This window comes from Rhinichthys klamathensis, unplaced genomic scaffold (genome assembly GCF_029890125.1).
Source record: "Rhinichthys klamathensis goyatoka isolate OS25496 unplaced genomic scaffold, OSU_Roscu_1.1 h1tg000208l_1, whole genome shotgun sequence".
NCBI lineage: Eukaryota > Metazoa > Chordata > Actinopteri > Cypriniformes > Leuciscidae > Rhinichthys > Rhinichthys klamathensis.
This window is the reverse complement of record NW_026606733.1, coordinates 1-143,278: the sequence shown is the minus strand read 5'-3', so window position 1 is coordinate 143,278 and position 143,278 is coordinate 1. Positions and strand designations below refer to the sequence as shown.

Here is a 143,278-nt window from a genome sequence, read left to right as displayed (position 1 = left end):
TAAGTGCGTGACCTTTGAGACCTCAGATGGTATTACCTGAGAAACTCTGCTTATGAGAAACTCTGCTTATTACATGAGAAACTCTGTCATGCTACTCTGTTAAATATAGCCAAATGCTCATCTCAGATGGTCATCCGTGCTGTGGTCAGTTGAGTTCATGTTTCAGCTTGTTTTTGGGAAAAACGGACTTTGAGTTCTCAGTCCCAAAGACGAAAGTGACCATCCAAATTTTCATCAGTGACAGTTGCAAAAGCAAACATCTGTCATGGTATGGGGGCGCATCAGTGGAAACAGCATGGGTGACTTGCATATGTACCATTGATGTGGAGGTGTGTATTGTCATCTTAATGGCAGTACAAGTCTCTAATATCCCATCTTTCCTGGGAAGAAAGACAATGCCAGGTCTCATTCTGCACGTGCTACATCAGAGTGGTTTCTAGACACTACACTGTAGAAGGGATGCGCTTGACTGCCTGCCTGTAGTCCAGATCTGTCTCCTATGACCACAGATAGTTGGGCATCTCTCATATCAAAGCTCTCTTGTATTAAAAATTCCATTTTGCAAAACTCTAACAATTAGTATCCTCAATTCCCAAACTATTAAAAAGTGTAATTAAAAGAAAAGGTGATGTGACGCAGTGGTAAACATGCCTCTGTCTCAATTCATTTAGAGTGTGTTGCAGCCTCAAAGTGTTCACATTTACAGAATACAATTAAATTGGTCAGTGAAAACATTGGCAATCTTTCTCAGTTAAATAAAAGTTAGAGAATTAAGAAATCATAGATTATTGATTTGAATAAAAGGAAATCATCAGAGGAAAAAAGGTTCAGTATTTCATTTTATAACAGAGCAAAGACTCACTGTCACATACATTAGCGTATGACTCAATCTAAAATGATTTACTTAAGTAACAGAAAATTGCTGAACTGATAATGGCTGAAATGATTCTGGAGATAAAAAGTTAGTCATTACAGTAAATTAAATAACATTTAGATAACAGCCCATTATCAAAGCTCACATTACACAAACACATTCAACTGATAACACATGGCCTGGAATAAAAGATTATATAATAAAATAAATGAAAGATTTCTTGTGCCAACTATTAAAATTGTTTCTCAAACTTCAGTGTTTGCTCTTGATCACGTCATGTGAAATAGTCTGTCAAGTAACAATGTATGAAGTAAAAGCAGGAGTGTCTGCACTTATTTTATCCAAACAACCCCCTAAAGCCTTAGCTGAGAGTCATTGCATGTTGTCGCTTTGTAAATTCTACATTTTAAAGCATTTAGCAGATGCTCTTTTAAATGCTGTCATTTGAATGAATGTGACCTTTTAAACTTCCCAAATGTTATATTACATTATACATCAGTTCTATGTTTAGTTTCTAATTCGAATTTCTACTTAACTTCTCATTTTCATTAAAATTTTGTAAATGTCATTTTTTCCATCTAATATTTATATTTTATTTCAGCTTCATTTCAATGAATCATTTCAGTTAGAATAACAACAATGTATACAGTAGGCCTGCAAATAAAAATAAATCTGAAAATGCAGAGACATTACGTATTGGTAACCAGTTGTATTGGTCATTGGACCAGTTTTGAGCTGGTTGTATTTGTCACACACACCTGGCAAGCCTTCATGAGGCGTCAACATTCATCTCTCTGAAGGGCGGCTCTCAGATTGCTCCAGAACTCGCCTCTCTTTTCCTCATCCTCGGGCCACTCCAGATACGTCCTGGAGTTCATAATCTTCCGTAGCTTGCAGAAGCGATTGGGGATGGTCTCCTTCTTGATTGGCTCTAGAAGTACTAGGACAGCGGAGTCATTGTGCTCATCGACTATGCGGAAATGTGAGAAGTCCAGTTCGTAACGACACCATTCGCTGGTAACAAAGTGCTCAGACAGAACAAAGAGAGTCCGATGGCTCTTCTCAATCGAGTCGATGATGTTGTCCATGATCCAGCGGCCCGGCCGGAAGTCCCGCTTGTGCAAACACAGGGCGAACGAAGGCTGAGCACTCTCCAGCTCTGGAACGAGGATCTCCTCGACCCACTCGGCGTCATGTTGACTGTAGGATACAAAAGCGTCATAGCGGATCTCTCCGGCCAGTCGACCAACTGCAGGTTTTCGTTTGGCTTGTATCCATGCTTTAGTCATCTGCAGGTACCATACAACGTGAAGCTTATGGCAGGTGACAACAATAAGTCCAAGCACTATGATAATCACAGAACAAAGCACTGAGACAGCAGGGATCATATAACACTCGAAGACCGACAATCTGACACTTTCAATAGCATAACCTCTGAGAGTGAATGGAGTGTCGCACACATAATTGCAACGACCATCTCGAAGTGTAACGAAATGGTCAACATCTTGTTTGAAGAAAGATACAAACTCGCAGGAGCACACAAAATTGTTGTTACCCGCCTCCAAGTATTGCAGGTTTTGAAACCTCCTCAAAGAGCTCCCGTTGAACATGCGCAAGGCGTTCCTTTGGATAAGCAGCGTATGGAGCCTCGGAAGTAATTCCCCCTGTGGTAGTTTCATAAATCGGTTGCCTGTCAATATAAGTGTAGTAAGTTGAGGAAATCTTTGGTTGAAAACCATCAGATCATTTTCGCTGAGATCCAGAACCGTCAAGGTAGAAGGCAGGCAAGCAGTCATCGTACGTAGCTTTGTGCTGGAAAGGTTCAGAAACCTGAGAGTCGATGGCCAGCTACACTTTTCTGGCATAGAAACAAAACTATTATGACTTAAGTCTAAAAATATGAGCCTCTTAAGATTAGTTACCAACCGAGACATCAGCCCAAGAGATTTTAACACGTTCTGGCTCACATTTAGGGTGTTGAGGTTTTGATATGCGCCAAAACCTGTAAATAAGGTCGGTTCGATTGTCAGGTCTGACAGGAGATTTTGACTAAGGTCCAAGTATTCAAGATTTTTCAACAAAAAAGTAGTTTCCCGAGGAATGACAAACACTGTGCTGTTGATCACAGACACCTTATGGAGATGCACCAGGAGAAATCCCAACTGGGTCATGCTACTAAACACAAAGAACCCTCGGATGTCAAGATTACATATGTAGGCAGTATGTAAGTTTTCATAATGTGTGTACGAAGCATTCTGCCACCACCCTTCACCAACTAAATGTACATCTTTTAAACCTAAATAAGACAAAGGAGAACCATCCATGACCTGCAAAAAAAAGGTGATCGCTTCATCGCTTGTGCTGCTATTTTGGAAACTCAAGCTTTTAGTCCCACCTTCTCTCACCGCTTTGAAGGGTTCTGTCGAAGTGCTCGTACTGAGTGTGACATCTTTGATAGTCAGAAGAGTTTCAGGGTGAGAGACATCTTGAAGAACCTTAGAGACAAGTTCTGGATCGTTCTGAAAGAGATTCTGAAGGCTCAAAGAGACTAAACCGATGGGACGGGCTGCTTTCAAGCCCCCGCTTTCATACGATCTCAGGTTACTGCCAATAAATGTAATCTCTTCCAGATGAGTGAGCCCTTCTAAGCCATTCTTGTGTACCTTCCTCAGCGATGGACTGCCAATTTGCAGCGTCCTCAAGTTAATGAGAGAATGGAAGATGGAAGCAGGTCCCAAGGTGGAGTATGGGTTTCCTACAAGGTTCAATTGCTGAAGAGATTGTAGCTCATGGAACCAAGACGAAAACAGTTTTTTCAGGTTGTTTAAGGACAGATCGAGAACTTTCAGATTACGTTGAGATTTGAACGCCTCCTTGTGTATAAACTTGAGCTTGTTCTTATGCAAGTTTAGGGTTTTCAGCGCAATATAAGGGCTGAGATCATTGATGTCAATAGACACAATTTGATTGAAAGACAGGTCAAGGCCAAGAGCATTCGCTGGAACCTTTGGGACCTGTTGGAGTTGATTTGAGGAGCAATTGCAAAAATATTTCTGATCACATTTACATGTCCTGGAGTACTCAAAGCCTTGAGCCAAAATCAACATAAAAAGAATCATGGACTCCTTCGCACCCAAGAGTCTCATCCTGTAAAAAAAAAAAGAAGAAAAAAAAAGATATACTTTTATTCAGTAAGGATGCATTAAATTGATCAAAAGTGATAGTGAAGACTTTTACATCACTTTTCCAACATTCTATTTCAAAGAAATGCTGTACTTTTGAACTTTATTATCATCAAAGAATCCTGAAAAAGACGTATAATTCAGCGAACACAAGAACAGAAAACAGAAGTTCTTCATTTCCAAAATAGTCATTCAATCAATGCACTCTCTTTATATCTAACATCTATAATCGCAAGCTGATGTTTGCAGTCAAATATTAAAGTGCTTTCAGTTCTGCATATTCTAAGACAGAATTTTTTTTAATATGATTACCTGACTGCTATTATTGTGTCTGCTCCTCTTTTGTACGCAAACTGCAGTTTGGCAGTAGTCATAATAAAGTAAAACAAACAGAGTTCAAACATGCAAACATAGTGTGAGTCACAGGAGGTAGTGAAACTGAATAGCCTGATTGAAACGTACAAAATCATGTCTCTTTTTTCAGCAGCATTATTTTAGGGAACCATCCCTATACAGACCAGTCTCAGAGCATGTGTACATATATATATACACGCTGCACATGTACTGTAGGTGTAGTTGGGTGATAATTTTTTTAGACCGTCTCAGAATGTCTTACACAGCTTTTATTCAAATAGTTTTTTGTAAAACTATGTTTTTTTTTTATGTTCGCTTCACTAAACACTGCATTAGAATTAAGGATGCGAAAAGAGGAAGTTAGCCTTTTCGTGTAAGGTATGAATTTAACTTTACCACTATAAAGCATCACTTCACATCTCTTGTGGTTATTGCAGGACACATGTGCTCCACATAACATATTTAAATAATTCAAGACAGTTTGCTGTTGTACACTCATGTGCAATAAAAATGGACCAAGCCAAAAATGGCAAAATATTTAGTGATCTTTTAATGAGTCAGTTTTGTTCCACTCAAAATTAATGGCTTCAGACAGTTCATGAGTAGTTGAGAAATGTCTCCCATGTTTAATGTGAGACTAAATATTCACTATAGGGTTCAAATCTGGACTCTGACCAGGCCAAAACATGAGCCTGATGGACTTGTTCTCAAGCCATGTCTTGGTTGTCTTTGCAGTTTGGGCTGGAGAATTGTCTTGTAGAAAAATAACATCTGATTATTTCTCTTCAGATAACAACTTTTCATTTGTGGGAAGCAAGCCATTCTGCAATATTCTCCTATTCTCCAAAGCATTAAATGACTTTTCACAGTGAAGTAGTTCACCAATACCAGCAGCGTAAAAGGCTTCCCACACAATGACGCCCCTTCCTTCATGCTTCCCCCTTTTGAAAAAGAAGTTTATTCAAGTGTGCTATTAGTATACTTCTTTTAAACTAATAGTAGACTTTCATGAAAAGGAAACGACAGTGAAGCTTTGGGAGAGTTGATAGACTCGATCTATACTCTGTGTTTTGATCATTGTTCTGAATCCCATCCGGACGTAGCTAGTCTTTGACAAAAAATGCGATTTTCTCCTGCTTTTTGTTTAAAATGTTGCTTTTTTTTTTAACTTACCCACATTCAAGTGTTAATAAAAAAGGATGCACATACTAGAATAAAATGGAAAGAGTTAAAGTACAGTTAAAGGTATTTCAAGTATAAAAAATTAATACCTAAATAGGAACATATAGTGGTACTGTGTACAAACATGATATATAAATAGTAAACTAAGTATGATGTTATGTTCACTTAAAGAAAACTCACAAGTTTATACTTGCAGTATAAAACTACTAAACTAGTAATTTACTGAGAGATAAAGTGTACTTTCATAAACTAAAAAAACTTTTAAGTTCACTTATACAGATGCAGTAATATATAATTGAGAAATGTAGTTGTGAACTAGTTGTGCACTTAACTACTACTAAAGGTTTACTGTTAGTAAAAATGTAACACTTAAACATAACCATTTCTAAAAAGTGGGCCAATTTAGTCCCAAGCAGTATTGAAATAGTTCACTTACATGTTTACTACTAGTACATTGATATTAGTATACTTCAAGTTTAACATATAAAATATACTTGAACTACTTACTTAATAAAATAAACTTGAAGTAGCCTATACTGTATTCTTTTTTTATAAGGCTCACTGTGGTAGAGATGCTTTTATTATTTTATTTCTCAACAGATTTCTCCATTTTCAAAGACCCCGCTCTGGAGCATCACCATGCAACTCGTGTTTCAGTGTGATTCCTCACTTCACACACAACTTCCCATATTCTGTAGACATAGACAGTAATGGCTTTTTAGCGCATCTCCTCACATTTTGTTTTTTAATTTCCTGACCAATAATTTGTGGTTAAGATAAATAAAAACGTACTGTTTAGCGATTTTGGGCTTGACCCTTTCTTTTGTATACAGTATGTGTATATTATATTTTACAATATAAAATACATTTATTTTTATATTTTCTAGTAAAATAATAGTAATAGAAGAGTCCTGTGGTGAAATCCTGGGATCATCATGCTTATAATATTACACATTTAAATAAAAAAATTCAATATCACAATGTGACTTCTTTGTATCTGCTCTTGCAGGATATTAAATGTCAAAAAGCCTTCTCTTTTTGACCTTTTTGTTCCTCTGGTAAAAGACAATCTAAAATTTCAAGAGGACTCCTCCCTTGTGTCACTGTAAGTGACAGGTGAAAAGAGGCATAAGCCTATATCAGACATAAATAACTGCCTCAATTCACTTGGGAAACATGAAGGCTACTTTTCTATTTCTGCTTCAGTTGATTTGAACTGTTGGCAACACAACAACCTTTCTGTATTGTTTAAATGTATTTTATATATACAGTACACTGGCAAAATGAATGCGTCACGTTTAGTGTAAACATGCAGACTCCTATAACATGAGTCAAAAAGAGAATTGCATGCAGAGGGCATAACTAAGTTATTTTCCCATAAGTACTGAATCACAGCTCTCTTGGATAGATAAAACAGAAGAAAGCAGAACAATTATTTTGTTATACGTATAACTTTTGGACCTGTTTTACACTAATGGGTCAGAAAGGAAACCTGGCAAGCAGTTTATGATAAAAGGTGTGCATGAAATCATGATAATCTGGTCTCTAGAAATGTATTTTCTTCTAAGTAAATCTATGGGATTTTATCTGCTACCCTAAAACCGAAAAAGTCTGATTACTTAGAAAAGTACATCTCGCGTACATCATGGAAAAGTACATCATGACGGTAGCCTAGCCATTTACTTCCTTATGGAAAAAAGAGGCCTATTATGGAAGTCAGCATGCCATCAACTGTCTGGTTACCAGCATTCTTTAAAATATCTTTTGCGTTCAACAGAAGAAAGACATTAATACAGGTTTGGAACAACATGACGGTGAACAAGTGATGACAAAATTTTCATTTTTGGGGGAACTGTCCCTTTAACTATGGGATAATGATGTCAATTACCACCACAGTAGGCTATTGCAGGCTATTCTGGATCTGGCAAATGGGACAGTAATTGAGGTTAAAATAAATAATTAATTGTGTCCTTGAGGAAGACATTTGTACCAGAGAAAACTGCGTTAACATTATGTCAGGAGTCACATTTGAGGAAGTTAAATAAAAGCAGTTAAAAAGATTCCTTATGGATTACCACATTGGCTCGATAACTTCCTCTGACATCGGTTAGCACCATGGGTTAGCACAAGTTTACACGGTTGACCCATGGGTTGACCATAAATTCAAACGCGGGCGCTTTAACTAGTTTGCGTAACCACATCTAAGTCCCGCCTCCAGATCTGCAGCTATTGGCTCAAAGTCTACGTTAGGGGAGTTTTAATTGGATGCCTAAGATGCCATTTAAAAGGTCCGGAACTAAATGCAGCTGTAAACAACCGAAGCGTGCCCTTGTAGATACCATACAGTTGAGGTTTATATACATTTCAAGAGTACACGTTTTAGAATATATATATATTTTTGTGCTACAGTCATGCCGACTTCCCCCGTGAAGACACGGATTCCGCTGACAAGTTTTGGTCATCTTATAAGCGAAGTGAAGGTAACGTTAGACAAAAAAAAAGAATTCATTGTTCAACATATCGCAGCCATGCATGCTGTCATATAAAATAAATAAAATATAAAGTATAAATAAATATAAAGATATGAAACATAACCCTTTGTCCTTAATAAAAACATGAGAAAGTGTCTCTACCTTTATATCATCAAGAGTTGCTTACAAATAGGCCGCTACATGTAGGCTAATACACTATATACAGTATAATGAAAATGCCATATATTATGCTTATTCAGTACCATGGTATACATAAAAGTATGATATTACCACCTACCTATTAATGTTTTTTTTTGTTTTGTTTGATGTACAAAGTGAGAAGAGAACAGAAAAGCGTAGCCCGCGTGGGGATCTCTTTTTAAAAAAATGTTTTGGACATGGTGTCAAATCTTGATATTTTGTAGTGTGTATTTTTATTAACAGAGACAGCTCTTCGGGATTGAAGCACCATCCCCAACAGAACTGACTGGATGGAGGAAACATTTTAACAGCTACACAATACAAGGACGCAGAAATGTAAGATCATGTTTACTCATTACTGAAGAATTACAGACAGTATATGCCTTGTCAGTAAGAGCAAGTCAGATTGTTGATTGTTCAAAGACAACAGTAACATCAGTAACATCTCCTGCTCGCGTCACCACTTTCTAATTGTGTCATTTTTTTTCTCCCACTTATTCCCTTTTCCAGTTTGTTCTTGCCACATATGGTGTTCTTGCACTCACAGCTGCTGCCTACATGCTGAGACGCAGCAGCAGGAAGGAGGAACATGAAACAGCATCTGCCTCCTCATAAACTAAAATGGAAAGTTTGGGGGGTTAAAAATACAATAAAATATTTATGATCACTATATGCGTGGACTGTGGTTAATGAAGTTTGTTTCTCTACATGTCACCGGCCAGATGTTTTCTTTATCACACATACAGATTGTCGTTTTAAAGAATGATTAAAGTCGCAGTTGTTTTAACCCATTAGTCATTTGCCAGTAGAGTTCAGTGTAAGCTTATTGTCTTTAAGTTTAAGTACATTTCTTAGAAGCGCTTTGCTTTATCTGTTCTAAAGGCAAATTGGGTGGTTATTTTACAGCTGTTGATTTTAGGTTAGTGAAACTAGGAGTGCAGATGGGGGACGTTTTCCTGTAAAATGAAATGTTCAGAAATTATTTCAGAAATAACAGTGCTTTTGTAATATATCTTTTTTCTGCTTTTTGTTTCATTTCAGTTCATCATGGTCGGGCATCATTCTGAAAGTGAAGCTTCATTTAAATCCTATTTTAGCCTACAATATTATATTATTATGCCAATCAACTCATGACTGAAAAACTACCCCTTTCCTTTAACTATCCAAATTTCTGCCTTATGATTTTTTTTTAAAACTCTTTTAGACAGGGTATACTATACAATTTGCATCCAGTAATTTTCAAATAGTTACACATGATTGTGATAGAGTTAATGTGCTAAAGTGAAACTAAAATGAAAGCACACCTGAATAAGGGCTATTGGGGGGGGGGGGGTAACCAGCCGTACTAATTTCTCTGTAGGTGAATGTGCAGGTGCTGTGTACATCAGGCAGTTGATGTCAGTGGCATAAGAGTGATTTTTTTGGGGGGATTTTTTTTTACATTTGGGGCCTATTTCAAAGGAAAAACTGCTTCAAGTGGAAATTTATGTTTGGACTCATCTGCAGTACAGTGCAAGGTACCATTATAATTTTTAATTTGCAAACAAAACATGAAAAATATATAAATGAAAATATAATGATTAATGCTTAATTATGTTTTAAGCAAACATAATTGTTAAAGATTTAAATACTGGGAATGGATTTGGGAGTGTTTTCTGATGTTTCTGATGCCCTGAACCTAATGTATGATGAATTATTCCATGTATCTCTTAAATTCTGTCTTGCCTGTCAGGGATATATTTAACGGATGCTTTGAGAGATGATCTGATTAAAGAGTCAGAAGTAATCTTAAAGACATCTACAGAGTACAGCATCTATTTACAGTCAAAAAAAGTGTATGTATGTATCCATTTACCAGTGAATGCTGCTGTTTATTGTGCAATATTTGTCTGGCACATGAAAAAACAAATTGGACAGTTTAACATTGTTTACGTTTTACTTCACAATTAAATTAGTATTTATATTTTTCTGTTAGAGCAATGGTCTTAAAAAATCTAAATCTTAGTATAAGATGCTATTGACTTGCATATGCACTAAAGGATGATCGATGTTGTTTTAGTTTATTTAATTTCTGCAGAGTCTATGGAAAAATAACATTGCATTTTTCTTAAATGTGTGGCTCATATTTATCTGTCATATGTAATCCACGCTGTCTTTATGGTTACAGTCTTAAACAATAAAAGTAAGCCAGGGATAAAACATGATAGTTTTAACCCTTAACCTGCCAAAAGGCGATGTGAGTTGGAGAAGATCACGTGATTTAAAGTAAACCAGAGCGCCGAAGTGAAAGTGAAACAAAAGTGCACACTTAATTGCAGGCAAAATAAATAATTATCGAGTATAGACTCATTTCAGTCATTGATTATACTACAGTTGTTTGCTTATATCAGGCTTTTTATCTGCATTATCTGCTTAAATCGCCACGATCTTGGCCATTTTGAAGGCATTGAAAGAGAGTGCTGCCAAAATCCAACCGCATTCCTACATCTAGGCTTTCTCTTGGCACATTACCCACTGAGTGCAGAGAATGATGTAAATAAGATACGTTTGGATACATACATCCAAACAGTCCTAGGAAGAAACGTCTCATACCAGTCAATGATGTGCCACAGGCGAGACCGCCTTTTATATTTTATGTGCAAACTTTCGCTTTCGATATTCTTTTGTAATGGTCAGCCTAACAATCGCGTAACAACTAAAAATGTAGCATCGCAGGAAATCTTTACACAGTTCTGGAGAAGTCTGGGTTAGTCAACATCAAACTGCATTTGCGGTAAGTTGGCTAGTGGTTTTATATCCGAGACCGGACTGCATGGAGGTGTTTCTTTCACCTTTAATTTCACAGTGACGTTCTCCATGTATTAGACACCGTTTTGTGAAAACATTTTCAGTAGAAATGTAACTTAATGGTTATTCTGGAACACGTATGCCTACGTGACAGATAATCGAAAATGCGAAAAGTTTTGCCTGTTTTACTGGAGAAACGTTTACATTTCATTTCGAAGTTCTTTCCAGAAAACATATAGCCTACTTGTATTTCAGAGAAGACAGGGGGATTAACTTTTCCTCTGCTAACGGTTACTACAACCTACCGTTTGTCTATAAAGAGGCTATCAAGACATTCAAGGATTATGTAGCCGACCAAAGAAAACATAGAAAAGACTTATGATTTTTAAAATATGCTTAAAAAATTACATTTATTGATACAAATACATTTTTAAAAAATGTGTAAAAAGTTTGATGTGAATATTGTTTTGCTATTATATTAGGTAAGGGGAAATATAAATAAAGCAAAGTTTTCGAGAAATAGTTTAAAATCTAGCTATAGTTAGGCCTATTCTAAATGACATTGTTGTAGACTATTCATGTTGGTTTCATACATTTTTCTTAAAATGTTTGCAGCCTACCATTTTCTACTGGTTTTTCTACCATTTTCTACATTTTTACAAATGTGGTGTCACCAGTAACCATCAAGTAAAAAGTACCAAAATGCTTTCACTTTGGGTACAGTAACATAGTCATCGGTGTATAAAATAGGTTAATTACAAGGCTAATTAAAAAATTATATCAAAACGGTTTCTAAGGGTTACCCCATTTGACCTGAACAAAATGTGCCTTTAAAAAAAACTACTCAAAAAGTTATTTGACACACAGTCATGAGAGGTCTTTTCTGTTTTATGGTATTTTTTATCACAACAATCAATTGGCATCTAGTAGGCTATGTTGGTTACGCAGCGCTGACTTTGATTTGGCTCACAAAACAAAAGTATAGCCTATAAAGAAATATATTTTTAAAACAAAAATTCCTTTAGGCCTATATATATATTTTTTCGTCTCAAGCATCATAGTCAAATTATTTTTGGTTTCTGTTTCCAAGATTTTTACTTAACTACTGCTCGGCAGTCAAAAATGACAGTGAAAAAAAGTACTAGGCTATATTTCTAGGGTATTTTTATGGTACTAAATTATATTTATGTAATAATTATGATCCATTTATTACCTGTTAATAATTTTTTTTTAGCATAGACCTGAAAATTAAATTTTCCAACTTTTCCAACTGTAAATCTTGAATTCTTAAGTTTGGTTAGTTTTAAAAGAAGACTTGGCAGATTATTGTTTAAGTGATTTAAAAAAAAATAATATTCAAGTTTAAGTTTATTATTATGAAAAATGCATAAAATACTATTTTTAAATTTTATATGAAATATATATTTTTCAAAAAATGAATAAACAAGTTGTGTTCCAAATTTGAGGTTGATATCTCAAAATAGCTTTCAGTAAGATTTGGGCGCAAACGTTTCCACAAGATGAAATTCGCTTCCCATTAGTTTACAAGTGTGAATGTTTTTTTTCAGGACAATTTAAGCTATTCGAATCATGTCCATATTTTTTTTTTGTGTGTTCATATAGGACGTGCCAAATCTTTTCCCAAGTTTTGTACCATTTTGGTGAAGTAAAAAATTCTAAAAAAACGAAACGTAAAATTTCGAAAAGGGTTAAAGCCAATCTTTGGTTAAAGCTGAGCTTAAAATCCACTCTCACATGTATACTTACACACTTTCTTGCACACTCACAGACTTATCTTGAATGTGTCCGGACATGAGCTCTTCCCACTTCTTGATGTTTGAACTCTTTGTTCATTTGCGCAGGCTGCAGAATCATTCATCTATGCTTTGGGACCATGGAGGAATGGTATGAGTGGGCCCCGATTCAGAATGGTCCAGCATAATGACTCTGAACATACAGTTGCGCCACAGGGCCCACCCAAGCCGGCCGAGCCCCCTAAACCCTGTTCCGACCCCCCGACACACTTTCAGCCCTTTCGGGACCAGCAGGAATGTGACCTCATCACCCAGGCTGTGGATTACTTGAAACAAAGTGGATTTTACTGGGGTCCCATGGAAGCAGATGAAGCTCATGCACAACTGGCCAAACTCCCTCTGGGGATGTTCCTGATCCGGGACAGCATGCAGGCAAATGTTTTCTTCACTCTCAGCTATCGGGCTCCCGAGGGCCCGACCAGCGTGCGGGTGCTCCTAAAAGGAGGAGGATTCAGTTTAGCAGGGAGTAAACATACTTTCTCTTGCCTTTTCCAGCTGCTTGGATACTATATTGCGTCCCCAAAAAAGAGTCTGACTATGCCGTATCGTGGAGATGCGGCGCAGAGCCTACAAGAGCTGGCAAGAAGAGCTGTGGTCCAGAGTTATGGGAAAGATAGTATTCACCAGCTGCCTGTGAGCAAGAAACTTAAAGAATTTCTGTGGTTGTACCCTTTTAGTATATGAATGTGTGTTGTTTATTTGAAGTTGAAGTTACAGATGTTGCAGCTATTTTAACATAGCACCATTTATTTGATCATTTCATAGGATACTGTGCTCTTCATTGACCCAACTAGAACATGTATTTACTATTTATGTGTGTAGTGATCGTTTAGACTATTCTCTGGTAATAAAAGCACTACAAAATGTTTTATTTGACATATCAGCACAACTCCACCTTTGGCCTTCGATTGTTTTAAAACAATCACTCTGGTACTGGGTCAGTTTGTATTTGTGTTAAATTAACGATTTGACAACGTAGTTACTTTTAAATAGTATTGTTTGTCTTTAAATGTAAACCACTGACCATGGGCACTGGTGATGTCAATATCAGTATGAATATTTAAAGATTTTATATGGGTACATATATACAATATGTGGACTATATAATCTATAGTATGTCAATGTCATTCTGCTATGCAGAAAAATGCATTTCACCTAATGAAACTTAAAGGTTTTTTTTGTTTGTTTAGGATTGCGTTTTATTAATAAAGATAAATTATTTGAAGCGATTTACAGCTGTTTTTGCTCTCTCTCTCTCTCTCTCTCTCTCTCTCTCTCTCTCTCTCTCTCTCTCTCTCTCTCTCTCTCTCTCTCTCTCTCTCTCTCTCTCTCTCTCTCTCTCTCTCTCTCTCTCACTTTGGCTAGTTTCTTGTAACTTACTCAACCTAACCCCCATAAAAAGAATCAGGAACCTCTCGCATATTAACTTTACAGAAATGGCCCCATCTAGAGGGTTTTTCTTTTTATAACTACACATTTTTACTCTCTTTATCTCATAATTTTACAAGTTTACTAAATGATTTGTTTAAAAATAACATTATCCGATTTTATATATTAAATTCACCAATTACTGCATGTCATCATGTAAATGTGCTTGTAAGCTCGAGCAAAACTGTGTTCATGTTGTGTTTTTGTGTGTATGGCCACAGCAGAAGCGGTGGAGCAGATGTGGGATCATAGATTAAAACCACAAACCATACACAGCCATACACAGAAATCACATCCTCTTATACAAAAACAGGAAAACGGTATTCGTATGACAATTCCATGGCAGAATAAAACAGAAAGAGATATTTTGTTCCAGTGAAAGATCGTGTGCTTTATTATAGGACAGAAAACTGAAACAAAGACATCCATTGTGATTATACTGTACTGAATACCTCACATATAGGACGTTGATTTTTACAACACAGTCTCATGAAAGTAAACATGTCAGTCTTTGAATAATAATGACTGATTAATAATGTAATTTAAGCCACAAAATAAACGTCATTCCGTTAAATAAGTATAATGAACTACGCAAATGATTTCTAACGTATCCAGCATGTTTTATATTTACCGAAAAATCAAACATAGTTCACCCCTCAAGCACGTTATCACGTCTGTCAAAAACTTAGGCTGGCCGTTGGTTGGAGGAATAGCTATTAGAAATAAAAAACATCGATATAGCACACTCATGGGAATCAATTTTTTTTTAAAACAATTATTACCTTATGATCCATCGGTTTTCAAATCCACCTCGTTTGAATGACATCGTCGTCTGTCAAATAATAATGTGGACAATACACTACCGGATGTTTTGAATGTGAGGGTGCAGATGGCGGCCTGAGCGGCTTCAACATGCTGTCTGTCAGATAATAGGCTACATAACGCAAGTGAGTAAAATTTGTTCATCACTTGCTGAAATTGAATCGGAATGATCAGGGAACTGAGTGAAATACTTCACACTGCATGCTAAAGAGAATAAACAGTCCTATAGAAAAAAAACTTTGTCGGGTTAGTGAACATTAACGTGTTGGTTTTGACAGACATTATGCACGAACTATGCATTCTGATATTCCTGATTTGAATATTTTCAATAATTTTCTATTCTATTGACTAGTTATTTTTCATAATTTTGGTAATAGATTAACTGTTAAATGAGAGATCTTGAGATGAGTCCCTAGTCGTCCAATTTGACTCTCATATGCTGATGTAATATTATAAACTTGACAGGTGATTTTTGTAAAATAGTTTGATCACTATCTTCTCAGTTGTTTAAAAGATTAAGGCAATTATCAAAGTTTGATTAAATGTTGTTTAATTTTCCAATAAAACATTTTAACAGAATTGATTACATTTAATCACCCCCTTTCTGTCCCAAACCGATTCAACCCCTAGCCCTCCCCTATTGTTTTATTGCTGGTACAGGAAGCTAGGACAAAATATTCTCTCCTCCCTTAAAGACTATTAAGATTCATTTGGCATCCAACCATCAGCAGCCAGTCTTTCATCAGAAGCCAATTTACTGAGCAGCAACATTATACAAGGTTCAACCAGACATTTCAATGAGATTTACCATTGTGATGACTGGAAACGTCACAGGCCAAAGTATTCTTTTGCATGCCTTGGCATCAGCTCTAACTTTCAGGTTCATTCATCAGAAAGTCCTTCAACAAAACTTTCTTTGTGTTGTGTGTAATAGCTAAAAACAGAAAGACAGAAAGAGAGCAGGATAAATAGCTCTTGAATGCTTAAACTTCCTTATTGCATACACACACACTTCTTTTGTATCTCAAACATGACTGTCTACATAGTACATTCAAATTTCAACATATAAAAGTCAACATAAATATTCTACGCAACCAAATTTACTTCTTAACATTTTTCCAAGTGAAACAAAGATGTAGGGGTTGATTTCATCCATCGGAAATGGATTGTACCATGACAAGAGAGTGTGCACACATTAATGGAGTCAGGTGATTGAAGGGAAGAGAATAAAAAAGTGAAAGCAATTTGTGAAAAAGGAAGTAGTGTCAGAGGAGAAAAAAACAAAATCAACGAAGACAAACGAATACTGTGCAACAGTGAATCATGCATTTTTCTGTTGACATAATTTAGAGGGAAAAATAATAATTGTTGGCTTTATTCAGTAAAAAGTTGAATCCAGGTTTCAGTAATATATATATACAAATCTGTTGAGAAATATAATACCGGTAGATGCATCTCCACCGCAGTGAGTCATAGAGGAAGAGGTGTCTTTGTGTGGAGAGCCTTTTTAGCTGCTGGTATTGGTGAACTACTTCCCTGTGAAAAGTCATTTAATGCATTGGAGTACAGGAGAATATTGCTGAATGGCCTAGTTCCCATAAATGAACAATTTGTTATCTAATGAGGAATGATTATATGTTATTTTTCAACAAGACAATTCTCCATGCCCAAACTGCAAAGAAGACAACCAAAACATGGCTTGAGAACAAGCAAGCCCATCAGGTTCATGTTTTGGCCTGGTCAGAGTCCAGATTTGAACCCTATAGTGAATATTTGGTCTCACATTAAACTCAACTGGGAGACATTTTTCAAGGCTACTCATGAACTGTTCATCCTGTAAAAAGCTGTCTGCAAGTTGGGGAAGTGCTAAGTTACTTTATCTACAGTTTTTGTGCAATTCTCCCTAATTTCTTGACCAGTAATTTGTGATTAAAATGGTTGAGACCATTAAAAGACCACTACATATTTTGCCATGTTTGGCTTGGCTCGTTGTTATTGTTGTTGTTTTTTACCCGGGAGTGTGTGTGTGTGTTTGTGATATTTGTTTATATTGTGTAGAATGCCTCTGATATGTCCAATGAGAATCTTAGAATTGTGGATGTACATTGGCCACAAGGGGGCAGGCTTCCCTCTACACTGTTGATCTGTCAAGTTATCTGGTTCTAATTCCTAACTTATTAAGAAACATATTGTAAACAAAGTTTAAAGGCTAATGCATTGTTGCAGATGTTATACCCTCATGTTTAGCTATTATATTAATAGTACTGTTTTATTGCGCACATCATTCTTTATTACCTTGGGATCAGCTCAAGAAATCAAAGCACTAAAGTGCCAGCTTAGCCAAAAAAAACCCCAAAAAACCCTGATTCTGAGCACATAAAAACCTAGGAGCAGCGAACAAGAACAGCTCTCATATCGAATCAAAAACTGGGGAAAGGAAGAGATATGTTGCAGTATGACAGATTTTAGTGAAGATTTACCTGAACATGTGCAGTTCCAATTAGGAAGAGTTTGTACATCTTGACAAAAATCAAGTGTGAGTTTCTTTTAGTAACAGTTATAGTGTGTACCATATGTGAGATTGCATGCCTGATCACACCACATGTGCACATAGGCCCTTGACAGAAAAATCTTAGTTGTGATAAATAATAATCTGACAAATCGACTGTAAAAATGACAAAAATCCACCATAATAGGGTGTGTGTGTTTGTCTGTACACGTTTAATAAATGATCACTGTCTTACGTGGCTTCTTCAAACAAAAAAAGCAACTGTGGCACTTCATCAAACAACTCTACAGGACTGGTTCCACCAGAATACTGTGATTTCCCAGAAATCATAAAGCACCCTTTCCATGACGGAAATCAATCACCACCTATTCTTTTATTACGACTGAACGACAACTAGTTTGGATTCCTTTACCTAAATTATGGTCATTTAACCAGGCAGGTTAAAGCTACCAAGCCAACAGCAATTAAATGAAACGATAAACAGAATGTGCAAACACGCAAACACTTGGAATTAACTGGAATATTTTGTGGTACATTGCTAGCGTTTTCATATGACAAGCAGGATTGCTTTAGGCTGTGTGTTTCTGTTGGAGTGATTTTATCTTGTCAATGGTTGGAGAGACACCTCAGGGTTTTCCCAGAGTAGAGAATGTACGCCATGTCATTTGCATAAACATCACATAATATTTGTCTATATAAATAAACTTCCAGCTATATTTACAGACAAGGTGATTGACTCTAATATATTAAACATATCTGATCGGTCTTACCCAAACCTTGTCAAAGGGTTCGAACATATCTACGATTAACGTATCTTCAAAGAATGTGGGTAACCAAACAAACACAGGAACGAAAATACAACTAACCAAAACATGATCACATTTCTGATACCCATTGACTTCCATAGTATTTTTTTTTTTTTTTTTTTAAGTCAATGGGGACCAACAACTTTATGGTTACCAACATTCTACAAAATATTCTTAATACATCTTCTTTTGTTTTCAATAGAACAAAGTAACAGATTTGAACCAACTTGAGGGTGAGTAAATGATGACAGAATCTTAATTTTGGGTGAACATTTCCTGTAAATTGACATTGCGAAATATCAGTGGATCCGTGTGCTTGGTTTTCATGTACTTTGCTCTTGGACTTAAAAGTCTGTTTTTCCTATATTTTCTAGAAAGTCTCAATTAATCTTTCTAATTTTTGCTCGCTTCTGATAGATAATTTTCGAACAACTCGAAGAACATTCTAAGAGCATTTAGAACTGATAAAATGTATTATCTATGACAAAATCTTTTTTTTTCATGTAGGAGATTTCAACCCTGAGAATGTTTTGATTTGACCCAGATGAGTCATGTTGAGAACAAATCTGCATTCTTTAAAAACCAATAAGATGCCCCCTTTCAATAAGGTTACCTGATGCCCTCTGGTGGTTAGTACAGTATTATGGATGTACTTAATCTACTTGTGGGTTTGTTTCCCTCATGAGAGGTTCCTAAATCCATGATGGGAACCTAGATGCACTCAATAAACATTTTTCACTATTTAAATAAAAAAGTGGGCTGATTTTTTCGTTGTTGACTTCCTCGGTATTGATTACAAACAGATACAGAATTATTTTGTGTGTATTTTAACATGTTTATAAGTCTTCAGATCAATCAATCAGCAAGTTTCAATCTGTTAATTGTGAAAACAATTCAATTGAATTGGTTAAAAAGTATAATCATGGTTTAAATGTGACTGGAACAAGCAATATTTAGTTAGTTAAAATGTAAGAAATTGAAACAAATTGGATTTATTGATAAATATATAAACCTGGTTATTGTGTTGTGGAGCAAACTTTTGGTTTATTAGTATACTTTTCTATGACTGACAAATATGTATCACATTAAATTTAAATTCTATTAGTTTGTTACAACTGTGTAATGGGTTTATTTTATTCAAATGAATGTATTTTATACGCAATTAAAATGCATAAATCTTAAATATTAGGGGTACATTTTTGTTTCGAGTGTACAGTTGTCTTCCTACCTGAGTTACCTGTCCTACTTCCAACTGTTCTCCAGCCAAGTTATTCTTGCTGTTTTTCCCTGCCTTAGTATCTTTGCGTCATTCTGATTGGTGAATATATATAATATCATCTGCAAATATATATATATATTTTTTTCCTGTGTATTGTCTATCTCTACCCCATTCCTTCACTTTCTCTCTGTAGCATGTCAGTTTTGCTGCCATGGAGTCTATATGCAGATAATGATCTTAGTCATTGTCATGCAGAGAAAGAGAGAGAAGCACTGACCAGGTGAAAACAGTGTAAACTTCAATAGTGTAAAGAGACGGCACCATTATGTGGGTTTGACACTGTCACAGAAACGCTCTCCTCACTACCCACATCTTTTAAAAACAACTGACACTCTGCTAAGGTGTGCATGAATGTGGGATTGTTGACTGAAGGTGGCAGTTCTAGAGACATTTTTATTGACATTTAAGCAAAGGTGTATGAGCTAAATTGGGGAGTTTGAGAGCGTAAATACGGTTGTCAATCCCACCAACTGTGTGAATCTAACTTAGACTCAACTTGGTAACCCCATCTGCATTAAGTGATTATTGAGATGCGGGCTCAAGACATGTGACTCTAATAGCAGTTCTGAAGTTCTGCAAGTATTTGCAATACCTTGGCACATATCAGAATACCTGCGACTCAGACTTGAGGTGAGTCATACCTTTACAGACTAAACATTGAGTTTTTACAGCCCACAAAAACTGCAGCAAAAATAAGCAGGTACAGCTTGGCACATCTTTTAAAAACTAACGAAGACAGGTACACATTGATTTATGTTGTTGTCATTTTTATTGAAAAATACTGCAAATTGGTCAACATCGAATTATATGTTTTTGATCGTAAAACACTTATGGTTTTTGCAAGTAAAAGCTATGAATTACTATACAAATTATGGTGAAAAACAGCTAGGGACATTTCCTAATTGACATCACATTTGATTATATATAATTTATATAATTTAGTTTATTCTCTTTTTTGGTATGAGTGATGGACATGTTGTTACATTTTAAGCTATTTAGTTTATGTTGACTGCATTATTTTAGAGTCATGTGTTAGCCTGTTTTGTGTTTGTGTGTGTGATTCTCCGTCTGGATAAATGTATTAGCCAAGTATGGATAAGCCACTTATGATGAACTCTGATTCATCATGTGGGTTTCTGTTTTATCAAATGTATTATTAGGGTGTTTTATCTGTACTTTTTAAGATACAACGCCATTTTCTTAGTTTAATAGATTATATATATATATATATATGTTATATTAACGTTATATCACTTATTGAAATATATGGTTATAAGTTGTAAAATATTCAAGCACAAATTTGTCATTCTGTAATACCTGAAACAATGTCACCATTATTTTTTCAACCACAGCTGCTGTTTCTTTTTTCCCCCGTACATTTAACAGGATATTTTTTATAATGTGTGCGTGTAACAGAGGCCAGCTATCAAAGAGCTGTGCAAGTAAAACCTGACACTAGAAGCTTTGTTAGCACGCTGGTTCGAATCCCAGTCGGAGTGGTGCGAGTAGGACTAGCTACATTGGTGCCGTGACCCGGATGGGAGTGAGGTTTAGGGAGGTGAGTGTAATGGAGAACTGCTAAAGAGCTGTGGGAATAAAACCTCACTCCCCTGGCCTCAAGAGGCGCACTAGCGACTGACGCTAGATACTATGGTCTTTAGCACCCCTGCCTCCCATGCTGATGTTGTTGGTTCGAATCCCACTCTGAGCCATAGGAGTAGGACCAGTTACATGTGGAACAGAGTTGGGGTCAAGACCAGAAACATATTGCAGCAATTGCATTTTGTTGCAGCAATCCTTTTTTTAAAATCTGATAATAAAGTCATCACTTTATTTTCAATGTTTTCAATTTTTCCATACCCACAAATTCCAATGAGTTGTGGCTGATTTACAGAACATAAACATTGTGCACCTCATGCATTTATTAGAATGGATTTCCCCAATAAACTCAAAATGAAAACAAAGACTTCTTACATCTGAGGTCCACCAAAGAGGACATGAGCTGTGGAGGCATCTTTCCCCTGTGTAGGGTTTTGAAAAGATATGTGCCAAACACTGGAAATAGACTGTGTCTGTTGTCTGAGACTGTAAGCAGCGACCCAGATCCAGACCAAGACACCAAGTGATAACAGCCAGACTAAAGTCATGTTTATGCAGTCTAATGAGGCTGAAGACCAAGACTGCAAGGTCAAGGCCAAGAGTAGAGTCCCTGGGAAAACACAAATACGGCTTTTTTCACCTTCGATACTTGAGACATAACTTTACCAGTGTGGGGTGGTTATGTTATGAAGTCTGAATTTGGAGCAATGCCTCTGGTGTATTTTGGTATATTCCATACACTTTGTATTGCACGTCAGGAGTAGATGTAACACGACAAACATGGACTTTGTTGCAGATATCTGAGCTAGAGAAGGCTAAGGACTTTGGGGAAAACAACTGTTCCACTCAGAAATCCAAAGTACGTTATAAAGTACAACCAAGAATCCCAAAGCAGCGCTCTGCTGAGATCCACTATACACAAAAAATCTTATATATACAGTGAGGTCCAAAGATCTAAGACCACATTGAAAACTTTTTTTGTTATTTTAACTTGGAAGTAAATAGATTTTTCTCAAATCAGTGACCATGTCTTGCATCCACTAAAGCACAAGATGCTTTTTGGATCATTTTCAAATCATAAAATGAAAAAAGTAAAAGCTATAACATGCACACACACAAAGATAAAAGCCATGCAAGAAGAGTCACTGTCAAGTACACTTCAACAGACATACCAAGATACATTCATGGACACACATGAGGTTAAATGGTGGAATAATAGCCTGTGTGTCTGAATGTGTGTGGTTTCTGGCTGTTGTCGGATCTGTGGCGTATCCAGGACACCATGTGTGTGTTGCGTCAGAGTATGTGTTAGGCCCACGCGTGCTCCAGATATTGGCTCGGAGTAAAACTGTCAGTACAGAAACTGTGGAGCAAAGCACATGTTCACTACAGTGAGCCATTCAGCTTGATGAAGCTAACCATGCAACCCTAAATTAGCGGATTACACTTAGATGAATACACACACAGACACACACACACACAAGCCACCCCCCCCCCCCCCCCCCCCCCCTCATTAGATCTGAACGTGTCTTAATAAATCATTATCAGACAGGACAGTGCATCTCCTTCCTAAACTTAATGACCAGTTGACTTTTACAAATATCCCCCTGCACATTCTCTCTCCTAATGGCTAAAGTGCAGTGACACTGGGGTTGCGGGACTGTAAATCATTCAAGTTAGTGTCACACACTTCAGTGATTTACACCCGTAGAGAGAGTCAGTTTAAGCTTTAACGAACTGACTTTTGTGTTGGATGTCATGTGCTAAAATATGTTATATTGGCTTCCAATGACCTTGAATAATAGTTATTAAAGAACCAACTTTCAGTGTTGATGTAACAGTAAGCTGGGGAGCCAAACTCTGAGTCAACTGAGTTTTGTAAAATGCCTTAACACCATAATATTATTTAAAACTTTGTGTAATTTTAGTGTCACAAACAGAATTTAATGAATGAATGAATATTTTTTATTTCATATTATGAAATTATATTTAATAATATTAAATATATATTCTGTTTAAAAACAAGTTGCCCAAACTCTCCCCCTGTCTGCTAGGTAGGAAGTCTGGCTCAAACAAATAGAGCCACAGCCTTTACTCTTAGGGCAATCAACCATGAATGGCTCATTTATAGCTGTCTCTGCACATTAAGCTGGGACAGGAGAAAGTATTTTTAACATTGAAAAAGTTACACACATCACCTTTAAGCTGAAGTGGAGAGAGAAAGAAAGAAAGATACAAGTTTTAGATTAAATTTAAGAAGTTTTAAATAACATCTATCTGACACAGGCACAATTTATCATTATTATCTAATTATAATTATTATAATTCACCCAAAAGCATCAAAAGTAGAATGAAAATTATATAATTTAAATTTTGTGAATTAATTAATAATCATATATAGCCTATAGTTCAAAAGTTTGGGGTCTGTATCAGTTGATGTTTCTGAAATAAAACGTTTACACTCACCAAGAATGCATTTATTTGATCAAAAATACAATAAAAATTATTACAATTTAAAATAGCTGTTTTTTATTTGAATATATTTTAGAATTTAATTTATCCCTGATGGCAAAGCTGTATTTTCAGCATCATTCCTCCAGTCTTCAGTGTCATGATCCTTCAGAAATCATTCTAATGATGATTTGATACTTAAGAAACATTTCTGATTATTATGGAAGTTCAAAAGAACATTTATTTGGAATAAGAATTTAATGCAGTTTTGTAACGATTTAAAAGTCTTTACTGTCAACTTCAATTTAATTCATCCTTGTTGAATAAAAGTATTATTTCTTTAAAAACTAAAATGTATCCTATACAGATGATACATACTTTTGAACGGTAGTGTAGGCTTATGTTTATTATCTTAATGTAAACAACTTTTATTAGTCATTATAGCCTAGCCTACTCTCTATTTTAGCCTACATATTATCTCGACACAGCATTTGAATAGCTGATTATGGTTTCTAATATCAATGTAGGCCTATGTGTCCTTTGACTTAACAGTAACGCGCAATTAACTCAAACAATTCTAACCTGATATCAAATCAAATCAGCCAGAGGGGAATTATTACGATTAGAATATCTCGTATCATACGAGTCGTATGCGTTATTTTACCTCACTACGAAGATGCCCCGCGTTAAACGAAGAAGAGTAGGCTAATATGTAGGCCTAATCATCACAGACACAAGCGATTACATTTGGAAAGAATCAAGTTTTATTCTGAATGCCCTAATAAGTAACTGTTAGCCTAAAGATCGGACAATTTTGTAAACTTTTGTAAACCCAGCCAGAATAATCACAATGTAGGCTAAGCATCCAAAAACTGCAATATATAACATACAACAAACAAAGCATCCAATGTGTAAATATGATTTAATACGTACTAAATTCAAAACAGCATAAACTCCGGCACAACCTGCACATTTTAAACGCTAAAAACAGACATCACTAGCTGAACCTCACAGCGATTGGCTGGCTCCCGGGTTTTTCGCTTGATATTTGCGTAATGCCGTTTAGTCACACCCTGCAGTTCCTTCCCCCAGCCAGCAGAGGTCTCCCCCTTCTGAATGCTACAATTTAATTGAACGCACCTTTGTTTTGTTTACTGCTTGCATGTTTAAGTAGCCTGAATGAGCTCTACATTCACCTGTAAATAGACTAATGATATTGATTACAAAATTCTGAGTCACTTCAATGGCATATTAGTGTGTTGTAGGCTAGTCGTGTTTTTACCTTATTTTGCCTTCTGTAATTGCTTTTGACTCTGCCTGCATTATTACTATGATTACTGCATTAGCATTGTACTATTTTGCTAATTTAACTCACTGCAACGGGATTCGCACACTGTGACAGTCTGATAGGCTATGTAACAAGGTGGGGACATTGAAAATGACCATTAGCATAGCAAATATATCACTGAAATAGTAAGATACTGAATCACTGTTATTGTTGTAAGCTGTGGTATTGTCCTTTGCCTAACTCTCTTGTACGTTTGATTGATGATGGAGGATTTATGTGCTGGAAATATGAGCATAACATTTTCCAGCTGCAGTTTTCGCAATAGTGTACACCTTGCTCATTGGTATTCAGAAGAACCTTCAAATTCTCTCCTCATTCATCTCATTAATCAGATCATCTGACTGAAATTACCCCCGTCAAAAAGGAAATTATCCTGTAAGTATGTGTTGACCAGCTGTCATTTTTCTTTGCCAGAACAGTAGGCCTATCATAAAGATGATGTTTTATATGTGGGACAAAATTCAGAAACGTGATAAGGGTCTCAAATATGTTAACCCAGAAAAAACAACAACAAAAAAAAAAAAAAAAAAAAAACTGGAAGTCGTCTGCTATACATATGCTTTCAGTTTATTTTTTTTTCACTCATCTGCAATAGCCAAAACTTATTCATGTTATGACCATGTGCTGGATATAGAATACATAGACGTCCTCTATAATTTTGTCATCTATATGTAGTACAGTATGTGTTTGTTATTGAATTGGTATCAGTGTTGGCCTGAGATGGCCTCTGAGTAAAATTCTTGCTTATTTGTTTGTTTGACAGCTTCCACGTTGCATTGTAAAAGTACTGCAGTCATTATTCAACATAATTTGCACATTATATACGGTATCAGACTGCATTGTGGGAATGTAATGAATTGAATTGTTACAAAATTGCATCGCAAATGAATTTAGACATTTTTAAGCTTTCAGGAGTGATTGGATCATTGAGTTTGAGGCAAGCTTGAAAATGCCGTTTCTTCATTATTCATTTATTGCTATGAATTAGATGAAGATTGGTTCAAAAATTAGATCAATTTAAAGAAATTATAAACGCATTACCTTGAGCTTATGCAGTATGTGATTTTCATTGTACAGTATGTGCGAAAGCAAGCATGTGCGTCAGGGCTCGTGTTTATGCATTTTGTTTTTGTATGTTGTGTGTGTAAATGGATGCATAAGGACTAAGAGATTAGGGTTAATTTATTCTAATGACAAATTCAAATTTTATTTATTATAGAGTATATTCTGTCTTAGTGTTTTGCTTTTAATCACTAACACTAGATGTTTGTGGGATAGTGGTGTGTTAAGAATGAAAAGTTTTCTCTAGGAGTACTTTTAATAAAAGAAAAGTCTAATTAGACCAGATGACTATGTTTTAGAGATTATTGTGTATCAAAGTCAAAGCTAAAACTGTCATGCAATCACTGCTGTTCTATTGAGTGAATGCATGTGAGTGTGTGCGCACATTTGTCTGTGTGTGAAGGGGGGTGTGAGTGTGTGTTTTATGTAATGTAGCATGGTCTGTTTGGTAACAAAAGTGGTGACACTGAAAATTGGGTTACCATGGAGACAGAATTTTCCCACTTTTTTTGTGCTCATGACAGACTCGTGCTAACCTCTCTTCCAGTTCTTCTTTATTTCTTAATTCCCTTATTTATTCATGAAGTTGTGAATTTTTTTGTTGTTGTTGCTGTTGGCTGTATTATGCACTAACTTGGCTCATTTTGTCTGCGTTGGAATTCAAATGTATTGTTATAAGCAGATGTTTGTTTGTAGATGTGAGATGAAGGAAATGTAATGATGTGTTGTGTAAAAGGAAATGGGAGAATCTTCATTAGTCAACATGAGCTTGTGCCGGTTGCCAAAGCATGTCATTTGTGTATAGCTCTCTCCTTTAAAGAAAATTTCTCAAATGTGTTATCTGTTTTCAGTTGTTAAATTGTTTAATTATGAGCTTTTTGGATAATTACCTGCGACTCCTTTCAGTTCTGGGCTTTCATTTAATAAGCAAATAACTCCTAATTTGACCCAGTTTAACTCCGCAGTACACACAAATAAGTGCTTATTTCTTAATAATTGTTACAGATTCTCTGGAGCTTCCATACCTACACAAACAAACCTGTGTTTTCTAATTAGACAATAAATTAATGAATTGAATGGTTAGCTAGCAGAAATACCTTCCAGAAAACGTATTTCATTTTTGTTAGATGCAGCGCCGCTAGCGTCATTCTCTACTGTTTGAGCCACAGGAATGCTTATGTTCAGATTTTACTTTAGATTTTGCTGCTGTAAGTTCTTTAACAACTTTTAGCTGTTCTGATGTGTTTTCTATATGAGATCATGTATAAACTGAAAGAAAAGGAAAAGCTTTCTTGCCAAAGCAAATCAGAGTTCCCTTTGAGCCATGAATTTGCATTATTTGCTCAAGCAAGCAGATAATGGGCATAGGTTTCCAAACTTAGATACACAGACATGGATAATCACAATGGACCTGCTGTTACAAATGGTAAAGTTTATCATCTTGAAATTTGTTCAGTGGACTGTAAAACGTCCTTTTCCTGCCTATTCTGAAACATGATTGGCCGGCTGAGGAAGACAAAAAACGCTGGGGGTAACAAAAAGCAGCAATGCATTATGATATGTGAATGTTTAGATACATCAAAACTAGTTTATAGAGGTTTGCATGCTTATATTCAGCAGTACATTAAAATCAATGTAATCAATGCAGGTTGTCAAAATAGGTCATTTCTAAATAAGAATTAGTATATAAAGGTCGACTTACAGGGAATGAGTCATTATAATGCTTGTAAGGACGAACAGCAAGACTGAATGTTCCTGAGGCATATAACTTGTGTAAGCATGCCTGTGTGTTTGTTAAATGATATTTATGTTAAATGGTTTTGTAGTGTTTGTTACATCATACTCAAATATAGTTTTCTGGTAAACATAAAATAGTAGGCTGGCCGGACTGTGTTGTTGAATAGCAGTATAAAGAAGATCCAAAAATCAATTAAACTGACCTAAATATTTGAAATAAGATTTAGCTCTCTTGGAATATAGAAATGTGTCATTATTCTGAATGCGTTTATGCAGGGATGTTATGTAACTAGTTTTTTCAGGGGGTACCAGGGGCAGTCCTGAAATTAATGTCAATATGGTAAAATGTGTTAAAACATACCTGAGAGTATTATACCAATTGACAGCTAAAGGAATAATGCAATTAGGCTAAATAAATGTGTGTATAATAGGTGCGGAATAAACTTGATGAATTCTGTGGAACTCTGCTGAACTTTCTGTGCTGCTGGCATAGGTTTTGTGGGGTTAGACATGACCAGGGGCTGAATGACAGAAACATCCTTAAAATCCAGTTTAATTTGTTTAGTAACCATGGTAACGTCACCTAGGAAAAATAACTTTTGCGAATCTTAAGTCGAGAATTAATATAGGACGTTTTTGTAAGTGCCAGAAGACAAACACTTCTCTTTCAAAAACAAAAACAAAAAAAAAACACAGCAATGCAGCTTACAACTATTTGCAATTAAAATCTACTTGTCTCAAAAATCTGAGGGGAAACTCTCCTTCTGTATATCTATTGTCCACACACTGTCATAATCTGAAGTTTAAAAGACTTTAAATAGACTTGTCAAGCAGTTTTCATTTGACTGGGTAAATGATCTTAAAGCATAAAATCATTTGATTTGGGCTAATTGCACGAGTTGGGGATCATAACGGCTCCCGTGGATTTCCTACAGGGAAATTACACAGATGGGAGCGTCTGACTCATAACGAACCACCAATTTTGGCGCAAACGGAGCAAGCCCAAAATCAGCGTTTTCATTGAGACAGACAGGAGTCGGTTCGTTGAACTGTTTTGCTCTCTTTAACACGTGGAAGGGACATGGTTTTGCAGCATCGAGAGGGAAAATGAGTTGTTTACTGAGGCGTCGTGTGATTGAGAATTTTCCACAGTTTTGACGCGCCCATCATGCGCAGGGACTGTTAATGGCGCTCATTATCATTTGACTGTATTCATGTGTGTGATGGGGAGAGAGAGAGAGAGAGAGAGAGCGAGAGAGAGCGCCTCAATCTAACATCTACTTGATTCATGGAGTGTGCGTCTGAGAGCAATGGTCTGTAAAGTTGGGTGGAAATATGAACGAGCATAACCAAATGGTTTTCCTCAGATAAGAGATACGACTACTAACCGTCTGCGTTTACAGACAGAAAACCAGTTTATATACCCCTCTAAAACGTATATGTTTACGTTTAATTACAGGTGGCAAGGGAAGAGAATTGAGTTGAATTTGGCGCGGAGCGCGTGGGAGGCATTGGCCAGTACAGTCTCAATTCCGCGCTGAGATGTTAAGGAGCGTACACGCGCTCGACAGTTTGCCATGATGTCTCGAGTTCAGTCGATGGTGTCGCAGAGGAATCTATATCTGAAATAGATCTCATCCCTGCTATCGACGTTTTAACGTCTGAATACGGCGTGTTGCAGTTTTCTCCAAAAGGATGCGATATTGACGGAATCCCCTCAGAGGAGGCACGCACGCGGACCTGTTCCTCTGCGGAAAGCGCTCGAGACTCTGAAATAAATAACATAAATATTTGGGTGAAAAATCCATGTGGTCGTTTTATGTCGACTAAAACATTGAACGTATTTTTCCTTTCCCTTTTCCTGGTGAACCTCTGCCAGGAATGGACTCGGTAAACACAAGGGCACTGGTGGAATTACGCCGTTAAGAGCGCTGAACTTGACGGATTTGTTTATAAAGAAAAAGAGCAAGGTTATACGATGACGAGTAAGAACGCGGTGTAATTCCTGCCCGGTATTTTGGAAATGTATAACCAGGATATTAGGTAAGTTGTTCTCTTTTTTACTTTCAATAAAACATCAAAGACCCTATTATTCACATATTAATATCCTTACCAAATGTGGGTTCGCTCTCTCATTCATTTGGGAGTCGTTGGATCTTGCCGTTGACAAAACCGTCGGTTTATTCTCGTGACGGGAGAAATTATTTCAGCCGCCTTGATGCGCAACACCTGCTGCGCGAGCGAGCGCCCTAGAGACAAACCCCGCGCGCGCGTGAGGGGAATACCACACCGGCCCTTATTTAAACACACCAGGTCTCACCTCTGCATCGCTGACTATATACCTTAGAAGCTCACTGGTGGGTATTCTTTAAAACACGCTTATGTGGGTATTGTAGTCAGTCTCTGAGGTTACTTGGTTCTGTGCGGGGGACCGTTACGCTTCCACGCAGATCAGTTTGCCCACGAGCGAGAAGTTATTGAAATACACTAAATAATGAGTTCTGTCATTTTTGTTAGCATAGTGTAAGGATTTTGGTTGACTTTCTTTCAGAACATTGAATACTTAAGCTCCTGTCAAGGTGGTTCGCCGAAGGTCTGAAAAAAAATGCGCCGAGAAACGCGCCTTCTCTGTGAGGAAATCTTCGTGGATAACATTCACAAGACACCGGTCAGTTTCACAGATGGCACATTTCAACCACGCCGAGTCTTCTTCACTGACACCTCGTGACACGCAAGGTAAGATACGTTTTAAATATTGAACGTTTAGTAATAGGTGTGAAGCGGGGGACAGGGAGATTCGACAGGGGGCGCCGTTGTTTCGTGGGTTCAGTGACAGTCTAAATGGGGAATGAGGGACTTGCAGATTTGGGTGCAGTCACGTTGTCCAAGCACATTTTTGATGTTTTCCTCTTGCTTACAGGACCAGGCCTGAAATAGTCTTTCCTGCTATGGAGGATATTAATTTAGGAGCTGAAATATTTCAAATCCGCCCCCTCTCTACCCACACATGCATGTAAAGAGACACTTATGCACATCTTGAAAAAATGACCCTAACTGAACACCCAGACATACAGCAATACATTCTTACATTTGCTATATTGAGACAACTCTTGTTACGCTTTAGGCTAGAAAAAAAAATTACGCAAGTACTCAATCATAGACACGAGCACTTGACCAATGAAATGCCCTGTTGAATATTTTTAATGTGCTCTCTAGCTGGTAACAAACCTCAGGACTCAAGGGGGCAAGGGAGTTACCTTCCAAATTTAGTGCAATTAAAAATTAAAGTTGCTATAAACATACTGACTTTAAACTTGCATGGCAAGATTCTCTGCAAACTGTTGCTTCGACATGACAGTAGTTGAGAGAGAAAACTAAACATAAAGCATAATGGACAGTAATGTCAGCGATACTGCAGTTTTCCACAAATTTCGTAAGCTTGCATGGCTAGAAGTGTCTGTTCACATATTTAGGTAGAATATGTTTAGGCCTTAAACAGAAGAATATATCAGCATACGTGTTGGTCAGAGAAAGAGATAGATGGGGGAGGAGGACCTAGTGCAGGTGCTTATTTTGAGAGTACTCATAACTGTTGACCCCTCCGCCTTTCCACACAGTCAAACTCAGAAATCCACCCACAACCTCACTATTCGCCTGCGTAGAGAAGTGATCTCAGCGGTGATATTCTGCTAACAGAGGAGCCGATCTGCACTTCGCACTTTACGCTGTGGTTTTGAATTATGAAATATGGGCTGTGACAGACCATCAAAACTGTGGTTGGTACTTCCAGGCATATACTCAAACCTCACTCGTACAAACACTCCTATTGGCAAGATGTTTTTGGCAGCGTTGCTTAAATTTTGATGCTTATAAAGCCATGGGTCTGTTTTGTATGTCAGTGAAACGAACTGTCTTTATTTTGAACCTTGGCTGCTGCTCAGTTGTATCCTGCAAGCTTAGGGTGAAGGTGATGTCTAATGTGACTGAAAACATTACCGTTTGTCCAACAAATCTGACAGTTGCACATGCAGAAGGAGTGAACGAAATGCAGATTGATGCACTACATTTGCAAACACTAAGTGCCACTACGGGTTAGACTTAAGGGCATGGATGCTTTGCTGGGGATGAGGATGCCAATTACGGATGTTAGCGAGTATACAAAATGAGAAAGTTACAGAGACAACAGAGCACAATTGCCAGCCTCTGGAATCTTTAATGCATCCATTGAGGCATGCATGACTTTTTGACTTTCACAAACTACCACTGCAACCATCAAAAAAGCAATTAGGCAATTATGTGATTGGCACTAATTAGTATGCTTCACAATACAGCTAAATGTTTTAGCTGTCAGAAGCTAAAACCTCTTGCTATCTGCAATAAGTGTTTGTTAACAATTGAAAACGCATCAATAAATTGTTAGTTTGTCAAGTGTTAAACTAGTCTTGCTTCATTTATTTAAAAATGACATTGTAGGAGGTATTATATAATACATCAGCCGATAACAGTCATCCACTTTTTTTCTGTTCCTGCATTGATGTATTGATGTTGCGATAACATATAAGTAATAAATATCAGTATGCTTAATTAATTGTGTTTGTTCATATACACACACACACGTAGGTGTGTGTATGTGTGTGTGTTACAACAGTCCTCTGCAGTGTGACATGATATACACCATCTATTCTAAAGTGACTTTAAATAGCATTTTGCACAGGGATTTTCCTTTTATTATTATGCATGCTGGCTTGTTACATCATTTTAGTTGAGAGACTACATGGAATATTTGTATCAAGTTTGTCACATTAAAGGTGATTAAATTAAAAAAAAAAATACAATTTAGTTATTATTAGAATTATATTTGTTTTACATAAATATATTATGTCTTATAAAAATATACATTTTATTTTTTTGTGAAGTTGAAAACCCTATTAAATCTCAACTACCCATATAAGCATTTGCTATACATTCAGTGTAACTTTTCAGGGTAAGACTTTTTCTGTTAAGCTGTGAATTTATGAGCTTCTGCATTAAGCTTTGTCCTTTTTTGAGCACTGGTGATATAAAATGGTAGTATTTGCAGAAGCTGATGGCAGCACATTCTTATCACATCGTTCATTGCTGAGCACACCAAGCAAACTCCCCAAATTCAAGCTGTAGAGACTGTGGGGTTCATTTCATTTCATTGATTTTTGTCACGATGAGGATTGATTTTAAATTACATGCCCTGGCACATACAGTATATTAAGAGACAAACTGACACTACTTCATGATGCTATATATATGTCCTGTTTATGTCAGTGTGTTGCCAATGACATCCTCAAGCAGACTTAAATAAGAAACAGAATATTTGACGACTAGTGCAAATATTTTTATTATAAGATAATTCTCAACATCAGAGTACTTTTTCATCTGTGGTTGGTGGCTGTGGCCCAATAGTCAGTGAAAGAAATGGAGGCGTAAATGACTGATGACTGAACTCTAGGGATGAAGCAGGTGTATCCAGTGACATTTGTGAGAGTGAAAAGTTCAGAGTGAATTTGATCAATTTTGCTATCAAAGCATGTTTGATAGCAGACAGAGTATCTCTACCTTGATAAAAGAGGCCAAATGAAAAAATCTATATTTTTTAACTTAAAGGATTAAAATGAGTCACTCACTCTTTAGTTGTTCCAAACCTGCAGGGTGTATTCTGTGTAACACAAAAGGAGAACTGTTCATACTGCTGTTTTCCACACAGTGAAAATGAAAAGGAATGGGTGCAGATTGACTTACCATTATGTTGTATGGAATAGCAGAGGAATACATATCCTTTTGTGTTCCACAGAAAAATAAGTGGTATGGAATTCCTCCATTCTGATGACTTTTACTGTACAGTACAGTCAATCTCCTGAGATTGAACCATCTTTGAACCGCTGACATCAGTGCACTTAAATTTAACCATGTGTAAGCTGTTCTTTACTCATGAAGTTATAATGCACTGCAGTTAGTGCATGATTTCATCAATTATTACTGTAATTTAAGAGACAGCTACACTAGCCATCTGGAATCATTCAGGCATCAAATTTTGCCTTGAATCGTAATAAACTATTGAAGAGTCCTATCAATTAGACGGGCCATTTAAATGCAACCACGCTGACATATTGTAAGACAGTACATCAGAGTTAATTGCTAATAACTGAACCACTGTTCCATTTAACTGTTTAGACTAATTGAAAAGTATTGACTTGAAATGATTGAGTAGTTGAACAGAGTACCACGCCATCTTAACCTTTAAAAGCTTGTCTTCCGCTTTCCAGACCCCCTCACTGAAACATTGCGTGCAAAGTAATAGGCCGGATGTAATTTATGTCTGTGCGTTATCTGATTTTGGTCTAGTTTAGATTTAGTAATCCTGATTTGTTGCCTGATGTCATCTGATGTCTGAGCATGTTTTGCATCCTTCTAAAACTTCTCATCTTCACAGGGGCTGAAGCCAGGAATGATGGGAGCTATAGTCTGGTTAATGGTCTTATGGGCTTTGCTGGGTTGGTCGCAGGCTGCAGAGAAGCCTCCATCCCTGAGTGTAGCTGTGATACTGGGCCAGACCCCCACCGTATCCGAATCAGCCCTGCGTCCGGCTCGTGGGATAGGTGCGCCGCTGGATGTGACTGTACTCAGCGTCCAGGTGAACCAGACGGACCCAGGAAGCATGCTTACACACCTGTGTGAACTCATGTCCAGACAGAGACTGCACGGGCTGGTCTATGGAGACGGCACAGACCAGGAAGCAGTGGCACAAATGCTGGACTTTGTTTCCTCTCAGACTTCCATGCCCATACTGGGAATCCATGGCGGCTCTGCCATGACCATGGCCGAAAAGGTAAGCATGCATTCCTCCCTGGCTGGCTGTATGCGCTTTATTTGTCATTTTGTTTTGCTTGGGCATTTACAGCAACCCACTGCAGAATATTTCATCATATCTGGCATCAATCAGGTGCTTTCCACCAAGGCCTAAACAGAAAGCTTAATTTCAAATATTCAATGCCATGGTTTGGACTGTCTAGCTGTGTGGCATTAAATGAGACACAATTCAGATACCTGGCAGATTTTCTGTATCAGTCATGCCATCTGCATCAGATATAGCCTGACGGATTGCCAGTCTTTCTGTCACTGTCCCTCTGTCTGTCTATTTGTTTCTGCAAAGTTGGCGATGAGCTGCGTTTATAGCAACACAGCTCATTAAACCTGCGGCCGTGTTAGTGACGGATCTGCCGCAGAGTTTAGTGTTGAAGCTGAAAAAGTTTATGATTGCACGTTGATTCACTGATTCTTTCATTTTTTTTATGTTAAACGTCTAGCTGTGGATGGTTTAAGGTTCATATTATTAAATGGATACATTTGACTATTAGGCTATTACTACACATTGTTCATCCACATAAACTGTAGGAACTTCTTGTAGGCGGCCATGTCATCCCGTTGCATCATCTGGCTGAGTTCACTTCAAACTACCCCTCCAAAAAGTGATTTGATCATTTTAGATGAACGCACAATCTCTTTTAACAGTGATGAAATAACCAGAGTAAGTGGATTGTGGTAATATGTCGTGGTTAGGAACGTTTCTCGCTTAAACCAGACAATGTTTTGGATGTTTTAATTCTTATGCAATGTGCATTGTTTTGTACAGTTAATTGTTTTGCTTTATTTATTTTTTTAAACAGGGTTTTTCCTGCATTGCAAATATTTTGGTGGCCGTCAAGATTAATATTTGCCCGCCAAAGAATTATTTGATCATTTAATGTGACGATGTCTGCCGTTCTGCAGTACTGGCACCCGCTGATAGCCGCCTGCTTTTAAAAAGCTCCCATGAGTGTTTGCGTAAGCTCTTTGTAAAGTAGCCAATCACAGACATCTCTGTTGAGCTCGTAAACGCAATGGCCAATCAATCAGATGTGTTTAAGTTAGTCAGAATCCGCTCAAAATGATGGGGTTTTTGTTCAGCATGAATTCTGCACAATCTTGAATCCTTTCATTGTAATGAACAAAGTATAAACACAATGTCAACAAGAGATTCATTACACAGCTTCATTGATTATAACGGGAGTTGCGCAGAGTGCAGCTTTTTGTATCTTGCGTTGCAATTGACAGCTTCAATGATTATAATGGCAACTTAATGGTTATTTTATTGGTTATCTTTGCTCATTTTCTGCATATAATATATTTTTCATGCTGCTAACTACACATCGCAAAGTTTCTGGATTGACAACCGTATTTAAATGAGCAGTTGAATACGATAGACCGTGAAAACCATAGCACTGTACGGAACAAAACAATCTGATACTATGTATGTCAAATGATCTGTGCATTAAGACTTGGACTGTTAGTGCAAAATAATAGAACTGCCACTTTTTCTATGTTATTTGTTACTTTGTTGTTCACTATTTAAATCAGTCACTCTAAAAAAATGTTTTTACATTTAAATTGACATTCTTTTTAAATATAAAAAATAGTTCTAAACACGTTTGTTTTATGATCTGTCCTGGCAGTGATTATTTTTTGAATTCACAAATAGGATGAGATAATATTACAAACTGTTTCTTTGCATTTTATTTTGGATTTATTGTCAGTGCTGGGCTCGCAGTTCACATGGGTAGGGCACTTTTTACTGTGAGTGTGGATGATCATGTTTATCCGCCACCACCGAAGAGCATTTTTGACCCAGGAGGAAAAACCCTGGAACAGTATTCTGTTATTGTGTGTATGACGAGTTGTTTGTGATGGCAAGTATATATTGAAAGGTGTTTAGAATTCATAATGTTCAGATTTTTTATTATCTAATTTCCTCTGAGCGACATCCTCCAACTTCGTTTTGACACATTAGGCCCCGGTGCTGCTGTAGAGTTTGGAGGGTAATAATTGAAGAGACTCTTCAGGAGGGAAGCGCTGCTTAGGGAGTCAAATGCTGGGGCTGATGTGAATGAAACTCAAACATTAAGAGGCCCCCTGCTTGCTGTTCCCATAACGCTTCTTCATCCCTTCTTTAAATCATCTCCCAGAGTTCCTTTTGATACTCAGGCTGATACAGCCATTGCTGTATTGGCTGTGCAATAACATGTCAAGCACAGTGCATTTCCAAGTCTGAAATAAACAGAAATATAAAGACACAATTACCATCAGATATCACAATATCACAATTACTATCAGATCCTTTTTACAGTTATAATGTGTATAAGTGACCCCCCCCCCCCCCCCCCCCCCAAAAAATACTGTAAAACCAGTAATATTGTGAAATATAATTGCAATTTAAAATAACTTTTCTATTTTTATACATTTTTAAAATGTAATTTATTCCTTTGGTGGCAAAGCTGAAGTTTCAGTCTTCAGTGTCACATGATCCTTCAGAAATCAGTATGTTATGCTGCTCAAGAAACATTTATTATTATTATCAATGTTACAAAAAAGTTGTGCGGCTTAATATTTTGTAGAAACTGCTTAATATATTTGTAAAAATGTTTCCAGGATAATTTGAATAATTCTTTGATGAATAGAAAAAAATATATATTTTCTTTTAATCAGAAAGTTTAAATGAGTTTAATGCATCTTTGCTTAATAAAAGTATTAATTTCTTTGAAAAAACTATTTCTATACTTTTGAATGGTAGTGTACAGTGGCACAAAAAAGCATGTATGAATTTCCTCTTATTCAGTATCAAAATATCAAGCCAAGTGGTATTTATGAACAAATAAAGTAAGCCTTTTCTCAGCATTTATATCTGTTATTTATATAATATCCTCTGACCATTACATCAAGGTCAGCGTGTGAAGTTTCTGGTCTTTCTGATCCGACTGAACAGAATGAAACCGCTTCAGTGTCAATTTAGGGTAAATGTGTTAACTGTGTTAAATTGAATCCTGTTAGATATATATAATTGAAGTAGGCTACTGTATAGCACATTAATGTTTGGCATCCTAAATTGTAACTTTTGCATGCATGATGCTATTAGCTTAGTTTCTACATATAATATTTGTCTTGTCAAGAGTAATTTTTTTCACAAATTGTACTTAATGGCTTAATTAGGTAAAGATTATAATGTTGCTATACCTTCGGGAGTATTGTGAAACTGGATTTTGTGAACTCTGGCTGCATAAACATTTACGTGAATTATGTACATTATTAACTATGATTAACACTATTTATCAGTAGACCCATCAAACCGATTATTAGCTGATCTCTAACTGCAGCAGCTAGTATTACCCTGTTATGTGGTATACACAATTATCTTGGTACTCATGTGTATATATATAGATTATAAATTATGCCTATATATTTGAAGTATTGTTAAAAGAGATTTTTCACCCCTAAATGAAGATTGTTTACATAGTTTACTTGGACTCATGTTTTTACAAACCTGTATGAATTTCTTGCTTCTGCAGAACACAAAATATATTTTGAAGAATGTTGGTAACCAAACAGTTTTGGTGATCATTAACTTGCATTGTGTAGACATAAAATAACACTGAAACATTTATAAAAAATATATTTTTATATTCCACAGAAGAAAGTAAGTAATGCATTTTGGATACATGAGTTTGAGTAAATGATGACATTCACCCAGATTAGTTACCCAAACTTGGTTGTTATTTTCTCACTCTCATAACTTGTATGATGTTTTTTCCCCATGAAACACAAAAGGAGAGATTTGAACAAGTTGGAGTTGGACAGGACCACGTAAAGATTATTCAAAATGTCCTTGGACAAGAAAGGGCAGTTTTTAGGTTTGGAATGTCTTAAAAGTAATGTTAGAATTTTTGGGTGAACTATCCCTTTAAAATGTTTCAGAATGGCCTTTATTTCTCTATAGTATTATACATCCTTTCTCTCTTGTACCTCTGTGTCTCTTGGGCTGCTTTGATCAAGTTCAACGGCATGTCTTTTTGCGGTGCACTCACGGGGGTGCGTAAGTGTGTTTTGAGAGCGTGTATGTGAGGGTCCTGGAGGATGCTTCGCTCCGCTGTAAACCCAGGTTTTCCTTCTCACGTTATTAAAAATGAAGGCGCGGGGACGCATCTTTTTAACCATGTTTCCGCCTTCCATGTGGGAAAGAAAGGGCAGGGAGCACTAACGCACACTGTGGGGGCAGGACTGAATATTCTATGAGCTGCTTTATGTGGTTCGCATGTTCAGTTTCTGGAATGAGGTCTGGGCTTATGCGTTTAGGGTCTATATGGTGTGCTTGAGAGGGAGAAAGAAAACAGGAGCAAAAGAAGGAAAGAGAGCCAGGGCTGAAGAGTTAAACACTAAAGCTGTTTTCTGCCCCATTGAAGCTGTTTTTATCCCATCTATATTAGAGAGGTGCATTATGGGAGAAGAGAACAGAATAGAGGGGCTGGCATAAATTAAACATGTAACATACACTTACAGGCGGACGTGCACACATGCAGAGTCCTTTTCTTTTTCACTTATCCATCTCCCACACACCCTCAAATTTTCTTGTTATTCATTTAACAATAGACTGAGGTTGCACTGGCACATTAGATCATATGATGTCATCAGCTGTGCCAAACAAGTGCCTATAAAAAAACACACACAGAAAACCCACTTGAAGGGTGAAAGCCAACTCATCCCCCAACAAGCTTATAAGACACTTTGCTGATGTCACCGTGACATTAGTTTGATGATGTCAGCTACAATAAAACTCGCTGCACTGGCTCAGTTCATTACTCCAGTCATATGATCCTTCAGAAATCATTCTAATATGCTGATTTGTTGCTTAAGAAATATGTCTTAGTATTATCAATGTTGAAAACAGTTGTTGCTTAATATTTTTGTGAAAACTATGATGCTTTTCCCCCTCCATGATAATTTTATGAATTAAATGTTAAAGATACAGCATTTGAAATATGGTTTTTGGTAGTAATGTATTTTCTGTCACTGTTTTGATCAATATAATGCATCTTTGCTGAACTATCAGTAAAAAAATCTTACTGACCCCAAACTTTTAAACGGTAGTGTATCTGTTACTAAAACATTTATAGCACGAAAATAAAGTTTGGATGTTTATACGTCAAATAGTTGTCAGTCTTTATTTAGCTTGGAACAGCATTCTGTGTCATCTTAAAATACTCATCCAGCTCTTGTTTACACTTTACCTGTGCTCCTGTGTTCCCAAATGCCCCCAAGGAGGGATCACAACTGCTTAAGTGAAAGTCCTGTAAACACCAAAATAAACTTGTCCTTCGTTATTTTGTGTGATGTATTGCTGTGTTTCAAGCAGACACCACACAATAAAGTCACAATGGCGAACCTACGCTGGAATGTAATTTAAGATGCTTTAAAAGACTCCGGAATGGGACACAGTGGACAAACGATCTGCCATCGCTCAATACTCTGATAAATCCTGCTCTCTCCCAACAGTCCCGCCTTGATGGCCACCTTGTTATTATGGGTTGTACCAAAAGTGACTCCCAGCAGGTCTTAGATGCTGTTATAGATGCTCTTTTCTTACAAAGATTTGAAATTATATATTCATTTACAGTTGTTTGGTGTCAATAGGACACCGGATAACAAATCCCTAGCCACGTTGGCGTCACTTTAAGTCGGGTGACAGGAACGCTCCCATACTGTATGTGGCGCTTTGAACCATAGAATCAGACGGAGCTTTACAGGTCTTTTCTTAGAAGATAAAGCTTTCAGACCTTTGTCAAGTTTCAGTCTGTGCCTTCTTTTAATCTCTGCAATCCCACTATATGTGAACATTCCTTTCCCCCATCTCTCTTTCTTTCTTGTTCTCTTTTATTTTCTTTCTCTATCTTTCTTCCTTCAGGGTTTATCAGAAGAGAGGGTCTACACAAAGGATCCCTCTCCCTGGCAGACCACCAACATGTCTCTCTCGTCCTCAGTTATTTTCTTTCTTCCTATTCCTCTCGCAGCTTCTTTCCCCCGGGTTGTAAAGGACAATCGGCTAACATGGAGATTGGTGGCTGTGCTCAGGACCGAATGAGGTCATTTTCCCTCTTAGTGCTGCCTTCACTGGAAATGACAGTCTATTTGGGAGAAGAGCGGGTGAAACAACTTGAAAAACCTTTGAAAGCAGCTTTTAAGGTCTAAGTTTAGATTCCCTGTTCCGCAGACTTCTACGTTTTGTGAGACACTAACTTTATGAATATTGTATAGTGAAGTAGACACAGGCTAAATCATTTTGAGTGAAACAGTAACCTCATAATTCCTACTGTTTTTTTTTTTTTTTTTTTTTTTTTCAGATGATGTCTTAGGCCATAGGCTTTTTTTTGTGTGAGTGTGAGAGACTGACTTATAAAGACAGACAATGAATGTTTGGGAGATTATGCTAATATGTTGAATCTGATCTTTTATGTGCATCAGCTTAAGTTGCCTTTGAAAACATGAAGTCACTGCTATATACACGACCGCTCAAAATTTGGGGGTCAGTAAGATTTTTTTTTCTTGAGAGAAAAAAAGGATTAGAAAGATTTCTATTTCAAATAAATCTATCAACATTTCCACAAATATATTAAGCAACTGTTTTCAACATAAGAAATGTTTATTGAGCACCAAATCAGCATCTAGAATAAGTTTTCTATGAAAAGTTATTTTTGTAATAATATTTCACAATGTTACTGTTTTTACTGCATTTTTGAACAAATAAATGCAACCTTGGTGAGCGATAGATAGACAGGGTTTTTCTCAAGCAGAAAACTAGAGTTATAGATGTTTGTGCAAGCAGAACATTATTGTGATAAATCAGTCAAAGCCATTGTTGGAATTGGTATAGCGTATTTGCATCATTAAACACGTCTGAACATTTGTGTTTACAGTAGCACTGTTTTACTTGTGCATAGATGACTGCAACACTGCGACAGTATCGGTACAATTCACAAGTTGGTTTCAAACTCACACTCGATGTGTCAGCATGCACCAGGGCATGGCTTGATGTGCCTTAATGCTTGGTATTTGTTATTGAAATTGCATAAATACTTATCCAGAGACTGTGTCTTTATTTGTTTCAGGTGCTATTTCATAGAACAGCAGCAACTTTAGAGAATTTCCATGTTTGGTCATAATGGTCTAGCAGTCATCGCATGATCAAAGACTGCCTGGCGTAGGATTAGATGTAGAAATGTGTAGCTGTTCAAAGCGCTGGGCCACAGTAGCTGTGTGTGGGACTGATCACCCCTTATGATTCACTTCCATACTCTGTCTGTTCAGGCAGGATTGAATTTCTCACTTTTCTGTTACCAAACTGTATGTCAGTACATTTACATTCTCCAGTCTTTTTTTAAAATCAGGTTGAGAAACAAAGTGGTGAGATTATACTCTCATAGGAAAGAAATATCACAAATGAGGCCTCTTTAATATCTCTATTGTTACTCCTAGACATCTTTTAGATTAAATGTAAAGCAGGTGAATATCGCTTGAGTCTGATTCTTAGATTTTCCTTCCTGTGAAAAAGACCCAGTAATCTCACATGTACCACCTCAAGAGTTTCAGATGAGATCTCAGACCTCACACTGTTTGTGTGAAATCAAAAAGTCTGATTTCAGTATGTATTCAAACAATCTTTCTCAATTTCTCATCAAAAACGGCAAATTACCAAATTAAGCTCTGTACTTTTCCTGTATGTCAATAATTAGCCGCTTTTCCACTGTCAGGCCAGGGCTAACAACGTGCCGGGCGGGGCCAATAGACCAACATCAAGCTGCATTTCCACTGTCATGCCAGTAGCCCCGCAGCGCTACCCTAAATCCCACCTGTGGCGAGCAGGACGAGGCCGAGGGATGTGAGTGATAATGAACGACACCTGTGAGACGCACTGGTCTCGCATCTCTCACGGAGGAGCGGAAGCATAAAGGAGGAGTGACGACAGTGAAGGTCGAGAGAGGAACAGGCCTGATTTTACGTTGTGATTTTATGTACTGTTTTGTGTGACAGCAGTCGTCCGTGAGGGGCTGCTGGCTTATACTTTCATTTTGTATTTGTTTTTTTTATTATTAAAGTGTTGAATGTTCGCCGGTCGCCCGAACATTCCACAAGTTTAATAAATAAAATAACACAAATACAAAATGAAAGTATAAGCCAGCAGCCCCTCACGGACGACTGCTGTCACACAAAACAGTACATAAAATCACAACGTAAAATCAGGCCTGTTCCTCTCTCGATCTTCATTGTCGTCGCTCCTCCTTTTATGCTTCCGCTCCTCCGTGAGAGATGCGAGACCGGTGCGTCTCACAGGTGTCGTTCATTATCTCTCTCGTCCCTCGGCCTCGTCCTGCTCGCCACGCCACCCTTAACATGCCTCTATAAAACAATGTCTCACAATCTCACCATTGAGTGAAAAACTAGCTAGACCGCAAAATGAGCATGACAGAAGCAAACGCTTCATCTTTGCTTAAAGACTTAAGACTCCAGCATCGATATTTGACCAATGATTTACAATAAGAAAAAATTACAGTGACAGTAATTATTAATTTGTGTCAGGAGTGCACATAAATAATTCTGAATCAAACTGGTATTTATCATTAGCTCGCATAAAAAAAGAACACACACTTATTCAGTCGTGCCTGCTTCCATTTATTTGCAATCATAGGAATTCACAAAATAACCCCATTTAAGGTTAAGTCCAAAGGCTTACACGTTTATAAAAATATTGATAAAATACCATATGTTTGTCACATTTCTTTAGAAAGAATGATCGTTTCTATTCATTTTTCACTAAACTATGCGATCAGAGGAGGTTTGAGCGGTCTCTCCTGTATCACTCTACTGTTATCCTTTCAGCCAGAGCAACAGAGGGAGCTCACAGACAGAAAACAGGAGTTTTATGAGTAACCGGAGTATATATAATTTATGACCATATGCGGATGCTTTATTCCGGTATCAACAAAGGCACAGGGATGAGACAAATGAAACCCGAAATCAAATAAATACACGATTGTAATCACATATGATTTGTCTACGTTCTTCAAGCTGTCTCTGGTATTTTCCATAATAATATGTCTATTTATTATCGCAATTGTTTGCATAAGTAGCCTTTAGCATCGCATAGAAATATATTCCTGCCTCATACGGTGAACAGAATCCCCATCAGATCATAATCAGAAGTTATTTCAAACATTCGCTGGTGTCTGAAAGGGAGTTTTGAGCTGAAAATTGTTAGCTGGTAGCCTGATATGAAAACAGCATGGCAAATGAGCAGTGGTGTTGACACTCTCCTGACTCAGATAAACTCTGCCTTTTGTTCATGACCACTTCTCAAGCCCCAGTTGGCCCACTTTGGACCAAGGAATTTGGCGGGTCAAAAACCTCTGGCCGTTGGCCTTGAGGAAGCCCTTTTATGATCTGTCCTGACAAAGCGCTTTGAACTATTTTATATTTAAAAATCTGAAGTGACATTTAGAAATGTAGTAGGCTAATTAAATGAAAAAGAAAGTAACACATTACATAAAAAAGTGGCAGGTCTATTATTTTGCACCTGCACACCAAGACTTAATGCACGCTGACATACAGTATCAGATTTTTTTCCATCCATTGCTATGCTTAACCGTATTTAAATGAGCAATTGAATCCGATTGACAGGGTTGTCAATCCAGAAACTTTGCAGTGTGTAGTTAGCAGCATGAAAAATATATAAGTGGGTTCTTCACTTAAAGGCACACCGCGGAACTTTTGGCCACTAGTGGCGCTCGACCTGTAACTTTCACGTCTAGCGTCCCTAGAGGGCACGAGCTCCGCAGCACTGTCGCAAAAGTCAACAAACAGTCAACCGGTCAGCCCATAGACAATGGGTCAGCCTCACGTGTCTTTAGATTGTGTGTGCTTGCAGTGTTTGAGGCGGGCAGCCTTGACGCGCTCGATTCCCTTATAGCAGTCTGCTGAGAGAGAGCGAGCGGGGCGAGCCCCGTGGGCGCGGGACGGCGGGCACATTTACTGCACTAAAAACACTGTCGGCCTGAGCTGACTGTAACTTATGTGTGTTGGTTTCGTTTTACAGAAACCGTGGGACATGTTGTGTGTAGTGTTTGTGGGCACTGAGTCGTGGGCACGTTCACTACATTTAATGTACATTTGACATGAGTCGACTTTATTTGTGCGAGCCCTGCACTGTGGCGGGCTGTGTTTGTGTGTAGAAATGAACAATGGGCTGTGGGTATTTTATTACACTCATAACACCATCGGCTGTGGCCGGAATACCAGAAAATACTACACTACTTATATGATTTATCTGGGTCACCTTGGAAACGGCATTTGCGTAAAGGCAAGCGTCAGCATCGGTCGGGCACCCCTCCTCCTCCTGTAGCTCACGCCAGCGAGCGAACGCTGATCCTCGTCCTGGCTTTTCATTTGTCACTATGCTTTTTCTTTTTTTTAGTGTCCTCTGACAAAACCTTTGCCTTCTTCCTTGTAGCTGTTGGTTCGGCCATGACGAAAACATACAGACGGCAATCAAACGCGAGTTGAGCACCCACGTCAGAATCTGAGGAAGTTGTGGGTGGTGGGGGAAGTGACGTATGCCGTAAAGCGGTTGAATTTTGTAGTTCTTTTTGTGCCCGGGTTCCTACCCGAAACCCGAAGTTACATAGTGCTAGGAAAAGCGATACAGACACCTTCAGGCTACGGCAGACGTGTCATTCAACCTATTGTAAGTCGATGTACCATCTCAATGGGTTTTGGTAATATATTATAAAGGTTGAAAAGTTCCACAGTGTGCCTTTAATCTAAGAATCATTGAACAACCTTGTTTTGAAGAATGTATCTGAAAGACCCTGCACCATACAACCTGCCTCCATTGTGCCCTTGAGCAAGGCACTTGAGCCCCATCTGCTCGAGGCAGGCTGCAGTTTGGCTGACCTTGTGCCTCATCCCCGTCCTCAGTCAGTCATCCCCATGTGTCTACGCGTGTCTGCCAGAGATTTGCAGAAAGAGAACATTTCGTGCATTACTTTTATGAAGCGTCATTATCGTCCTTTGCCTCATCTTCTTATCGGGTGTTTGCTCAGTGCATGTTCAACAGGAGTGTTTTTCACTATTAATTAACCAACAGTGTGCTGCAGTGTGCTACTGTCAACAAGTTTTAAATGATGATTATGTAATCAGTATTAGTTCATTACGTGCCTGATCTGTAGCACATCAAAGGATGCATACATAAATACATACACAAACACCTTGGTAGCAACATGTTTGTCCACATTGTAATTGCACAGTTGTTGCTCTACAGGTAGCCTAGATGTTATAGATGTTTTTAGTGCATAATAGGTTGTTAATCGATTAAAGATTTTAATTAAAATAATGACATATGTCAATAACTAATCAAATTGATTGTGTACGTCAATATTTGCTGAGAAAAGCCCCAAATTAAGATAATTCAAAGAAGTTAGATTAATGTGGCCGGTGAAAGCATTGAATAGACTTGATTTAAAAGTGGGTTTATTTATTTTATTTGCATAAAATGTAACATAATTTATTTATGATCAGGGGTAATTACATTATCACGTTTTTTTAATTAATCAAAGTAAATAGAATTAAAATTGGTCTTATGTAACTTAAACAGATTTAGTTAAGAGACCCTCTAGTTCCAGGATTTATTTTATTTTATTTTGTTTGTTTTTTTGTCCATTGGAGTGTCCTCTAAATGCCTTTAGGAGTACAAGGATAAAAAGAGAGAGTAAGCGAGAGAGAGATGCAGTTCTCCCACAATGCCTCTGGCAGAAATCTGGTTTTTATTGACAAGTGGACATTTCACCAACTAGCTTCAAAAGGTAAAACGTTCTTTTGAATTTACGAAGAAGGTCAAATGACATTCTCAGTCCAGCTGCATTATGTACTAGAGTCCTTTGAGAAGGATTAAAAAAAAAACGTATTACAGAAACAAATTTACGTATTTGCAGAAGGACTACACCATACATACAGATGACATGCATACAGTGAGAGGCTGATTCACACAGCAGCGTAATGTGGTTTGTTAGTCCTATTTGGATTGTTATGTTTATACACAATTCAGTTATAAAGAGAGAAAACTATTGTGTAAGCAAAGTTACTTACTTACATTTTCAGTAGTCACAACAACATTTGTGAGAAAGTTCAGTTGATAAAATGCTGTATGAACCTCAGTAAGCTAGTCATTGATATGCATATGACATTAGCATGCACTTCGTGGTTTATTCTTTGCTGTCAATCACTGACATTAGGGCTGTCAGCATCTCTCCGGTAATGAAAAATGGCAGAGAATGGGGTATTGTGTTTGAGAGTGAGATAAAACTGTTAGGTGGTGGGAATAAGAAAAAAAAGCTGAACAGCACAAAAAAAAAAAAAAACCATAGAATTTTACACACATCTGAGAGAATGAAAACACCGGGAGTTGCCTCAAATGCCAAACGGTTTGGAATACAAATTATTCTTAAAGATGCCGTGAAAGGTCTCAACGCTTACTTTTGTGTACTGTCACTGTGGTTACAGGTTTACTCAAGGCTGTTGCAAGCTAGAGAAGGGGATCGACTGCAAACATACGATCAGTATATAATCCGCTTCAGTTTGTCGTTATATTATTTACAGTCCAGTCTGAGAGTCACCTCTTTAGGTGATTCCACACTTGGGTTCCATTTTAGTTGTCTAAATATATATATATATATATATATATAAATTAGGGCTGTCAAATGATTAATCACGATTAATCACATCCAAAATAAAAGTTTTTTTTACATAATATATGTGGGTGCACTGTGTATAATTATTTTGTATATATATAAATACACACACATGCATGTATATTTAAGAAAAAAATATAATTTATATATAACATATTTATATTTATATATAATATAAATTATATATAAATCTATATACAGTATATACATGAAAATATTTCTTAAATATATACAAGCATGTGTGTGTATTTATATATATAAAATAATTATATACAATGCACCCACATATATTATGTAAAAAAAACTTTTATTTTGGATGTGATTAATCACGATTAATCATTTGACAGCCCTAATATAAATATATATTTTTAAAGAATAAAATTATTATTATTAATAATAATAATAATAATAAATGTAATATTCAAAAAGGTTTATACAATGTAAAATACACTGCCATCCAAAAGTTTGGGGTCAGTAAGATTTTTTTTAATCGTTTTTGAAAGTTGTCTCTTTAGACCCCAATATACTTCAAGCGAAATCGAAGAACGAACTGATGTGACGTCATTTCGAACAAAATCAGGCTGAAACTATGTTCGTTTGGAGTTCGTTTTGGGAGTTCGAAACAGCTTGCCAAAGCGAACTTTCCGGAAAAACACCTTCGTATTGCCATTGGTCCGTGGCGATTACGTAATAGGTAAGTGTGTGCGGAGGCTCCGCCTCCTTTCAAGTGAAATCTTTTCTGGTATTGAACAACACATATTTACATATTCATCAAAACTTCGCTCTGTGGGCGTCGTCGGATGTCCGATAACAGTATATCACTGGGCACGTATTTCGAACTTCGTTTTACCCCTAAATGAAGAACAAAAAAGTTTGCAGTGAGTATATTGTGGCCCTTACCCTCACCAAGGCTGCATTCATTTGATCAAAAATAAAACAAAAGATTAATATTGATATGTTAGAATATTATAAACTGGCGAGCCATCCCATCGTTTCGTACCTGAAAACAGAGTAAAAAGAGTTGTGAGAAAAAGAGTTTTCTGATTGTGTGGGACAGAACTGCATAGTACATTGCGTTTTTCAAGTTTTCCTGGATTTCCCTGAAGACAAAATTAAGGGTTATTTTTTCTCCCTTTTCTCTTCATGGACTGAACTGTGTTCATTTTTGATAAACATTCCTACTCAGTAATTTTTTGGAATTTGAAATCAAGAAATTGAACTTGAAATTGAGAAACTGAGAGGTTGAATTTCAGAAATTGATATTGAGAAATTTTGACTCTGTGTTTATCATTTATTTGAAATACTGTGTGTTACTGTTATCTATTTGTTTTTCTTTTGTTTTTTCTTTAATTCTTTCAATTTCAAAAGAAACAACTGAGTGGTTAATTTATTTTATTGTTTCTTACTATCATCTTTGCTAATATTTGCTTCAGTGAGTCGATCCACGTCTTCTGATTCTGGTCCCATGGTTAGCGTTTGATCCATTGTTTTGTCCACAATTTGCAGTGTGTGTGTGTTCACTACAAATTCCAAGTATGGGTCACCATACTTGGCCTTCCCGTCCTGTCACTCACTCATCTTTGTTTTCACAAAAGTTAAATGCTATTAGTGAACTGAACCATGGACGTAAAGCTCATTGTGCTTATCGAGGTTTGCTTATCTTCCTTTGTCGGTAATTTGGTTTTGTCATTGCTGTGTGATATTTATGTGCAGCAATTTCTGCGAACGGCTCCAGCATCTTCCACCATTTTGAAAAACTGCCTATTTTATTGGTTTTCATGAAATATCAGTCTGGTTAGTAAGTGAAGAGCTTGATTTGTGTTTGTGTGTGTATTTGTGTGTTTGTATTTGTGTGTGTTTGAGAGAGAGAGAGAGTTAAAGAGGTGAGGTTCTCTTATGCAAGTCATAGGCTCATTGCGCGTGGGAAGTGTGCAGTATAAACACACTCACACACTAACAAAAAAATCAGGGATGGGAGAGAGGGAGATACAGTAGCTCTGTTCCATTTCAGAACAAGAAAATTCTTCATTTATTAGTGTTAGAGGTGCCATTTTGCCAGCATTCCTGCTGAGTTTACTATATCGAAGGTAAACACTGTTTTCTCTTATGCTCAGCTATTAATGAAAGTTTGCCAAGTAGTTAATTCATAATGAATTTATTTTAATCAACATCAAGATTTTAGGTTAAAATGTACAAGGTAATGTGTATATCTTAGCTTATTTTAACTTCCATTTAAGATTTAATCCCAAGTACCCTTATGATTAATATGCCACAGATGAATAAAGGCAGACTAATTGAGAGTTATTTGCATTATCTCAGGGTCTTTCAAAAATCACTAGTGGCTTTAAGGGTAGGATGCAATCGCTGAGAAATGTCTGAGAGAAAATTAAAGGGATTAGGGATGCTCATATTGACCGTTTAACCGTTAACCGAAAGTAAACATTTTGACCGATTAATACTATGTTCAACGGTTTAACAGTTAATTTTTGTTTGTAGTTTTTTTTTTTTTTTTTTTTTTTTAGTTTGCTGCATGGTTAAAAAAATACTATATAGCCTTGTTAACTCACGGGGCGTGTCGACGCGCAACCACACGTGCCTACAGACCAGAGGTGGGTAGAGTATCCAAAAACTGTACTCAAGTAAAAGTACAAGTACTTATAGAAATATTTACTCAAAGTAAAAGTAATAATTTTAAAAGTTACTTGAGTAAGAGTAAAAAAGTATCCAATGAAAAAACTACTCAAGTAGTTAGTTACTAGTTACTTTGGATCACATAGGCCTCTCTCTCTCTCTCTCTCTCTCTCTCTCTCTATATATATAACATGATATTATTTAGATATTTTTTCATTTAAATGACTAAAATGATCATAATTAGAAAAGCTATCTTTGCAACAAAAACAGAAGAGACAAACATTATTTCTGTATATCTGTATATTATATCTATAGCCCGAAAACCATTGCCTGTCCTTTGGTTTGTATAATAGTATAATAACTTATACAACTACATTTGGATTATTAGACAATGTCGGAATAAAGTGACTCTATGGAGTTTTGCATTCATATGTAAAGGGATGGGAACCACTGACACAGATTAGAAAGAGTTAAAACTCTTCACATGTGCTCGCAGTCATGTCATGCCCAACACAACGATCAAATGCAAGGATCTTCTTCTGTCTGTTCTCCAAAATGTATTTAAATGTAGGCTATATTTATGAAAGCATATTTAAACTGGTTAACTGTGTCTAATAAGGCAGGCAAAGGCATTCGTTTTCAAGTCGAGTTCGCACGCCACTGCGCAATACACACATTGTGTGTGTACACACATTCATAAACTGGACGATGATAGCTTATTTAATGTATAAAGTAATGTATATGTCCAGAAAAAGGGTAATGTCATACTTTGTAGTAGTGCTATATGGCGTAATAATCTGTTTGGTTGTAAAATGTATTACCTGAATGAAATCGAATGTATCGTCGTGTGGACTAATTCATTCACAGACAGCTTACGAAGTAACATACGAAGATGTTCAACTAATAAAGATCTTCATCGCTGGCAAAAAATATGATGCATTTGCAGATTTACTTTCTAGAATGTAGCCTACTGTAGACTGTGGACCGCCACTTCATACAACGCTCTTGATGTTCTTAAATCTTCCTGTTACGACTCCGAGACGATTCAGTGCGTGCAGGAAACTGAACAGATTCAAACTGATTCGCGAACCGATTTAGACAGATCTGCCCAACTTGTTTGATGAAGTCTTTGAACAGAATCGACTCAAAAGAGTGATTCATTTGTGAATTGAGCATCGCTCATGCCCAGAAAAAAGAGAGAGCGTGCGCTTAGAATAAACTACGCTTTTAACAACATATTGCATTAAAATAAAGTAACGAGAGGAACGTCGCCCAACGTAACGAAGTAAAAGTACATTTTTTTCATTAGAAATGTACTCAAGTTAAAGTAAAAGTACCCAAAATTAAATCTACTCTTAAAAGTAAAAATTTTCCAAAAAAAATACTCAAGTAAATGTAACGAAGTAAATGTACTTTGTTACCCACCTCTGCTACAGACATATTTAGCTGAGTAGGCAAAATGAAGCGAGCGAGCAAAAAGTACTGTGTGGGACCATTTCGACAAAGTGCGACGAAGTTACTTGCAAAATATGCTACGCGGTATTAAAATAAAGCAGTAGTTACAAGTAGCCTACAATGCAATATCACTTGCGAAGCAAACATCCACAAGCAAATGAAAGTCGCTTCCCGAAGCTGGCCATCTAGCGAGACGCTATCTCTGTAACTTATTCCCGGGACATCTGTGCGTTTGGAGAGGGTGTTTTCTGCCGCGGGTCTAACTCAACAGGCTGCGCTTGAGCGGCTCCAGACATGTTACTTTTTTAAAAATAAAGTGTGGACAATGTGTCGATTGAGGTAGGCCTGCTATTTTTATTTGACGAAAAAACTTAGTCTGGAGGAAAAAAATTGCCGTTTTTTCAAAGCTTCAAACGGATTCAGTGATTTCTTTTTGTCGTCTTAATTTAATTAAGTTAAAAAATATTTAGTGTAGGCCTATTTTAATTTTTTTTTATTTAGATTTTTTTATTCTTTTTTTTCTCTGTTGTCACTGTCAAGTGCGTGGAAATTTTATGTGAATCCAGGGTCTGTTGTTGATCTGTTCTGCTGTTTGCACATTAAAATAAACCCGTAAAAAATAGTTTTTTTATTTTTAACGGGTCACAGACACTCGTCAATTTTATTTTTATTTAATTCAATAGGCTATTATAATCTTATCAGTTAATGGTTGATACTCGGATAACGAGTGGCGGTTATCGGTCGGGAAAATTAACTGAAATGAGCATCCCTAAAAGGGATAGCTCTAATGTGCAAACCTGTATGACTCTTTCTTCTGAGCAACATAAAATAAGTTATTGTTACTTTTAGTGTTTTCTTTTTTGTCCATAAAATGTAAGTCCAAACTATTTGGTTACCAACGTATCAGTTTGGAATGACATGAGGGTGAGCAGAGCCGGATTAACGCAAAGGCAAACTAGGCACGTGCCTAGGGCCCGATTGGTGGGATGGGGCCCAGACAGAAGGACAAAAATAAAAAAAATAAAACAATTACAAATATCCTATCTACAATTTATTTCAATATTTATTAATTAACTAAAAAATAGTGACGATGTTTATCTTAACCATAGACTGTTACATTACGCCACATTAACGCCAGCCCATCAGGTGCTGCGAAGCAAAAGCCTAAATAGGCACGCAAAGAAGCACTCTAATGCAGGTGTGTGCGTTGTCGTCATCTATTTTGGAGTGATTGCAATGTATTCTAAATATACACTTGTACTGTAGATCAGCGTCATTTCTGGACAAAATCATTCACCGCTTTATTACGAGTTTAAAAGAGCGCGAGCGTCATTAACGTGCCCAGACGCGACGCTTTGAATTTGCGCATACAATGAATAACATCGTGTCGGGAGCTGACTAAAAACACTACAAAGGTAAAAGACAGGACGTTTGTATTCAAAGTTAAAAAGCCAACACACTACAACATTTTAAATATTTCAAATAAAGGATCTCATGGGTCTATCTTCTAAATTCTGCTGATGATTAGATTATACCCTGTCTGACATCAGCCTACTTACGCCAATAATATCAGTTTAGAATTTTTTTTTTCTAATCAGTAGCGATCGTGTCTTTCTCTTCCACTTGATTTGTGTATAGCATATTTAAGCTAGCAATGCATAATATCATATTACTTATATTAATAATATGACATTATCTGCAGTCAATATTGATGGGGAAATCCTGCCCATACCGCAGCTATCAAAAAAATTATAAAAGCATATATCACTGAAGTGGTATTCTGGAAATGTGAATAAATTGAATAAAACAGCAAAATAACAATAACAATAACATCTTCATTAAACAAAAAAGAGATTACCTTAGATGAAGTTTGAATATGTACATGCAGTAGCCTACTGGTAAAAAGTCTGGACCAATTACTATTTTTAATGTTTTTGAAAGAAGTTTTTTATTATGCTCTACAAGCCTGCATTTATTTGATCAAAAATACAAAAAAAACATAAAAAACAGGAATATTCAGCAAGGAAGTGTTAAATGTATAAAAAGTGATAGTGAAGACTTTTTTAAAACAACTTTTTAATAATAAATAAAAATCCTGAAAAAAGTATCACAGGTTAAAAAATAAATATTAAGCACCATTTCTAACATTTGATAATAAATCAGAATATTATAAAGTTTTCTGAAGGATCACATGACACTAAATTCAGCTTTGCATCACAGAAATATATTTTAAAGTATAGTATAGGAAAACCATTATTTTAAATTTTAATAATATTTCAATATATATTATTTTTCTGTATTTTTTATCAAATAAATCCAGGCTTGATGAGCATAAGAGACTTCTTTCAAAAACATTAAAAATAGTAATGTGTCCAAACTTATGTACTGTGTAAGTAAAAACATTTAAAATTAAACGTTGTATAAATTAAAAGGTTAGGAATCATATATGTTTCAAGAGTTTTTTATTGGGGGTGGGGGGCCTCCAACATGAATATTGCCTAGGGCCTCCAAATGTCTAGAACCGGCCCTGAGGGTGAGTAAATGATGACAGAATATAATTTTTTTTGGTGGAGTATCGCTTTAAAATTAAATATGAAAATGAAAATTCTCTTGCTTAGAAACTTTAATCTTAATGTCTGCTAGGGTGTTTGGGACAGGACGTTTATGTATGTTTGCTAATGTGTTCTGAGTTGCCTTTAGTGTGTTGCTGTGCAGTTGTTGTGGTGTAAAGAGCCTGATGTTCTAGTACCTAGTTCTTCCTTCAGTGAAAGTTTGTGGTACTTTTTCCCCCTTTTAAAATGCCTCAGGCAAAAACATAAATCTGATCACTTAGAAGTGTAATAGCACACCTCTCCTCCGCAACCAACATGATTTGTGGTATAATTTATTTGAAAAACCCTATCCCAAGGTACGAGCAGTACTAGTAGTGATGCTTTGCGTGTGTATATACCTGTTTTGATTCATTTCTGAATGTGTGTAGTTTGAGTAGTACAGCAGTTTGGATATAGTTCTAATTTTCTACAGCAGAATTAGTGTAATAAATAGGTAAATATGTTAACGTTATGAATCAGTATTCAGTTTATTTATTGTATTTAAGAGTGCGTGACTCATGAAAAGAGTCAGTTCTTCAGTCTTCACTCCTACAATCACACAGTTGGTTTGACATGATTGGTTTGACCTCCACCAAACAGATACAGAGAGAGCGAGTGATATAAAAAATAAACGAACAAAAGAAAGCCTTCAAAAATGTTGAACCCCCACACAAAGACAATTTGGAAAGACAAATAACATTGCATTGTTACTTCTCCATTTGGTTCACATTAAAGTTTGTGCCTGGTCTTGAGTTCCAAACATTATGTAGCCAGTCAAAATGTCATCCTTTAAAGTCACCATGAAAGCAAAATGGAAAATTCTTGGGGGGTTTTTTGTGGAATATTGCATTTTTTTTATTATAAATGGTTTATCTGTACACATTTTAATTCATGTGTCCTCGTAAACTTCACTCAAAATAAATTCCCCTCCCTCTTACAGAGACATCCCTTCTCTGATGACGTGTTTACTGGGCGGGCAACCTGTCACTCACATGACATCACAGCAATAGGAAACCAATCAATTCCCCATGGACAAAATCCAGTCCCGCCCTATTTTTTTTCCTTTGAGAGAAGCCATTTCACTAAAATATACATCATAATAGCAAAGAAAAGCCTATTGCAGCTTCCGTTTCATGCTGATTTTTAAAATACTTGCTCAAATTGTAATTCACAATCATGTCATTTTAAACTTGTATAACTTTCTTCATTGACTACGTTTACATGCAGCCAATATTCGGGTTATGGTCGGGTTAAGGTCACTATTCGGGTTTCTGAAAAATAACCCGTTTACATGCGTGAGCAGAGAGAGTTTCTCCTGTTTACATGGAATTGCAATATCCCGATGTAAACGGCGACGCACGGTTAGCGTCAAGACGTACGGACAACGCAATATACCGATTCTTCTTCCTCTATCCAAAGACAACAACAACAGCAGCAGGCCAGCAGCACGCGGATAATGTATAGTTCGGGGCAGATAGCGATTGCCTTTGTTTGCGCTTTGGTGCTGGTACTGACCCACCAGCAGCACTTGACACTACCGTGCCTCGGTCTTCATTAATAGAAGGAGAGAAAGTGAGCAAGAAATGGGAAATGATTCCTTGCGAATAGAACATGCGCAGAACACAAATCTATGTTCCTTTTGATGGGGATATGCCGATACACGTTTACATGACCAAAAATTCGGGTTAGAAAAGGGGTACCCCAGGTCAGGGTTTCCGTTGTCCGGTAATTACCGGACATTGGCCGGGAAAAAAATGAAATGTCCGACAAAATTAAATCTCTCCGGTCAAATTGTCCGATTAAAATTGCGTAATAATCCCGCCCCCCTAACACAATATGAATTTGAGAATAAGCCTAAAATGTATAAAGCAAAAATACACCGACCTTTGGCTATGTTATAAAGGAACAGGCTCTACCGTTTGAAAGTTATTAAACAACATCGCATGCTGCATTTCAAATAAAGCGCACGCCTAGAACGGCTGTAATATAGACCTAAACAACGAACGATTGAGTGAGACGTTTCAAATATGGCCAGGCCCATTGATATTATTGATAAAGTTGATAAATTGATAAAGTTGACGATGCAGACTCGCCATCTTCGCAGTAGTGAACGCGCCTATAGAGAGAAGTGTGCACGCGCCGACGCCTCCGTGTCCTGATTAGCCTATATTGTCCACTATTGCTTCTTATTTATTAATCCAGGCAAATTTGTTGATGAAACATTGATTAAAATTAATATACAATTTATACAAAACGAAATTTTCAAGCAAAAATAATATTCGAAGATCGCTGGGTTGATTATTATTCGAAAATCGCACCCCACCACATGCACGCACACATGCATTAGACTACACACCAGAGCATGTGAGCAAAGCGGAGCGGTGTGACGCTTATTATAAGTTAAAACACTTAAATATACGTTTCATATTTATAAATAATATAGCCTAATGTTATTATTTTTTTATTTCATCTATGTTGATTAGGCTATATGAAAAGGGAACCGCATGAGATGAGTAAGATAGGATTATAAGATCACCAATAGGCCTATATATCGGAAAACATTTGGAATTGGTCAGACATGATTTTGACCACTTATTTAGTTTTGTTTTGTAGAAAGCCTTTCTTTAAAGTTTATTTCGTTTTGTATAAATTGTATCTTCATTTTAATCAATGTTTCATCAACAAATTTGCCTGGATTAAAAAATAAGAATTTATTCATATGAAGTGTGCATTTCTCTCTCTAGGCGCGTTCACTACTGCGAAGATGGCGAGTCTGCATCGTCAACTTTATCAATTTATCAACAAAAATGTTTAATGCATAATCATTACTTTCGCCGGTTCTTTGTGGCAAGCTTTATTTCAGGTGTTGCGTGATATCTCTGCGCCCAAGTAGCAGTGCTTCGCCTGCGTAGAGTCTCCGCAACGGCGATAGATTGAAACGCGCGTCCAAGTGAAGATTGCGCAACTCGCGCAGCGCGTCGTCCATGCAACTGATAGCAGCGGACACGAGCGCTCAGCTTGATTTAAAAAACAACTGATTTTAGCGCTAGATCTCTGATTTAATAGCGAACTAAATGAATGATCTGCTAGTTAACTGGATATGTTTTATTTATTTGTATTAGGTACATCTGTGCCTCAATGTTTCAAAAAGTGAATGTGTGTGAAACCATAGTAAAAAAACAATTGGTGTTGATTGACGCCAATCGGACTTTAATGGTTTTTTCCGTCTATTTGAAAGTTAGGCTAATAATAACATGTTGCATTCTATACGGCCTGATTATGTCATTTTTTTAAGTTATATGGCCTGCCTCCAGTTTTCCTCAACTTGACTAATTAAGAGGCGATATTTGACCGGCATATCATCAAAATGTCCGTTAAACGAAACCTCTGCCGGTCACTTTGACCGGCACCATTTTTTTCTAGCGGAAACTCTGACCCCAGGTATAATATCCCGGTTTTTAAAATCCGGGATATGAGCATATTCGGGTTTTTGCCGGTGTTTACATAGCCGTGCGTGACCGGGTTATTGCTAATATCCCGGTTTTGAACGGGTTATTGGCTGCATGTAAACGTAGTGACTGACTTGAGAACCAGGTCGAACCTATTTGTGAAATAATCATTTAGACCAGAAATTATTCTTGAAAGAGCAGTTTTTTGTTGTTGTTGAAGGCAAGGTGATACAAAGAAACATTGAAGAATCATTATTTTGAACAGTGTCAAATGGTTCTGTCAGATGTTCTTTGATAGCCAGCTGTGCCCCAGAAATAATACATCTTGTTTAAACTAATTAAACAACTCCTCCAGGCAATACGGGAAAAAGAAAAAGACTCATGTTCAGACCAAATAACTGTAAGTAAGTGTAGTTCCCTTTATGGATGAGTGGCTCAACGATATTACACAGTTCATTAGTGACTGATCTCTGGTCCATTTACAACTCTTGTTGCAGATTTTTAGGCCATAGATAGCAACCGTTTAAAGATTTTTAATGGCTGACCACTGGCTTGCTCAATCGCTTGTCTCCTCATGCGTGGGAGCCTGACACCCACCCAAAATTATATTGCTGTTAAATGATTTTTAGTGCAGGCAGTTTGAAGAACCCTATGCGCTTTTAGTTTTTGTTGTTAGTAACATTTTAGCTGCAGGGACCCAGGAATATACATTTATACTCATTTTTATAATTAAATATAGTATATTATATAATGTATATGTTGTGTATATATATATATATATATATATATATATATTTGATTGTCAATTAATTTGTGTTTTTGTCCTGACCAGTCACAACAAGCAAAGGTGTATCTTGGTTTCTGTTTTTGTTTGCTCTTTCCCACAGTAAAATCTTACTGATTCAGAATCACTCTCCACATAACTCTGTATTAAACATGAAATATTTTCTGGTTGGCTGTGATTTATGCCATGTCGTGCAGCATTTTTACTGCACGAGTGAGGAGAGACACATTACTTATTGCTGGAAACTTGTCATGTCATGACTGGTTTAGACAGGATGTTCAGTTCTTGCAAATGTATTCTAGGTGTTACCAGACATCACATCTGCCATGTCTTTTCTGTGGGTTTACTAAGAGTGGGCAAAGTATTGAACAATGTGTTTGGAAAAACAAGCTTGACATTGATTTTAGCATTAGCAGTGATATACATTTCAAAACTCTACATGTTACGAGGAGACAGGAGAACTGTTTCTACGAGGAGAACTGTTTAAGTTCATGAGGATGTGATGAGGATGTGACTATTGTGTTAAATGGTGCAGAAAAACAACCCGTAGAAAAGAAAAATCGCAAATGAGATTTCTTTAATATCTCAATTGTTTCTCCTAGACAGAAAAGGGATTAAGATGAGAGCAAATGGAGATTTTTATTTATTTATTTTATTCTTTTTACTGATGAATTTGAAAGCTGTTTTTGTAAGCTGTAAAAGAATTTTAATAACCAGGGCTTGACATTAACACCCACCAAATGCGGGTGGATTTCAGCAGTGGTGTGTAACGCAGTCACTCCTACTAGCCACTTTGGTGGGTTGACTTTTATAATATATACATTTTTCAATAGTAGTCTTTTAAAAAGGCATCTGAAATCATAAACTAAGAAACTCATCCAAAAAAAAAATTTTCTGCAGAATAGACACTTTTTTTTTTACCAGTTGCGCTTTCTCTCTCTATCATCTCTCCAACAGAGAGTTGATGCACAAACCCGCCTCTCCTCACTCACTCGTTTCATTTGCTCCGGATGAATATTGTTGGTGTTACAGGGCTAAAATTTCACCGTGGGATTGCGTATATTGCGCATCATTTTACTCATTACCGCAGATTTTGTGCTCACACCCAAATGCACATAAAGCCAAGTATATTGGCTACATAAAACAGTATAATGGGTCTGTGCGTCAGGTTTTAAAATGACGGCAGCCTTATATACCGTCTGCATTGGGGCGGCCCAAATGCATGAACTTCCTCTCCAGACTCTAGATCTGCTCTGAAAGTCACTTCGTGAGCATTTAACCGCTTCATTTGAGAAAAACTGTCATCATGTCATAAACGCACAGAAACTCAAAGGTCTTCACGGCAACCTGTCAAAATAAAAGTTCGGTTTAACTTGACAGAAATGTATTACTGTTGTAGAATTTAGATATGTCCCAAATGTAATAATACTAACACTAATACAAATAAATTACCATCAAAGCTTTATTTTTTAAGAAATAATCCATTTTTAACAGCAAAACTCATTGTGCAGCATGTTATTTGACAAAAAGTTTGTTTAATTTCATATGATTAAAATAAATTAAATTAGTGTTTTACAGCATGTCTTCATTTGATTACCAGAAAAAAAACACAACACAGAATTAGTGTGGAAAAATGTTAAATGTTGTATAAGTTTAATGATTCATAATACATGATTTCAATTAATTAGACATGCTTTTTGATTACTAAATATTTTACACCACATATCCGTAGCACGCCCGCTCCGCAACACTAGCAGTTTACCCCCCCTGAAAAGAATCCCAGGGGAAACACTGGTCTGCCAAATTATGAGATAACTTTAAAATGATCTAGGCTATATGTCAGTTTTTCCCCATGGAATCGATGTCAAAATTGTGGCCAGTGGCTAGTAACTTTGGAAAAACCACTATCCACAGTGGCTGGTGAGCAAAAAAGTTAATGTCAAGCCCTGATAATAATAATAACAGTAATGAAGATTTACAATTCTCAATTCAAGTATATATTTATTCCCTATGATCACAGTCATGAATTATTTATTTTTATTCTAAGGCAGATTTTCAGATTGTAGTCAGTACTGGAATTATGCATGCAGGGTCAGACAGAACAAATGCCGGATGCATTAGGGATTGTCTGATTGCAGCACAGCGTATAGCATTAGCGAGCTGACCGTCTCCCCTGAGTTCACAGTGACAACTTAAATTGTTGACTTTATTTCCTTGAGTGCCCTATATCTGGTAGAGATTGGCTTCAGTTACAGGAAGTTACAAAAACAGCAAACAGACATTAGTATCAGCTAAGAGAGGCCATGAGAGAGAGAGAGAGATCTGAGCAAGAGTTTAGACTAGAGGAAAAGCACAACAAACATATGGACGGAAGGAGGGAGGAAGGGAATTAGAGAACAAGACAACAGGGAGAGTGGGATGGGAAAAAAAAGAAAGGAAACATGACTGCGTTGTAAAAGTTAAAGTCTTTGAGAAGAATAGCGTGAGGGAACAGGGAGAATTCTGAGAGAAGTGAAGGGAGTGTTCGGAGAATATGAAACACGGTTTTATTTCTCATCTGATATAAAAGATGTTACTCCTCCAAGCCACGCTTCAATGAGGAAAAAGACACCGCAAAGGATGAATAAACAAAAGAAGTGTCATCGAATCTGAAAGCTAATTACAGCCTGACAGAATAAAGCTTGACTGTTCAACTCTCCTCCGCACCAGTGAGGGAGAGACACAGATGAAGACGTATAGATCGAGGGCCAGATGATAAATATTAGAGGATCTCCTGAGTGTGGCAGAATCATCATTTTTATAACATTGCCCAGCATTTGGATTTACTCTCAAAGGCCACATTTTCAGTTGATCACATTTTTCAACAGTAAAGCATTTCAGCTGCGTTGAAAATGAATTGAATCCAATTTATATAAAAGTAATGCACCAACAGTGGCACACGAGAGGGGTGATGCGAGAAGAAGGTGATGAATTTAAATGCTCCATGGCTGCGGCGTTAACCACCTCTCTTATCTCTGTCAAAAGGCTCCGTTGCCATGGTGTCACCACGGTGTTGCCAAGGCTACAGGAGTGTTAGCACAACAGTAATAGGGTGTTGTCACGGTAACCTCAGCTGTTACTGTGAAGATTGTGGAGGAATTTTCCCCAGGAAAAGGATTACATGATGCAACATGTGCATCCACATCCTGAAACGCGTGCACTTGCAATCACACGGTTACTCTCAAAGGGCTCTCGGAACCGATAGATCAAAATCGACATGCATGCGAGAAGGGATGTACACTTCTGCTAGCATGTTACTCCTTTATTAGAATTTTTATATCGAAAAAGGACGAGAAACCTCTGGGACCTTCTCTGTTTCAAAGCTGTTAAACACGCACACATGGGAAAGACACGGTTAAAGATGTATAGCAGAAGAAGGGTTGAGTGAGGGAGAAATTTGTTGGTTTTGATAGTTGGATCTTTTAATGAAGCCCCCATGGGGGCAAGGCAAACACGTAGAGCATCATGGGAATTTTTATAGCTTTATCATTCATCCCTCTACAGCGCAGTGCACCATATATATACTCTTTACACTACATAATCATCTTATGAGGGATGCTTTGGACGATCCTCAAAGGCTGTGAAGCCTGCACCACGTAGATCCACATTAAGCACTCACGTTTGAGGAAAAACAGATTGTTTTTTTTCTGTCAGGAATTCTTTCTGAAATTGGTTTTGTGAGTTGCATAACATTACTTTATGCTGTGTTGTTTTCTGTTATCTTATTTCATTCAGTTCTACGCTGTCAAAAAAATCCTATTACATTTACAAAAAACCTGGCAGCTGTGGTTGCCAGACATTCACCGTAAATGCTGAGACAATATTTCCTCTATTTCACTTATTCAACTTATTTAACTTATAGCTGTATACTTTTATTCAGCTTTTTACCTTAAAATGTATGAATAGCCACTGTGAACAGAAGGCCACGTGATGAATACAAGTTCATTGTAAGTGGAGCACAGGGTTAAACACAGAAAGACACTATCAAGGTAACACACATGACACTAAAATAACGTAATAAACATTCGCCAGATAACAGAAAATGTAACAAAGCACCCTAATGTACATCATTGATAGTAAAAATATGAAGAAACAAAAGTATTTATATAAATTATAATCATATGTGATGTAACACAGGGATTTCTGGGAATGTCCTTTACTGTTTTTCACAGTAAATCATATGGTATTTCATAGTTTCTAGCTGCAAAAAACATAAATTTAACAGTTTTTATTTTATTTTAAAATGACATATAATGCAACGTTAAAACCATTTACAATTTTTCAGTGTATATGGTAAGGCAACTTACAGTTAACCAATTAACAGGGTTGTACTGTAGCATTTTTAGTTTTTTTCTGTACAAACTAATTTTTTTTTTTTTTTTTACAAGAGATGTACTGAATGTTGTACCTATAAAGTATAAACGGAAACCTCTCATTTGGTACATTACTATAATATTAGAGGTTAAAATTAAACACAGAACCCAAATCATTATATTCTCATATATATTTTCAGATATAATAATTCCACTCAAATAAAAACTGAAATGTTTGTATACAACTCATATACAAGTTGCATATAAGGTAGTTTTCATAAACACTTGTCTTCATGACAAATTTATTAAAAAAATATATATATACTGTACATCTCTCCATCTCAAAATTTTCTAGTCACTGGTCATTTTTTAATTTAATTGGCCTAATTGAATTTGATCAATTGCCAATGGAAAAATTTAGTTTACCAAACTGTGTCGTTGGTCCAATTAAATATTTTCTTTTACAATTATTTATTTCTCACTGTCCCATTTAAAAAAAAAAAGTAAAAACACAAATACATTAATCAAACACAGTCAACAAATAAATGCCAATGCGCTCCACACTACTTGAACTGAGGCGCTACAACAGTCTGTCACTTCACATTTAAGAGCTTCAAAACGCCATTTATCGTTTCAATTTCATGATAAAATGGACAGAATTTGAAAGCTGATACTTTGTTTCTTATCAGAAGTATCAAAGCACAAAGCTCTTTGTGATTATTGGATGGGAGGCACTACAAATAATGTTTGGTGTAGGGAAAAAACACGGACCTGCAACCGTGGCTTGAACTACAGGTGATTCATAGGGTCAAATAGAGCCTGGTTTAACGTCGCTATTTTTTTAAGCTGTTAATGCTTTGTCGTGTTAATTCCAACAGCCCTAAGTCCAGCACAAGAGAGATTTTCTTCACACACAGAATGAGTTGCAGTCTGAAATGCTTTTCTGTCCCCTTTTGGCAGGATATAATCTTCCGATGGCCGATTGTGAAAATAATTTCTTTTATCTGCTGATACCGATCCATCAGTACATCCTTAATTTTTACTTATTCCCAGTGGTTAAATTGGCTTTTATAGGGAGGGGGAGCCCTTATTTACGGTGAATGGTCATCATTCAAAATCGCGCCGTAAAATGACTTAATGTGTTTTTACACCAAAGAGGCTCTTTTTCCAGTATTGTGTAAGGCGGGGTTGAGTACATATTTAAACAAAGAGAAATACTTTACAATTCACTTTTTTTTTTACCTTTAATGTTAACAGACAGCAACGGATTTCACCCTCGGGAAATGTATGAAATTGAACATGTTTGAAAATATTGGTTGGCAAATATCTTTTAAAACAAGAAAAAAAGTTGATTTAAAAGAATCAGGGCCAATTTCTTTGGCAGTTTGTTGTTTGATTTAATCACACCGACACGCAGGGCCATACAGGGATTTTTATAAATAAAAGTTCCAAAAAATAATCTTGCTAGGGGGGTTTGGGGGCACGCCCCCCCAAGAAAATTTTGGTTTTCCTGATCTCAACATGTTCATTTTAAGGTGTTTTGAAGGCCAAAAAAAAAGAAAAAGGACAACAGTAGCTTTAAAAGCATGTCAGTGGTCAGCATGAAGTAGGCCTATTTTATCAGATAACAGATTCTTTAACATGAGAATTAGAATTCTTTAACAGTTTAAATGTTGCAATGAGTGATCCACACTATAAAATGGAAATGCAGAATGTTTATGCATATTGTTGACAATACACAATCACATATTCGAAACGGGAATGTCCTTAAATAAGAAATGATTCAAGTATTATTTTGTCGATGTTACATTTCAAACAAACGCCAATGCAATCATTCTGTGCCCAGAGGCATTTGAGCAATTAGTGTGAGCATCAAAGATCAGTTTCAGCTACTTTTTCTTTCCTAAATTAATCAATATTTTTGGACTAGCTAATCTGTTCATTTAATCAATGGTTCAATTGTTCACTCATAAAGACAGTCACTTGTCGCCGCCTTCTGGCTTAATGAGACAAACAGTGAAAAGTCGAACACATTCGAGGTAACGTTATACAAATATATTATAATAATGGCAATATTAATAGGGTGCTTGTGTTGTTAAATTGAGCTTATAGTATCCACTGTCTTTGATCAAACTGAGTATTTCTGTCGATCATTTAAAACTTCTATCGACAAACAGCTGTTTAGATTAGCTACTTGCATCTTATCTCGCACGATATGCCCGTTGTGAAGCGTGAAGCGTCACGTTGGGATTCACGCTCGGCTTCCGCTTCTGTGAACATAAATCCCACTTGCTTTGATTGGACTCAAACATTTTGACATTGACAAGCGGGTGAGTGCTGAAGCAGCTCAGACGAGAAGGTCAGTTAATATTAGCCAATTATTTCATAACTTTCATTATATACACTCAACAAATTTTATATATTTGGTGCGGAAGGAGACGGAGCTGAGGTGTGTTGTGGACCCGAGGAGGCGGAGCTGTGCTCCGGTGCGCTCCGCCCCAATTTAACCTATGCTTATTCCATTGTATTCCAAAAGTTTTATACGGTGTAGTTTTCTCAACCTTTTGTCCTTTGTACCCCCACAGCCTTACAGTGAAAAACAGACTCACCAAGTAGCTTGTATTTTTTGTAAGGAACTGAATAAATAATGAGTATTTTTTTTATAGATTTAACAAAGTAAAATTGAAATCTTTCCAAGGAACCTGCTTAAGTACCCAGTGCGTGGGAATCACTGCTGTAGACCATGCGATTCTGCTGCTCACATTCATTCAGATTCCAAACCCTCCAAATCACTGAAGGGTAACAAAACCTTTTTTGATTGACATTTGTCAGTTGTGCAGTCAGCAGTGATGTCTCTGCATCAAGCAGTCGATGGTAACACCAGCTGACCTCTTTTTACTGCAGAGTAGCATGAATATAAAAATGATATTTCATATGCCGAGAGCTCATGAAAACCGTTATTGGCTAAATTATTCTTGCACATACATATCGTACCAAATGAACATGAATGATTCCTCCTAACATGCTAACAGTGTTTGAATAAGTCTTTGGCTCACACTGCTGTGTGTGTTTAGGCATAATTCAGCAACCAGCAGTGCAGTAATGGCATGGCATTGTGTATGTGTGTGTTTGTATAGTAAAAGAATAAGAAAAGAGGAGAAACAGATTGAGAGAAAGACAATGAAGTGTGTGTTTTAGCAGCAGGGCTTTGTTCTAATGTCTGGGCTCACACTGTGCTTATCAATGCCATACAAATACATTGAAAGGCAGCAGCATGTGGCAGAGTGATATGCTTACAGTCACTGCACAAATCCAATAAAATATTGATCACATACTCAGGTCACACACCCACCCCTGTCAGTCTGACATTGTTTTATTTGTCCAAATATATTTGATGGATAAATGTGTTTATTACACTGTGAAGACTGTTTTCTAATCTATCAGTATCATTTTGCAGTGATTGAATGTCATTACTATTGAAATATGTTTATGCGAGGTTAACATAAGTCAGATGAGATTTGGAAAGAAAGGGACATTTTAAAGGTCAAGGGAAAGACACTCTCTGTGCTTCATATTGGTTTTAAGTAGAAAAAGGATATTTGAATTCTGTTCAGAATAGGCTTATTTCCAGTTTATGCTAAATCTCTGCCCCCTGAAGGTGCTATCTAGCATATGAAAAAAATGCTGGATTTCTTAACATGTCAATGAAATATGAATAATGTTCAGATAGAATAGGATTATTTCCTGTTTATGTTAAATATCTGCCCCCTCAATGTGATATAGCATATCTATAAAAAAAATGGATTTCTAACATTTCAATAAAATTGCAATGTAACATGTGCAACACATGTAAAATGAATCAAAATAATCAATATATATAATGCATACATTCATTGCTAGTTCATGATACCTAATGTATTAGCTTTATGTTAAAAAATATATGCATATGTTTTGTTTACATTAGCCAATGCATTGGTATTATGAACTAACAAAGACCAATACTTTGTTAGAATTTACTAATCTAGATTAATGTTAAAGTTAGCATTAAGGTTTCTAAATGAACATAATTTAACAATGAACAATAACATATTATTTTAGAAGAAAATGTTCTGTATGGAACCTTATAGGGTTTTATCAAGCGGTGCATGTACAGTATAACATTTTAGGGGTTCCCATCATATCATTTTACGGATTTAGTTTTAATTAATTAATTTTGTTTTAATTAATTTTTAATTTCATTTAAAATTGTATGAATTAAGCACTTTAGCACAAGAAAAAAAAATTCATTACACATGAAATAAAGTTTCTTTTTTCTAAGAGTGTATTTTTGATTAATCATGAACCTAGATTAATAAATTCTGTAAAAACTATTGTTTATTTTTAGTTCATGATATCTAATGCATTTACTAATTAAACCATGTTGTAAAATGTTCACAATATACAGTATTTCTTCAGTTAATATTTATTATTTCAGTGTCAAAATTTCAATAATGTTTTTTTCTAAATGTGTTCTCAGTACTCTAAATGGTTTCCAAACTTTATTAAAATTATACAGAACAAGAGAGTGGTACTAAAAAAAGTTTTTGATCATATAATCTCCCTGGAGTAAAGATGATGATAACTTTGAAAATCCTCTGCACAATGGGGTAATTTTAAAGTTGGTCTAAAAGGAGTCAAAGGAAATCATAATTCCTAAAAAAATTAGTCAGGATCTTGCCTTTGCTTTCATCTTGTGCTGCTATTGGCTGGTCAGCTCTGAACTAAGGTCTTTTGGCACAACCTTTGCATGGATTGTGCACCAATCTCAATATGTCAGAAGGTGGAAGATGAAAGCTTTAGAGCCATTAGTAACATGGGATGAAAGCAAAGCAGGAACCTGTCGGGTTACCCTATGTGGCTGTTAGATTCTGCTACAAATCTGCCATCAGAGGGGCTTGCAGCATGGCGCCTTTTTATTTTCAGAATACCAATTTGTGCAGGCAATTTAAAGATATTATTATCTGCTTAATTCTGCTAACAAACGAACTCTGTAGATTAGTCCATAAGATGTGCGAGTCATAATATTAAGTGAATAAGAAGTGCTGACAGAGGTAATTATTCCTTTTGATGCTGATTCGTAGTGCCTATATGATATTTCAAATCTAATTTGTGCTTGAGTGGAACGAGCTAAAACTTTCAACTTTGGATATGCACTAAATGGTGCAAAAATTTGATTTCAGGATTTGAGATGTGACACAGAAGACTGAACTTGTAGGCTTTAATGAGGGAAGCTTATCCTCATTTGCTGGTACGTTTGGTCCAGACGGGAAACTAAAGTTGTTGGAAGCGGATTGTTCATTATTCATCAGTCCTGCTTCTAAATCTCATGTATATTCCTAGTGTAGGCGTATGCAGGGGTCAGAATGCATAAAATGGAAGTCATAATTCATAATGCAATAACAGCAACTTAAACTGGGCAAGCACACCAAATAAGCATGTGGCCCTTTTGAAAAGCTTTTGGTTTTATTTGCCCCATATGTGCATTTAGTATTGTGCAGAATGTTTTAAATGAACCGTGTTTGACAGTCTGTAATTTTATACTTGACTCTGATTTAAATTTTTTCAATGCTGCTTGATGTTATGGCTGGAAAATAATGAATTTAATGTCTAATCCGTTTGGAGTTTACCCAAAGGGATGGGATTTCTGAAGCACCTTAAAGGGCTCTGGATAATCTGAATGAACCAAATTATTTGCAGTGCAGAGACTCATTTCTGTGGATCCTTCAAAATGCGTCTATCATTTCCTGTTGCCATGATTGTGTTGGTCAAAGGAAATGAGTGACCGCAAATCTTGGCCTCTGATGTTTTGGTCTACTTCATTATGGAGTGTGTCAGTTTGTCTTTGAAGCTGCAGTAACAACATTTGTCAAGTTGCAAAAACATTCCAATGCATCTCAGAGCCCAGTGAATTATTTAGTGAGTTTGAGGTCACTTAGTGAGGACAGACATCCAGCCATTATGATGTTGCACTACTGGAGAGCTAGAGTAAATTCAAAATAATTGGGCCAAGACCACACAGAAGACATTCAAGATCAAACTTTATGATAGAATTCAATGTGCAAAACAGCTACAACAGAACTGTATGTACTGACAAAGCCGTGTTCGTCTCATAGTGGTTCTTTGACAATTTTATGTTAGTTTTGCACCCTATTTGTGGGTGTATGTGTGTGAAAAGTGTGTAAACCAAGTCATGCAGCTCCCATTAGATTCCGTATGTGTGCATGTGTGTGTGAATAGATATGCTCTTGAGTAACTTTGGTGTTTTATTCATGAGTAGCCTGCAGCAGCTATTTCTCTCCATCAGCGGAGACTTGATGCTCTAAGAATAACACACTCATGTTCACGCACACAAACCGTAGATTTTGTACTTAACAAGAATGGAGAAATCCTCAATTTTACAGACGTAATCCTGATTGATCATTATTGAGTTCCACTCCATTGATGGATCGGTGAATACACATGTTGTTCGTCCACTTTAATAGTATGGGATGTATATTGTGTAACCTCACTGTATGACCATCTCCAAGTTTAAAAGAGGATCGCATTATCATCTGCATCAGCACACATAGTCAACATGAAACCAAAATTGCCCCCATTTGCTTTTTTAATTCATGTTTTTGGTCTATGGTCAGTGATTAACTCCCTTTCCCTCTAAAGCAAATGTTTTTTTTTGTATGATGTCATGTGCGCAGGTACAAAATATTAACCAATAGCCAAACCGCTATATAGGTATTGTTTTAGGCTACTGGTGTAGGTAAAACAGACTTTGTAAAACCTTGCCAATAGTTAAATAGTAAGTAATTTAATGCAAGTTAATTATTCATTTAATTTACATAATTCATTTAAATTTAATTCATAATAAATTCTGTTCATTTGAACTTCCTGTTCATCAAAGTATCCTGAGACAATGTATTATAATTTCCACAAAAATATTAAGTACCACAACTGTTTTCAAGATTAATTATAATAAGAAATGTCTAGAGAACCACATCAGAATTTTAGAATAATTTAAATTCTGACTTTTTTGTTGCAAGAAACCTTGATTTACACTTTAAGTGGACACAAAAGACTCCTGCCTTTTTGGTGAATCGACCCCAGTATATCTGAATTATGGCTCTGACTGTGTTTGTGTGCGAGAGGAAGAGAGATTCATAGAGCAGAGCTCAACAATAACTATGGTCCGCAGGCCCGGGGGCAGTGTAAGAGAGTTTTAGGCCAGTTGACACAACTGCCAAATCTGTCGCTGCGCTGTCACTACATACGTCTGATGATCATGCACATTTGTTTTAAGCCCTGCAATATATATGTTTTTATGTAAATGAAAACTTAGAATTTCATAAAAGTCTAAAAAATTTTATGGTGGTGCTGGTTGGTGCCATGTTGGCAGAAAGAGCACTGGGGCAGCTGAAAAAAATCTTACTGTTTTGCCCTGTAGAAGGAATGAAATAGGCTGCATAAGCTGAGCGCCTTTAGATTTTGGCCAGCAGGACTCTAGACAACCCCTTGGTGAAAGCAAGGCACAAAGTAATGAGAGAGAGAGAGAGAGAGAGAGAGAGAGAGAGAGAGAGAGAGAGAGAGAGAGAGAGAGAGAGAGAGAGAGAGAGAGAGAGAGAGAGAGAGAGACTAGTAAGGTCAAATAAAAAGGAGAGAAAGATATTGAGAGAAAAGGGGGCTTAGTGCCACCCTCCCTTCTTTTAGACCATCTCTGCTAACGTTTTCTTCTCTTCATAAAAGAAAAGAAAGGCGTTGCAGCACAAAGCATAACCAAGCATAACCTTACATTTAAAAGTAAATACTGCTATGAAATATTAATAAATCTTAATTTTTTTAATATTGGTGGGACCACCAAGCAAACATATCGGAGCATGTGAACTCTCCACCATGTCTGTATTTTATTTCCAAAAAGGTGAGGTCCAATTCACCCATTTTTTTCTATTTAATTTTTAAATATATTTAAATTATAATTATTTAAATTTTAACTACTGAATTAAGACAACCTATAAGCCTTGTTTGGGAGAGAAGAAGGTCTCAAAAAGTGAGTGACCTGAGGCTGAGGAGATCATGTCAGATTTATCATTTTATTGGGTATCTATCACTTTAAATACAGTGCAAATATATGTTTTAATTTGAACAGTTGGTTTCATTTATGAACTGTGTCCACTAGGGTCCGTGTCTGCCACTGATTACCCACATAACCTTTAAAATTTTCAGTTCTCACCATATGCTCCAGAACCTCTTTTATTGGTTGTGTTTCTCAAAGGTTTGATTCCAAATTATAAAAAGTGTGGAAATGTGCAGTTGTTGCTTAAATCTACATGATCTGACCCTGAATAAGTGCCTTCTCAAGGTAACCCAATATAGTCCGGTTAATTCAGACATATTAAATAATTTCTTTGACTTTTAAATGTGGACATAATTTGAGATTTAATGGGTGAGTCAGATTTAATTACCACTCTGTATGATTTAGGAGTCAAATACACTGGTCTCATTTTATGTTTTGTCACATTCAGTTAGCGGCACAGCTGAATAGTAGCACAAGAAACGTTGTCAGAGTATTTTAGTGTAGAGTCCCATCAAATAGCAGATTTTCAGTCGAGGATATTTCCCAAGCTGGGAACTAGACTATGACGAAATATATTTTTCAGTCTAGGCAGCATTCTCATTGTCCCAGACAAACCATACATTCTTTCTCCTCTTAGTTTTCCAAAATATCATTGTGATCTATTTCATGCACCTGCTTCTCCAATGTGTTTATTCAAACTTGAACAGAGCCAGCTGCTTCTCCATTGCTGTAATCATCTACACCCTTGCTCAGTCTTTGTTACCGCCCTTTTATCCAACTTAGTATGAAGCATTACTCGTAATAATCTTTATGATTTATCCCAATGCAGTGTTGAGTGAATCTTCTTGTATTACTTGGTGGATGTTTGCTGGCTCTGGCTCGAGAGATGACAACATGACTATATTTTAGAATGAAGATTAACCTTGTTACAGCAGAGTCCGTCTTAATTTCTTTCACATCTTTTAATATGATACTGACAGATTTTTTTAATAAAGTTAACATCGAGCCTCATGATAATGACTTTCATTTAAAACTTAAGGGAGTGTATTTTTAAGGCACCTTCACATTACAAGATAATCTGGCCGGCTTTGGGCCCAATTCTCCCCTTCCGACAATCCTAGGTAAAGTCCCAATTATCTTGATGGTTCTACAGGTTATCTTATCAGATTTTCCTTTGGTGTGAGGTGTGTTAAGAGTGATTGAATCTGCTCGGAGAACTTCGGGGCCGCGCCGATCTCAAATCGTAAATATCCAACATGTTGAATATTTACGATCAGAAATCCTGTTGTGTGGGGGAAACCCCCGAGAACAAACGCGTACGTACTCCTTAGATTGGAAAGAAACAATACCCAATCAGAAAGCAAGCTGACGGAAGACACGATAAGCATAACACGACTTGATCTAAACCTTTTTCTTTTTCACCGCAATTTTTCTTTAAAAAACAGTCCAAACACTACTATCGCCATTTCTTCTTGCCCATCCTCCGCCATGTTGTTTACTCTACAGTCATGTTTGACTGAGATAGGGCTCTCAAGTGTCACGCATTGAGCGTGACAGTCACTCATTTCGGTCTTTTGTCACGCTCTCCCGCCACACATTATATTTCTCACGCTGAAAAACTATTTGTAATATATTTAATATGCCGCAGCGCCCAAAACTCTGGCCGCGCCGCTCTCACTGTGGAACCGGCATGAATCAAGCGCGTTTCATCTGGTGTTGTCCGTCGAGCTACACAATAGCCAATCAGAAAATAGCACTATTGTATCTGGGTAAGATTTAACGCAACAACCAATGACAAAATGTATCCAACCCCCCGTCGGCTGGGTGTGCGTCAGTCCGTCCCCGTCAAACCCCCCCAAGTCGTTAGCTGGGTGTCACTCTTACCTGTCTTCAACACTTGAGAGCCCTGCTGAGAGATTTTGTGAGATGTTTACAGTCGGGACTCTGGTTGTTTGTGAATGGAATCTGTGTGGAAAATGTGTGGTGTGCTGTCTTGGTCACATTGCGGCACTCCACAGACTATAAGAACAAAACTGTTAAAGGTAGGGTAGGGCATTTTCGGAGAGGCTAACAATAGCGAGCTAGCTTTGAAAGCATAAGATCCCACCCTCCCTTCAGAGCGCTTCCCAAAACACCTCCTCCAAAACACATGAAAGCATACAGAAGGGAGCAAATAAAAGCATCACGAGAGACTGTGTTAAACTACCTCATGTCTCAAAGCACATAACATTACTATAATAATAAACATAAACAATTTAAAGAGCACTGACCTGAACCACCTGATTGCTGCAGATTCATTTCGGCGTTGATAGTGTTGACATAGAAACGCATAAATTCGAGTCACGAACCACTCCGAGTATAACGTCACAGGTTTCCATCTCTTTCATCCAAATTACAGTAGTGAACGCAGCATACACTTGTCGTTTTGGATCAGGAGGAACTGTAAAAGGTGGCTGCTGATTCGTTTGCACTGCTCAGTGACTGACGTCTGTCTAACTCTGCATAGCATGAAACACTCTGATGACGTGTGATGTCTGCGCGAACAGGGTGCGCGGAGGTATGGAAATACAGTTGTTGACAGAGCAAATTTTGTTGACATTTGCGAACATTTTATTGTCCTACGCCTTCCACAGACGATACATATACATATAAATAAATGTAGACCACTTTAGTGATTGCTATCAAGATGTGAAAAGACTTTCAACCAGCTTAACAAAAAATGTTTTTGGAACAAATCACCTACCCTGCCTTTAAATCTAAGATTTTTTTATTTTCATCTTTGTGATGTTTCACATTCTGATGAGAATTTGTACTTGATACTTGAAGATACTACAGATGAAGTCATCTGTAATGCTGCTCGAAATCTGCTCCCACAGATTTGGCGTGAAAAGCTCTGCAGGTTTTCGCAGAACACAAGGCACATCCCCTGCCCCTTTAAATGTATGTAATAAATACACAGAACATTTTGCTGAAATGATTTAAAATGCATTCACTTTCATTTCGTTCTAATCAAAGTTATTTTCTTTCATCAGTGGCACACAAAATAATATTGACATTTTCAATTAAAGTTTCAATGGAACCGTACAAAATTGGTAATCATTAGCATGCCACAGATGGTATTGATTGAGGTTTATAAATAGTTAAATACATAACCTTTCTTGTATGTTTAATCTGGGTTTTTTAACTACAGATCACAGATAATGTCAAAGCAAGAAACTATTGTACCTTTCATTTTAATTTCTGTTAATTATTGTCAGTGTTTACATTCATACATTTTTTAGCACTGTTCTATTCATGTACAGTACACATTAATTCATAGTTAGCCATGTACAATATTAATGAAGCTATTGCTTAGTGCCGGTTGCACAAAGCACCTTAAGTGTAATTTTCCCTTAAGTTCGCCCTTAGGTTTTCCTTAAACGTAAGGGTGTTGCAGAAAATAACCCTTAAGTGTTACTTAACGTCATATACCCTCAAATTTTCCCTATTTTTCATTTAAGTAATCACTTAAAAAACGATAAGTGTTGCATAAAGCCCCTTAACTATCATTTTACTAAGTATAAAATAAGGTTTGGAAAACTTCACCTTAAGTGTTAAATGGAGCGAGCAGGTTCAATCCAAGTCTTCTAATGAGACACGATTGGCCGCTTTATATGATAAACAAATTTTAATTTAGCAGTTTATTCACATAAACATTGATCAAATTACATGTAGCACATCTTAAATGGTGAAACAGCCTGAATAATATGGATTACTTTTATCTTTCAATGAATGGACAGAGGAAAGATTAGAAAATATTAAAATATGCAAATGATCATTATTTGTTTCTAAAGATGAATGAAAGTCTTGGCGACATGAGTTGATGTTTCCGTCTCGTCTGGTCCTTTTCTTTCATATATGGTTTTCTTTTTGGTTTTCCTTATCCATGTTATGTTGTTTTCTGTGAAAACTTACCGCTATCTGTATATAATGTGTACATGGCAGCAATAGAATTTTATAACGTCGTGAAACACTTAACGGTTTCCCTTACCTAAGAACCATTTAAAGGGGTCATCGGATTCAAAATTCACTTTTATATGGTGTTTGCATATTAAATATGTCTTTGCAGTGTGTGGACAAAACCACCGTACAATGAAAAAAACCCATTCACTCTTTTTTTTTTTATCCTCAAAAAGTCTAAACACTCTCAATAATCAAGCCGTTTTGATTTTCTGAGCAATATGATGTCATCCGTCCTTCGGATGAGACGTTAAACCGAGGTCCTGACTCTCTGTGGTCATTAAAAATCCCAGGATGTCTTTCGAAAGAGTAGGGGTGGAACCCCGGCATCCTGGCCAAATTTGCCCAGTGGCCTCTGTCCATCATGGCCTCCTAATCATCCCCATATATATATATATACACTGATTGGCTTCATCACTCTGTCTCCTCTCCACCAATAAGCTGGTGTGTGGTGAGCGTTCTGGCGCACTATGGCTGCCGTCGCATCATCCAAGTGGATGCTTCACATTGGTGGTGGTTGAGGAGATTCCCCCTTCCATGTGAAGCGCTTTGAGTGCCTAGAAAAGCGCTATATAAATGTAATGAATTATTATTATATTGCTCATGCTCCGCCCACGACCACTGACGGACTGTCCCGTATTAGCATATTTCCGCCCTCAGCCATTTGTAAACTGTCCACCAAGGCAGGTTGCCAAGGCAGCACTTTACGTGTCTTGTGTCGACACCCCCTTAAAGAGACATGCACCGAAACGGGTCACTGTGAACAGAGCAGACGCGATCTGGAACATTGCTAAAAAATAAAGTTCATTAAGCTTAGTTTTAGTAAAAGCTGTTTTTGGGCTAACAAGGAAGTTTGGAGTTCTGAAACTTACAGGATATTTTTATAGTGCAATGGTCACTTGTATGTCAAACGATAAGGGAAAATTTGATTTCTCAATTCATGACCCCTTTAATATTAGCTGTTTATCAGTTATTGGCCACAACATGAATCAGCTTATTCCGTTAGCCAGGATTTCAATATCAGCATCCTAGTTTGCATTTAGAAAAATATATTTTCTAAATGCACAGAAATACAAATACTGATACTGAACTCCAAATACTGAATACAAACACTGAACTCCTGTTGCACTGTATAGTTTTGTTCAACATACTCTAGCTTGATGTCTGCCTATTATCCTAGTAGTTTGCATTTAGAAAAATATATATATATATTTTTTTTAGCAAAAACAGAAATACAAATACTGAACTCCTGTTGCACTGTATAGTTTTGTTCAATATACTCTAGCTTGATGTCTGCCTATTATCCTCCCATTGAAATATGCAAATTATTTGTAACAGTTCAATAATCATTTGCATAGTAGTCAGATATTTAAATTACAGGAAGTGTTCCTTTAAAAAAGAAATGCTCCTTTATAAGTGCCTCAGATATTGGACTTGGATGTTTTGTGGAAGTGGTTCCTAATGGGCTTTTTTAATCAAGCTTATACATTTTGCTTACATCGCTGAAGCAAGATGTTGGCACAAACTGTTTAGCCCTCAGCAATCTCACCAGCAGCACTTACAAAGATTCAGTGAATGCGTTTTAGATTTCAGAAGCTAGTAACATGTCATTACCATGTGCAGACACACTTAATACTAATACTTAATACTTGATGCTCTTTTAGGAAGACGGAAGATTTTCCTTTCACCACTTTTAGCATAGTGTGTGTTTTAATCATTGTTTGATGGTCTAATTAATTAATTGGCCTGTCATGTTTGGTTTATGTGTGATTGCAATGTGATGAAGGGATTGGTAAGGGTCTCATAACTAAATGTGTGTGGGGGTGTGAATGATTAAGATTAGATCAGAATGAAGCATTTTCTTCAGTCTACAGTATGAGCCATCTTGTTAAAGTGTCTGTATTTGTCTGAACCGGATAGGAGTTGGTTGTCATACACGTCTCTAGACAGAATGTTGAGAAAACATTATTCTGGGAAAGGTTAAATATTCATGAAACTTTGATCTGACTAATGTGATTTGAGTTTAACATACTTTCTGCATAAGAATGTGAAGAAATGTGTGGTTATCTTTGTGCCTGTGTGTATAAGGTTTTTATAGTGTAACACTTTAAATATTTTTTTAATGGTTAGTTTACTAAATTTTAATTCATTTTAATTAAATTTTCATGGACAGTTTTTTACTTGTATGTATCTTAAAGGTACAATATGTAGGATTTTTCGCCACCAGGGGGCGCTAAACTCTTACAATAACAAAGGCGTATATCGATGACGCAAAGCATTAAGCGGAATTATGGATCTTGTCGTCAAGCTGATGGATCTTATATGGATGAGTGAATACATTGATGTTTTTAACATGACTGTGGTGTGTGGCATGGCGCGATTGCTAATGATAGACGTATACCAGCGCCACACGCAACGCGAGTCCCGCGGATATAAAGGAATAAGGACATTTCATTCTACCGAACTACATGCAAGTGCTGAATTAATACCCACACAGGTCAGTTTATTAGACGAATTAAACTTGAGAACGCAGCGCTGTTTCACTTGCTCAAACAGTTACACTATCACACTAAACGGCATTTGAGTGTGTTGAATGTTGGTAGTTAGGTTGTTTGTTGGCTATATGAGACTAGCAGTAAGCTAGATCAACATTTAGAATAACATACAGATCATATTCTAACATTTCAACATGTTGAACTAAATAACATTGATTAGTTTTATGTACATTTGCTCACCTGTCTAATAAAGAACATGCAACACTCGCGTCTCTGTCAAGTCGAAGTTAGTCGCGGACGTGGAGCTCTCGGCATCTCGAAAGATGTTGATCTTCGTTTTAGTCCTCTTTTTGTCTCAAAGTCTGCTTGCCATGGTCCATAGTGTTTGAACAAAACAACAACAGCGTGAGCGTCCTGCTAGGCATAACCCAGTTGTCTGTCGCCATGGTTACTATGGCAGTACGAGCAGAAACCGAGGTTAACGCGGATATGACGCATTGACTGGCGACTCCTCCCCCCTGCTGACACGTCCCGTTTCCTTGGTTAAAATCGCAATTTTCACACAATTTACAAATTGGAAACATTTGGGATATTGTAAGTAATCAACTAAACAAAATATACAACATTGGCCTAGTGGTTTTTGGATATTTTACTGCAAAAATCCTACATATTGTACCTTTAAGCCCTATTCAGGACTATTTTCCACAGACTTTTTTTTTTCATAGATTTTAATTCCATCCTAAGCAAACTCATTTGTGTTTTTCTCACGTAACGTTGGCAAATGATGTACTGTTTTTCAGCTAACTCTGGTCCTCTGAGAAATCTAATCCTGTTGGGATAGAAATGTATGTGATTGTTGTATAAAATTTGTTTCACAATGCTTCTCCTCATTTAGTTTGACCTTTATCGTAAGCGTAGCATAACTAAAGCTGAAAACTAAAGTTGTTACAATGCCTCATGCACCTTCATTATGAACTTGGACTTTTTTCCCAACTTTCTGGGAAAGGTTGGTGGTTTAGTTGGCATCCCATCTAATTAAAAAATAGAATTAAATCAAGAAAGAGAGTCCAATCCCAAAAACTGTTCATAATGGCCACTGTATTAGCGTTAGGTATCAATCTAACCTTAATTAATTATGTTCCTTAGTTGTTACATTATGTGATTTATATAATTTACTTTTAAGTTTTGTGTATTTTATTATAAATGCATCCAGAGCACATGCCCTTCTGTATTGCTCATCCAGACAATAGGCACTGTTTTTATTTATTAGTAATAAAAAGCAGATTGGAAATTATAATGTAATCACTAATATCCAATGTGAAAAACTGTAAATCTTCTTCAGTTTTCAAAACTAATCCCTTAGTAATACTGCTTTAAATTCAGTTTTAAGTCTTAGTAATTATAGTCAGTTAATGTACTGTTTTAGTTCCTCTGGGTATAGCATATGGGTTAAGACATGAGGGTGAGTGAATGACAGAATTCTCTGTTCCTATTCCCAAGGGAATTAGCTGAACGTTCACAGTGATTTACCTCTAAATCAAGCAAAACATTTGCATTTAAAATGAAGATGTACTTTTAAATGCACTTAAAGCGCAGGAGAAATCAGATGAGCACTGAAATCACCTACACTACAATATAGTGCTGAGATGCAACAAAAATTAATTGCTTCCATTATATTGTGCTCGCAACGTATAAATCTTCGTTGATTATAATTGAAGCCATCATTCGTCTGTTTTCTTTGCCCCTTCGTTGCTGTTCACAAATATTTAGTTAGCCTGCATCACAATATATATCGCCACCTGCAGGTGGGGAGGTTCAACCATACAAACGCACAGGTCAGAATATACTTCGAAGACAACTCAGTGCTTACAAAAATTACACTTTATTTCAGTTACTTTATCAACCACAACTAAATAAAACTTAGTTTAGTTTAGTTTTTGTCATTGAAATTTTGTCTTTCATTTGTTTCATGATATTTTCGTCTTTTTTTAATGTCTGGAATTAACCACGACGACTTCTGTTCCCATGAGGCTTTGTTTTTGTTATCAAGAGTTACCTTTTTGCTTTCTTTTGTGTTGTTGATGTTCTGGGTCTGCTGCATGAATTTAATGTAGTTGACCTGGGAATACTGGGAAGGCTGCTTGGCATGCCAGGGCTCTACTGACAGAAACAGAAGAAAGAGCAACAACACGGGTGCAGCCAGCCATAAATGGTGTTCCTGGCGCTGACGAGGGGTAAGGGCATAACTGCAGTGGTTAGGCCCAGCAGGCCTGCATGGAATTGGCAACCAGCAGAAACCTGGACAGATTTCCACATAATTTGCATAGTTTCCACATAAACAGCTCTGCATATGCACATACACCTTGTTTTTCATTAGATATTTTGGTCAATTAGCTACTTTTGTAGGCCGTTTTTGTCAGTTTTTCATTTCGAGTGCTGATAGTTCTAAAAAACAAGTCGAGTATTATATAACACTTGGAGTTCAAAATACAAAGTTTTGTGTTTTATATTCTGTATATCTCCGGCTAACTCACGTTATTACTGTCTTACTGAAATAGTCCTGAAAATCAGATCAGTGGTGTAACTTTGGGGGGGCGGCTAATACAATGCTAAATCATAAATCAGATGTACCTATGTACAATAACATACGTCCAGCAAACGATTTTAATAGTACATTGTGTTTAATTTGTCGTTTAATGAGATCTAATATGTGTTGGTGCCGAGAATATTCACGTGAACAAAAACATAGATCCGACAGTAACAAGCATGCACTTTAATGGTCCAGTGGCAGAATTTTTGCCAAGCGTGTCAGAGGTTCTGGGTCCTAATCCGCACTCGTATAGTTTTTTTTATTAATTTTTTTTGATTTTTTATTAAAACCGATTATGTTTATCAGTGGTTGTATATCAAGCAGGCAGAGCCGTCGCAAGGGCTGTGCAAACTGTGCAACCGCACAGGGCCTCGCGCCACTAGGGGGCCTCGCAATCCTGCTGTTTTTTTTTATCCCCCCAACAAATTAAGGGGTTTTTCATAGGGCTGTAATCTCCCAGTCGATTAGTCGATTAATTGGTCGATACGTTCTGGATTTTTTTTATTTTTTGACGTGTTAATTTCATCAGGTGGAAAGCACTAATTGCTAATGGGGGTGTTTTCAGAGCACCCCTGTTTCACAGGTAACAGCCTGTCTTCAGAACACCCCCCTTGTTTTCATTTTTTTGGATTAGCCCAACCCACTGGAGACAGATTGAAGAAAGTACTAGAAGGCATTGGTATGGAGGTTTGCTGAATATTAATTTAATTGCGAGCGTTTAATTTACTATCAGTCCTCCTTTACCATGTCAAAGCCATCGACAGTGTGGCAGCATTTTACGAAAATAGATTACGCGAAAAAAGTCGAATGCAAAGTTTGCAAGCAACAGTTTGCATATCACAGTTGCCCCGTCTGTTTTGAGTAGGCTATATGAATTAACTTATAAGAATTGGCATTGAAATATGCCAATTAGTAATAATCATGTTTATAACATGCAGGCGCACCCGCACGCAACGACGGTATTGCGTAATTGTTCTGTATTTGTTTTGAGCCAGTAAAAAAAAATTAAGTTAATGATCTCCATACGGGTGATTATCCGCTTATCATTATTTAATCTACCCACGAACTAAATTTACACTCTATTCAACAGATTTCAATCTAATACCTTTTAAACATTTGAAAAATATATTCGTGTCTCAGCCGCAAAGCTGAGCTTCAGCCTCGCTCTGTGCGAGGACATGCACAGAGCGGCTGAAATGATAGTGTCTGTCAGTTATTATAACATTATGACAAAAACTAGTGTCTAAATTATGTTGCATATTCCTCAACAGTTCTTGTGCTGATATCACTAGTTGACATACTATTTTCGGAAATCATAGGCTTTATTGCGCAGGTGCATGTGATGCAACGCCGTCAGAGCCGACAGAGTGTGTAATTTCAGTACCAAATAATTAGGTCAAAAACGATTTAATATACTGCAAATAGCCAATTAGTTTTTTATGTTTATTTATAATTCATTTAAGCGGACAAGGCTAACAAGTAGGCTGCGCAGCCAATTATTCTAACGTTCAGAGCCTGGGAGGGGCCTCGCATTTCAAGTTCTCACAGGGCCTCGCACCCCACCTGCGACGACACTGCAAGCAGGGACACGTTTGTGTGCATTTTACTTTGTGATTTCACCGGAACGAATAGAGAGTCTCTGCAACAGATTAAAGCGCACGCCGTGTGAAGACTGTGCACGGCAGCGCGAGCCACAAGAGAACACTGTATCCACGCCACTGATCGCAGAGTCAACGAGCACTTTGAACACTTGATTTTAAAACAACACATTTCAGCGTGCTAGATCGCCTCTTATTTAACAAACGAACGAAATGAATACTCTGCTAGTTAACTAGAGATGTTTTATTTATTTGTATTAGTTACATCCGTGCTGCGAGATGTTTCAAAAGTGGTGGGGACAATATCGACCCTGGCAAAAAGTGGTGAGAACATGTCCCACCCGCAAATTACGCCTATGGCTGTGGGCCACTATTACCTAAAACTGTGTCACTTAATTCAGATTGTCTGTAGTTCTTACTGCTAAGAGTAAAGATAATGTAATCTCATAATGTACCTCAAACTGAGTAGTGTCACTGAGAATCGTCCTGCTCAGGTCGTCCTTGCGATGGAGGTTCGGGTTGAATAACTAGTGATGACGTAATCCCTGGCACATCGCAGACCAGCACAAGACGAACAATTGTGGTTTAAAAGTATATAAATGTTTATTTTTTATAGAAAATAACCGATCGTTTCGCTAGATAAGACCCTATTCCTCAGCTGGGATCGTGCAGAGCCCTTTGAAACTGCATTGATTTGGACTTCAACATGCTGGTAGCGCTTGAAGTCCATTGTGTGGAGAAAAATCCTGAAATGTTTTCCTCAAAAAACTTAATTTCTTTTCCACTGAAGAAAGAAAGACATGAACATCTTGGATGGCATTTGGGTGAGTAAATTATCAGGAAAATTTCATTTTGAGGTGAACTAATCCTTTAAGGCAGTGGTCTCAAACTCGCGGCCCGCGGGGTGATATTTTGTGGCCCCCTACTTGACATTAAAGTTTAATGTTAGTGCGGCCCGTCGTTGCGTGTGCCGCGTTTAAAAAAAAAAAAAAAATTTTAAACCCTTTTGGGCTACCATAGATAGTCTCATGACAGCTTACGGTGGGTTTGTTGTCAATAGTTGTCATAGACAACCGCGAAGTACAAACTTACTGCGCCTGGAAAAAATGAGCGTGTCGCTTATGAGCGCGCTTCCCGCGCGCCTACATTTGAAATAACGAACTTGAGCAAGCAAAATATGTGAGCGCGATATGTGAACATGCCACGAGCTACTGGTAGCTCGCGAGCGACGTGTTGGAGACCCCTGCTCTAAAACAATGTGAGAATAATCATTTTGAGCTTGTAATATGTGTCCAGCAGGTTGATAAGAAGGTTTGCTTTGATTTGTGCAAAGTCAGTAATTTGCCTGAGACACTATACATGTGTAGAAATAATTAAATAAGGCTGAATTCACATTTAGCACCCAAAAACGCGTAGAAAACGCTAGGCGTGCCGCGTTCTCCTTTTTCCAAAGCGCTAGGGCGGTTGCGCTCCGTAGGCGTCTGTCGTTGCTAAGCTACGGTGCGCTTGCGGCATTCTGAAAAGTTGAGATGTTTTTATCTCGATGCGGCGCGCACGCGCTTGGAAAAAACGAGCGCGTCGCACCACGACCGCGTCGCTTCCATTATGAGCGCGCATTCCGCGCACCTACATTTGAAATAACGAACTTGAGCGCGCAAAAGACGCGATATGTGAACAGGCCCTAAGACGGGCAGACATGACTGCAAATATTTGTATTTCAAAAGCAATAATCGTTTTTCTAAGTATAATAAAAGGAAATGTGCCTTCCAAAAAACATCCAATATCATTAATGTGTTGTATAAAGAAAATAAAAAGGACATAAGCAAATATAAGTATCACAAATATTTATTATAAGGAAAAGAAAAAGAATGTTTGTAAAATGAAGTATCACAAAGATTTTGTGTATAAGGAAAATGAACTTCAACTGTCAGAAGGACAGCTCATGAAGATTGAATCAGTTGTGCTCCTTTTTTGGAATACTTGAATACTATTTTTTGTGGAATACTTGATGTGGCCCAGCCTGACCCAGACTCTACCTCCAGCGGCCCCCAGTTAAGTTGAGTTTGAGACCCCTGCTTTAAGGCGATAGATCTCACATAATCCACCTCCTGATAGTTAGACTCAGCAAAGTTAACATGAAATCAAAATTGACCCTATTTACATGCTTAATACGTGTTCCTGGTTTTATTGTGCATCCTTGGTGCATGTAGTTCCAAAAAAAAAATAAAAAAAATACTTGCTTTGCCTGTGAATTTGCTTCATTTTAGTTTGTAACCACTTTTCTCAGTCAATTCCAGTGGATAAAATTCAATAACACTTTTTGTTTATCCTGTAATATACTGTTTCAAATATGCCACATTTTTTAAATAAAATGGGTTGTGAATACTGTTTTATGTTGACTTTAAATCCGTTCCACAGATTTTCCATCACAATCAGAGCAGAAAATGTGCAAAGGCATGAAAATTCTGTGTGGGCCCAGTCATAGGTAGTGGTTAATATGGGATTTGAATTTTTTTTTCCTCATAGAGCTCTCATAACGCGTGATCTAATAAGGGCAGGAATGGGAAGAAATGCTTACTTTGGTTGAATGGCACTTCACAGTGTGAACTCGGTCTTCCTTAAGTCGCATGATGCTTCTGCTCTTACAAGTTTATTGGACTTTGAGTTTTCCACAGTAATGAAGTTATAATGAATTCTGAGATTTTGAGTATTTGATGGTTTGAATGGCCTAAGGGGAGAATAATATAGACATTAAAAAGGCATTGTTTCTGCAAGCAGAAAGAATAATGTGTTTCCGCTTAAAAAGAGAGACTCAGCACCGAATACTAATGTACACGCGCATGCACATGTATTTCTGTATGCATATGCAATTATATAATATGTCTTGCTTTTTTCCAAAAGAGAGAACACATAAGTGATAAGTGACACATGTGGCAAAATATAAACCCTGCCTATATCTCTCACTCTCTATGTGTGTAAGCGTGTATCATAGTGGTATTTGATGGATGAGTGGTTGTTGTGATAAAGGGCTTTAGGAATGGAGAGATGTCAGGGTGGAGGTGTGTGTGTGAAGTGAAAAACGTTACGTTTTGATGGCTGAGAGTATGGTTAGGTGGATGATGGATGGTTGAAATAAACAAGTACAGTGTTCTGATGAAAGAATGTTTGGGTAGAGTGGTGGAAGAATGTACTTCATGGAGGCATGTTCGGAAAGATGTTAGAAATGAAAGAGCATTCTGATTCTAAATGAAAAAAGAGAATGTTTGGGAAAAAAAGTTTGAGGACAGGAGACAGGAAAAGTGACAGGAGAGACAGTGAACTTCTTTATTAGAAGACAACTTTCAAATGAATAAACGAAAAAGAAGGAATAAAATAAGCTCTTGTGACACCTATAGTCAAAGGAATTATAGCTGGTATAATGCTAGCATGAGTAAAGACATTTAGATGCCTTGGTTGTAGTCCTAGTGTGGCCCCAAAAAGAATAGATAGATAGATAGATAGATAGATAGATAGATAGATAGATAGATAGATAGATAGATAGATAGATAGATAGATAGATAGATAGATAGATAGATAGATAGATAGATACCGAAAATTCTCGGGCCAGCAGCATGTGTCCAAATTTTAATCTTAACCGTTCTATTTCATCAGAAACAATCTTAAAACAGGGCTTTAAGTGTAAAATACCGAACTTGTCCTTTAAAGGCCGATCTGAAAAGCCGTTCAGATGACGCAAAACTCGTGAGACAATTTTTCTATGCACAGCTAAAATTGCTTCACTACATTCACCGGTCTGGTAGCCTGACTTCGTCATAATCATATTCTAGTCAGAATGTGAGTCTGATGCTGCTCCATAGGGCTTTGATTATGAGGCGTGTCTTAACCGAACCAGGAAAAAAAAAACTCTGCACTCAATTGGATAGACCTACAACCAATCAGAGCAACGCAGTAAGTGTTTTTTTTTATGAGCTACAAAGTTGTCAACAGAACTCAACTACACGCACGCTGGAAGAAGTAAAATAATGAGTGTTGCTTCTTTTACTTGGTCCTCCATGAGTGCGAGTGTGCGACCAAAGGAGAAACCACAACGACCACAGGGTTTTCATTGCGTCCCATCTTCTTAGCGACCATCGGAGCCAGCTGATAAAATAAACTTTTGCTGAATCCTGTAGGAAGGATGGCAAATACATCTTTCCGATCGACAAATGCCTTGATTGCAGTTCTCTTTTCGTCTTTTAAAATGAATGCGCTGTCGATTTCTTTTACAACAGACGCGATAGCGGAATCTATACATCTCGGTTCTCCAGCTGCAGTCATCTCTGAGGGAAACCAGTTCAACCCAAGCGCTCTTTGGTGACGTGATGATTACCTAACTGCAGATCATCTGTCCATCATCGTATAAAGCCCGCCCTGGCAATTTGGTTGGCCCGACTAATTCTGAACCGATCATAATTACTCCTCAATGGATCGAGTCCAGACCGAAATTCCCGACCAAAAAATGTTGTGGGCGGGGTTCGGGCTGGCATCCAGGCTACCGGTCTGGCAGTTCTACCAGATTTCTGAAAAGGACAACAAATTTGCAATGTCTTTGCGTAGACATTGCAACTTCAGCAAACACGACAATGACAAGAAACTAGGGCTGTGCGAATTTAGTGCATTTTTTTCGTTCACAGAAGTGCACTTTCGTTCCTCCCTAAAAGCCAAAACTTAACGTTCAAATCAGCTAGATCAGTGATTGTTGTTAAATACAGTCTACTGTTTCTAAACAGCAGGACGTGCTCGATAATAAAGAGTTATTAAAACTGCATTAAGCGGCGAAAGTGATACTCTTCCCCAAGCGGCTTTCTGTGCGTGCGCTCCGAGGCGGAGTGAAAAACGAACAAGGAAAATTAACTTTGAGCTTCGGGTTCGTCTCTAAACAGTTTATTACACACAGAAATGTGTCCAAATGCCCGGCTTGGTGAGTATTTGCTTAAACACCGCCGGGTATGTCTTGAGTGAACATAAACAGTTGGGAAATATGTCGCATGTGTATCAGTAAATTAGATCCGTGCATCCTGCTGCCGTCTGTGTCATTAATGTTAATTAAACAGCAAAAGGCAAAGAGAAAATCACTCACTGCTCTTTAGTAGATTTAGTAGGATTAATCTATATTTAATTTATACAGTGGAGACTATGCAGTGTTGTTTTACATTTGGTTACTTCCTGTTGATAAAGGCTTTTTTTATTTCACAGTAATGCTTTATTTGTTAAGCTCTAAGCTGTTCCTAATCACCTCTAAGAGAGGGAATGGACTATGTTGCACATGTTGCTTGCCAATAAAGAGCTGTCAATCTCTATTAAAATAGCCTACATTAAGAATAGTTGGCCTATTATTTATTTCAATCATATTCATATATGATATAAAATAATATTTTATAAATCAGTAATGCATTGAATTTTGCACAACACTGTGGAAAGCAGTAGTCATACTATAGTTTAGCAGTTATTCATTACCTGAAGCTAACAACTCATACTGTAGACATTGGACATGTGCCTTTGTGATGCTCTGCCAGGCTTGTACTGTTGCCACCTTCAGTGCCTCCTTGTTTGCTGTTGTTCAAATATCAAATACACACAGTTGGATTCAGATTAAACAATTGTTTTAAACATGTTTTGTTGTTTGAGCCTGAACGCTCATAGGGTGCCTAAGCAGAGTTATAGTCAAGTTGCCAAATAAAGTCCCATCCAATGATTTTCAAGGCATTCGTGTGGATAAGAGCCAACAGTCTAATCGCCAACAGTGACAAATGAGAGAGAACCAGTTGTACCCATATACCATTGATCCTAAGGCCATTATTAAAAGATGAAATTGTATGGTTTGGATACTGTCAGGTTCTTTCTTGCTGCACATTTTTCCTCACTGTCATTTTGTCCAGGTCTGCGTTTATCTTATTTATCTCAGTTTTGCTAACTTAACTGGCTCATGATCTCCTACTCATGAGATTTCATTATTTGTTGTACCCTCTCAGTGCAAGGGTAATTTTATACTACTGAAATGTTCCATTGCTGCCTTCAGTGAGTCTTTATAGAAGCAGGATTCAGAAAGAATCCCAAGACACAGTGTTATCGCTACAGTTGAGTCATGATACAATGCACATTGAAATGTCCTTGAGATTTTGGTTGTTTTTGTTGTTGCTTTATATTGAATGCAGCAAGACAGACTTTTAAACAAGATAACCAAATTGCATGGGTTGTATAGGACTTCTTTTTTTCTGTGTACTGCCAAAATCAATCTACACATGATTTCAATGCAGATGGACATTTTATATTTTTGCTGACATGTCAGCATAACTTTATACCATAAAATACCATGAGTATTCCAAAATGTAATGTACGTAGCATATTTATTTTTCACCAGGGTATTATAACACAAAAATTATTTATTTTCCTCTTAATTTAACACAAAATAATAGTGATAGTCAGTGTACATGGAATTATTTGAAATCATCTCACTGGTGTTCCCACTGGGTTTCTTGCTGTGCATTGAAGTGGCAGAGGTGAAGATGGCAAGATTTGTTGGCAAGCTTCCGGGTCAGTGGCTGTAGCACAGGTGGTGAGGTCAAGGGTTGTCAGGTGGCCCCATGCGCAAGAAATCATGTTCAAGAAATCATGAGTCTGGTTTTCTATTACTATCACAGATATTATCACGGCTCCAGAACAGTACACTTGGTTACTAAGGCTTCATGTACCTCCTGTATCTGGACTTTGCAAGGGGCAGTTTCTGACTGATGGATCCAGACTCTAATATGACTTTTATGAAGGTATAGGTTGAAGTCTAGGGCTCATAGAAACCAGCTCAAAGGTGGTTCAAAGGACAGCGTACCGAAGGTGATCTTTTCTGAGTGTCCTTTGTTGATCTGATCTGAGAGGTCAATGGTGGAATAACACCCAGTGGCAGAGATAGTTCTTCCAGCAGAATGCCTCTGGTACCACTTTCATGCCAAGAAGAAAGTACGGTCCCATTCTCTCTTGTCATTCATAACTGTACTCATCAGAGCAAATAAGAGCTGGGGATGCTTAAGGGTTGAACATGTTCAACCAAAAAAAGGCAAGTTTTGTTGTTGGGTCTACAGTAAATTAGACTGGAGGAGATAATTGGCCGAGTACTGTCTAAATTAATAAACATCATGGACTTTATTATGACTTTATTACATAACATTCATGTCTTTTACCCTCTCTTACTTGCTGAAATGAGTAATTCATTCCTGACTCGTTTGTCTACTGTGTGCATAATTTTTATATGTATATATATTTTTCTTTCTATGTGTTATACCATAGTGTGTTGATACTGTTGTCCTGCATTTTCTCCTCATCCATTCAACACCTACACTGCCATTCAAAAGTTTATAGTTGGTAAGAAGTCGCTGATGCTCACCAAGGCTGCATTTATTTAATCAAAAATACAGTAAAAACAATTTTAAATAACTGTTTTCTATTGTAATTTATTTAAAAATGTTATTTATTCCTGTGATGGCAAAGCTGAAGATTTATAGAGATACACCGAGATTAAAATTCTGATTAAAAAGTTTTCACTCGGACGCGCGCTTCAATCTATCGCTGTTGCAGAGACTCTCTATTCGTTCCGGTGAAATCACAAAACAAAAATGCACACAAAGGTGTCCCTTCTTGATATACAACCCCTGATAAACATATTCGGTTTTGATGAAAAAAAAAAAAACGATACGAGTGCGGATTAGATCCCAGAAGCTAAGCTACACAAGCTACAGTTGTGGATCAATGCATTTATTCACGTGGAAATTTTCGGCACTAATAACAATATATATTAGTAGATCTCATTAAATGACAAATTAAACACAATGCACTATTGAAATTGATTTCTGGACATTGTAATTTTATTTTTTCCGAAAATTGTTATTGTACACATATATTGTAGCTACATATAGGGTGACCAGTCCCGAAATCTAAGAATCTGGAATCCGGCCCTAATTGTTCCGAAAATTATACTAAAGCAAAATCTTGTAGTTATTGTCTGATAAAACATTCAAAACTGTCCGTGGAGGTTGAGTCGTCCTGCAGCCCCCGCCGGCTGATCATTGGCTGCAGCATCTTTTTTGTTTCTTTTTTTTTGAAGTTCTACAAAGATTTACTCAAGTTTACATTTAGCATAAATAAAAAATAATAATTATCAGTGTTCAAAAATTTTATTTGCCTTTGTCATCATTAAGCACTCAATCTAAATGTAAAAATAAAGAAAATGAGCATGTACAATTATATACCAATAACGATCAATACTGATGATCTAAAACATTTCTAATATTTGCTGATAACCAATATGTTACTGATATATTGGGCATCTTTACGTTTTTACTTAAATATTGAGAAGCAAGTCGACCCTGAAATTTCAAGACTGCTTACTACCTCCATCATTCTCCTTATACAAAAGTAATGGGGGAATGCTGGTCTCTTTTTTCCCCCTGTCCTGAGGTCCTTTTTTGTCTCTTTTTTTCTTCCGGATTGTCAGTTGCACAGCTGTTCAAATCCTGGCCAGTCTCTGCTGAGTAAAAGCGGAACAGGGAGCATTTTATCTTCTTCTACCTCTTTGATGAAGTGAGAACAGCAGGCATTTCCACCAAAAAAATGGGATTGCTTTGGGACAAATAGCATTCATTCAGAAAGATTTATTCCAAATGTCTTTAATGCCAGAATAGCTCATTACTCTCTAATGTGTTTAAACTTCTATATTTAAATATATATATATACACAAAGTATATATAATATATATATATATTACCGTAGGACAGAAAACTCCCAAGCGTCATCTTCTAAATCATAATGCTAACAGCCATCATAAACAAATCATATAATCTTTGATAAACTGTATTTTGGAAATACAAATATTTCAGGGCTGTTGGTGTCTAATCAGTATGTGTGTTTAGTAAGCATCAGTAAGTATGTGTGGATGATCAGGATAAACTCTGGAGTCTGTCCATATCCTTTGAGATTACTTCAAAAGATCCATGAGGATGTTGAATTATTGATATGATTTTTTCCATTTCTTCTATTATTAAATTTGCATGACACTCCAGAGCTGTAAAAAAAAAAGTAAAAAAAAAAAAAAAAACACAGATTACAGAGTGTTGCAATGATTGCAATGATTATAATGTATAGAGGCAATCAAGTGTTTTCATTAAGGAACATTAGTATGCAGCATTATCAAGAAAATGGCAGCTCCAAGGTCATGATGTGTGGACAAATGGGTGACAAGATTGAAGAAGTGCTTTAATGGAAAGATATTTTCCCGCTCTGACCCTCGTACCCTCTCTGATTAAAGCAATTTCCAGGCGCTCACATCTTTTATGTGTTTGTTTGTGTGTGCATCTACCTGCGAACCTCTAGCTCTGCGGCTAAATCCTAACCCTCTTCACGTGCTTATCAACCTCCTGCCAAACCGGAAAACCTCTCAGCACCTCAAGTACCAAAAAAAACAACCTATTCTTATGTGTGAGTCTCTGATTAATTTTCGAAACCTGGTCTGAAAGCGGGTATTTTTGATTAGACACACTGTATGTGTGCAGGTGTGTACCTTTGCCTATATTCGTTTACACCCGAGATTGGTGTGGGCCTTCGTGTGTATGTGTGTGCGCGTGCACCTGAATATGAGCGCGCCCGAGCTGTGTGCATACCTCTAATCCAGTTTCATCCTAGAGCCTCTTAAACCCTGAAGTGCTGCATTCACAGTGCAAAAGGGACCATCCAAAACATTGAGTGCAGCCACTACATTTGCATTGATTTATTAACTCCTCGTTGTATCTGGGACACAGTTTTAATATCTCCTGAATTGTTTGTGAGATATATATTTAGAACGTGACATAACTGATTTATGTGAATTTTGGTGCTCGCTCTGTTTTGCATCAGTGGAGATGTATTGCTTTGTGACTCAGTTACATGCCATAGATTCAATTTTCTCAGTAGGTTCAGTTACAGTGAGCTACAGTTTGGATGAGGATACATTTACCTCATGTAAATTCAATTGCCTTTGGCCTCTTTTTTTTTACTCCGCTCAAAGTATGGTGCTAAGTAATCCTTGGCGAATACCTCCTCCTTACCTGTTTATTTGTGTCACTGTTTGCTTAAGCTCAGTATTTTAAATCTGTCACAGCACCATGGTGGACAGATCAGCGTCTGTGTGTTTGCACAGCGTGTGAACCATGATATTCATAAGCCCCATTGTCGCTCGTTTATGTGTTTTTGTATTCTGAGATATCAAGCTGTCACCGCACAAGGATGCAGTCATTATTCTTAACTCAGTCAGCGACTCCAGTGTGACAGTGTGCAGCAATTTCTGTCTTTCTCCCCTCTCCGTTATTCAACGGTTCACTGTCTGCTCCTGATCCATGCCCTTCTCTCTTGCTCATTCCTGTTCCCTCTATAGACCTTTTTCACACTTCCATGTTTGCAAAGCTGACGGCTTCAACAGTAGGGTAAAGAAACTTCTGCTTTGTCAGCGCAGTGAGAAACAGCCGTTCTACTGTTTTCAAATGTTTTGCAGGGGTGACGAAACAAAGCAAAATAATTTCATGTTATACGACTGGATGAAAGCAGATATTTTATGGTTTTCAGGAGTACATACAGTGGCCTCAAAAAGTCACACTTAAAAATGTATGAATATCATTGCATTAGATAGAAAATATCAAAATACACTACCAATCAAGTTTGGGATTGGTAAGTTTTTTTATGAAAGCCACTAATAAATTTAACGCATCCTTGCAGAATAAAGGTTACTTTAAAAAATATATATTATTGCCAGCAAACCTTTGAGCAGCAGTGTAAGGCCACACACACACACTCATACAGTTTTTTTTTGTGTGTGTGAAAACAGCGGTTCAAACAGTAGGTTTTTTTTAGTAAGGAAATGAAAAAAATACACTATAAACAAGACCGCACATAGCACATTAAACAAAATTAGATAAAGACAGTGGCATACACCACACACAAAACGTACATTTATGAGTAAAAATTGTTCTATATGTGCAATGTTATTGTTTACTGTGTACAATGATGTTCCCATTGTTTTCATGCTCTTTTTATTCCACATAGTTTCCATGGACATTAAAAAAAAACATCAAATAAAGGGATCTTTCTAGTCCTAACCAAATGAACGTGAATGTATAATGACGAAATGTTATACAACAAGATAAATTGCAGATGTGAGTTTGGTGTAGATTTATGCAGTGTAAATAATGGCGAAGATGGAAACATTATGTCTGCAACGACATTAGGTTTGAAATAAAACGGGAGAATAATGTGTTGCAACAGCATTAGTGAAACATTAGAAGTAACATTAAAATTGTCTTATTGTATCCCTGAGTTGGCTACATGAAATCCTCACACAGTGCAGCTCATAGTTGAGCTGCGCTGTGTGAGCTCAACTACGTTGCACATTTAAAATGAAATAAAAGGCTTACAGAAAGGCTTACCATGTCTTGTTAAGCTTGCCAAGGAAATGTTGAGGTGTTATTGTTAAGGTTCAGCTAAGGTAGTATAGTTGATATATCAGAACTGACAACTGTCCATTGGCAAAAATGCAGGTGGGAGTACAATTACCCAACTATCAGAGTCGGATGTGACAACTGATGGTTTGTATTTCCCTGCGTTTCTTTATCTAACTTTCCTTTTCTGTCTTCCCTCCTACTCATGTTTCCCTTTCTCCTTTTCTTTCCCACCACCTGTTCTTTCTGGCTCTCCCTCCCTCTTGCTATCTCTCTGTCTTTCTCTCTCTTTCTTCCAGGATGCCAGTTCTTCGTTTTTCCAGTTTGGGGCCTCCCTCCAGCAGGAGGCGTTGTTGATGCTTGCTATAATGGAGGAGTACGACTGGCACATATTCTCAGTGGTCACCACCAAGTTCCCAGGCTTCCAAGAGTTCATAGCCACCGTACGTGTCACGGTGGACCACAGCTTCATTCGTTGGGACCTTCAGGGCGTAGTGACGCTGGACGGTGTTGGCGAACCTGAGGACCGAGCCCACGTGCAGCTTAAACGTATCCAGTCACCCGTCATCCTCCTCTACTGCTCCAAAGACGAAGCAGCGCTAGTTATGGATGAAGCCCGTTCGCTAGGGCTCACCGGGGCTGGCTTTGTGTGGATTGTTCCTAGTTTGACGACAGGAAATATCGAACAAACCCCGGAAGCCTTTCCGATGGGGATGATATCTGTGGCGTACGACGAATGGGATTATCCCCTGGAGAAGCGCGTGCAGGATGCTGTGGGAATTATCAGTTCTGCGGCCGCTGCCATGTTCAGAGAGGAAGGTCGAATACCCGACGGTACAGCTAGCTGCTACGGCCAATCTGAGAAGCCAGAGGTGCCGGCAAGTGCTCTGCGCAGGTAAGCTTATAGTTGTCTGCATGAAAATTTGTTAGCATAATGAAATGGATGAACATGCACAAATGTAGAAGGAAACTAAAGGGAATGTCTTTAAATGTACTATGCAATGGTAGTTATACTCCAACATCGATGTTAACATGATACTGCATAATCCTGTTCAAACTCTGTAATCTCAACATACTTATGTAGACAGTCTTTTGGGGCTTGCCTATCTGGACTACAACTCAGCCACCTATTTCTTTAGGCAAGCAGTTCCTTTTACAAGCTTCTAACTCTGACTATCAGTACTGTTTCTTGTAATTCAATATACAGCAAAGTGGCTGACATGGATTTTCAGAGTACATTATTCCACTCTGCAATGGGTGCACTTAGAAATGAGAATAGTACTTAAAGAAATTAGGAGTACTTTTGACAAATGTGTCAAAATAATGTTCAGTATACGAGTGGCCTAGAAATGTTTTTTTTTTAATATACATAAGTACCCTTTCATTGTAGCTATCATGCTGAGATAACTTTGAATGAGTTATAAAGACAAAACTCTCTCATTTTTTTCCAGAGAACAATTTTTTTCAAGTTACATTGTGCACACTGGTCAGTTTGCAATATGGATGCATTTGGGAGTTTTGGGGGCAACAGAGAGGCTAATGCCATCGTATTGGTTGGTTTGAGAGACAAATATGAACAGGCGCACAGCATGGGGTCAAGGTTTGGCTGTTTAACATGGTCCAGTTAGCCTCTGATTGACTCGTAAACAATTGTGTCCGGAACTGAGTGGCTGTGAGCAAAGATGGCAGAATTCAAATTGCGTACTTCCAAGAAGACCGACCAACTGGCATTGAGATGAATGCTAACGGACAGCTTTCTCCAGGCATTACAGACCTCCACGCACTACAAGACACAAACTCAGCACCCTTCACAAGGCACAAATTCGTGCACATGGTAACCCATATTTAGCCCATTCTTGACAACATTTGCACAGAATGGGGGGAAAAAAAGCCAAACAATATGGATGAGACAGTGGTGGAGCAGACGTGGGCAGTAGCTAGCTGCCACTTTGATGTTTTTTTTTATTTTTTTGGCTTGGACTTCCCACTGCCTCGCCCTCCTCTAGCGCTCTTTCTCCTGGAAATCTTAGCGGCTGTCGGTCATTGCTGCTCAGAGACGCACCAATGCACATATCTGACCATTTGGCTAGATTTCAAAAAAGTTTGCGACTTCTCTGAGTCTGTCACAAGTGTGCTTGCTATGAGCATCTGTGACGATCTGAGGTTTAAAACATAATAGGGGGGGCAAGCAAGTCTTGCACTAGAGCCAGCCAAACATAAAGGTCAATAAAAAGAAACAGCCAACAGCATTTATTTTAGTTCACTAATTTTGTGAAAGGTCTTGAGATTAGGGCTGTCGCGATAACCGCAATACCCCAGTACCGCGCTACTGACAGGCCAACCGCAGAGGAATGCAAGTAACCGCAGCAACCGCGAACCGCGTTTTCTTTTTTCATAGGCCACCCTTCGTAGTTCGTACCATGTGTATTGAATGTTAATAATGTTAATAATGTTAATAAAGTTAATAATGATAACAAGACTGTTTATCATGGTGATTTGTACAGAGGCTTCGTGGATTTGGACTTAAGCCTAACAGACAGTGAATGTGATCCACTGAGTGCGTGCGATTACCTGCGTCTGTCTTTGAAGTCAAGTCATGTATATTCGTGAAAAGGTTGCCGTTTCCAAGTAAAGCGAAATATTTGTCGTATCATCCTTTTAACGTGTAAGGGTATTTACCATGAATGGCGTCAGCGCTGGTCAGCATTACACAGCGTGAGGAAGCCGTGGGGGGAAAGCAGCGAGTCACGTATTGAATCAATGCCATTGGTCTCTTGGCGTAAGTCCGTTGGCGTAACAATGTAACTGCGCGCTGAGTGACAGTCTTTCAATGCGCAGAGACGCTGTTTAGTTTCGGTTACATTGGTTACATTGTTTTTGTGTATGCTGACCACATCATAACACGTATTTATATAGCTATAAATAAATAAATGGCGGTAATACCGCATATCGCGCTATTGAGCCACTCAAAATTACCGCAAGGGAAATTCCTTCACCGCGACAGCCCTACTTGAGATCAGTTTTTCCCAAATAGACTATTTAAATGTTTTTAATTTTTTACCATATGATACACGAAAAAAATCGCAATCAAACGATCTCAAATCAAATAGCCATGTTGCCATCTCTGCGTGTCTCAGAAACCAGCTCTCTGTCAAGAGTGATATCAACCAAGATACTGAATCATACACATTTTCTACTACTCGAAATGTCTATTTAATAGACATATCAAATAATAGAAAATGTGTATAATGCAGTATTTTAGTTATTCTTGCCAAGCTCTGATTTCTGAGAGATGCACAGAGACGGCGTCGCGGCTATTTGATTTGTGCTCATTTCACCACACACAATTCACTTAACACACTTATTATTGCTTTGTAATTTTATGTATATCGTGCTATTCCCTGGCTCACCTGTTATCCAGCAAACACGAGGAGTGTCTGCCAAATATTTTTTCTATTATTCGGCAGAATTTATTATTCATTTTAAAGCCATTATCCGTCCATTTCTAAATAAGGTACGGTTTCTGTCACATCCCTACTTAAAAGTATTTAAATGTAAAAATTATTACTGAAATATAATAAAGATTATTAATAATATACTTAAAAAATCTATCTCTAACCTAAATTAAAATGCTAAAAAACACAAACTATCAATAAACTAAAATCGATTGTTTTTATTGAAGAATGTACAGCTTCTGCAAACATAAAATGAATCATGGTTCATTTAATGTAATATATCAATGCACTTAGTTACTGTTAATAAAAAGTTTGAAAACAAGCAGTTTTTTTCATAATTACAGCAAAAATATCTGAAATATTTTAGACTATATGGGGGACCATTGTATATTGTGTTGGACAGTGGGTAGCAGGATTAGTGTCCTTATGTTTTATTAACAGTTCATGTTAGTATTGTGTATACCATGGTAACTGTTTATTTTCACTTTGTGTTATTTTTTATATTTTTGATGACTGTGGTTGCTCATACCAACTTACTAACTTCATTTGTATTTTTAAAAACTAGTTAAGTAAAGTGGGATGGTACTTGTGTGTCAACCATTTTTGAGACATAAATTTGCCTGGTTCAAACTCCTAAAAATTTGAGTCCCGGCTTAATGACCATGGGAAAATATGGGTCCCATGGCCAAACCAGTTGAGAACCATTGGTCTATTGTGAAACTGTGCAACTTACATAACATAAACGAATACAATTACTTACAAGGTTCCTGTGAATCCTCAAAAGTTGTAATGTTTGAAATTCAGTTTTTCAAGTCTTACCTATTTTAACTCTTTCTCCGTCATTTACGAAAATTTCCGTCATTTCCAGTAGCACCTCATTGCAGTACATGAGATCCAGGGGGCGGAGTTGGATCCAGATCTAAGGGGTGGAGATGGGTAGGATTAGGGGTGGGGTTAGGGATCAGGGGGCGGAGATGGGTAGGTTTAGGTATATGTAAGGTGGGAGGAGTTGGATCTGGATCCAACTCCTCCCCCTGGATTTCGTGTTCTGCAGTGTGGACCATCTCGTCATTTGTGAGACAACGCTTACCCGGCATTTGTTTGTTGAAAAGCTTAGGGCCGGTTCTTTCTTTTGATGCATGTTCAGATATTTATACAACTAAATATTCTGGTGGCCCTGAAACTTTTGTGAAAATGATCAAAAATGCTGGCGGTGGCTGGCAACTTTTTTCAAAAATGCTGGTGGGGAAAGAATTAAATAACATAACAGATGTCTTAATTATAATTTTAAGAGGTCTTAAATGTGGGGGCAGAAAAACAGGAATTGTGTCACATTTTAATATAATTATCAAACTTCAAAAGACTGTCTTAATTGAACATTAGCGCTGCAAGCTTTAAAGTAACAGCACTGCTGCACGTTCTACAGTACATGTTTGTTGTTTCAGACCAGTTTGCAATCAATAAGTAGCGCATGTTTATGCGAAGTGATTGCTTATGATACATTTTTGATGAATTATGACAATGTTTACTTTATGGTGTTTATACTGTAATATGTTGAAGATAGTCGTAAGAGTGCATATTTAATCTTTGGGTCAGTCAGATACATTTCAAAATAAGAGTACTGGTGTATTTCGGTGTATTTATCGATGGTCGATTAAGCAAGGTCATCATTTGGGTGCATGCGACTCATGCCCAAAACACATGCAGCGGACTCACGAGGAAAAATGACGCAAGCGCGCCGTAGTTGTAAGTGTATTAATGTCTTCAAGCCATGCAATGGATTAGGACATTAGGTAGACTAGTCTTTTATTTCAAAACATAATAAACCCTCGAAACAAGGGATTTTACTGAACATAAGAACTACTTGTGTAAATGCCACAGTGAAAGTACATAGAATAAACAAGTAATAAAATCCTGGTTGATGATTGATTATCTTCCAGCGCTGTTTCAGCTGTGTGCTCATATTATATGGTGCATGGTAAATCAAGACCTGTCAATCTGAGCTACAAACCAAACCAACCGCTCTTCAGTTGTAAAACATTGTCCGATTGATCGTCCCTACCCACCATACCTGAGATCTGGTTTCCATTGGTTTAACTTTTAGGGGCTGTTTACACCTGGCCACTTCATGCGTTTTCTGTGATCGGATAGCTATCCGATCGTGAAAAGGCCAGGTGTAAATGCCCTCCGAAACGCATTTGAGTCGGATTTGAATCCGATCGCTCAAACCACTTCAGGAGGTGGTCTGGCCCGCATTCCAGACGAAACTGGACAAGTGTAAATGCATCTGGTTGTTGAAACCACATATGTAAATTTTACTCCTCCCTAAAATGCTAAAAAAAGAAACGTGTGAGAGCGTGTTATATACGCTATATGTCATGTTATAGTCAGATATGACGATGCTACTGCGACACGCATCACCTCAGATGAGCAGCTGAGCGTCTATTCATCAAGCCAACGCGCCGAAAATTATCACAAATCAAAGTGAAAGTAAGTCGCAGACGCTTAACACACAATTATCTTCATTAAAAGTAAAGAAACGAAATGATCTTACCAGGTCTGTTAACGCTCTCTCTTGCTTTCTTTGATTTTGAAATTAGTTGATGATCAATAAAATGCAGCAATATCTGTTGCTTTCGGTGACATGCACTCCATTAAATCTGCAGCGGGAATTGAAGATCTGATTTATATCCGTTTTGTAAAAACACATTTATGTGACAAGGTGTAAATGGAATCGTTTTGATAAATCAGATAGCTATCCGATCTGAGAAAACGCATGAAGTGGCCAGGTGTAAACAGCCCCTAAATTGCGTTGGAAAAAACTGTGTCATGATCACAATGCTGCGATCGGATCCCTGAAGTCGATACTCGGTTACTAACGTAACCTCGGTTCTCTCTAGAGAGGGAACGAGTATTGCGTAAGTTTAGCTTACGCTACGGGAAAGACTCATCTTCTCGAGATATTGAAGCCAAAAAATTATCCTTAATTTTGTATTCATTGTCAACGCAGTGCAGCAGCTAGCAGACCTAGAGCAGGCCATCTCACGTGCTCATTGGCTGCCCTGCTGGCATCTGCTGCAGCCTACCAGTGAGCCCCGCGTGACGTCACGCCCAATGAAGGGCGCTCGCGCCTTCATAGCGTCACAGCCCGCCAGAATGGGCGTGGCTTAGCGTATAAAAGCAGGGGCTGTAAGCTGACTTCCCTGGTTTTTCGACGACTGAAGCGAAGTCGCTCGTGGCGCGAGCACGGCCGGTTACGCAATACTCGTTCCCTCTCTAGAGAGAACCGAGGTTACGTTAGTAACCGAGTATCGTTCTCTTACGAGAGGTTCTCTCGTATTGCGTAAGTTTAGCTTACGCTACGCGAACACTTTGTCAACGCCGTGCGCGCCAAGCATCCACCATGAGACCCCGAACTTTCAGGGGAATCCTGTAAGGTGGAGAATAAGGTGGCCAGCCACACGGGCCATCACTTGTACATACGCACACATAGGGAATACAGAGCAGCGCGCCGGTTTGTATAGGCACATGGCACATACCCTACTTAGTGCAGCTCAACCAGGAGAGCTGAGTCATGTGAGAGTGATCTGAGCAGGAGGTCTGGGCAGAATACACCTCTCTTTTAAACTGACAACAGTTCAGCCTGCAAGGCAGGAACTTCTAGGTTATAAAACCTGACAGAGGTAGACGGGGAGCTCCAGCCCGCCGCTACACATATGTCATGGATAGAAATTCCACTGGACCATGCCCACGCCTCTCGTGGAATGAGCCCTGATGCCCAGAGGGCATTGCAGAACTTTTGACGCGTAAGCGGCTGCTATAGCGTCCACTATCCATCTGGACAGGCTCTGTTTCGAGGAGGCGAGACCTTTGGTGCGCCCATCGAACGAAACAAACAGCTGTTCCGAACGCCTGAATAAGGCGGAGCGCGTTATGTAAAACCTCAGCACTCTGACAGGGCAGAGGAGGTTCACATCACTTTCGCTGTCAGATGCTGGCAGTAGGGTTGCACCGAATCCAGGATTCGGATTCGGATTCGGCCGAATATTGTGATTTTTAACGGGGTTCGGTTTCTGCCGAACCTCAGAATTTTTTTCCCCCGAACCGAACCCTAGGCTTGCACTACGCGCGCTACGTCGAAGTCACCGACCAGTGAATGACATCAAAGTACCGCGTGAACGAATAGAGAGCAGACGGCTCCTTATGCTTTTGAATTGCTCTCGCGGGACTTTGATGTCATAAACTCATCTGTCTGTGCAGCGCCGGTTCAAGTCGAACAAGCCTGTAGTGTAACGCGTTGTGTCAGGAAGAAAAATAGGGATAGCTCACAGCTAAAGTTATTGCAGAGGCCAGACAGACTCACGGAGGCGATTGGCATCTCACAACTCGCACTTTATTCCACAATCGAACTTGTGTAACTGTCTGTCACACGTTCTACCGTCCACAGCGTTACTTAACAAAATAAGGTAAAAATGAGCATCAAACAGAAATAACCCGCATACATATGGCATGTGTTCGAGGCGCACGGCACATACGGCGCGCAGTTCTTAAAGGGGCCACACCTTATTTCCACTCGTTACAGAAGGTGGACCGTTCGAATGCAGTAGGCTGTGAGAAAGTGAAAATGTAACTCGTGAGCAGAAAAAGTGTTGTTTGGCAGTACTTTCAGTGAAAGAAGGCAATTCAAGTCGAGCTACATGTTCAATTTGCAATGCCGATTTGTCTCATGGTGGCAAGGACTCTAAATAGGCTACACAACATCGCCGCTGTTAAAATGCATAATGTTGCTTATTCTTTTTTTTTTTTTTACAGTTATAAAAGTAAAAGTAGTGTTTATTATTTACAGTAATAAAATAAAATGAAAAATCCACTTTGTTTACTTCATTAATGTGTTTACTGTGTTAATGGACTGAGGATGAGAGTAGGATTCGGTATTTGGTTTCGGATTCGGCAGAATCTTAACCAGTGGATTCGGTATTCGGCCGAACCCCACAAATCTGGATTCGGTGCATCCCTAGCTGGCAGAGCTGACAACGAGATAACTTGCGCTCTGAACGGAGTGCCCATCACTTTAGGAACGTAGCCATGTCTAGGTCTGAGGATGACTTTAGAGTCATACGGCCCGAACTCAAGACACCATGCGCTGACAGACAGCGCATGCAGGTCCCCCACACGTTTTACTGACGACAGTGCAGTCAGAAAGACGGTTTTCAGTGATAGATATTTCAACCCCACGGAGTTTAGTGGTTCGAAGGGAAAAGCTTTCAGGGCCTCTAGGACCAGTGAAAGATCCCACATGGGAACCGACGGGGGGCGCGGCGGGTTCATCCTCCTAGCTCCTCTAAGGAAGCGGATGACCAACTCATGTCTTCCTAAAGACTGGCCGTGCGTCGATTCTGCGAACGCTGCCACGGCCGCCACGTATACTTTGAGTGTGGATGGGGACCTTCCCTTATCCAACAGCTCTTGTAGGAAGGAGAGCAGCTGCGCCACCCCGCATGTCCGCGGGTCCAGACCTCTGTCGGTGCACCATCCAGAGAACACCGACCATTTAGACGCGTAGAGCCTTCTCGTGGAAGGGGCTCTAGACTGCGCGATCGTGTTCATTACTCCTTCTGGCAGGGCAACGAGTACCCGTTGATCAACCATGCGTGCAGAGACCAGCGCTCTGGATGGGGATGCCAGATCGTGCCGCGAGCCTGAGAGAGGAGATCTGCCCTCACCGTAATCGGCCACGGAGCTGTATGTGACAGCCGTGCTAGCTCCGGGAACCAAATCTGATTCTCCCAACGCGGGGCTATGAGGAGCACCGAGTGGCGTGTTTCCCTGATCCTCTTGATCACCTGTGGTAACAGAGAGACCGGAGGGAAAGCATATAGCTGGAGGCTGGGCCAAACCTGGGCCAGCGCGTCCTCGTCCTACGAGAAGAACGTCGGGCATTGAGCGTTGTCTTTTGACGCAAATAGGTCGACTTCCGCCCTGCCGAATAGGCGCCACAGTTTGGACCATTTTGGGGCCCAGGGACCATTCCCCTGGGGGAACGTTGTCCCTGGACAGTTTGTCTGGGCCGTCGTTCAAATGGCCAGGCACATGCGCCGCCCTCAGCAAGCGCAGGTGCATCTGAGACCAAATAAGGAGGCGTTCCGTCAGATTGCAGAGATTTCTGGATCTGACACCGCCCTGACGGTTTACATAGGATACCACAGACATGTTGTCCGAGCGGACAAGAACATGTTGGTCCTGTATGAACGGGAGGAAGCGCTTCAGCGCATTCTCGACCGCTATCATCTCCAGACAGTTTATGTGAAAACACCTCTCTTGCTCTGACCACTGGCCGAAGACCGGTCTGCCCTCGAACAGCGCGCCCCAACCCCAGTTGGACGCATCTGTCGAAAAGACTTTCCAATAAGAGATGGTTCCCATCATCACTCCCAGCTGGTACCAGTCGGCCACTAACCAGGGCTGCAGAGCCGCTATGCAGGTCTGAGTCACTCTGATTTTCTGACCGCCAGAAACCCAAGCTCGGCGGGACGAGCGAGCATTCAACCAGCGTTGGAGCAGGCGCAGTAGGCCCAGCTGGAGCACCGCTGCAGCTAATGCCATACAGCCCAGCATCCTTTAAAATGTTTTCAAAGGGAGAAAGCTGTCCTTCTGGAAAGACGCGGCTAGGTGGCGAACACGGAGTGCGCGCTGTGCCGATAGACGAGCCGACATGGTCACCGAGTCCAGTTCTATTCCTAAAAAGGAAATTGACTGGCTGGGTAGTAATGAGCTCTTGGTCCAGTTGACCGTGAGACCCAAGTTTTCCAGGTGGGGCGAATGAATGAATTAAAGTGTATAGCCCTGCTTATTGTGCTCAGAACCCATTCTGAAATCCCTGGGATAGTTTCCCACGCAGCTATGTGAGCCGCTAGGGGGCGAATGGCCTCCGGGTTCAGATTGCCGCCATTTTTGGGCTTGTGAAACTGAGCTGGAGCCGAAAGCGCGGCGCGCGCGCTCTCGGTTCTGGGCAATGGCTGCTCGCTGAAAGCCGAGACCGTCTGATTTATTTGAGGTGTCTCAATCATAAGGGATGGGGAGCATTTTATTCTCACTTTTTGACGCGCAAGCAGCGCTTTGGGTGTAAAATTTCTGTAAGCGTGAGCGCGTGTGCGTGGGCACGAGACTTACAAATCTATTTGACGCCCCGATCATAACGGATGGGGAGCGTCTTATCAATGCCCTGCGTTTTGTGATAACATTTAAACGCGCGGGCGGCGCCCGGGGGGAGGTGTGTGTCAGTAAGCGTGAACGCTCTCCGACGGGCACGAGACTTACATTCATAACCTGTTTTATTGACTGTGTAACAGAGCGGGCAGATAGTGGGCACAGACCTGTGGACACATTCCTTATATTCAACACTCGAGCGGCTTTTCTGCGCTTTATGAGAGTGTGCTCTGTGAGTGACACGAGATTTGATGTGCTTGTGTGTAGGGGTGAACACTGGGGCGTGGGCACTTTCACTACACTTAAAACACCAACGGCGTGAGCCGGACCAGACATTATACTCTTTTGAGATTTTCTTTGGGTCGCCGTGAAAACGGCGTATGTGTGCAGGCGAGAGGGCAAATGAGCCGGCTCGTTGGCTGCTAAATGGACCACTGCAGTAGCCTGATTGAAGGGGACTGACAGGGAAATAAACTTGAATTTGGCGGCTCGCTGAGGAGAGCCGCATAAATTTTATCTGCTGCGGGAGCCGGAATCGAACACGGGACTCTGGCGCGAAAGCTTAGGGTTTAGCCACTGAGCCACAGGGGAAACATCGTAAGCTTTAGTTGGCGCGAGCAGATAAGAGAAAGAGCGTCATCACAGTTTTCATGTGCGTGTCGGCATTGTCTGCAGGCGTGCGTGTTATAACAGACTCTCTACTGCAGTATAGACATTACCAGCCGCTCGAACTAGGAGGAGCTGTAGAATGTTTGAGAAAAAGAGGGGGTTTGTCAGGCCTCGGCGGGACAAAAAACCACACTCTCTCCTTCCTTCGCCGGTGACGCATGCGCTCAGGGGCGCGCACTCGCTTTCTGTACGTAAGAAAGCTGGTTGCGAGCTCATAGAGTAGAGCTGCATCATTTTTTTCTGCTGCGAGAGCCGGGATCGAACACGGGTCTCTGGCGCGAAAGCTTTGAGTTTAGCCACTGAGCCACGGGGGAAACTACAAAAGCTTAAGTAGCGCGAGCAGATAAGAGCGCGCGCGGTAGCTTCCTTGTAACGTAAGGGAAGCTAGCCGCGGTTAGAACAGCAGTCCATAGCGTGTCCCTCGACCTCATCCTCAGACGCGACGGCAGTGAGGCTCGTGAGCGGCAGCTGCGCGTCGGTGAAGGGAGGCGGGGAAGGTGAAAAGCAAGGCTCGAGGGAGGCTTTCCGGCGAGCGCGTCGCTGTGGCTACAGGCTCCGGCTGCCTTTGGGAACGGCGCTTATCACTGCGCGGTCCCACAAAGAGCGGAGTGACTGCTTCTATGGTGGGCGCGGTAGCTTCCTTGTAACGTAAAGGAAGCTAGCCGCGGTTAGAACAGCAGGCCCTTGTGGCGTGTCCCTCAACCTCATCCTCAGACGCGACGCCAGTGAGGCTCGTGAGCGGCAGCTACGCGTCGGTGAAGAGAGGCGGGGAAGGCGAGAGCGAGGCTCGAGGGAGGTTCTCCGGCGAGCGCGTCGCAGTGGCCACAGGTTCCGGCTGTCTCCGGGGCCCTACACGAGCCGCAGGAAATGCGAGGCATCTTTAAAAAGACACTCGCGCTCTTTTAGGAGTAAGCTAGTAGAGAATACAACAGAGTAAAAAGGATACGTCGCCGGATAGCGTAGCTCGCACGGATGGCTGAAGGTGGCGAAAACGGCCGGCTTCCTCAGCGCTGTCCTAAGCTGGCTGTTCGCTGTTCGACGGCGGCGGTGGCTTCTCTCTGATCCAGCGATGCGGAGAGCTCGCTGAAGAGTCGAAAAATCAGGGAAGTCAGCCTACAGCCCCTGCTTTTATACGCTAAGCCACGCCCATTCTGGCGGGCTGTGACGCTATGAAGGCGCGAGCGCCCTTCATTGGGCGTGACGTCACGCGGGGCTCACTGGTAGGCTGCAGCAGATGCCAGCAGGGCAGCCAATGAGCACGTGAGATGGCCTGCTCTAGGTCTGCTAGCTGCTGCACTGCGTTGACAATGAGTACAAAATTAAGGATAATTTTTTTGCTTCAATATCTCGAGAAGATGAATCTTTCCCGTAGCGTAAGCTAAACTTACGCAATACGAGAGAACCTCTCGTAAGAGAACCTATAGCTTTAGCCAAGCAGCATGTCATGTTACTCCGTGATCTAGGCCTATGCATTGTTGTCTTGTGTTGTGTTTGGGCTGGTTCGAGACCACCTACTCTAAATAAAGATCTAAATGGGTGAATATGAGGCAATATGTAAAGCGCTTTGGTGGCCATTGGGTCTGTGAAAGCGCTATATAAATGCAGTCCATTTACCATTTACCATATGATCTACTAGTTTACAGTTTTGCTAAGTTACAAACCAAAACGTGACACAAAAGCATCATGTGTATACTTGTTATACGTGCTCCGGCTGCGCTTTTTCATACAAATACATACAAATATGGTTGTATTCTGCTATTTCAGACATTTTCAGCGATACATGACACAAGTCTGTTATGTACTATGATTTTACAATCACATTTTCATGTGAAGCAGTTTTTCACTCTTTGAAAATAGAGCACTTCTAATATGTCAGCAATTTTTAAGGGCACTTGTTAAGTGACGGTCATATTCCCTATATTCACTGTAAAGCCAAGCTTAAGCTTTAAAATTACACCCATTTTGTGTTGGTAAAGCAAGTGGTTAAGTGACATGATAACTTGGTAGCGGGTTAAAGATTAATCAATTAATTTCATTTAAACAATGATCGATTATGGGAATACATGTAAATTGACATCCCTAGTTTGGACTTTTTTTTTTTTTGTTCTTTTTTGTTGTGCAGGTCATAAAAAAAGATTTAAAAAAGTCTTAAATTTGATTAAATTTGAAACTGCAGATACCATGTATGTACTGTTGCTTGAATTTCCTTATTTTTTCTTGCCTTTTATGTCTGTAAATATTTTTTTCTTTCTGGTTCTCAACTTACTAAGCAAAGACAAACAAGGAGTTTTTTCAGGCAACACATTTTCTTGCTCCATTTGAGAGGTGCTGGATATTTAAGGAAGCACAAAGATTGCTATTTTGGATCCCATTTAATTCCTCCTGCCCAGTTCCTATTATATCTCAATGATTGAATTGGTTTTCAGTTCCGTTCTGAGCTGCGAGGGCATCCTTGTGATGTCTCCATTGGCTATGAAGATGTCCGTATCACACACGGTAGTCTGAAACAAAATCTACTGTTAGTTTAGATTGCGAAGGCACTTGCTGTTTTTTTTTTTTTCAGAATGCACAGTTATCAGGAGTTGCCATGGGTTACCATCAGTAGCTGTTTGCAGCGTTGGTATCCGTCTGCTCCGAGTAGGTGTTCCTTTTGATCTCTCCCTCGTTGCTAAGGCTGTCTGTATCTGGGACACTGCAGACTCTTCAATGTGGGAGCATTCTGTATGACGCCACCATCCACAGAGCTAGAATTAACCTTCGAAATGCCTCCAAGAAAGATGGATAGATGTGTTGTGATACTTGTTGTAGCCAAGTATACACATACAGTAATGTGAGCAGTGGTATTTTATATAACAGAATGGTCATTAAAGAGAATTAGACTTGGTGTTGTAATCGAAAACGCTGGTGTGATGTTCAGTAAGATGTGAGTGAAAGTTGGAAAATATAAAACAGTTGGCTCTCTATCTTAAGGCAATCATACATATACATATAAACCTAAAATGCTGCATCTGAGTAGCAGGTGTAGTTCTGGCCCTTGTCCTTCTGTCTGCCCAGGGGCTAAACCCATTCCTGGCTAAAGTACTGTATGTGTTGTCTTAATTGAGTCTGTTAATAAAATCATGCACACGCACACATATAGCCTACATACAGCTGCCCTCTATGGCTTCAATTAGTCCCTATATTACAGAATAAAAAAATGAAATGTCCGACAAAATTAAATATCTCCGCTCAAATTGTCCGATTAAAATTGCGTAATAATCCCGCCCCCCTAACACAATATGAATTTGAGAATAAGCCTAAAATGTATAAAGCCAAAATACACCGACCTTTGGCTATGTTATAAAGGAACAGGCTCTACCGTTTGAAAGTTATTAAACAACATCGCATGCTGCATTTCAAATAAAGCGCACGCCTAGAACGGCTGTAATATAGACCTAAACAACGAACGATTGAGTGAGACGTTTCAAATATGGCCAGGCCCAGGCAGGCTAGCCTTAAAGGAACACTCCACCATTTTTTATTTTTTTTAATTGGGGTTATTCACGGTCTCCCCTACATTTAGATAGGTGGGCAAATGCATGTTTGGAAGCACAGGCGAAGCACTGCTACTTGGGCGCAGAGATTTCACGCAACACCTGAAATAAAGCTTGCCACAAATAACCTGCGAAAGTAATGATTATGCATGAAACATTTGAATTATTGATAAAGTTGATAAATTGATAAAGTTGACGATGCAGACTCGCCATCTTCGCAGTAGTGAACGCGCCTATAGAGAGAAGTGTGCACGCGCCGGCGCCTCCGTGTCCTGATTATATTGTCCAATATATTTGCTTCTTATTTATTAATCAAATTTATTAATCAAATAAAATTAAGATACAATTTATACAAAACGAAATTTTCAAGCAAAAATAATATTCGAAGATCGCTGGGTTGATTATTATTCGAAAATCGCAATTGAAAACAATAAAAAACAATTGGTGTTGATTGACGCCAATCGGACGTTCATGTTTTTTTCCGTCTATTTGAAAGTTAGGCTAATAATAACATGTTGCATTCTATACGGCCTGATTATGTAATTTTTTAAGTTACATAGCCTGCCTCCAGTTTTCCTCAACTTGACTAATTAAGAGGCGATATTTGACCGGCATATCATCAAAATGTCCGTTAAACGAAACCTCACTTTGACCGGCACCATTTTTTTCTAGCGGAAACTCTGGTTAGTATAGTAGAAATACACAGAAATCTGCATTGACCAAAGGTTCTATATCAATGTTATGGCTGAAATTATATGCAAGCAATATCATAAGCAAATAAGTGCTGCTGTTATATACAATTATATAAAAATTGTATAAATGATATAAAAAGTTAGTTTCTGTTCTCAAATTTGATTGGTCAAGCAGAGTTCCAACTTTGTATAGAACTTCACTTGTCTGTGTTTGCGCTTTCTAGACATATATAGTCTATGTGTTAGCGGTGGGGTTTCAGTAACATAAGTGAGTTGTTCAAAAACATTGATTCATTCTGGAATTAAACAAGTGAATGTCTTTAATGAGTGAATCATTGAATCATTCTTTTTCATTTATATTATTGTTATTGGCCAAAATTTTTTTGTCGACCTCTAACCATTTTTATTTGATAATCTGAAGGTTCTTGTTTTTGTGTAATAAAAGTTATAGCAATTTAGTCTACTTATATTTGAATAAACTATCGTATCGTTTGAATTTTAATGATTCTGATTCCGACTCTGCTTATCGATTCGGATTCTTATCGATTCCTAATATCAGGCAGTCATCCTGATATTAGAAAAAAATCATGCAGATATTTGTATAGTTTTGCACATCCTTACTCAATACAGTGTTATATGCATCCCTAGTTCTGATGGGTGAACTTTATTTAGTTGAGTTCTGTAAACTCTGTCTGTGTTTGTGTTTATCGCACTGTTTGTTGTGAGCCCAACCCAGACCTGCTGTGCCCGCTCAAGCACAAACACAACAACTCCTTTCATAAGCACCTCCTGCAACATTATCACCTTTACACAGAAGACGCTGCCATGAGGCTGACAAGTCTCATGTTTTAAGCGCTTGAGTGATTTCACAGCCTAAGGCAAAAGTGTCTGCCTTTTGTTTTGCTAGAGTTGTGGCAACTCCTTTACTCCAAATTATTCACAGTCTGACACATTAACTAAATGGCATCGATTACCATCAGCTCATCTTGAGTACTGCTGTTTGGTTTTGTGTTTCTTTCCCTCGCTCAGGTTTAATTTAGTCACACATACTGTATTTCTCACAGTACAGATTTTAAGTCGACTTCGTCTGGGGGTATTTTCCACGTTTGATATACTTTTAAAACATTAAACACCTTAGCGGTAGCAGCGCTGTATTATGTGAGCACCGATCTGTTTTTCATCATTTTCCTCCGCGCTTGCTGTCCTTTGATTCTGCCCTTGTTTACTTGCTTTGCTTGTAGGCAAGGCAAGATCTCTGAAAATCGATTCTGAAGCATTATGTTGTAGCTTTCCCTCGTTGTTGACCTCCTATTTATTATCTTTCGGCACACAAAAACAACATAACTGCTGGGCCAGTTCTTTGGTTGCATTGGATATGTCAGCCTGTGTATTATTACTGACAAACCTGTGTTGGCTTACATAGTCTGTGCTAGCGAAATGCCATTTAAAGGTCTCCGCTATTCAGTTAATTCATTATTTTTTGCTGAAAAATTATCATGAGTTTGGTAACACTTTCTATGAAGTCCATGCTTATAATGAATTATAGCCCCATTTATACTAATTTATAAGTAAGTATTACTATTCTATAAATATATTTATAAAGACTCATTAAGACTTACACTGCATTATAAGAAGAGTTTATAAGAAGTGTCTCTGGAACGATTTTATATTATAAAAAATAATATAAATGTATAGTTACATTTATATTATTTTTTATAATATAAAATCGTTCCAGAGACACGTGTTTGATGTACCAATTAGTTATCAATTATAGTATATCAGCCATATACATGGTATTGCTTATAACATTTACCCCATTATTTTATTACAGGAATTATTGTTTGTTACATTTACAAATAAACAACTTCAAATGCATAATGAGCACATCTTCATGATTTCTTAACATTTGCTTTTAGGAAATTTGCATCCTGTGTTTTCACTTTACTTAAAGCTATCAATGATGCATTTATAGTAACTGTATTATAAAAAAACAACACAGCTATTATTAACAATATATTCACTTATTTGACAGAAATAAATCTGAAATACTAAAACAGTCATTGTAACTATAATATAAAAACATTATAAATCTTTATAAATGCATTCGTAGAACCACAAGACTGACTAATTAATACTTATAAATCAGTGTATAATGGATTATGAAAAAGCAAATGCATGACTTAAGTAATTATAAAAATAACTGTTCTTATAATGCAGTATATGTCTTAATGAGTCTTTATTAACATATTTATAGTAATATAAATGGAGCTATAGTTCATTATTCATGGTCTTCATAGAAAGTGTTACCATGAGTTTTAGGACATGTGGTTGCTAGGGTATTTATGGTTGTTTCTAGGTTTTAATTCCCAGTTTGTGATTGGTCTGTCAGGATTATTACATAAATGCCTGATCAGTTATTTGTGATAACCATGCTTTAAATATAAAAGGCTTAACATGCAATGTGAACATAAAGTGCTGCAGTGTTACTTAATTTATATAATAGCAAAAAAAAAAAAAGTTTGTTATCATGCAAAGTCAATGACACACCATGGCACTGAAGAGATAAACCACTTGCTCTTTTTCTAAGGGAATGAAGAATTTGTTGAAAAACTATCATGAAGTACACACAGAAATCCAAAGGTCTTCTTTCATGTGAAATAAAGGCTTGTGGGTTTTATTGAACTGCCATAATATATACGATGTGTGAAAGAATTACTAATGCATAATAAATAATACAAATTACTATAATATTCAGTTTGGCTGGTTTCCAAAAAACAACATTGTGGACATAATATGTTTGTAATATGGATATATTTTATCCTAAATATTTATTGTACATGTGATATTTGTATTACAAAACCTTAAAGTCCCCATTGTAGTCAATAATTGTATCCCTTAAAACTCATCTTTGATCACCAAAATGACATATTTCAAAGTTTTTTTGTCTGTGATTTTTTTTTTTCATGCCTTAAAATAGCTTGAATGCAACTCTACACCCTTACTTCATTTATTATACGTGGATCCATGAATATGCTAGTTAGCCTCGCCATTCACTCGGCCAACTTACTGAGGTAAAGCTGCACAATGGTATTGCTCTTTACAACGTCAGACACGTAACGGTAATTAATATGAGTAGCCTTTTGCTTGCCTATGTTATCTAACAGATAATGTGTTGCTAATGTTACACAAACTATGTTTCCGTTCGCCATCTAACAATCATCAGAAATGCTTTGAACAACTCAGAACGTCAGTGGAGAAAGCCATGAAGTTCATCATAACATCATAATATACATAATACACCTGATTTTTCATATCAACAAAAAAATACCGGGATAACCTAGCTTCTATTGAGACTCTCCTGCTAGTTCGCTGTATATGATATGCTAAAGCCCGCTGGCACGTTGACGTAATTGGTTAAGGTAGTTTATGACGTCAGAAACACCAGTGATTTCAAACCATGCTTTTGAGAGAGTCTTTTTTTCACTGCAGAAAATACTCAGCAATGGTGTTGACTTATGAATTTGCACATGGTTTGTCTTAAAGCACATTAGAAACACCACATAGACATATAAACAACATTAAAATCTTGATTTTCACCACAGGGGGACTTTAATATATTGCAGTCTATTGCAATAATTTGTCACAATTAGCACAGCACTGACAAAGACCTGACCAGAAAAAGATTAATAGCAATTGCGGCTCCATGTGGAACTATCATCACCTAATATGCACTTAACTACCTCTAATCTCGGACTAACATTTCACTGTTAATTGAGATCATAAAGAAGCTCTGTGTACAGGAAGCCATTTGAAATTACATTTTATAAACCACTAACTGTCAGTGACATAATTAGTCATAAGCTTTCGATAATTTCCAGAAGACTATGGAAAATAAAGGTCACCCTGCATGTGTAGAGTCTATTACATTACCCCTTTCTCTCCATTTCTTAATCAGTGAGATGAGATGCACAGAATGATGAGTTTATTAAAGGGAATACTATGTGACAGCTATGACAAAAATCCATTTTCAATTTGTGCAGTGGAAATCTCTAATATAAGAATAAGACACACTTACAAACAAACACGCACAACAGAAGCTGTGTTTGAGTAGCAGGTGTAGCTCTGACCCTGTTCTTTTCATTTCTGCCTGAAGCTAAACCTCATTTCCTAGTTATTTTCCTGTTTCTTAATTAAATTCCGAAGAGAGTATGTGTATGTTTGTGCCATCTGAGTAGTGCACAGCTGAGCTAATCTTTATTGTGCGTTACATGGAGAAGACAGAGATACAGTACTGAGCTTCTGTTGTTCAGTGGAGTGTATGTGATTGAAAAGGGCTGTGCGAAAGTATTCAGACCCTTCAAGGATTAGTTCACCCAAAAATGTACATTCTGTCATTATTTACTCACCCTCATGTCGAGCAAAACCCATGTGACCGTCTTCCATGTGACACAGATGGAGATATTTTGAATAACGGGATTGCTTGCTCATTTCCATGCCTTTACAATGAATGGGGACTGAAGCGTTCAAGCTTCAAAGGATGCAAAAGGACTGTTCAAGTACTATAGTGGTAGTCCATAAAACTTGTATTCCAAGTTTTCTGAAGCCATATGTGTCATGACTCATGATAATCTTCCCCTCCTGTGAACTGTGGAGTCAGACTAGTTTTGTGAACTGGATCAACAATTAATTGAAAAGATGCTGATTTTTTTTCCAGAAGATTTAGGGCAGATGTCAAGATATTAATTTCATTTTATTTTACACGGAAGAAAGAAAATTATACAGGTTTGGAGCAACATGAATTACAAATCGTTTTGTTTAAGTATCTGAGACATTTTTACTTTTATACACCGAAACATTAAATCAATGAGTTTAATCAATGTGTCATTGTTCCTTTATAGAAATTATAATATGCTGCATGCGTATGCAGTGTCCAATAAATTGGAGATGCTGCAAGTTGACAAATTATATTCTTGCCAATTTAATACAATTAATCATGTAAATAAAAAAAATGCATTAAGAAAGGAATAACATTTAATCATATCCCCTTACCCGTACACTACACATGATTAAATGATCCAGAGATTACATCATCCAGTGTTATTTTAGTTTTATTTATATACCATTGTAGTATTTATTGATGTTTTGAATAAGCTTTTATAATTTAAGTGTTCATTTTAATTTGTTTGTTTTAGTAATTTTATGTGCTTTTGTAATTTGTATCATTTTAAATTATTTTAAATTAACTTCAAATTATTTTTATTTCACGTTTATTTTGTTGTTTTAGTGCTTCATCTTATGTGAATAAGTAAGTTGACAAAGCAGCATTTCTAATTTTATGTTTTAAAAATTTTCATCTAACATTTATATTTGATTTGATTTCAGTTGCCAAAAACATTTGTAATAGTTTTAGTTAATAAATTGCAGTTTGTTTGAGTTAAAGATAAACGTTTAAAAGTCTAAACAAATTTCCTGGATGAGGATGTAAACATGTGCAACTGGATTATACCTGTGAGTCATTATAACCTTTCTTAGATAAACAAAATTGTCACGGTTACGGGATAATTATTCAGCTTGTTAATCAAAAGGACAGCTGTGAAAATGTAGAGTAAAGAGCATCCCAAATATGTCAGAGATTATGTTAGACAAATGCTTTAGGAAAAGGTTAGAAAACAATGTCTTTGGATGTCCCAACGGTGTTTGTTCAATTATGAAGAAGTGGAAACTATCACAACCCCCAACCCAAGACACCATCTAGAAAAGGTCATTCCTCAAAACTCTGCACAAACAAGCAGATATATGAGCGAGGCCAGTAATCGCTTTGAAAGTGTTACAGAGTTCAGCAGTTGATAACACAGGAAAAGATGGAATGGGCTGTCATGCATTATCATAGCGCCATATGGGAGGATGATGTTGCAAAAGAAACCAATTTGTCAGATTTTAGAATGTGTTTTTTTTAAGGTAATATTAATGAGTGTCTTAACGTTTTAGGAAAAAAATAATTAAATGAATAGTTCCCCCAAACATGAAAATTCTGTCATGTTGTTCCAAACTTGTGCAACCTCCTTTCTTCTGTTGAACCCAAAAGGTGATTTTTTTAAAGAATATTAAGGTTTTGAAAGGGAACTGGTTCTGTTGAGCCCCTGTAAAGTCCCTTTCAGGGCAAGTCTGTGCACTCAATGGGCATATTTGCAACACCTCTAGACCATAGACTGTAAAAAGATGGACGACGCCCCTTCGCTCTCTTCCATTGGTCAGAAGTGAAGCCGCCAGTATCCCGATATGGCGCTGACATCTTGGAACTCGAGTCTGCGCAGTAGATGCGATTTCGGGACCAGACATGCGCAGTAGTGAGCAGGAAGTAAAGCTGCGAAATCAAGGCCCCGCCCTCACTCTCGCAGAATCAATCGCAAGCACACACTCCGGCACTTTAAAAAAAAGGAAATATAGAAATTGATATATTAAATTTAAAGCTCCAATCTCCTCAGTCCTACGAAGATCCCGAAAAAAAGTCTGTTGGTGCTTCAGTGACTACTTCGCTCAGAGAACCTGTCAATCACAGCTGTCAATCATGTCGTCACACCACCGGATCAAATAACTAACTAAAAACAAACACTTGAAATTACATCAGCGTGATAAAAACTACCGTTAATGACAGAAATCATCTTTGGAAAAACGATATTTGAAGTTTAATTTAATTGTTTAGTTGGTCTCACTTGCCGTTGAATAACATGGGGAGGCGGGGTTTATGACCTATACTAGGACCGGCCACCGGGGGGCGATCGAGACGTTTTGGCTTCACTTTTCAGGGCTTGTGCGGCACGCTTGCTCTAGACAGCCATTTTGGGCATCCGAGACCAAGTCATATCTACTTGAATGGGGGAATCCTGAAATCTCAAAAACTGCTTGCCGAACTCACAATTAAATAACATTTGAAATCACCAACAACATTTTACATGAACTGTCCCGTAAATGTTGTTTCTTATGCTCAAAGGCTACTTTCACACTATCGGTCTTTGGGTTTGACAACCACATTTACTTACAGGTGTGAGTCTGAAAATGTTCTGTTCAACTGCAGCTTGCAGTGGCGTCTGTATGCAACAGAAGTGAAGCCCATTCTCTTAGCAGTAACATAGCGACAGTGACCAAAGTAATGGCGACATCCGTAAAACTGAAAAGTCTTATCACTTCTGACACAACAAGAGTCCATTTGAGACGCGAATTCATCTGTCAAACTTTTATTAACTGACTGCAGCTTTTATAGCTTGGAGGAAAGCGGAGCATTTGAGTCGCACATAGAACACAAATCTGACTGGAGCAGCTCCTGTGGAGAACAGTGACTGGATCTAAAACCTTCAGATGACATACACAGCTCATATCTCAGTCGCTGTAAGTTACCGAAACCACACATGAAGGCCTTATTACGCCATATTGCAAGTTGCATTTTCTCCCATTCATAAGTAATGTAAGTGCACCTTTGTGTATAAAGTCTTTGACTCCTGTCAAGAAGCTCCCTGAAAGCAGTCCATGCAGAGGAGAAGATTTATGAGTGAATAACTTAAGTGTAAATTTGTTACTTGTACAGTACAAAGCTATTGTTTGGCTACAGAATGGATGAAAAAGAAATGCTGAAAAATATAGGGTAACACTGTTAGACAACCTGTTTCTTCAACAAAAAACCCATTGTTGATCACAAAAAAATAATCAAAAACCTCAGAGAGGTTTAAGAACATAAAGTTGAATGTCCTACAATGTTAGTCCTAAATTGTGGAGATTGAATACTTTATTGTTGTGTGTGTGTGTGCGTGTGTGTGTGTGTGTGTGTGTGTGTGTGTGTGTGTGTGTGTGTTTAAGATACTTTTACATTAATTTCACATTAAAATACTTTAATTGTAATGCTTTGAAAGATAGCATAGGGAAAAAATGCATCAATGCATAATTTGTCCATTTAAAATTAAATTAGTTGTGAGTCTAAATGCATTTGTAGGAAATTGTTCATGTGTGTGCTTGCTCATTGAATTTGGGGTTTTGGCTTCAAAAACTGGGAACTGGGATAGATCAATTTGTCTAAGTAATTTAAGATCACAAAAGTAATTTAATGTCTTTGTAAAATAGATAAGACAAGACACCAAATGGCATTCAATCAGATGTTATTTATATTGCTTACCTTTGAGCTTTTCACTTATATTTCATTAAATGACTTGCATGCCCCTAAACACTTTGGTCCGAACGCAATATGACAAGTAAACCTTAAAACCCTTGTTGAGTTTAAACTGTTTGTGGTTTTTGTGTCTATGTGTGTTGCAGATATATGATGGGAGTCAATCTAGGGGGTAAAGATCATTCATTCATGGACGATGGCTACCAAGTCAATCCCAAACTGGTTGTCATTGTTCTGAACACGCAGAGGGAATGGGAGAAGGTAAGATAAAGAGCCTTTAATCTTTATATCCCTCCCGGATCGTCATTTTCTTCTCTTAGCTTTGCCTGTAAGGGGATTCAGGAACCATAAACAATCAATATTCTGTTTACTAGCTCTAAGCCTTTTTGTGACTGAAAATGCACTGGGCTTTGCTATTAGTGAAAAAAAACATTTCATTTGTACTTCCCATTTCACAGCCTGGGGTTTCTTCATGCACATGACTTAAAACATTGTTTACTTAGTCATAAAGAGTCAAAATAGCCCTTATTAACGCAATGGTTTCATTACTGATTTATTGTGAAATTATTCCCAGCATTAAATTAGAGAAGAGTGCACATGTGTCTCCATCCAATTCGATTGTGCTGCTTATTGCCCTTTTTCGTTTCTCTCTCTATTTTGGCTATTAGCATATATTATTTGCTTGTTTTTTACAGTAATCTATTCTCTGTCTTTGCTCTCTTTCTCTAATTAGCTTTACATGTTCTCCTATTCTATCTCGGTGCTTCACACACTCGTTTTCGTAATCGTTTGCTCACTCATGCGTTCTTTTAATGAGTTATTTCTCTGAGGTGTGTTGGATGCTGTGTGTTTTGACAGTGCCCTGCAGTGTGTGTGAAGACACACACACTCGCATTAAAACCCTGCAGTGATTGTGTGAAAAGTGTGACACTAATCATTTCTCACTGCAGCGGGGCTAGAACAGGGTGTGAGCCGATCGTGTTATCGGAGCTTATAGACGAGCACACGTACATGACGGCACACATGACTATTGCGAAAAGAGTACAGAGCACATACATGGGGTAAACTTGATACATTATGTTGTTACATGGGTTAGCTGACATGACATTTCAAGCAGTAACAGCGGTTAGGTGTGCTATTTAAAACTACTTTAAACAGCATTTTTCTGTTGTAATCGTACGCATGCAGTTTTTAAGGCACAGTATGTAATTTTTGCCGCTAGAGGGCACATATTCAAAACAATAACAAAGGCGTAGCTTGATGGCGCTGTGAAGGAGCGTGGAATGATGGGAGTTGTCGTCTTCACCTCCACTACTGATGGAAATCAATCCGCTGGGACTCACAAATCATGTTCATGGATGAGGTAATGAAATGAAGTTTTACAACCGTTACGTTTGATCACATGATTTTATTTTATTCTAATTAATTAGCTGCAAGTAACGTAATGTTTAATGCTAAATTGCTACTCTACATGTCACATTATTTGTCGAATTAAATGGTGGGGTAACGCAGCGCAATTTTACGCATTCAAAACAATCATACTAAAGGTACATTTGAACGTACCCACAGCATTTGCAAAAAGGCTGACTTACTATTTATGTATAACACATACTGTAGGCTATTTACTTACACTGCCATAGACTTGTTCACTTGTTAGACTTGTTAAAGTCCCCTTGTAGTCAATAATTTTATCCCTTAAAACTCATCTTTGATCACTAAAATTACATATTTAAAAAAATTTTCCTTGAAAAAATGTCTTCATGTCTTAAAATAGCTTGAATGTAACTCTACACCCTTGCATACGCGGTTTTATGAATATGCAAATATTTGTTTCCTCTCACCGTTCCCACTCACTCACACCAGCTCAGAGATCCACTCGTTGACGATCACAGGTTGACCTGATTGGTTACAAGGTCGTTTGTGACGTCAGGAACACCCGCGATTTCAAACTACGTTTTTGAGACTGTCTTTGGTTCACTGCAGTTTTAAAGAGAAAATACTCCGCAATGGTGTTGACTTTGAATTTGAATTCAAATGAATTTGCTCACGGTTTGTCTTAAAGCATATTAAAACACCACATAGACATGTAAACAACATTTAAAAGCTTGATTTTCACCACAGGGGGACTTTAAACAGTGTTAATTACCTAAGCACAAACCAAGTGCAATAATACTGAATGTGTAGTTGCATCAGTATAAATTTATTACTAATATTACTTACTAATACTAATATTACTAAACTAATCAGATTATCTGTACTTGATTATTAATTGGTCAATAAATATATACATGTCACTTGCAGTTAATTAAGAAAACAAGACTTTCAAACAATAACACTAACCTTGTTAAGGTTTATAACAAATCCAAACAGTGGCTCAATTATCTAATAAAACCAAGCGGCAACCTCCCTGTCTCTCTCTTGAAACCAACACGGAAGTGACTTAAACTGCAATTCATCGACTGGACGCATGAGGCTGGATGCAAAAGGGAGTCAAATCTGTATCTCCCCCATGTTAAAATGCCCAACTTTACAGCAGAAAAAAATATGTTTACAGCCTGGTGCTTTTGGTCTATATAGCTAATTTTGCCCTTCATGACAACTGTGAGGGGGGTTCATTTTTTTATAACTCATCCGTTCAAATTATATTAAGCCTTAAAGTTCTGCATAATTAAGGGCGTGGCCACTTGAGTGACAGGTGGATTGCCGCTGCTGTCACTACTAGCCGTTTGTCTGCTGTCTGTTAGCGTCACGTTACTACCTCAGCTAATTCCAGCTGCTGAACTTGGCATCTCTTCCGTGTTTGTGCTTTTTCCGGGATTATTTCATACAATTTAATACATGCATTATACCTTCGCCCACGCCTTTGGATTCCGTCGTTGTCGAGTATCGAGAAAACCAGCGCTGTTTTTCAGTTGTTTTCCTCTGTGAACATGCACTCATGGATATCTGACAATTTCGTTGCTTTTTGGAGTTTTCAGATTTAAAAACGTCTATAGATATAGAGGCTACACTCGTTCTGCGGTACCGTTGCTCTCACGGAACAGATAGACTTATGCTTATTTAACGTTTTAGTGTTAAATAAAAAGTACCGTCAGATGAAATCCTGCAGGTGTCAGTGCTTTCTCCGTCCATGCAATAAATGCACATCCTTGAATGAGCACGGATTTCTAGCGCATTTACTTGAACTTCTTATGTAATATCTATAGTTTGACCCATTTGAGAGGCGGACAAAATCAGAATTCCAAAATGGACTGAATAAAGCTCTCTACGACCTTGACGTGCGATGCCGCGCTGACTGATATGTATGCACAATAATTACTGTCACAAGCCCACAGCAATATTGTATGTTCCTGCATAATACCTTTTTAACTAGCAGAATAATACAGCATCACGATACACAGTCTCACTTTTACCTATGTCTTTTAACTATTATAGTATAATAACTAAACTCGATCACGTCGAGCTAGGCGGACGTGTTTTCAGCAACCAGGCACCTCAGCTCCACCCACGTCCCACCTCTTTGCCCATTTTCGGTTATCGGGCAGTGACGTGCGGCGACGTGCTGCCAAGATGGCAACTGCAGGCTCCGCCCACTTTTGGCTTCAAAAATGCTCTTCAGAAACCTACGGGTGACGTCACGGACACTACGTCCATATTTTTTTTACAGTCTATGAATAAAACTAGGGATGTCCCGATCAGGTTTTTTTGCCCTCGAGTCCGAGTCCGAGTCATTTGATTTTGAGTATCTACCGATACCGAGTCCCGATCCGATACTTATATAATACATAAAAAAAGAATAAAGAAGAGAGAAAAAACAGATCCAGGATGTTCCTTATTTTTTATTTAATTCACCTTATTTTAACATTCAACAACTCTGTTAACAAACAGAGCACTTCTGTGAGGTTGCTTGAACAATCAAGTAATAAATAACATAAAATCTTCACTTTTGGACTTTAGTGCAACAGTAAATATAGAAAAAGTCTAACATAAAAACAAATAGCACCTCAACTTAAAATACCCAGCAGGCATGTAAACATTACATGTATACATTAGGGGTGTAACAGTTCACAAAATTTGCGGTTCGGTTCGATACGATACAGCAAAAAGGAAGAAATGCCAGAGAAATGTCATATTTATTAAAAGAAAAACTATTTTTAAATAAGTTTGAGTTTTCCTACATCTTGAAACTTTCAGGTTTATAAAAGAGGGTAATCTTTGAAGGATGAACAAATAATGTTTTGGTAATCACATTAAAAATAACATTTAAATATATATTTATATAATATTTGAGTTTTGAAGTGCAACATTAAATCCATGTTCATTCACGACACAATGTTTCTCCTGGTTCCCACGTCAGCGCTGTTTGATCTAATAGAGATCTACGGTTAATAAACGGAGAAATTTGAATGCTTCTCACTAGATCTCGCAGCGATGTTATTACTTCAGTGGCGAATTCAAATGTTTTCTTCACTGGATCTCTTAGCGCTGTGTCGCTTGATCTCGCGCTGCACAGATGTTGCTGGTCCGAACTGAAATGGTCCGTTAAGCACAATATAATGAGAAGCGCATTTTCTTTCCGCTTTCATTACGTTTGCCATTTGATGTTGCGCAACGTTGTGGTGATCGCGCCAGCGCGGATTTTGTCTGCAGGAAAAATGGTCCTAGGAATCGTTCGGTTTGTATGTGTACCGAACCGGAAGCCTCGTACCGAAACGGTTCAATAATTACGAATACTTGTACCGTTACACCCCTAATTTACATATATCCGAGTCCTGATCGGGAGGTAACGTCCGATTCCGATCGAGTCTGAAACCACGTGATCGGGCCCGATTTCCGATCGCGTGATGGGATCGGGACATCCCTAAATAAAACGGATCCAAGATCGGCGACTCTGTCTAGTCGAAGTTACTCTTCTTGGGTCATTTGATTCACCCATACGTTTATGTTTCTTGAAGTTATCTTTGGCGACAGAACCTGCTGCAAACGATAACGAATAATTGTGGTCCATGACGACTGTGCGAATCAACAACAGTGGTGTGCTAGGAACTACTACTTCCGCATATTTTCGGGAGACTCACTGTGTCGCCATGGTTCTATAGCAGTAAAAGCAGAAACTGAGGACATGACTCCATCAACAGGCGACGCAATGAGGAGGGACGTTACACTGGTTAAAATTGCAAATTTCTCTGGATTTAAACGGTTGGAAACATTTGGGATAATGTAAATACACAAGTGAACAAAATATATAACACTGTGCTAGTGGTTTTTGGATATTTTGATGCAAAAATCTTACATATTGTGCCTTTAAGACACTTATGTACTCTTGTAAAAAAAGTATTTTTTATCCCGCAGGACAATTTAGACCTGTGGTTCCAAACTGGTTTTCGTACGAGGACCCCAATATTATCTTGTTGCGACCAAAATTGTTTATTGAACAAAATTCTTGAAATTCAACATTGACATTGATTAATATTAGCATGAATCACAGAGGCCAAACAATGTGCGAATTTATTAACATGACATAGGCTGAATAAGGAAAACTGAGAATTTTGCGGAACAAATACAGGGCCAAATATAATATTGGTATTAGTCATATACCAAGAGACAGATGAATTAGCATCAAAAAAGTTTGATTGGCCGACCTTTAAAGTCATCAACAAAATATACAGAAAGAATTTTCTCCGCCCTTTTAAAACTTGATAAGCACATTTTTATGTTTATATCCTGACTGGGGTCGATTATATGGTTAGGTTAATATTTTATTACCATATTGTCATTTAGGATTGTTTTTTTTTTTTTTTTTTTTTTTTTTTCTGCTAAAAGTAAAACCCCATCCATCAGAAAAGACCTGCAACTAATTTCTGGGTCAAAAACCACTAGTTGAGAACCTCTGATTTAAATGTACTGCAAATTAAAAAAAAAAAAAAAAAAAAAAAAAAACCTTGAAATCTTGATTAGTTACAGAAATGAAAATATAAATAATTAAATAGAAAAACAGAAAACTAATATCTCAATATTGAAAAAACATTCTTGGATATGTTTTATGCAAACTAATCATAAGCAGATAGTAAATAAAGAGAGAATGAGATGACATAGGAGGAGGAAGACTGAAGGAAAGATAGATCTGGTCCCAGTGTTTGAATGTGGCTTACTTGCTTGCCGGATAAAATATGCAGTGTTTTCCTAATAACAATTTTTAGGTTTGCTTTGAAGAGCGGAAAATCACATTTTCATCCCAAAACATAATAATGGAGGGCACTTGAGAAGAACCTTCAAACTTTTCAGACCTTGTTTATTTGTGAGTCAATGTTTGTTTGTGTATTTCTGCAGATGGGACGATGGGAAAACCACACATTGAAGTTGAAGTTTCCAGTGTGGCCGCGTTATAATTCGTTTGGGGACGCGGACGCTGATGAGAACCACTTGAGCATTGTGACTCTAGAGGAAAGACCCTTTGTTATAGTGGATGATGTGGACATTCTTACTGGCACATGTAATCGTAACTCTGTACCTTGCAGGAAACACATTAAAGAGTGAGTTATATTTTATTTATTTAATTTTAAAGAACAACTTTAGCAGATAATACCAGTTTGAATAAACCCCAATTGGTTCCGCAGGCATTATGCATCCTGTCTTAACTTTCAGCATGAGAGCTTTTTTTTTACTGGGGAATAGTGGAATAATTGTGCTGTCTCTAATGTGGTTATGAACTTTTTAGTGTGTTATATTTAGAATTTATTAGATTGAGCTATCTTCAATCTTTCTCAGTATCAGCTGTGTTTCTATATCTCTGCCTGTATATGCCGCAGTAATTCCACGGACGGCTCCTATGTCAAGAAGTGCTGCAAGGGCTTTTGTATAGACATCCTGAAGAAGATTGCCAGAAATGTAAAGTTCACCTATGATCTTTACCTGGTCTCAAATGGCAAACATGGCAAGAAGATCAATAATGTTTGGAACGGCATGGTGGGGGAGGTTAGTCGCTCTAAAAATCCTAACGAGCGAATTATCTATCTATCTATCTATCTATCTATCTATCTATCTATCTATCTATCTATCTATCTATCTATCTATCTATCTATCTATCTATCTATCTATCTATCTATCTATCTATCTATCTATCTATCTATCTATCTATCTATCTATCTATCTATCTATCTATCCATCTATCTATCCATCTATTTATCATTCTATCCATCTATTGTTCTATTTGTCTATCTATCGTTCTACCGTTTTATTTTTCTCTATATATCTATCATTGTATCGTTCTATCTACCGTTCTATTTGTCTATCTATCGTTCTATTTGTTTCTATCTATCTATCTATCTGGGGGAGGTCAGTCGCTTTAAAAGAACTAATGAACGAATCTATCTATCTGTTGTTCTATTGTTATATTTTTCTATATGATGGTCATTGTATCTATCCATCTGTCTATCAGTCGTTCTATCGCTCCGTCTATCAATCTGTCTATCTGTCTCTCTGTCTATCTATTGAACTATCTATTGGTCTGTCTATCATCTTTTTATGGTATCCATCCATCCACTTTTGTGTATTTCTGTTTCATTCAGTGTGTTTTCTTTTTCTTGAGGTGTTTTCTTTCCCTGCTCTGTAGGTATACAATAAAAAGGCGATAATGGCCGTGGGCTCATTGACCATAAATGAAGAGCGTTCAGAGGTCATAGACTTCTCTGTCCCATTTGTCGAGACAGGCATCAGCGTGATGGTGTCACGTAGCAATGGAACAGTGTCGCCCTCTGCGTTTCTAGGTATTAGATGAAATAATATCTTTGAAATCCCTCTGGAATCAGTGTTTTTCTTATCTCTGCCATTTTCTCAATTCTCTCTCCTCCCTCAGAACCCTTCAGTGCTTCGGTGTGGGTTATGATGTTTGTCATGTTACTCATCGTCACAGCAATCGCTGTTTTCCTCTTTGAATTCATCAGTCCGCTCGGTTTTAATAGAAACCTGGCGCAGGGCAAAGGTATGATACACAACATCAACCATACAGTCAAAAACCCTCTGCTATAAGATGATCTAAAACAGGCAGGATACATGATTAAAATTTGAAAATCTGAACATTAAACATTAAAACAATAAGCACCTTGAGTACCTGTAGATCCACGATTCTCTTGTAACTTGCTACTCACTCCTCACTTCTACTCACTACTTTCCCTCTTTCTGTTTTACTTTTCTGAAGACCCTCATGGACCCTCCTTCACCATTGGTAAGGCAGTCTGGCTGCTGTGGGGTCTGGTGTTCAACAACTCTGTCCCAGTACAGAACCCCAGGGGCACTACCAGTAAATTTATTGTATCCGTATGGGCCTTTTTCGCTGTGATCTTCCTGGCCAGCTACACTGCCAACTTGGCTGCCTTTATGATCCAAGAGGAATTTGTGGACCAAGTCACAGGCCTCAGTGACAGAAAGGTAATTTTTTTTGTCTTGAAATATAGTAAGCTGTCTTACTCTCTTCTCTAACCTATATACGTATGTATACCTGTACCTGTAATTTAGGATGAAACTAAAATTATGTGACTGGATTATTCTGTCTGACACACCATTGTTCCAAAGTTTGGGGTCATTTACATTTTGTAATGTTTTTGAATATTTTTATATTTTTTATATTATTAGTGTTTTCTTCTTTGATATATTTTACCCATGTCGGTAACACTTTATAATACCTGCACGCTATGAATCATTAGTTAAGCATTAGTAAACAGTTAATTCATCATTTCTAAAGCATTAATAGACATTAATAAGCAGTTTATAAATAATGCTTTAAATGCTTTATTCTTGATTTATAAGCATATATATTATGTATTTAATAATTGTATTTTCATACTTTATTAATGATCAATTTATCATTTCTAAATGCAGTATTGCATTATTTACAAACCAGTTATTTAGGAGTTGGTGGTTCATAAGATCACTTAGAAAGTGTAATAAATGATTACTAAACTATTTAAATGTACATTCATACATCTTAAATATTTCTATGTTCTGTATCACTGTTGTTTGTTTCCTTTTTCTGTTTAGAAGATAACTGAGCCTTTAAATCTCCTTTGTAAATGCTTCATAAAGCATGAATAGTCCTCACTTTAGATGAGCTCACAAAAATAGTTAACTGACCACTACTAAATACTTTATAACTACCTGAATTAACCATGAGTACAGTAGAAATACATGTTAATAAAGCATTTATTAACACACTAGGAACTATTACTATATGTCTGAATAATAAGATGTATGAATTTAAATAGTTTATTAATCATTTACTTACACTTTCTAAGTGATCTTATGAACCACTGACAACTCCTAAATAACTGGTTTGTAATAATGCAATACTTTATTTAGAAATGATGAATTGATCTTTAATAAAGTTTGAAAATGCAATTATTAAACACATTATATACATGTTTATAAATCAAGAATAAAGCATTTATAGCATTATTTATAAACTGCTTATTAATGTCTATTAAGGCTTTATAAATGATGATTTTTTTACTAATGATTAACAGCGTGCAGTTATTATAAAGTGTTACCAAAATGGTATTTATTCCTGTAATGGCAAAGCTAAATTTTCAGCAACCATTACATTGCAGTCTTCAGTGTCACATGATCCTTCAGAAATCACTCTAATATGCTGATTTGGTGCTCAATAAACATTTCTTATTATTAATTTTGAAAAAAGTTGTGCCACTTAATATTTTTGTGGAAAGCATGATACATTTTTTTAGGATTCTTTGATGAAAGTTCAAAAGAACAGTTATTTATAGTTTTTTTTTGTAACATTATAAATGTCTTTTTAGTAACACATCAATTTAATGTGTCTGCATAATAAAAGTATACATTTCTTTATAAAACATATATTTTACTGACCCCCAACTTTTGAACTATATATACACATTAATAAACAACATCTTTGGCTCTGTCAGCCATCTTGCCTATGATTTGTTGCTTAGCTCATCACAAATCCATTGTGAGATTATATCCATTGAGTGCATGCTTAAAATTCCCCGTAAAAATATACAGTTGGTGATATAGCAAGCTATTTCTACCTTTAAAAAACGTTTTTGGTGTAACCTAATGTATTCCATTTGTTTCAGTAAATAATTTCTCTGTTTTGAATAAAGCCAGTTAATTCAGATGTTACAGCATGAAGCACAGTTTTTAGGCTACCTGACAAAATATATTTTCCAGTGCACTGTCTAGTTGGCAGCTCACTAGGTTTTAAGAGAGCATCCGTATGTCATTATAAATTTACAAGATGGAGCGTCTGAACTACACCAGTTACTAGGTTTATCTCGCTGGATTTATTTCTGTATTTGAGCTTGTATTGATTCTCTCCATGTCTGTTTAAGCTGCCCTCACAGTTCTCTATGTAATTTATGTATTTTTTTCTCTTTCATAGTTTCAGAGTCCCTATTCCTATTCACCTCCGTTTCGCTTTGGGACCGTGCCTAATGGGAGCACAGAGCGAAACATCAGGAAAAACTATCCAGACATGCACCAGTACATGGTGAAATACCATCAAACTGGAGTTCAGGATGCACTGGTCAGCCTCAAGACTGGGTATGGCTGGCATATGCAATTTTCTTGCATGGTCAAAAAGGTTATTTTTTGGTAGACATAATTTTTCTATAAATATACATAAGCCAATAATTGTGCTTTATTGGTTTATACAGTAAACTGGATGCTTTCATATATGATGCGGCTGTGCTCAACTATATGGCGGGGCGTGATGATGGCTGTAAGCTAGTAACTATTGGCAGTGGCTACATCTTTGCCACAACAGGATATGGCATTGCCCTGCAAAAAGGATCCTATTGGAAACGGCATGTCGACCTTGCTATCCTCGGGATCATTGGAGATGGTATAAGTGTTTTTCTGCATTTCTCTCTTGTTATTTCACTTATTTCATGAACTCTGTATTAAACACTATCTCTGTTCCAAACCTTAGTGAGATTCCTTGCTCTCTACAGCATTCTAAATGAAATGGAATTTCATAAATTATTTATTTAAAGCACACCACATAGGAATCAAATCTGTTAACGCTCACCCAGATGCCACATAAATAGCATGACGTGCATGATTTGGATAGATTTTAACTTGGCGCATGTTATTTACGCAATACTCTGATGAGCACAAAACTTACATAGCACACAGTTAGTCATCATTATTGCAAAATAAACCCTGTTAGGGTGATCTGATGAATAAGAATGCACTAGGTAACAGTATATCCCATGTATTGCACAACAACAGTTTTTCAGTCAAGTAGAATTAAAAAATTAGAATAAAAAAAATCACACACACAGACATATATATATATATATATACTGTATATAATGATAAAAGTGTCATGTGGATGGAATGGAGAACCCAGGCGCAGACAGCAGATGATAAAAACAGGGGTTTATTGATGACAAAACAGAAAACAAAACCCACGATGGGGCAAAACAAGACAGGAGCAGAGTACAACTAAACTAAGACACGATGACAAACAAGATTCTGACTTGACAAGAAGCAAACTCACAATTAATTGAACAGGTTTTCAGGTTAAATACTCACAGGGAAATACACGCAAAGTTAGACAATGTACCGACACAGGACAGCAAACACAAGGGGATTAAATAGGGAGACACAAATGACAAAGACAGGTGAAGCTGACTAGACAATAATGACGAGACAGGATAACAAGGGGGCGGGGTAACGTAACGAGACAACACAAGCACATGGCCAAACAATTGGCCATGGGCTTGGACACAAAACATTGGTTCTGTCATGATCCTGCCACAAGACTAGGAATAATCAATAACATGATGGCAGAATCATGACAAAAAGACTATTTAAAATAAGTTGTTCACTGTGACACTGAAGACTGGAGTGATGTTAAACAGTTTTTTTTTTTTTTTTTTTTTTTTACATATATTTCACAATACTACTGTTTTACTTGATCAAGTTAATGCATCCTTGGTGAGTATAAGAGACTTGCAAACCCCACATTTTTGAATGGTAGAACAAAGTGAGCAAAACTACTACAGTGTAGGAGATTGATTGCCAGGAACAGCAGTCAAATATGCAAATTAGCAGTCATTAAATAAAAAATTTTTACAGCAGAATGCTGCTATCGACCAATCAGAATGAAATATTCCAGGTGTGAAATAATGGTTAAAGAAGTTAATTTAGATTTAATTATTGTACTATTTTCTTATTTTGGATGATACATTTCATAAATCTTGTAGTGCTTTATTCCAAGCGTATGTGTTAGAGATGCTGCTTTATAATATATATAAAAAGATTATTGTTTGATTTGATTTATTTTTTATTTATTTAATACAATATCTCTCAAGGCAACATTTAACAGCCTTTCTGTTGGGAAGTTGCCTGAAATGCTTAAAAATGCTTCCCAGGTAAACAGCTCGCTAGTGTTTGGAACAGAGCCAGCCTGTTTTTCTATGCATAAGCATTAACTGTAATTGTGTGTTGTGTATTAGGTGAGATGGAGGAGCTGGAGGCCCAGTGGCTAACTGGTATCTGTCATAATGAGAAGAATGAAGTGATGAGCAGTCAACTGGATGTGGATAATATGGCTGGTGTGTTCTATATGCTTGCGGCTGCCATGGCTCTGTCGCTAATTACTTTTGTCTGGGAGCACCTCTTCTACTGGAGGCTACGTTACTGTTTCACTGGTCTCTGTTCTGGTCGGCCAGGAATTCTCTTCACTATCAGCAGGGTATGTCACAGAAACACTACGGTAAATTAACTAGAGAGATTCCGTTGCTGAAGGCAACCATTATCTGCTCAATCTTGACATATTAACATGACATGGTGGCTGTTTACCACAGTCATCTTAAAGCATCATCAGAGTAGGGATTGCTGCTTATGTGCTGACAAACAAATTTTTTGCTGTGAAATAAGAAAGAGCTTATATAACAGAATATAATAGCACCAGCCACCGTCTCTAGAATAAAGTTACAGGGTGCGGTTGTTTGTCACAGCAGGATATATTACTTTATTCCATCGGTTTATAGAGTTTCAGAGCACAGAAAAAATACTGAGAGACTATATTGAGAAATATTGTGCTAATATATACTTTTTGGTGTTAGCCTCCACTTATGAACTTCTTTCTGTTAACATTTCCGTCTCCATTCCACCTATAGGGGATTTGGAGTTGCATTCACGGTGTCCATATCGAAATGAAGAAAGCCCCAGAGTTGGGCTTCAGCCCTCAGGCCAACATGTTGCACCTTCTGAAATCGGCTAAAGAGATCACCACCCTTGGAGTTACCTCACCCAAACGCCCCGGGAGTAGCATTCTCCCTCCTACCCAGGGCTTGCTGGAAATTATGGGCGGAGGAAAAGGCAACAACCTCACCCAGAAAAACGCGCCCTTTAGCAATACCAGCACCATGCTCAGCAACCGTCACAAAGAGCCACTTAACAACACTCTCTTGCCAGGGCAACGTGCCCTGAGCTTGACGGATGCTCAGCCAGGTGTTGCTGGAAACGGGGGCTCAGGAGGCGGAGGTGAGACCATACGACCTCCTGCCTCCAAGCCACGTGCTCTGTGGAAGAAGTCTGTGGAGACCCTACGGCAGAACCCAGAGCCTGGGGGAAATTCCCCACCATCTGCCCCACAGCCTACCGAGACCCTACCAATGAAGAGCCAGCGCTACCTGCCCGAAGATGCACCTACCCGCTCGGATATGTCAGATTGCTCTGGTCGGGTGGACTTGCAGAAGCAGCACAAGTTAAAAGAAACTGTTCGAAAACGGAACCGCCTACCGCGGGACCTGAGCGACTTGGAGCTTTCAACATTGCGGAGCCAACCGAGCCAGCAGAGCAACCACAGCGCTCAGATGTACTCTCAGAGCAGCCAAGGGAGTCAGATTTATACCATTGACTCCATTGACCAGGAGCATGGGCTGCACTACCCAGATATCTTCAGCGACCACCGTGACACTAAGCACCGGCCACCTTCTTCCTCCGAGCAGCAGCCAATTTTGCAGCTGAACAGCAGTCTGCTCTCCCAGGCCCATGAACCAGACGTGATGCAAACCGCCGTTGCGAAGGATAAAAAATACAACACATATGGAAAGTCCGGCGGGGCAGGGAGCATCGCCGGCGGGTCTGGTTCTACTCAGGATCCACGACAGACACACTGCCGAAGCTGCCTGTCGAAAGTGTCCAGTTACTCCGGGCTTTACACTGTACGGTCCCCTCAGTATCGCTGCGATGCCTGCCTGCACTCTGGAAACCTGTACGACATCAGCGAAGACCAGTTCCTCCATCCAGATGGACGGGGCACCGGCGGCGGAAGTGTTGACAGGTCCTTCTCTCCTTTTCTCCACCAGCCTGATGCTTCCTTCACAGCCTATCTTCCCCAGAGTGACCAAGAGGGTGACGGTCTTATTAGTCACTACCAGAACGAGGGCGTGATCATCCGCCAGCACTCGTATGAGAACCTGCCACAGAAGAGTACCTCGCGGCGGGTGAGCCTGCAGGACAGCACGCCGTATGCCAACATGCCCTCGGCGACTTTGATCCCAGACAAGCCCCTAAAAAATCAGTCTGTGCACCTAAACCACACCCTCGGGGGGGTGGGTGTCAGTGGACTCGGGATTGGTCGCCGCAGCAAGTCGATGTATCCAGCGCGCCCGACGGAAAACCCCTTTCTCCAGACGCTTCGTGACGACCAGCGTCTAGCTCACGGCCGCAGCTCCACAGACATTTATAAGCAGCTGGTGCCGCTCACATTAGGCCAGGCTGATGGCAATATGCTCGGTGTGGGGATGGTGACCCCTGACCTCTATTACCCCGAGCATGTGATGCCTTATGTAGCCCCTCCCCCTATCGGCACATACACTGCCCCCAGGGCAATGAGCGCTGGGGGCGCTCGGCGTGTCTACAAGAGGATGCCGAGCATCGAGTCTGATGTCTGATAGAGAGAGAGGTCTGAGAGACTATGAAAAGACATGCATGGATATTTCCACCAGGATATGGCTTAACTGTGGAACTCTTGGCAGGATTGTAAGGCTTTATGACTATAAGGCAAGCAAGTTTGGAATATTTTTTGTTTCCCTTCTTGGACTTATCTGTCTGAACAGAAACCAGAGTTCAACTTTACATCAGGTCCTCCCCTCTAGTTGAGCGGCAGCTCTGTGTCTTCCAGAAAACATCAGAAATGGTGGGCAGGACGCTCTCGCGCCTTCATGAGAAGGAAGAGCAGCAAAAGCTGCTTGGAAGTACAGGGGCAGCTCCAAAGAGTTTCCTTTTTCACGCAACACGAGCAACCAAAAAATTGAATAAATAAAACATACGTGAATATCCACATTCTGCACTTTTACACACACACACAAAAATACACACACATGCACATGCAAGAGGCACAATACATGATCTCGAACCACAGAAAGGACAACGTTAGGTATAATAATAGAATCTCTCTTGACCAAAAAACGAATACCACATACAATGTAATGGCATAAATGACAGGTGTGCACTTGCACACAATGACATGCTCTGAAATAAATAATTGCTTAGCAGATCCAAACCTGATTGAGTTTTTGGAAAGGTGGCAGAACATCTGTTATAAATGCGTGTACGAATGCATTTCGGTGTAAAAGCTGTGCTGAGGCACAGTCCAAAAAGACTGCTTATAGTACTAAGATTAGATTTCCATTCCAACCTGAACTGTGACAAAATGCACTACCTGAATGATTAGTCTCGGGTGTAATCTCTGAAATCAAGTACGCTAGAGAATTTCAGAGAAGGAAAACTCTGTGCACACAAGGCCTGTGACTCCTTTGTGTCTCTGAGGACACCAAGAGGAAAAAGTCAATGAACCTCCCCACCCTTGAATCTGTCCATACCTTGCCTGCATGCAGAGTGCAAATGCAGGAAAACACTCCTCTGCTCACAGCACAACAGTGTAGTAGGCTAAGTGTCAATGTTCATTCATCTAAATTTGATCATCTTGAGCATATTTCTATAGTTGTCTAGAATATTGAGAAAAGTGGTAGTCAATTTTTACACAGTTTTATACACTGCCAAATATTTGAAAGGTGTGCAAAGTATATTTATTGTGACGGGAGGAAAGAAATGCAGGGAAGTGACAGAAAAAGAGGTATATTGTATTTTTTGTGGTCGTAGGGGACTCTGAGAAGGCGTAGACCATATAAAAGCCCACACCAACTAATGATGTCAGTACAGAACCACAGAGATATCAAAAGTTTGCCTCGAACACACAAACACATCACTTCCTGTAGAATCCAACCACAAACTCATACTTCACAAATATTTTTGGTTGTTTTGAATTATAATGGTCGTTCCAGCGATATGCACAATATCAGGTTGCAATATTATATTTATGTATGAAATTTCCTAGTTTTAATATGTTTTATCATTAGTTCTTTTCATTTTATGAATTGTTATACATGTGGAATTAATTTATTAATGTGATTTAATTGCGTATATATTTAAAAGAAAAAAAGATAGCAGCATGTTAATCTTCTCTATGGTCAAACTTTTAGAATTGTTCCTTTTGATTTTGATGTGAATGGGAGTATATGTTTACAGTGAATGTGAAAATATGGATTCATCTCAGATGTGATTTTGATTTTGATTTGAATACAAACATAAAACTGTCGTATGACCAAATGTTAACTGGATCAACTTTCTTTGCTGTGTTTTCGGTGAATGCTGTGTCTGAAGCAAGTGAGGTTAACATTTCAGGGTGTATTCAAAATTACCACACAAACACAGTTTGAAAATAATAAAGACTATATATTGTGGCTTTAGAAAAGAAAAGCATTTTTCATAAGGTTAGTCTGTCATATGCTACACGCTTGCCTCCAACCATTTGGTTCTGCCGATGTATCCGGACTGGCATTCTTGTGTTTACACTCCCAACTAAGAAATATTCAAATTAGCTGTTTGTTTTTAACCTCATTAATGTCTACGAAATACTAGCATATTCATATTTCATATCAGCCTCCATGGAGAAGGCCTTGTCTGTGTGCATCAACATCTCACTTGTGAACATCTGAATGTAGACAACAACATCCAGATCCAAGACACCGTGGGATATTTCAATGTCAAGAGTAGATGGGTTGTGGTTAGATTATAGTGGTTTACACAACCAGTATGAGTTTGTATTTACAGGTAGATTTGACCGTCTGAATAAATCTATTTGCACATTGAGCTGTTTTACATCATTTGCATCACTTCCATTATGCAAATTTAGGCTAATTCACACTTGCTTGATCCCCTGTCTACAATTGATTATATTAAAATTGAATAATAATGTGTAATACTGTTAAATTATGATAATGTTGCTTTTCATTCCTCACAAAAATTGCTCTGTATTCCAACAATTCCTACCCTTGTGGAATTTGAATTTGTCATAAAAAAGAAATTGTAGACCTGAGAGTGTCAGCTTAAAACAGACATGATAGCCAAATGAGTGCAACATATTATTTGCTCTTATTATTTGTATTGTTTTGACATGCATTCATTTCACTGGATGAGAAGGTTTTATTTATTTTTCCATTTATTTTTTCCAGCAGGTTGTTTAACAGACAGCAAGTCATACTGAAGAAGAAAATGTTCAAGTCAAATGGTAATGGTGAGATGTAACCGCTTCCATTTTTCAAAGTTTCCCTTTAAATATATATTATACTCTCACTTGAGACTATTTAGGTTATTTTAAACTGACCAGTAACAGTATGTTTCATTCTTTTAGGTGACATTTAACAATGCAAGTAAATCAAAAGATCAAACTGACAGGTTGGCAGACGAGTAGTCCCCTGCTAGTGAAGCTAAAAGGTAGTTTTGCCCATGTTTTGCTCAAAAGAGCATAACAATGGATTTTTGCTTTATAAAATGAAGCTTGATATGAAATTGTAGTGCAGATTTTCTTTGAACTCAATTGTAGAAAACCACTGTTTTTTTGCCAAGTTAATCAGCTTACTTATAATCACTGGAAAATTGCTAATTACATTAGCACTTGTCAAATAGCAAACAGGAAATCTTGTGTGCTGCTTATCCATGCAAAAAGCAGTGCCATAATGCCAGGCTATTGTGAGTGGTGATGACACAAGTCTCTGTGATATTCCTGTCTGTAGATTGGCTCGGGTCCCTCCTTCAATGTCAAAGGGAAGTTTTCGCCAAATTTATTGTCCATCAGATGAAAATTGTAAGCATGACCGGAAAGAACCAAAAAATTATTTTCAGCTCTCCTTAATAATTCAAATGATTTGTGGTTTATCATTTGTGCCCATAGCACAAATGAAAGAGACCTCTGTGAGGACCACAGTGATTCTGTATGCAACAAAGGCGAACATATTGGTAGTACCAGTAACTAAAGTATACCTATATTTAATGTTGACGATCTGCAGCAAAATAAAATAAATATTACCAATACTGTACATAATTTGCATCTGCTATAATCCTGGTCATGTTGTTACAGAGAAACATTTAGCCCATTCCATTTAAACGAAACAAAATGATGTTGATACATGATGGGCTTTTGGCAGATCTTTCAAAACAACTTTGCATTGGATTTTATTATTTCTTTCTGTAATATGTAGTTGCCAAAAGACCCTGACAAATCTGGCATCTCATAGGCACAACAATTGGCTCAGAGAAGTAAGAAATGCTCTGAATCCAGCTCTATAGTATTACTATTACTAGTATTCATAAATTCGTATATATAAACGAGTCAGAATATTTGTGCAAGTTAAACTATATAGTTAGGCTGATGCACTGTAGTGTGTGTGTGTACACTGTCAGTTGACAAATGCTATTTATGTTCACTTGTTCCTTCAAATGTCGAAGACTAGTATATGTGAAGACTGTATGTGACTTTTTGGGTAGATGTGAAAGTGTGTCTTAGTAAGACAATATCTCTGATTTATCGTTCAGATTAATATAATTAAACATTCCAACTGTCCTGATTAAAGGTGAAGTGTGTAACTTTATTAGATGTTAAAATTGCTTTCAAAACATTACTCTGTATACATTGACTCAACACTCAGTGGGTGTTCGTCCATCCAATAATATGGTGGGAGTTCAGGAAACCTGTTTGAATACAATTATTTTTTACAATAATCATTTGTTGGCACAGAAATTACACACTTCAGCTTTAAATTTATTTATTTATTTATTAGCATTTTTATATGCAGTCAAGGTAAGTTCTACAATATCGTAAATCTGAATTAATTAAAAAAAACATTTCATTTGGAATCAATTATTTATATTCAAAATGTTACTCAAAATCCAATTAGATTTTTTTTTTTCTCAAATCAAATATGTGATAAAATTCAGAAAAAGGCCATTAGACTTGTTTAGCAATTTTAGAATGTTTTAACAAGCATTCACTTGCCTTTGGCTGAATTTTACCATATATATAATTGTACCATATAATACATGTTCAGACAAATTTCTTAACATTTTTCTCCATAATGGTTATTTATAATATATTTATGCATGTTTTATGATGTTTTATGTATTCATTAAGACCCTTTGGTCTGAAATAAAGGACCGTGATAATTTCTAGTTTTATTTCTCTATCACTGTTTTTCATGGAGGCTTAAAGACCACTTTGCATGCTTTACAGGTTTCAACAGTTGTGGCCTACTATTTCTTGAGAGCACTTTAATAGCAGGGAATGCACTTCATGCGAGAACCTCAATGGGAGGATGTAAGTGTATTACAGAACCGCTTGATTCTCAATGCTATAATTTACAATGACTTGGGTTGTCATTTGACACACTTTAGGCCATATACTGCAGCATTATATGATTTCAGCCCATATAACTGATACAAAGCACCTACTGTGATAATGAAGTGGACAAAAAGTATCTATCAATATACCTCTGCTTGAAATTAGATACTTTCATTTAAAATAGTTTATTTTATTTGATCTCTTTTTTTTTGTCTTATTTATTTTACTTTTGACAGTTGTATTTATAGGCCTATTATTTGTTTTAAGTATATGATTGTTGACAGTTGGACTCTTCTTTTTTTTTTCCATTGCAATCCAGTGTTATTAGTATTATTTATATACTAGTATAGTATTTATTACTATTTTGAATTAGCCTTTAATTTTTTTAAGAGATAAGGAGGGGGGGGGGGGGGGGGGGGGGGTAGTTTTGTTTATACAATTTTCAGTTTTCATTTTTAAATTTTTCCAGTTTTTGTTTTTAATAATTTTAGTACTTCAACTTATTTATTTCAAGAGCTGCAAAGGCAATATTTCTCATTTTCGTTTTGGTTGACTTTTTTAATCTAATGTAATTTCCACCTAATTTCAATTACCAAAAATTATCATTTCAATGAATAACACTGTAGTGTACTATTTTTTTAAACCCTTTTCTGATTTTATTTATTATATTAAATAAACCTATTTTATTTTACTTTTATTAATTTCATTGTATTTTATCTGTCTTCTCATCTCTCCCTCCTTATGTTTGAGCTGTTGTTTTTTATACTTTTTTTTGTGCTATTGACAGTTATATTTATAATATCTGTTATGTTTTAATGTACATCAAGGACCAAACGCCTCCATACATTCCCTATCCGGAAATCTGGAGTCTGTCTCTCTCGCAGTGTGTATGCATGTGTCATAGTGTGTTTAGTGATGCACACGGGTGAAAGCATTACTTTTACTCATCACTGGGCTAAAAGGTCCAGATGTATTGTGGTGAGCCTGAGAGGAGTCAGTGCGAAGAGCAGAAGAGAGTCTATCAAAGAAGTTTTCATCATTTATACTGCTTTAAACAAACACCCTCAAATACATGGACGTTAATCTACAGTCAGTTTATCCTAATCTAATTAATCGTGACATTATCCATATGCACAACATTATAGCCTTACATGGATGCATATCAGTGAGAGAGAATCTGGAGATACTAATTACTCACACACATTCAAGCACATGTCAAAAAAAATAAAAATAATGCCACTAAATGAATCGAATTTGAAGAATTATCATAATTATGCCCCTAATGTGGACGCATGTGATATCCCCTTGAGCAAAAGAATGGCTATAATATGCTCACAGATTAGCATGTACACTCACACATGACTTTCATACGCTGGATTGCTGTCAGTAAGTACTGCGGAAGTTCAGGATGCGTGTAATCGTGCGTGTGCGCTTTGCCGCACGACTGCGAGTGTGTGAGCGCACATACGTGTGAGCTTAAACTGAGAGGTCAATGACTCCGAATAAATCTCTGAAGTGCGACCGCCGCCAAACCCGATTAACATTGTATTATCATGTCACTAACATGGAGCTTGTAAAGAGTCGAGGGATTTTTTTTCCTCTGAAGGTCTGTGTGGGGGATTGCGAGGAAAGCGAGAGACCCAGATCTATCCATTTTTAGATAGTCATTTCTTATTGGCTTAATCTACTGTGAGACATTGAATGTTCATGTAGTGTTAGGTGTGTACTGTATCTCGCTCTTGTGGTGGTGGGTGTATATGTGTGCGTGTTTGTGCCAAACAGGAGAGGATGATGAGTTTCTTCTGGGTTGCAGTTTCGAAAGAATGAGTGTATGTTTGTGTGCATGCATTTGTGAGTGAGTATTTCTGAGCTTTTGCCAGAAGAGCGCGCTCTGCCTACACATAGAAGAACCCATGAAAATTCATAAGGGCGCGACGCCTACTCTTCAATACTAAAAATACAGAGGAAGATAGTTTGAGGCAAGAGAGAGAGGGAGGGAGGAAGAGAGAAGGAGGTAGAGGATGACGTTCGGCGAGCAGGGGAGCGTTGCACACGTGGCACACCACGCAAGGGTTTCTCTTTTCAAATTCCACTCTCAGAGTCGCAACCTTTTATGATCGTGTGTGTGTGTGTGCTTGTGTTTCAGATAGATGTGTGAGACTTTTTTTCCAGGCCTCCATATGCGGTGTGACCAAATTTCCACATGTCACATTATGTGGCGAATCAAAGTACAGGATATTGGAGCCAGTGCACGTTTGAAATCAAAATTGACCCTTAAGTTCTGGGTCTTACTGTGAACGGTTTGTCGGTGCACATTATTCCAAAAGGTTATTTTGCCTTTCGTGATCCGTAATCTAATTTCCAGTCAATTTTCATACTGTTAAATTTCAGTCACTGTTTTAGCAAACATTTGTTTTGGTGCCAACATTTACGAACCAGTTAATTGCAATTAAGTCCTGATCTGCATTTTACACAAAATCATTTTATGTAGTGATGATATTTTTTTGGCTGATATTAGAGATATTGGACATTTCATTGTGCATTTCCAGTTATCTTTAGATTTTGATTACCTTTCATCATAATCTTAACTATTTATTTAATAAAATGTATGTAATTTTTTTTAGAAAATCTTATAACATGTAAACAATATTTTTAACATTCTATACTATTTTGTCTTAACAAATAAATATGTAAAACTAAAATCAGCTGGTATACACTCACCTAAAGGATTATTAGGAACACCATACTAATACTGTGTTTGACCCCTTTTCGCCTTCAGAACTGCCTTAATTCTACGTGGCATTGATTCAACAAGGTGCTGAAAGCATTCTTTAGAAATGTTGGCCCATATTGAGAGGATAGCATCTTGCAGTTGATGGAGATTTGTGGGATGCACATCCAGGGCACGAAGCTCCCGTTCCGCCACATCCCAAAGATGCTCTATTGGGTTGAGATCTGGTGGGGGCCATTTTAGTCCAGTGAACTCATTGTCATGTTCAAGAAACCAATTTGAAATGATTCGAGCTTTGTGACATGGTGCATTATCCTGCTGGAAGTAGCCATCAGAGGATGGGTACATGGTGGCCATAAAGGGATGGACATGGTCAGAAACAATGCTCAGGTAGGCCGTGGCATTTAAACGATGCCCAATTGGCACTAAGGGGCCTAAAGTGTGCCAAGAAAACATCCTCCACACCATTGCACCACCACCACCAGCCTGCGCAGTGGTAACAAGGCATGATGGTTCCATGTTCTCATTCTGTTTACGCCAAATTCTGACTCTACCATCTGAATGTCTCAACAGAAATCGAGACTCATCAGACCAGGCAACATTTTTCCAGTCTTCAACTGTCCAATTTTGGTGAGCTCTTGCAAATTGTAGCCTCTTTTTCCTATTTGTAGTGGAGATGAGTGGTACCCGGTGGGGTCTTCTGCTGTTGTAGCCCGTCCGCCTCAAGGTTGTGCGTGTTGTGGCTTCACAAATGCTTTGCTGCATACCTCGGTTGTAACGAGTGGTTATTTCAGTCAAAGTTGCTCTTCTATTAGCTTGAATCAGTCGGCCCATTCTCCTCTGACCTCTAGCATCAACAAGGCATTTTCGCCCACAGGACTGCCGCATACTGGATGTTTTTCCCTTTTCACACCATTCTTTGTAAACCCTAGAAATGGTTGTGCGTGAAAATCCCAGTAACTGAGCAGATTGTGAAATACTCAGACTGGCCCGTCTGGCACCAACAACCATGCCACGCTCAAAATTGCTTAAATCACCTTTCTTTCCCATTCTGACATTCAGTTTGGAGTTCAGGAGATTGTCTTGACCAGGACCACAGCCCTAAATGCATTGAAGCAACTGCACTGATTGGTTGATTAGATAATTGCATTAATGAGAAATTGAACAGGTGTTCCTAATAATCCTTTAGGTGAGTGTATGTGCTAAAAATTCATTTAGGAATCATAACATGTATAATGTCATTTATAGCTCTTTCAGTACTGCTGTACACCCAAAGCGTTGCTGGAGAGGAGAGCGAGTGAAAGAGAGAATTCAAAGCATGGGGATTATTAGGAGGCTATGATTGATAAAAGCCAATGAAGGGAATTTAGCCAGGACACTGCTGGGTACACTACTACACTTTTTAAGAGAAGTGCCATAAGATTTTTATTGACCACAGAGAGTCAGGACCTCAGTTTAAAGTCTCATCTGAAGGACAGTGCTTTTTTACAGTATAGTGTCCCTGTCAGTATGCTGGGGCGTTAGGACCCACACTGTAACCATCTGCTGGCCTCACTAACACCTTCTCCAGCAGCAGCCTAGTTTTCCCAAGAGGTCTCCCATCCAGGTACTGACCAGGCTCAACCTGCTTAGCTTCAGTGGGCAACCAGTCTTGGGCTACAGGGAGGAATGCCTGCGGCTTAGAGGCATAACATGAGAATTACTGTCGGCTTTTCTGTACCAGCCAGAATTCTAAATATCGGTGCATTCCTAAAATGAACAAAGTAATTTTAAAACAGATATCCTGGATGCTGATTGCATACAGTATTTCAGTTGTGAATAATACAAAAAATAATAACGGATGAAAAATATCTGTTCACTTAACTGTGTCTATCATGGCACGTTGTGCCTATATCATTGCCTTTCAGTGATGATTAATAAAAGCATGTTAATTATATAGGCTTTTTGAACCATTTTAAAGATTTTCATAATGCCATATAATACAGCTTATAAATGATAAATGTGTTGGTTGAACGTGAATCATATGCATTTATATGTCTATGATTGTGGTCACAATTGTTCAAAAGATGATTATGAGTTATATAACATATGATTTTAAGGTGTATTATAATGCACAGTGAGTACATTGTAGTGCATTAAGAATCCCATCATAATGCATTATACATACAGGCTTCATGTGCAGTGCAAGTTATTTCACATTCCATTTGGAAGCCTTTTAAAATGAATCAAGTTGAACTATATTAAATCTGATATATTGCTTGTGAACCCAATTATGTTTAAATGCGAATACACTAATGCGCCAGAGAGTGTCAGTCTATGAGAATATGTTCATTCATAAAGTCACTTGGGAGAGACCACACAAATAAAGCCAAGTTATGACTCTAATTATGCGTTCAAAAACACGCCAAATGGGAACAGTTTATGCAAATGCATGCAAATTAGTCTTATTTTAGGTGAGATCCCGGGGTGGAGGCAGAAGGTCAAATGTTTGGATTAAATATATCGCCATTAGACATACCGTCAAGCAGAACGTGATGAAATTCAATTTCAATACTATAAAAGGTAATACTCTGTGAAATGGAATTGACATAAATGGATGTATTTTCGAACGGTAAGCCTGAAGGGTGTCTAATAAACACATTGCATGGCCAAAATGTGAACACCCACTTTTAATTAACAGGTTCAGATATATCTGCTGCATATATTCAGATACACTACATTGCCAAATGTATTGGGACACCCTCCAAATCATTGAATTCAGGTGTTCCAATCACTTCCATGGCCCCAGTTGTATAAAATCAAGCACCTAGGCATGTCGACTGCTTCTACAAACATCTGTGAAAGAATGGGTCGCTCTCAGGAGCTCAGTGAATTCAAGTGTGGTACCGTGATAGGTTGCCACCTCTGCAATAATATAATAATATTCCACGGTCAAACTGTTAGTGGAAGCAATTGGGAACAACAGCAACCACAGCCACGAAGTGGTAGGCCAACTTTCTGCATGCAGAGTCAATAGCTACAGACTTCCAAACTGTGTGTGGCCTTCAGATCAGCTCAAGAACAGTGCGTAGAAAGCTTCATGGAATAGGTTTCCATGGCCGAGTAGCTGCATCCAAGCCTTACATCACCAAGTGCAATCCCAAAGCGTTGGATCCAGTGGTGTAAAGCACGCTGACACTGGACTCTGGAGCAGTGGAGACGTGTTCTCTGGAGTGACAAATCACGCTTTTCTGTCTGACAATTCGATGGACAAGTCTGGGTTTGGCGGTTGCCAGGAGAATGCTACTTGCCTGACTGCATTGTGCCAAGTGTAAAGTTTAGTGGACGGGGGATTATGGTGTGGGGTTGTTTTTCAGGGGTTGGGCTTGCCCCTTAGTTCCAGTGAAAGGAACTCTTAATGCTTCAGCATACCAAGACATTTTGGACAATTTCATACTCCCAACTTTGTGGGAACAGTTTGAGGATGTTCCTGATGTTCCCAACATGACTGCGCACCAGTGCACAAAGCACGGTCTTTAAAGACATGGATGAGTGAGTTTGGTGGGAAGGAACTTGACTGGCCTGCACAGAGTCCTGACTTCAACTCGATTGAACACCTTTTAGGATGAAATAGAGCGGAGACTGCGAGCCAGGCCTTCTCGTACAACATCAGTGCCTGACCTCACAAATGCGCTTCTAGAAGAATGGTCAAACATTCCCATAAACATATACTCCTAAACCTGTGGAAAGCCTTCCCAGAAGAGTTGAAGCTTTTATAGCTGCAAATGGTGGGCCAACCCCATGTTAACGAATCAGGAATGGGATGTCATTAAAGTTCATGTGCATATAAAGGCAGAATGTCCCAAAACTTTTGGCAATATAGTGTATGTGTGCAGCCATGCAGTCTTATTTTAAGCAGAATAAAGCATGTTCTGATCCAGCATGGACAATGCACAACGCATTTTGCTGAGTCTGGTGTAGAAGAACTCGCACAAAGCCCAGACCTGAATCCTACTGAACATTTTTGAGATGAATTCGGCTGTGTGCCAGACCCC

General features: G+C 38.0%; 4 protein-coding genes across 5 annotated transcripts; 3 read left to right on the top strand and 1 right to left on the bottom strand.

Annotated features, from left to right (window-relative positions):
* Positions 1–1,653: 1,653 nt before the first annotated feature.
* tlr2 (toll-like receptor 2) lies at positions 1,654–4,461 on the bottom strand. Its single transcript, XM_056263546.1, has 2 exons — positions 4,369–4,461; positions 1,654–4,021 (listed from the first exon to the last, which is right to left on the bottom strand). Exons 1-2 carry the CDS (start codon positions 4,458–4,460, stop codon positions 1,654–1,656), a joined length of 2,460 nt encoding a protein of 819 aa, XP_056119521.1. The 5' UTR covers position 4,461.
* A 3,406-nt stretch (positions 4,462–7,867) lies between these two features.
* LOC130096902 (ATP synthase membrane subunit K, mitochondrial-like) lies at positions 7,868–8,934 on the top strand. The gene is made up of 3 exons (XM_056263592.1): positions 7,868–8,072; positions 8,508–8,600; positions 8,775–8,934. Exons 1-3 carry the CDS (start codon positions 8,004–8,006, stop codon positions 8,877–8,879), a joined length of 267 nt encoding a protein of 88 aa, XP_056119567.1. The 5' UTR covers positions 7,868–8,003; the 3' UTR covers positions 8,880–8,934.
* A 766-nt stretch (positions 8,935–9,700) lies between these two features.
* Positions 9,701–14,094, top strand: socs1b (suppressor of cytokine signaling 1b). 2 transcript variants are annotated; one of them, XM_056263544.1, is made up of 2 exons: positions 9,701–9,781; positions 12,914–14,094. In XM_056263544.1, the coding sequence occupies exon 2, from the start codon at positions 12,959–12,961 to the stop codon at positions 13,547–13,549; it is 591 nt and encodes a 196-aa protein (XP_056119519.1). In that variant the 5' UTR covers positions 9,701–9,781; positions 12,914–12,958; the 3' UTR covers positions 13,550–14,094. The 2 variants fall into 2 exon arrangements, with proteins under 2 accessions (XP_056119519.1, XP_056119518.1); XM_056263543.1 differs by lacking the exon at positions 9,701–9,781 and adding an exon at positions 10,910–11,037.
* A 15,074-nt stretch (positions 14,095–29,168) lies between these two features.
* grin2ab (glutamate receptor, ionotropic, N-methyl D-aspartate 2A, b) lies at positions 29,169–133,989 on the top strand. The gene is made up of 14 exons (XM_056263542.1): positions 29,169–29,949; positions 30,458–30,642; positions 34,370–34,765; positions 93,374–93,969; positions 116,934–117,048; positions 123,118–123,320; positions 123,597–123,762; positions 124,400–124,553; positions 124,643–124,768; positions 124,985–125,214; positions 127,199–127,359; positions 127,473–127,660; positions 129,282–129,520; positions 129,948–133,989. The coding sequence occupies exons 3-14, from the start codon at positions 34,385–34,387 to the stop codon at positions 131,727–131,729; spliced, it is 4,341 nt and encodes a 1,446-aa protein (XP_056119517.1). The 5' UTR covers positions 29,169–29,949; positions 30,458–30,642; positions 34,370–34,384; the 3' UTR covers positions 131,730–133,989.
* The last annotated feature ends 9,289 nt before the right edge of the window (positions 133,990–143,278 follow it).

Coding starts and splice junctions, on each gene's coding strand:
- LOC130096902 (XM_056263592.1), top strand. CDS start 8,004: ATGCCGACTTCCCCCGTGAAGACACGGATTCCGCTGACAAGTTTTGGT. Junction 8,073..8,507: donor ATCTTATAAGCGAAGTGAAG/GTAACGTTAGAC, acceptor TTTTATTAACAG/AGACAGCTCTTCGGGATTGA. Junction 8,601..8,774: donor CAATACAAGGACGCAGAAAT/GTAAGATCATGT, acceptor TCCCTTTTCCAG/TTTGTTCTTGCCACATATGG.
- grin2ab (XM_056263542.1), top strand. CDS start 34,385: ATGATGGGAGCTATAGTCTGGTTAATGGTCTTATGGGCTTTGCTGGGT. Junction 117,049..123,117: donor CGCAGAGGGAATGGGAGAAG/GTAAGATAAAGA, acceptor GTATTTCTGCAG/ATGGGACGATGGGAAAACCA. Junction 125,215..127,198: donor CAGGCCTCAGTGACAGAAAG/GTAATTTTTTTT, acceptor TCTCTTTCATAG/TTTCAGAGTCCCTATTCCTA.
- tlr2 (XM_056263546.1), bottom strand. CDS start 4,460: ATGTTTGAACTCTGTTTGTTTTACTTTATTATGACTACTGCCAAACTG. Junction 4,022..4,368: donor GACACAATAATAGCAGTCAG/GTAATCATATTA, acceptor TTTTTTTTACAG/GATGAGACTCTTGGGTGCGA.
- socs1b (XM_056263544.1), top strand. CDS start 12,959: ATGAGTGGGCCCCGATTCAGAATGGTCCAGCATAATGACTCTGAACAT.